Source organism: Salmo trutta, chromosome 13 (assembly GCF_901001165.1).
Source record: "Salmo trutta chromosome 13, fSalTru1.1, whole genome shotgun sequence".
Taxonomy (NCBI): domain Eukaryota; kingdom Metazoa; phylum Chordata; class Actinopteri; order Salmoniformes; family Salmonidae; genus Salmo; species Salmo trutta.
The window spans coordinates 35,961,888-36,077,419 of NC_042969.1; the positions used below are offsets into that span (position 1 = coordinate 35,961,888).

General features: G+C 43.0%; 6 protein-coding genes and 1 long non-coding RNA gene across 10 annotated transcripts; 1 reads left to right on the plus strand and 6 right to left on the minus strand.

Annotated features, from left to right (window-relative positions):
- Positions 1-17,702: 17,702 nt before the first annotated feature.
- Positions 17,703-19,769, minus strand: LOC115205728 (uncharacterized). The gene is made up of 2 exons (XR_003880664.1): positions 18,772-19,769; positions 17,703-18,578 (listed from the first exon to the last, which is right to left on the minus strand). It is a non-coding gene; the product is annotated as an uncharacterized LOC115205728 (long non-coding RNA).
- Positions 19,770-23,383: 3,614 nt separating this feature from the next.
- Positions 23,384-27,504, minus strand: LOC115205726 (THO complex subunit 3). Its single transcript, XM_029771996.1, has 6 exons — positions 27,283-27,504; positions 26,790-26,946; positions 26,339-26,543; positions 25,870-26,031; positions 25,575-25,675; positions 23,384-24,132 (listed from the first exon to the last, which is right to left on the minus strand). Exons 1-6 carry the CDS (start codon positions 27,460-27,462, stop codon positions 23,969-23,971), a joined length of 969 nt encoding a protein of 322 aa, XP_029627856.1. The 5' UTR covers positions 27,463-27,504; the 3' UTR covers positions 23,384-23,968.
- Positions 27,505-29,640: 2,136 nt separating this feature from the next.
- On the minus strand, positions 29,641-52,216 carry LOC115205725 (shootin-1). The gene is made up of 17 exons (XM_029771994.1): positions 51,960-52,216; positions 49,347-49,407; positions 44,407-44,501; positions 43,937-44,099; positions 42,612-42,709; positions 40,856-40,937; positions 40,143-40,237; positions 35,837-35,983; positions 34,396-34,549; positions 34,050-34,209; positions 33,863-33,936; positions 33,598-33,710; positions 33,315-33,329; positions 32,740-32,805; positions 32,464-32,599; positions 31,590-31,905; positions 29,641-31,185 (listed from the first exon to the last, which is right to left on the minus strand). The coding sequence occupies exons 1-17, from the start codon at positions 52,035-52,037 to the stop codon at positions 30,966-30,968; spliced, it is 2,073 nt and encodes a 690-aa protein (XP_029627854.1). The 5' UTR covers positions 52,038-52,216; the 3' UTR covers positions 29,641-30,965.
- A 377-nt stretch (positions 52,217-52,593) lies between these two features.
- LOC115205729 (transmembrane protein 216) lies at positions 52,594-56,270 on the minus strand. Of its 2 annotated transcripts, XM_029771999.1 has the most exons (6): positions 56,219-56,270; positions 55,851-55,864; positions 54,250-54,343; positions 54,018-54,110; positions 53,588-53,789; positions 52,594-52,972 (listed from the first exon to the last, which is right to left on the minus strand). In XM_029771999.1, exons 1-6 carry the CDS (start codon positions 56,229-56,231, stop codon positions 52,957-52,959), a joined length of 432 nt encoding a protein of 143 aa, XP_029627859.1. In that variant the 5' UTR covers positions 56,232-56,270; the 3' UTR covers positions 52,594-52,956. The 2 variants fall into 2 exon arrangements, with proteins under 2 accessions (XP_029627859.1, XP_029627858.1); XM_029771998.1 differs by lacking the exons at positions 55,851-55,864; positions 56,219-56,270 and having other exon boundaries at positions 54,250-55,446.
- A 5,004-nt stretch (positions 56,271-61,274) lies between these two features.
- LOC115206765 (matrin-3) lies at positions 61,275-75,293 on the minus strand. Its single transcript, XM_029773967.1, has 18 exons — positions 73,577-75,293; positions 73,306-73,367; positions 73,094-73,132; positions 69,707-69,783; positions 67,592-67,641; positions 67,367-67,483; positions 67,006-67,131; positions 66,739-66,864; positions 66,528-66,652; positions 65,543-66,326; positions 65,129-65,344; positions 64,307-64,388; positions 64,141-64,184; positions 63,804-63,947; positions 63,555-63,685; positions 62,670-63,340; positions 62,124-62,245; positions 61,275-61,657 (listed from the first exon to the last, which is right to left on the minus strand). Exons 1-18 carry the CDS (start codon positions 74,537-74,539, stop codon positions 61,625-61,627), a joined length of 3,912 nt encoding a protein of 1,303 aa, XP_029629827.1. The 5' UTR covers positions 74,540-75,293; the 3' UTR covers positions 61,275-61,624.
- A 145-nt stretch (positions 75,294-75,438) lies between these two features.
- On the minus strand, positions 75,439-78,063 carry LOC115205731 (polyadenylate-binding protein-interacting protein 2). Its single transcript, XM_029772002.1, has 4 exons — positions 77,933-78,063; positions 77,202-77,344; positions 76,844-77,020; positions 75,439-76,267 (listed from the first exon to the last, which is right to left on the minus strand). Exons 2-4 carry the CDS (start codon positions 77,337-77,339, stop codon positions 76,211-76,213), a joined length of 372 nt encoding a protein of 123 aa, XP_029627862.1. The 5' UTR covers positions 77,340-77,344; positions 77,933-78,063; the 3' UTR covers positions 75,439-76,210.
- Positions 78,064-78,107: 44 nt separating this feature from the next.
- On the plus strand, positions 78,108-91,856 carry LOC115205730 (matrin-3). 3 transcript variants are annotated; one of them, XM_029772000.1, is made up of 20 exons: positions 78,108-78,150; positions 79,169-80,176; positions 80,558-80,619; positions 80,836-80,874; positions 82,017-82,126; positions 82,525-82,589; positions 82,764-82,880; positions 83,927-84,052; positions 84,240-84,422; positions 84,928-85,052; positions 85,165-85,795; positions 87,645-87,771; positions 87,953-88,095; positions 88,183-88,311; positions 88,391-88,513; positions 88,617-88,747; positions 88,873-89,191; positions 89,430-89,589; positions 90,945-91,060; positions 91,241-91,856. In XM_029772000.1, exons 2-20 carry the CDS (start codon positions 79,382-79,384, stop codon positions 91,301-91,303), a joined length of 3,564 nt encoding a protein of 1,187 aa, XP_029627860.1. In that variant the 5' UTR covers positions 78,108-78,150; positions 79,169-79,381; the 3' UTR covers positions 91,304-91,856. The 3 variants fall into 3 exon arrangements, 2 of the variants coding, with proteins under 2 accessions (XP_029627860.1, XP_029627861.1); XR_003880665.1 differs by lacking the exon at positions 78,108-78,150 and having other exon boundaries at positions 78,254-80,176; positions 89,430-89,585; positions 91,241-91,797; XM_029772001.1 differs by lacking the exon at positions 78,108-78,150 and having other exon boundaries at positions 78,255-80,176; positions 82,020-82,126.
- The last annotated feature ends 23,676 nt before the right edge of the window (positions 91,857-115,532 follow it).

The window sequence follows — 115,532 nt, forward strand, 5'->3', positions numbered from 1 at the left end:
ATGCATTAGAGAGCAGGATTCAATACACCGTACTAATGGACACTTCAATGTGCATTCCCGCTCCTGTGGTTGAAAAGCACTGCCAACACGCATCTGGAGAAGGAGCGCTTTTCTTTTCTTTTTTCACCGGCTTTTTCTATTTTTATAGTAAATAAGCTACTGTAACTGTATGGGAAGTGGATATTCTATTCTAGGTCTTTATGAGATCAGCAGTTTAGTTAGTTTAGACTTTGCCTTTATAGAACTTCCTCCACCAGGGGAACTGTTAATGAGGGTCTCATTGAAGTCATTTGATGATATCATTTAACTTTGTAATATGCTGTTTGTCTTAAAAGGATGCAAACATGCCACATTATGACGTATGTATTTAATGTTAGTCTGACTGTATGAATAGAGCTGATCCAATGCCTTCTTATGCTATGAAACAACTAAGGCAAGTGGAATATTTGATTTCCCTTTAAATTCCTGACTAATATAAAACATCTCTCATTTTCTCAGATTAAATATAAGAGATTATCCGCCGGGCAGACTGCATTTTGTGAGAGAAACCATTTTTGCTTAATGTTGCATTATAAACAAAACCACCCCGTCAACATTATACACTCAAATTATCCATGAATACACAAGAGTCACATTCAACATTAAACACTCAAATTATCCATAGAATACACAAGAGTCACATTCAACATTAAACACTCAAATTATCCATAGAATACACAAGATTCACATTCAACATTAAACACTCAAATTATCCATAGAATACACAAGAGTCACATTCAACATTAAACACTCAAATTATCCATAGAATGCACAAGAGTCACATTCAACATTAAACACTCAAATTATCCATAGAATACACAAGATTCACATTCAACATTATACACTCAAATTATCCATAGAATACACAAGATTCACATTCAACATTAAACACTCAAATTATCCATAGAATACACAAGATTTACATTCAGTGTAGAGAAGAAGAAAAACACGCACAGTTCTATGAAAATGATTTAGTCAGCATCATATTTAACAGTTGGTGATTAGTGCAGTCCAAAGACAATCAAACATGAGCACTGCATTACAGTGAAGGAAGCCGATACTACGTATGTCCTCATTTCACTACCCACCTCCCATACCACATGTCTGTTTTACACAAGGTACTTGTTTAACTAATTATTTTGGAGGCTATTATGAAATAGTAAGCAATGTTAAATGGAATTTAAACGTCTTATTTATTTAATAGTTAATAAATTCCTTCATAAATTCCATGTTATCCTGAGAGACAATCTCATTGGTAGTGTTTTAATCATTAATATCAAGTCCAAAGATACTGAAAAAACATGATCATTTATTTAGTTCAAACTAACTAAGGAAATTGTCCAGAAATAAGGAAATGGTCCATTCTTGTTGATTTCAGTAGGAATAGGCTGGCAACATATAGTTTTTATGAAGACATTGATGTCATTTTGGGATACACTTTCCAAAGACCAAACCCTGTGAAGTTTTATTGTCAGAAATTCTCATATTTTTCATATAACGTACATGGCTAGATGACATTGAAGACTGATATATTCGAAAAACGAAAATAAACATTTAAATAATCACAGGTTATGAGTAAATTATTCGTACCTTTTTTTTAGGTCTGATAAGCTTTTTCACTAGGTAAAGGCATATTGTTTAGACTGTAATAATCACACAAAAAAAACTCTAACAATTATAATTGAATGTTGAATATTTTTTTTCTGTAAAGAAAAAAAGTGCAGTTCCATTACACTATCTACCTATTTGTCTAAACCCTTCTCACCAACTGTATCCTAATGTGTACAATATACAAGTGTATACGCAAAGAAAAGACGAGGAGAAAATGATGAAGTCATGGTAATGATGTCTATGTACTACTACAGTACATGTACTGTATGTATGTTTGTATGTTGATACTATCTGTGTGTCTTTCTATAGTGACGTTATACCATGTTGTTGATTTATACAGTCCCTGTTTATAAGTGTCTTTGAATCCTGTGTGCACAAACTCTAACCAGGCTCAAATGGTTGTGCCATATCTATAAAGAAATACTTAACACATTCCTTTCGCATCGCTATAGGAACATAGGGGGGAAATTCACACCAAATACTACCACACAAAAGATGGCCTGTTTACTAGATTCAGAAGTTTGGGTTGCTGTAGATTCTCAGCTCTGTGATGGTCTGTGTCGATCACATACAGAATAAGAGTTTCTTGATGACAGACTGAATTGTTAGAGTTCTGGCAATGCTATAAGTAGTGCTGCATGTCTAATTAGAACAGGTGTCTGTGTTTCTATCTATCTACATCATGTAACTCCATTTCGTACTTTCATTCAGCTCCTGATAAAGAATACTTTTTCGAACACAGCCCATAAATGAATACCTTTTGCTGTAAAACTTAATCCTATAACACCTGGCCCTATAACATCCTACTGCAATAACACCTGACCCTATAACATCCTACTCCTATAACACCTGACCCTATAACATCCTACTCCTATAACACCTGACCCTATAACATCCTACTGCTATAACACCTGACCCTATAACATCCTACTGCTATAACATCCTACTGCTATAACATCCTACTGCTATAACACCTGACCCTATAACATTCTACTGCTATAACATCCCACTGCTTTAACATCCTACTGCTATGACATCCTACTGCTATAACACCAGGCCCTATAACATCCTACTGCTATAACATCCTACTGCTATAACACCAGGCCCTATAACATCCTACTGCTATAACATCCTACTGCTATAACATCCTACTGCTTTAACATCCTACTGCTATAACATCCTACTGCTATAACACCAGGCCCTATAACATCCTACTGCTATAACATCCTACTGCTATAACATCCTACTGCTATAACACCAGGCCCTATATCATCCTACTGCTATAACACCAGGCCCTATAACATCCTACTGCTATAACACCTGGCCCTATAACATCCTACTGCTATAACATCCTACTGCTATAACATCCTACTGCTATAACACCTGACCCTATATCATCCTACTGCTATAACACCAGGCCCTATAACATCCCCAGATGCTATTCATTCTGTGTGCTCAACCAGACCTGCCCTCTCATGTGATGATGCAATTCATTTCATGACAAAAACAACATTTACAGAAGGTGGCTTTAACCCTACCTTTACTGAGACCTTTATAAACCCTCAGAATGATATCATTCATATTCAACAACAAACCGAGGAAACAACAGGTATGCATTGGCTTATTAACATGCTGCTTCTAATGGTGGTGGCCTACAGGTTTCTCCTCTATCCTGAACTACATAACACACATCACAGAGATCGTGTGCCACTGCCAAGTAAAGTCCTGACAGGATATGTTACCATACAGATTTGCTCTCCTTATTACAGACCATTTGAACAATATGTTTCCATTTTGGTCAAAGATGCTGTTAAGGTTTTTGTTGTCTTCATCCCAATACCTGTAGTTCAGATACATATATGTTTCCTGCACATATTCTGCTGGGGACGTACTATATGCAGTAAATCAAACATCTGTGTATATTGATGATAACATGTATTCCAAGCAGCGTACAGCTCATACTTCTGCCCCAGTTGTAAACATACTCTTGTAATTACGGCAATGTATGGAACATGTATGAGTGGTTCCAATTTGGCTTTACAATTATAATGCATATATCTCTATGTCTTGCTGCTGCATATTAGTGATATATGATGGTTGGGTGATTGTCCCTGGCTGGGATAGGGGCATAAATCTGTGTCCAAACTTCAACTGGGATACTCACACTTTCCTCCTGCAATTGTTTAGAGTAGGGTTTGTCAAACAGGAAAAATAGCCATATTTCATCTGTCTATTATCCTTTCTCTCTTTATCTCTTTCTCTATCTCTCTCTCTCTTCCTCTCTCTCCTCTCTTTCTTTTCCTCTCTCTATCCCCCTGCTCTCTCTCTCCCTCTCTCTATCTCCCCCCTCTCTCTCTCTCTCTCTCTCTCCTTTCTCTCTCTCTTCCTCTCTCTCTCTGACATATTCTCAAGGCACCACAGCATGATGTGAATTGCCTTTTTGCAAAGGGCTATTATCATTTATCATTTTCCCATGGATGAGTACATCTGTCACAAACAATGCTTGTTCTGGTAATGTTTACTAGGTATTTCATTATTTTGGTTGCATGAAATGGTGTGGAAATACTATTTATCATTGTCCTTCTGACCTATAATAATAGCAAGTCCAGGAACACAAGACTCATTAAGCTGTCAGATGGAGTGATTTAATCATGTAGATATGTGTCCTCTGGTATTACACAAGAACATTCCTATTGTTGAAATGGAATTGAGCCCAGCCCTGGTGAAATGTTCGATTGCATTCATTTAACTTGAAAAGTTGGAAAAACAGCAGAATTATAACTTTTCTCCTGTATATTACTTGCACCTTGACAGTAGTCTTTTGATTATGGTTCAGGATTACTCCCTCAGAATTGAAGGAAAATACAAACAATATCAGGTCTGAGGTAATAAAGGTCTGTTATTGAAAGACTGAATTATTAAGTTAATTTCAAAATAAATGGGATGCCTACATTCCAAACCTTAACTGTCATGGGTGCACTTTGTCCAAAGACAGAATGAGTGTTTTTACTTGACATCATGTTTATGTCAAAACGATGAACATGGGTATGGTGATATTTTAAAAATAATAATAAGTGATCACTATATTAAAATAAAATGTCTAATTAGCATCAGAGAGATACATGTATACATAAAACAATTTTTTTTAAAGATGTTCATGCAATCACATGGGGAGATTTCTAGTGTGGTCAGGGTTTAAGACCGGATCACACATCCTGTTTCAGAATAAACCTTTCAAATAGTGCACTCCTATCAACTTTATTGTCTGTCAAACTGTAGACGTTATAGAGATTGATGTGTGACTTTTATTTGAACGACTGGACTGTTGTTACATCTCTATGATGTTGCTTAACACCTGTCAGCTATTTTCTAAGCTTATAACTAGCCACACTGTTGTCCTGACGAATATGGGTGTGAAACAAAGCACAGAAAGAATCCCACCATCTTGAGGAAATGGCCACTGCCTGTTAGTGCTATGGTACCCTATTACTGGTCAAAAGTAGAGCCCTACACTCTTAGTAAAAAGGGTTCCAAAAGGGTTCTCCGGCTGTCCACATAAAATAAACTATTTTGATTCCAGGTAGAACCCTTTAGGGTTCCAAGTAGAACCCTCTGTGAAAAGGGTTCTACATGGAACCCAAACTAATTTTATCTGCAACCAAAAGGGTTCTACCTTGAACTAAAAAGGGTTATTCAAAGGGTTCTCCTATTCAAAGCGTTCTCCTATTTAAAGGGTTCTCCTGTGGGGACAGACGTAAAACCCTTTTAGGTTCTAGATAGCCTTTTTTTCCTAAGCGATTCTAGGGTTCCATTTCAGCCATATATTCAGTTGTAATACGATCTGCCTGACTGAGGATGTACAACTACCGCTAGTGTGAAAGGGTCAATGAACGCTAAACCTTAAATACATTCCAATGTTTTGATATTTGCACTAAAATATCTTCGAACTTTCCCTATGGAGAGAGAATGTTCTGGGATCAGTCATTGTGTTAACCTGTCTTTAAGAACATTCTCTATGTGGCTCACCGTTGTTGTACTGTTTCAATGTGACTGGCATTGATGTTCTAAAAAGGGAAATAAAAATCATGATCATTATTGTCAGTTTGAGGATTTTTTTTCTTCTCAATAATACATTCAGGATGAGAATGTAAAACATGAGTAATTATAACGTCCTTATCTGCATGTCATATACTCTTATGTGGAACCAAATCACTATAGACTCATCAATGGAACTGAAGCGTCATACTTTTGGGAAATTAAAATGCGTAACAAATAAAAGTGTTTCTAAAAAAACTTCTTGGATGATTTTGAAGATTCTTCTCCTTATGAACGAACAGTATTTGCAATGAACTGTAGATGTGCATTACTCATTTACATTTTTTTATTTATTTAACCTTTATTTAACTAGGCAAGTCAGTTAAGAACAAATTCTTTTTTACAATGACAGCCTACCGGGGAACAGTGGGTTAACTGCCTTGTTCAGGGGCAGAACGACTGACCTGTACACTCAGATTCGCTCTATCCAGCTGCATAGTGTATATTCTACCTATTTACTGGCTACCTATCCCCCCTGCTTAGAGTCTGATGTAGGGGGACAATCCCCTATCCCCCCTGCTTAGAGTCTGATGTAGGGGGACAATCCCCTATCCCCCCTGCTTAGAGTCTGATGTAGGGGGACAATCCCCTATCCCCCCTGCTTAGAGTCTGATGTAGGGGGACAATCCCCTATCCCCCCTGCTTAGAGTCTGATGTAGGGGGACAAAAGTACTTTATCAGTTGAAGAGAGATTTAAAGGAGAGATTCAGAGGGATTTGTTATGTTCTTACAGTACTTTCCACTCCATTCATATATATATATATATATATACTGCTCCAAAAAATAAAGGGAACACTTAAACAACACATCCTAGATCTGAATGAAAGAAATAATCTTATTAAATACTTTTTTCTTTACATAGTTGAATTTGCTGACAACAAAATCACACAAAAATAATCAATGGAAATCCAATTTATCAACCCATGGAGGTCTGGATTTGGAGTCACACTCAAAATTAAAGTGGAAAACCACACTACAGGCTGATCCAACTTTGATGTAATGTCCTTAAAACAAGTCAAAATGAGGCTCAGTAGTGTGTGTGGCCTCCACGTGCCTGTATGACCTCCCTACAACGCCTGGGCATGCTCCGGATGAGGTGGCGGATGGTCTCCTGACACACTCCTGACACATGAGGTCTAGCATTGTCTTGTATTAGGAGGAACCCAGGGCCAACCGCACCAGCATATGGTCTCACAAGGGGTCTGAGGGTCTCATCTCGGTACCTAATGGCAGTCAGGCTACCTCTGGCGAGCACATGGAGGGCTGTGCGGCCCCCCAAAGAAATGCCACCCCACACCATGACTGACCCACCGCCAAACCGGTCATGCTGGAGGATGTTGCAGGCAGCAGAACGTTCTCCACGGCGTCTCCAGACTCTGTCACGTCTGTCACATGTGCTCAGTGTGAACCTGCTTTCATCTGTGAAGAGCACAGGGCGCCAGTGGCAAATTTGACAATCTTGGTGTTCTCTGGCAAATGCCAAATGTCCTGCACGGTGTTGGGCTGTAAGCACAACCCCCACCTGTGGACGTCGGGCCCTCATACCACTCTCATGGAGTCTGTTTCTGACCGTTTGAGTAGAAACATGCACATTTGTGGCCTGCTGGAGGTCATTTTGCAGGGCTCTGGCAGTGCTTCTCCTGCTCCTCCTTGCACAAAGGCGGAGGTAGCGGTCCTGCTGCTGGGTTGTTGCCCTCCTACGGCCTCCTCCACGTCTCCTGATGTACTGGCCTGTCTCCTGGTAGCGCCTCCATGCTCTGGACACTACGCTGACAGACACAGCAAACCTTCTTGCCACAGCTCGCATTGATGTGCCATCCTGGATGAGCTGCACTACCTGAGCCACTTGTGTGGGTTGTAGACTCCGTCTCATGCTACCACTAGAGTGAAAGCACCGCCAGCATTCAAAAGTGACCAAAACATCAGCCAGGAAGCATAGGAACTGAGAAGTGGTCTGTGGTCCCCACCTGCAGAACCACTCCTTTATTGGGGGTATCTTGCTAAGTGCCTATAATTTCCACCTGTTGTCTATTCCATTTGCACAACAGCATGTGAAATTTATTGTCAATCAGTGTTGCTTCCTAAGTGGACAGTTTGATTTCACAGAAGAGTGATTGACTTGGAGTTACATTGTGTTATTTAAGTGTTCCCTTTATTTTTTTGAGCAGTGTATATATCCACACTATGAGGTTGGAATAATACTGTGAAATTGTGAAAATTAGGATAATGTCCTTTTATTGTAAGAGGTGTTTGAAAGGACAGCCGGAAATTGTAGCCTCTTTTGGTGGGATGGAGTTCTGGCCTGCCTGGTGACATCACCAGGTGGCAAATTCGCTAACAGATCAATAAGAGAGTTCCAAACTTCTCTGCCAATAACAGCTAGTTTTCAGTTTTCCCTACCTCACTCAGACCAATCAGACAGTCCTAGCAAAATTCTTGCTTGAGAAATTGCTATTTTAATTGATAGCAATTACAGTATGGTACTTAATTGTTAGACGGAAATGAATTGATATTCAGAAAAGGTTCTGCAATAATGAAATGTTAATATGGAGACTAATTTAGCCACAAGCCAGTTCATTTTTACTTCATTTCTAGAGAGTGCCAACAGTTACTCATTAGTTACATAAAATTAAAATACAAAATCCCTGCAGTTAATGTAATGGTACAGAAGCTGTTGATTTTCACATCTAGCTAATCCAGCATTAGAAACCTACAGTGCATTCGGAAAGTATTCAGACCCCTTCCCTTTTGCAAAAAAATTCTAAAAACCTGTTTTTGCTTTGTCATTATGGGGTATTGTGTGTAGATTGCTGAGGACATGTTTTTATTTACCCCATTTTAGAATAAGACTGTAATGTAACAAAATTTGAAAAAATTCAAGGGGTCTGAACACTTTCCGAATGCTCTGTATACATGGATTAGTGTCTGTATTGTGTTCAGAAGCCAACTTCCTTCCTTGTTTTACAGCTTTGATTGATGGACAGTTGAAAGTGGCTTAACAAATTCCTTTCTCATAATAAAAACATACATACAAGGCATTAGCATAGTAATTAGTTAGGGCCTTCATATTTCAGCCAACTAACTAAGAAATCCTTATGCCTATATTTTCTTGCAGGAAAACAGCAATAGCGGTATAAAGTATAGAGAGGTAGTGGTGGGTTTGCTGTAACTACCTCGTCCAGATCATCGTAACTTCTACTGTTACTGTGCGTCTGCTGCTCATGGATGTACACTCAGGTCCATCATTTTGGGCACATTGATAAAGATGAGCAAAAAATACTGTATAAAATAAATAATTCAAATACTGATCTATATTGCATGGGGGAATTATATTATTTTAATACTAATATAATTGCCCAAGACAAATAGATTTAGTTTAACAAGCAAATACAATTTTAAAAAATACTCAAAAAGATAAGTGCCAAAGTTTGGCATCCCTGTTTTCATTATTTAAGCACCCTACCCTTGTGAGGATAACGACAGAGCCTTTTTCAAAAATATTTTATGAGAATGGAGAACACATTGGGAGGGATCTTGACCGTTCCTTCATACAGAATCTTTCCAGATCCTTGATATCCTTCGTCTGCGCTTATGGACTGCCCTCTTCAATTCAAACCATTGGTATTCAATGGGCTTCAATTCCGGAAAATGAAATGGCCATTGCAGAATGTTGGTTTTGTGGTCTATTAACCATTTCTCTGTGTATTTTGATGTGTGTTTGGGGTTATTGTCTTGTTGAAAGATCCACGTTCTCAGAACACTTAAAAAAAAGTTTTACCGGTCAGGAAACGTATGGCTTCGTTCCCATAACCAATGGGAAACCAAAAATGTATGTTCCCACAACTTCAAAGGAATCACATGTGCTAGCTGGGAAGATGGAGGAAAACAGTCAGTGCTCAGTACTCATCCAATTCAACTGCTGTTAAAGAAGGTTTTTGGGTTGAAAGATGTACTGTAAAAGAAGGTTTTTGGGTTGAAAAATGTACTGTTAAAGAAGCATAGGGTCGGTTTTCTAACTCCAGATGAGGCCTACTCCCGGACTGAAAAGCATGATACTCAATGGAGAATATCCAAGCAAGAAACACACATTTCCAGTAAAACATCAGTTCCAAGTACAAAACACAGTCATGCTCAACCCACCATCCAATAAAAGACATCTCTGTCACATCATCTTGAATGCCTGTTACCTGATGTATTGATTGATGCAGACCACCTGGCTCACTCCGTTCATTTAAATGTATACACACGCGTCTAAACAAAACCAATATCTATTTAGAATGTACAAAGGTCATTCTGTTTTCTTCCAATCATATTACTGGAATCAATCATCGTCCATCTTGAGAGCAGAACAAAGGCTTTATTTGATAATTGTGTCGTGTCTGGAAGGGTTGAGGAGGCTGGGGGTTGTGAGTTATATTTTGATTTATCATGATTAGTAGCTAGTGGGAGAATGGCGAATCGGGGTGGGGGTAGTTTTGTCTCGCGGAGCATGGCGTCCAAGGCTACGCTGAGGGTATTAGATAACCTAAACTATCAGTGATCAGTGGGTAGTAGTGAGTTGCAGGGTTGGGGTCAATTACATTTCAATTACGGTCAATTCAGATAGTAAACCTAAATCTATTCCAAACGTTCCTACTGTGCCTTCAGAGAGTATTCACAACTCTTGACATTTTCCACATTTTGTTGTGTTACAGCCTGAATTTAAAATTGATAAAATGTAGATTTGTTTTGTCATTGGTCTACACACAACACCCCATAATGTTAAAGTGGAATTATGTTTTTAGAAATGTTTACAATTTAATTAAAAACGAAAAGCTGAAATGTATTGTGTCAATAAGTATTCAACCCCTTTGTTATGACAAGCCTACATAAGTTCAGGAGTAAACATTTGCTTATCAAGTCACATACTTGTAACGCCCTGGCCATAGAGAGGGGTTTTTGTTCTTTATTTTGGTTAGGCCAGGGTGTTACATTGGGTGGGCGTTCTATGTTCCTTTTTCTATGTTTTTGTATTTCTTTGTTTTGGGCCGTGAGTGTGGCTCCCAATCAGGCACAGCTGAAGCTCGTTGCTGCTGATTGGGAGTCACACATAAGGAGCATGTTTTTTCCTTTGGGTTTGTGGGTAATTGTTTCTGTCAGTGTTTTGTTCCAGACAGGACTGTTTGCTGTCGGTTTGCTCATTTTCTTGTTTTGTATAGTGTTCACGTTGTTTACATTAAATTCTAATAATGAACACTAACTCCGCTGCACCTTGGTCCACTTCTTCAGACGACAGCCGTTACAGAATTACCCACCACCAAGGGACCAAGCAGCGGAAGAGGGAGGTCCGGTCAATGGAGGAGACGCCGGCCAGCAGACGGGGTCGCTGGCGTCGGTCGAGGAAGCCCGGAAGACACCCCCAAGAAAATTTTGGGGGGGGGCTAATGGGGTGGTCCGGAAGGGCAGAGGAGGAGCCCAGACCACTGCTCTCGTGGGGGATAACGGCAGAGGAAGAGAGGAAGATGATGAGGCAGTTGATTGAGGACCTGCAGATGGATGATCTGGAGGAGCCTTGGTATGCGGAGTTGCGCGCTGTGTCGCCAGTGCGTCCGCACAGCCCGGTGCGTCCGGTGGACATGCCCAGCACATGCCGTGCTAGGAAGGGCATCCAGCCAGGACGAGTGGCAAAACCGGCTCCACGCTTCAGTTCACCAGTGCGTGTTCACAGTCCTGTCTGGCCCGTCCCTGCTCCCCGCACCAAGTCCACAGTGCATGTTCCCAGTCCTGTCCGGTCCGTCCCTGCTCCCCGCACCAGGCCCAAGGTGCGTGTCCACAGTCCTGTCCGGCCCGTCCCTGCTCCCCGCACCAAGCCCAAGGTGCGTGTCCCCAGCCCTGCCAGTCAACAGTCGTCAGAGCTGCCCGCCAGTCAACAGTCGTCAGAGCTGCCCGCCAGTCAACAGTCGTCAGAGCTGCCCGCCAGTCAACAGTCGTCAGAGCTGCCCGCCAGTCAACAGTCGTCAGAGCTGCCCGCCAGTCAACAGTCGTCAGAGCTGCCCGCCAGTCAACAGTCGTCAGAGCTGCCCGCCAGTCAACAGTCGTCAGAGCTGCCCGCCAGTCAACAGTCGTCAGAGCTGCCCGCCAGTCAACAGTCGCCAGAGAGGTCAGACTGCGCTGAACTGCCGGAGTGGCCAGACTGCGCTGAACTGCCGGAGTGGCCAGACTGCGCTGAACTGCCGGAGTGGCCAGACTGCGCTGAACTGCCGGAGTGGCCAGACTGCGCTGAACTGCCGGAGTGGCCAGACTGCGCTGAACTGCCGGAGTGGCCAGACTGCGCTGAACTGCCGGAGTGGCCAGACTGCGCTGAACTGCCGGAGTGGCCAGACTGCCCTGACCTGCCCGAGTGGCCAGACTGCCCTGACCTGCCCGAGTGGCCAGACTGCCCTGACCTGCCCGAGTGGCCAGACTGCCCTGACCTGCCCGAGTGGCCAGACTGCCCTGACCTGCCCGAGTGGCCAGACTGCCCTGACCTGCCCGAGTGGCCAGACTGCCCTGACCTGCCCGAGTGGCCAGACTGCCCTGACCTGCCCGAGTGGCCAGACTGCCCTGAACTGCCGGAGTGGCCAGGGACGCCCGCCAGCCCGGTGAGTCCGGTGCCTACGCCTAGGGACAGGCCTCTGTCATGTTTCCCCAGCCTGGTGAATCCTGGGTCAGTGCCGTCAGAGCAGCCAGGGTCGCCCGCCAGCCAGGCGCAACCATCGCCGCCCGCCAGCCGGGCGCAACCATCGCCGCCCGCCAGCCGGGCGCAACCATCGCCGCCCGCCAGCCGGGCGCAACCATCGCCGGCCGCCAGCCGGGCGCAGTCAGTGTCGCCCACCAGACCTTCGGCGCGGCCAGGTGCGCCACCGAAGAGGGCGACGTCAAGGGTGGAGCAGAGGCCACGTCCCGCACCTGAGCCGCCGCCGTAAGAGGGCCCACCCGGACCCTCCCCTTCAGAGTCAGGTTTTGCGGCCGGAGTCCGCACCTTTGGGGGGGGGTACTGTAACGCCCTGGCCATAGAGAGGGGTTTTTGTTCTTTATTTTGGTTAGGCCAGGGTGTTACATTGGGTGGGCGTTCTATGTTCCTTTTTCTATGTTTTTGTATTTCTTTGTTTTGGGCCGTGAGTGTGGCTCCCAATCAGGCACAGCTGAAGCTCGTTGCTGCTGATTGGGAGTCACACATAAGGAGCATGTTTTTTCCTTTGGGTTTGTGGGTAATTGTTTCTGTCAGTGTTTTGTTCCAGACAGGACTGTTTGCTGTCGGTTTGCTCATTTTCTTGTTTTGTATAGTGTTCACGTTGTTTACATTAAATTCTAATAATGAACACTAACTCCGCTGCACCTTGGTCCACTTCTTCAGACGACAGCCGTTACAATACTAAGTTGCATGGATTCACTCTGTGTGTAATAATAGTGTTTAAAATTATTTTTGAATGACTACCTTATCTCTACTTGTTGTGTGTATGTACTGACATGTGTGACTGACACGCACGCACGCACGCACGCACACACACACACACAGAGTACATGTTCATGTTTTTAAATGTATGTCAATTGTAAAGTATTTTGTCTGTAATGTATTTTTCGTTATGAGTCAGATCCCAGTAAGACTAGTTGTCTCCATTGCCGTCGGCTAATGGGGGTCCTAATAAATCTCTGTACCCCACACATACAATTATCTGTAAGGTCCCTCTGTCAAGCAGCAGATTTCAAATACAGATTCAACCACAAAGACCAAGGAGTTTTTCCAATGCCTCGCAAAGAAGGACACCTACTGGTAGATGGGTAAAAAAAATGAAAAGCAGACTTTGAATATCCCTTTGAGTATGGTGAAGTTATTAATTACACTTCAGATGGTGTATCAATACACCCAGTCATTACAAAGATACAGGCGTCCTTCCTAACTCAGTTGCTGGAGAGGAAGGAAACCACTCAGGGATTTCACCATGAGGCCAATGGTGACTACAACAGATACAGAGTTTAATGGCTGTGATAGGAGAACACTGAGTATGGATCAACAACGTTGTCGTTACTCTACGATACTAACCTAAATGACAGAGTGAAAAGAAGGAAGCCTGTACAGACTATAATCCAATACAACACATTACCTGGCACCACTCTGCATATTTTCACGCATAGTGGTGGCTGCATCATATTATGGGTATGCTTATAATCATTAAGCACTGGGGAGTTTTTCACCAGACACCGGGATACTAATTCACCTTTCATTAGGACAATAACCTAAAAACACAAGGCCAAATATACACTGGAGTTGTTTACCAAGAAGACTGTGAAAGTTCCTGAGTGGCGGAGTTACAGTTTTGACTTAAATCTAATTGAAAATCTATGGCAAGACCTGAAAATGGTTGTCTAGTAATGATCAACAACCAATTTAACAGAGCTTGAAGAATTTTGAAAATAATAATGGTCAAACATTGTACAATGCAGATGTGGAAAGCTCTTAAAGACTCAGACGGACTCACACCTGTAATCGCTGCCAAATGTGCTTCTACAAAGTATTGACTCAGGGGTGTGAATACTTATGTAAATGAGATAATTCTGTATTTAACTTGTAAATACATTTGCAAACATTTCTAAAAACATGTTTTTACTTTGTCATTATTGGGTTTTGTGTGTAGATGGGTGAGAAAAAATTGAACTTAATCCATTTTGAATTCAGGCTGTAACAACAAAATGTGGAATAAGTCAAGGGGTATAGATAAATTTTGAAGGCACTGTAATTTAATATCTTTGAGGATAATTATAATTGGAATTTCAGTTCCTGAATTGACTAGAATTGAAATAGAATAGACCCCAGCCAAATGGGTTGTGCTAAAATGCGGTGGGAGGGTCATGTTTGAGCTAGCAATTGATAGTAGTGTGATTGACGATTGTCTCTGCTTTCTACTGTTTCCTCAAATTTACTGAACAAAAATAGAAACGCAACATGTAAAGTCTTGGTCTCATGTTTCATGAGCTGAAATAAAAGATACTAGAAATGTTCGATATGCACAAAAAGCTTATTTCTCTCAGATGTTGTGTACAAATTTGTTTACATCCCTGTTAGAGAGTATTTCTCCTTTGCCAAGATAATACTTCCGTGTGGCATATCAAGAAGCTGATTTAACAGCATGATCATTACACAGGTGCACCTTGAGCTGGGGACAGTAAAAGGCCACTCTAAAATTTGTAGTTTTGTCACACAACACAATGCTACAGATCTCTCAAGTTTTGAGGGAGCAGGAATGTCCACCAGAGCCGTTGCCAGAGAACTGAATGTTAATTTCTCTACCATAAGCCGCCTCCAACGTCGTTTTAGAGAATTTGGCAGTACGTCCAACCGGCCTCACAACCACAGACCACATGTAACCACGCCAGCCCAGGACCTCCACATCCGCCTTCTTCACCTGCGGGATCGTCTGAGACCAGCCAACCAGACAGCTGATGAAACTGAGGAGCATTTCTGTCTGTAATAAAGCCCTTTTGTGAGTGGGTGGGCCTATGCCCTAGCAGGCCCACCCATGGCTGCGCCCCTGCCCAGTCATGTGAAATCCATAGATCAGGGACTAATTTATTTATTAAAATTGACAAATTTACTCATATGAACTGTAACTCAGTTAAATCGTTGAAATTGTTGCATGTTATATTTTTTTTCAGTATATTTTATGCCAAGTAGAAATCAAGCATTTTGACTGCTATTTAAGTGAAAACATGACATTTGATAAAACCTTGAAATGAAAGGAGTTCATGATGACAAAGTCCAGAAATCAAAGAAAGAACCAACGCAGTGCCAATCCATGTGGAATGGAGAACTGGCCCTTTACAGATTCAGAGTAACTCATTTGGACGGCAGCAAATGGACGGGGGGGGGGTCTAATTACTATCACCCTTCGCTGTCAACACCCACACACACACATATATATTATCCATGACTGGTAGCACCGTCTCACAATAGACTGATCAGCATTCATATCTGTGGCCATCATGCTGACATGGAGATAGCGAGCCTTTCCTGTTGACCTTGCTAGTGATGTTTAGAAGTCTGGACCTGGCCCTGTTCATCAGATAGGACCTTGAGGGAATGATATAGATCTTTGATTTACGCTGGCAGCTCATCTTTAACAAACCGCTTGAGATCACGACATCCATGTATATAAAGACGAGTCTCAAACTTTGTGAAGTCGTTTATCTTACTGTTATGTGGGCTTGGCATGGGTTTCTAGTTATCTTAAAGAATTTCACTTCTAATACTCTCTGCAAAAACTAATACGAAGTGTACTGTAACTAAATAATGAAACCAATACAATGTTGATCAGAAGTTATTAATTCAACATGTTTTTGTGTTTTTCAAAAGCACATCGGTGTAGCAGATGGTAGATCAATGCATATAATACATATTCAGATGGCATGTTCTGTGATCTGAGCTCATCGTTCAGATGAATCCTTCATTACAACAATGATTCATTGTGGCATAGTGATTTACCTAGAAGAACAATTGGAAGTCATCAACCCTGTTGGGATTTCACAACAAATTGGTTTGGAGCCGTTTTTACCCTTAAGCCCAGCCCACTAAATAACAATCGTAATTTATTAACATATGATTGATGATGGCTGACAATGCAAAACATTTTCTTACAATGGAAGTACAATATGAAAACTGTGCATTTGTCATGACAGGAAGGAGAGACAGAGAGAAACATACAGTAGCTAACAATGTTGTGATCTGCAGATTTGAGATTCTTTGTTGTTTTGGAGAAGAAAAAAACAGAAACAGGATACCCCAAATGAAATGAAATTAGAGAGTGGTCAGGGGAAGCCTGTTCCATCCCTGCTACGAATAGGAAGCTGCAAAGTGAGACATCCTGGAGCCCACTGCTCAGAAGCACCAGAGATGGGAGAGGACAGCTGTCACCAGCCCAGTCAGGAGTTTTCTGATCTGGGCACCGAGATGACTCTCGCTGGGAAGATGAGCGAGGAATGGACACCATGTCTAATCTCTAGTCACATAGGGTGATTCCCGAGGGGGAGTGTGACTGGCCTCACACAGACCCAATCTCAAGACAACTGTTGTTTTCTTTCCAACCCATTGCTCACCTTCTCCTTTGTTATCAGACACAAGGAACTGTTCCATTCTGGAAGCATCCTGGTGTTCTTAGAACAGTATGAAAAAACAGGCTGTGCTTCCATCTAAACAAACTGTGTGCTCTCCCACCTCCTCCTCAGCTATGGCAGCACACCACAGAGACACGCTACATAAGCTGTTGTCTTATACAATAATCACTCATCATTATAAGTGCTTATTTGGAAGCTATAAGTTAATCACTTATCATATGTTAACCATTTCATCGTATATTCACTATGACATGACTGCAAACATATGTGCACATTACATACATTCATATGAAACACTTACAGCCATGTACAGTCAGATCCAAAATGATTAGCACTCTTACTAAAGATGAGGAAAAAATACTGTAGAAAATAAATAAATACTGAGCTATAGCGTGTTCCAAAACACACTATATTCCAAAAAAGTATATTATTTTATACAACTGAAAAAAATAGAGTTTAAGTAATACAACTTTTTTTCAATACCTGTCAATACCTTTTAATACCTGTCAATACGTTTTAATATCTGTCAATACCTGTCAGTATCTGTCAATACCTGCCAATACATGTCAATACCTTTTAATATCTGTCAATACCTTTTAACATCTGTCAACACCTGTCAATATCTGTCAATACCTTTTAATACCTGTCAATACCTTTTAATACCTGTCAATACCTTTTAACATCTGTCAATACATGTCAATACCTTTTAACATCTGTCAATACATGTCAATACCTTTCAATACCTGTCAGTACCTTTTAATATCTGTCAACACTTGTCAGTACCATTCAATACATGTCAATAGCTTTCAATACGATTCAATACCTGTCAGTGCCTTTCAATACCTTTTAATATCTGTTACAGTTTTTCTCCATTTGTTTGGCTCATTTCTTGAAACAGAAATTACATTCTCAAAACTACATGGACAAACCTCCAAACCACTTGGCAATTGTTCACAACAGAATTGAATTTCTCATTCATTTCATCAAATTGCAAATGTCTAAGTACATGTCTCAATGTCTCAGTACATCTTTGCAAATGATTAAGTACATGTAGCCTACATTTAGCACAATTTCCAAGTGAATAGATCTTATCGATCTAAACTGATTGTTGATTCTCAGTCTAATGGTTGTTCACTCCAAAACGTGTCAGCGTCATTTCATTGTATAAGTCATCACATGCACAATAGTCTGTTCAATTGTCAAAATTAGTCAAGAACATAATACCATGAATACCATATATGAATCCCTTGGAACATTTGATACATGTATTACAGCAATTGACAGTCAGGTGAAACTAGAACTTGACTAACGAAGGAGGAGTTTCACACATCTCAGATGACCAATCAAACAGTATGTTTAGTTACCTGACAGGTGCTGTCCATGACTGTGAATGCTGCCAAACATGTATGTAAAGAGCTTGACCATGCAGGACCAGTACAATTTCTGAACATGGAGGCACCTGGCCAAGTAAATGAACAAGGGCAACTGCCTGCTCGAGGAAGAGGAAGAGGAGGAGGAGGAGTGAGGGTGCGTGGTGGTGGAATAGGGGGAAGAGGCCGAGGAGCACGAAGACACCATGCTGTCCCGGATGAAATTCGGGCCACAATTATAGACCATGTCATCAACCATGGCCTCACAATGGCGGAGGCAGGTCGCCGAGTGCAGCCTAATGTGCCTCGCTCAACAGTCTCCTCCATCATCCAAACCTTTCGCAGGGAAAACAGGTATGTAGTCAGTCAATGATGGAATTATATGTTGTATAGGACAGGACACTGTGCATAGAGCAAGAAATATATTTATTTACACATTTACCTATTCATTTAGTGTGTGTGTGTGTGTGTGTGTGTGTGTGTGTGTGTGTGTGTGTGTGAGAGTGATAGGCCTACAGTAATATCTTACCTCAATGGGATGTTATGATACTAAAAATGACAAGAAAAACATTGGAGAAAATAAACTATGGAATAGTTTATTTTCTACAGTATTGATGATACAGTTTACAGTAGTATTCCAGTCACTGTGCAGTGATGCATTAGAATTGTGGTAAAGTTACTGTAAGTAAAACAACAATACAAATACATAGGTAACTCATTCTGTAAGGAATACATAAGGTATACATTACGAATGGAGTGTTGTCCTTTGACTTCTATACCTAGGATTGGACGACAACCTTGCACGGGTGGCAGAGGAAAACTTCTCAATGAACAACAAGAACAAGAGATCTGTAACATGGTGATGGCAAATAATGCCATCACATTGAGACAGATCCGCACTGCAATCCTACTAGACAATGCCATATTCCAAAATGTCAACTCTATAAGCAACTCCACAATAGACCGGATATTGAAGAAGCATCAGATGACAATGAAGCAAATGTACAGGGTACCATTTGAGAGGAACTCTGATAGAGTGAAAGAGCTGCGGTACCAGTATGTACATGTAAGTCAGTTACTGGTTGTCCATCATTATAACCTTTTTACAATTAAGCAGTGGTTCCCAAACTTTTTTGGCTTCAGTACCCACTTTACCTGATTTGTGTATCCAGGTAATCCAGGTATGGAAGTATTTGATTTATCTGACTTCAACATTTCGCCTAAAAACTGCAGCTTACTGTATGATGCAATTATCATTATAATCCTTATTTTGAAGAATATAACATACAATAAGAAAAGGGGTCAAAGAGCTGCAATTAGTGCCTCCCATGTAAATCTATCTAATACTGTGGGTTTTACTGTAACATTTCAGTAAGTCTAGTCATTGATGATTTCCCCCCTCCCCTTTCTGTCAAATACCCCCTGTAGTACCTCTGCATAGGGGTACATGTACCCCAGGTTTGGAACCACTGGAGTAGTGGCAAGTAGTATATTGAACTTGTGGAGAACATAGAACATTCCTATGTAATTGTCTGTAATTGTAGTGTATGACTCTTCTGTATGACTGATTTGATGTTTTCTTTTTTTACGCTATTGTAGAGAATAATGGCATTGGAAGGAAACGAGACCCATCACATCCTCGTGTTTGTGGATGAAGCTGGCTTCAACCTGGCCAAGGGCTGAAGACGTGGCCGTAATATTATTGGCCACCGGGCCACGGCGGATGTCCCAGGCCAGCGAGGGGGCAATATAACTATGTGTGCTGCCATATCTGAGAATGGTGTGGCCACTCACATCCCCAGTCTTGGCCCATACAATACAGAGAAGCTCCTCATCTTCTTGGACCGCCTTCATTTTGATTTGATCCCTGAAAATGAGAGAGGTGTCGTAGGGCCTCACCTACCACAATATGTCATTGTATGGGACAATGTGAATTTCCACCGTGGCCCGCTCATCAGGGCCTGGTTCACTACTCATCCAAGGATGGTCATGGTGTTCCTACCACCTTACTCTCCTTTCCTCAATCCTATTGAGGAGTATTTCTCCGCTTGGAGGTGGAGAGTGTATGAGCATCGGGCTCAAGATCAGAGGTCCCTGCTCCATGCAATGGACGCTGCGTGTGAGGATATTACAGGAGATCAGTGTAGGGGATGGTTGCGACATGTACGCCGTTTCTTCCCTCGTTGCATCGCAAGGGAGAATATACACTGTGATGTGGACGAGAATCTGTGGCCAGACAGACAGCAGCGTGTGGATGGCCAGGAGGGTGAGGATGGTGGCCAGGAGAGGGAGGGTGAGGCCAGGAGGGTGAGGATGGTGGCCAGGAGAGGGAGGGTGAGGACAGCAGCGTGTGGATGGCCAGGAGGGTGAGGATGGTGGCCAGGAGAGGGAGGGTGAGGACAGCAGCGTGTGGATGGCCAGGAGGGTGAGGATGGTGGCCAGGAGAGGGAGGGTGAGGACAGCAGCGTGTGGATGGCCAGGAGGGTGAGGATGGTGGCCAGGAGAGGGAGGGTGAGGAGGGAGGGAGGGTGAGGATGGTGGCCAGGAGAGGGAGGGTGAGGAGGGAGGGCGAGGACAGCGACCAGTGAAGAACTGTTAGTTGTGAAACTCCAGCTTTATTTACAGCACTGTAGGCTGCATACAATTTATTGTTTTTTGTTTGTGTGTTTATATTACAGTATATTATGCTGTATACATTTTCTTTTTACTCTGATGTATGGAAGTTACTTTGTGTGTGAATGATAATGGTTACAATTTCCTTGGCAGTATGAGTGCAATGTGTGATGTCAAACCTTGGAGGCTACTCTTACCCTAAAATCCTATTTCTTTTTTTCAGTTTTATACACAATTGTATTCTGTTAGCTGGACAAAAAACAGTACAGTAACCATTGTCAATGAAGGACTGGGCTAAGACTGAAAGGTGGACATGAGGGATATTTCAATGGTCCTCTGCCATAGTGACAAAACATCTAAACATTTTGACTTGCAGTGCTTACACAATGCCAAAGGGACGAAGCATTTTGGGGGCACTGACTGTTTAAATGAGAAGGAAATGTAGCTTTGGTTAAAGCACCAAGAGTGTTGAGAACGTCCGGTCTGTTTCAAGAAATGAGCCAAAGCAATTGAGAAGGATCTTTGCCATTTTCGTGGCACTGACTCTTTATATGGGAAAGGAATTTAGTTTTGAAGCATGAGTGAACAGTTTTAGGAGAGATATGAGCATTTGCAAGTGAGCTATAGTGTTGTGCTGAACTGTAAGACTGTTTTGCCAAATGATCTTAGAGTTTTGAGAATGTAATTTCTGTTTCAAGAAATGAGCCAAACCAATGGAGAAAAACTGTAATACCTGTCAATACCGACACAGAGCTTTTTTTGTAAAAGGTTGTATCAGATTGGAGAACATATTAGAAGGGCTAATAGATTATTCCTCCAAACAGAATCTTTCCAGACTGTTGATATCCTTCATCTGCACTCATGGACTGCCCTATAATTCAAATCGCAGGTTTACAATTTTTTTATTTAATTTAAATGTAACCTTTAACTAGGCAAGTCAGTTAAGAACAAATTGTTATTTACAATGACGGCCTACCCCGGCCAAACCTGGATGACGCTGGGCCAATTGTGCGCCGCCCTATGGGACTCCCAATCACGGCCGGATGTGATACAGCCTGGGGTATCCGGAGATTGAAATGGCCATTACAAAATGTTAGTTTTGTGGTTAATTAACAATTTCTTTGTGGATTTTGATGTGTGCTTGGGCTTATTGTCTAGCTGGAAGATCCACTTGCGGTCAAGTTTAGGCTTCCTGGCAGAGGCAACCAGGTTTTTGGCTAAAATGTCCAGGTACTGGGTAAAGTTCATGATGCCGTTGACATCAACAAGGGCCCCAGGACAAGCGGAAGGAAAACAGCCCCATAACATCAAAGATCCACCACCATATTTTACAGTAAGTGTGGGGTTCTTTACTACATATGATTCCTCTTTTCAACACCATATTTTACAGTAAGTGTGGGGTTCTTTACTAGATATGATTCCTCTTTTCACCACCATATTTTACAGTAATTGTGGGGTTCTTCACTACATATACCTCTTTTCAACACCATATTTTACAGTAAGTCTGGGGTTCTTTACTACATATGATTCCTCTTTTCACCACCATATTTTACAGTAAGTCTGGGGTTCTTTACTACATATGACTCCTCTTTTCACCACCATATTTTACAGTAAGTCTGGGGTTCTTTACTACATATGACTCCTCTTTTCACCACCATATTTTACAGTAAGTCTGGGGTTCTTTACTACATATGATTCCTCTTTTCAACACCAAACTCACCACTGGTGTGCGTGGCCAAAGAACTCTATTTCCATGTCATCAGACCAGTTCCAATCCAAGTGAAAATACCGTTTAGCAAACGCCTGCCGTTTGCATTTGTTGGATGACATAAAAAATAGAGCCCTTTGACAACGCACACAAATACTTGACACCTACTTTTTTTTTTTTAAGTATTACTTGTTAAACAAAATCTCTTTCGCCTTCTCTGTATTAGTATAAAATAATATAATTTCTTTTTTTGCATGCAATACAGCTCAGCGTTGTATTATTGATTTTATACAGTATTTTTTGCTCATCTTTATCAAGAGTGTCAATAATGTTGGACCTGACTTTTACTGTACTTAGTTGGCAGGGCGTCATATTCACACACTTAAAATAATATGGTCTTGTGGTGGTTGGTGTGTGGGAGCTGTGCAACAGAGGGCAGGCAGGTCTACCATATCAAGTCCAAAAGCTCACATATCCTCACTTTGTGTGTACATTACATAGATGCACATCATCTTAATGCCATAGCCTGCAATGAATCACCATTTTCTGGCTGAGATACAGTACCTATTGTGTTATTGACTGTACGTTTGTTTATGTGTAACTCTGTGTTGTTTTTTGTCCCACTGCTTTGCTTTATCTTGGCCAGGTCGCAGTTTTAAATGAGAACTTGTTCTCAACTGGCCTACCTGGCTAAATAAAGGTGAAATACATTTTTTTTTAAAAACCTTCTTAGTGAAATAACCCACTAAAATCTAGACAGAAGGCATACACTGCACCATCTCAGTTTTACACCTCGATATGTCCAACCAAGACAAATAAGTAAACAAGACTGTTCTTTTAATATAAAAAAAAATCAATTTAAAGTTAACAAAAACATGGTACTGCACTGTGTGTAATGCAAACTGTATGGAGAAACTGTACAGATTTTTTCATAATTAGGATGCAGTGCCATCTGGTGGTTGTAAAGAGTGTTTTCCCCCTCACTACGGAGAGTAAATCACGTTTTATCCCAATCCTTAATGACAACTCTAGACCCTCTTCCCTTTGCAGAGTCTCTGTAAGCATCTGCTCATTTTACATCTAAGACGGCACACTTTCTAGAAACAAAAACAGTAGAAGAAAGTTGAGCATTTGACATAAGAGAAATATCAGTTTACATGATATAGCTATTTAAACAGGCATCCCTTCTGTCAATGTTTAATGGACCAAAAGACAAGGATGTTGTATTGAACATATAGAAAAGAAGTCTTACAGCACAGGGATAGGTAACATGACTCCACAAAGTAGGGCCAATTATCTGTATAGACTCGGTTTAAAGAGTGAATCAAAATACAGCATGTTAGATCCCACTCAGGAATCATTAGGTAATGCAAACAGTTTGACAGTGCCTGCCTCGCTATCCCACTCAGGAATCATTAGGTAATCCAAACAGTTTGACTGTGCCAGACTCTCTATTGTTGTCGTACTTCCCTTCCTTGTCATCACATGCGTAGGCCAGCAGCGGTCTCTTAGGATGCCAGGCTACTGTGAACGTAGGAGACTCACACTGGACCTCCCACAGCTTCTCTCCTGCAAAAACACAAAACAAAGAAGAGGATACTGAAGAATGATGAACTCAAATTAATGAGGACTTTATTCTTGCCAAGGACTATGCGGCATCAGATCCTCCTCTCCACCCTCTCCGAGCTGGGCATCTCCGGCGCGGCCCACGCTTGGATTGCGTCCTACCTGACAGGTCGCTCCTACCAGGTGGCGTGGCGAGAATCTGTCTCTGCACCACGTGCTCTCACCACTGGTGTCCCCCAGGGCTCTGTTCTAGGCCCTCTCCTATTCTCGCTTTACACCAAGTCACTTGGCTCTGTCATATCCTCACATGGTCTCTCCTATCATTGCTATGCAGACGACACACAATTAATCTTCTCCTTTCCCCCTTCTGATAACCAGGTGGCGAATCGCATCTCTGCATGTCTGGCAGACATATCAGTGTGGATGACGGATCACCACCTCAAGCTGAACCTCGGCAAGACGGAGCTGCTCTTCCTCCCGGGGAAGGACTGCCCGTTCCATGATCTCGCCATCACGGTTGACAACTCCCTTGTGTCCTCCTCCCAGAGTGCTAAGAACCTTGGCGTGACCCTGGACAACACCCTGTCGTTCTCCACTAACATCAAGGCGGTGACCCGATCCTGTAGGTTCATGCTCTACAACATTCGCAGAGTACGACCCTGCCTCACACAGGAAGCGGCGCAGGTCCTAATCCAGGCACTTGTCATCTCCCGTCTGGATTACTGCAACTCGCTATTGGCTGGGCTCCCTGCCTGTGCCATTAAACCCCTACAACTCATCCAGAATGCCGCAGCCCGTCTGGTGTTCAACCTTCCCAAGTTCTCTCACGTCACCCCGCTCCTCCGCTCTCTCCACTGGCTTCCAGTTGAACCTCGCATCCGCTACAAGACCATGGTGCTTGCCTACGGAGCTGTGAGGGGAACGGCACCTCCGTACCTTCAGGCTCTGATCAGGCCCTACACCCAAACAAGGGCACAGCGTTCATCCACCTCTGACCTGCTCGCCTCCCTACCTCTGAGGAAGCACAGTTCCCGCTCAGCCCAGTCAAAACTGTTCGCTGCTCTGGCACCCCAATGGTGGAACAAGCTTCCTCACGACGCCAGGACAGCGGAGTCAATCACCACCTTCCGGAGACACCTGAAACCCCACCTCTTTAAGGAATACCTGGGATAGGATAAAGTAATTTTTCTAACCCCCCCCCTTAAAAGATTTAGATGCACTATTGTAAAGTGGTTGTTCCACTGGATATCATAAGGTGAATGCACCAATTTGTAAGTCGGTCTGGATAAGAGCGTCTGCTAAATGACTTAAATGTAATGTAAATGTAATTGTGTGGGCTTGTTTTGTAGGCCGTATGGTCCACGGAGAGTGAGGGGATTATTCTTGCACATTCAATTCTTTTAAATATTTTAAAAAGTTGTATAGACTTTTTTTCTTCAACTAACCTGTTTCAACCTCTGCTATATCTATGAAGTGGTCTTCTGAGGCTGAAGCCAGCATCTTCCCATCATGGCTGAAACTCAATGTTCTCACTGGCCAGTCCAACCTGAAACACGACAATCAGACTCAACGTATGTATACATTGCAAAAGCATGAATGTCAAGTGATACACATACTGATCATTGTTTGGGTGCTTAATGGGCTACTGGGGTTAGCTGATGATGGTGATGAAGGATTTGCACCATTTGTTGTAGATAGATACCTGTCCATATTTACTTGTTTTAATGTAGACTCACACACCTGGAGAAACAGCGAACACAGACCAGTTCTTCAACGGTCCACAAACTGACCAGAGCATCTGCACTTCCTGTAGCAAAGTACTTCCCTGTGGGGTCAAACTTGATGCAGATGCAATTGGAGGGGTGGGCGTTGATCGACTGGATGGGCTTCAACTCAGGGTAACTGAAAACAACATTTCAAAGTCAGGGAGCTGTAACTTAGGTTCATAATTAACCTATCTACTACTTCAAGTCATATCCACTTTCATGTGCAGCATCAATAGGCATAGGCTACATCACAGGACATAAGCTACACATTCTAGTTTGGACAGGGTTGTGAATAATTGAGTAACGGGGTGTGGGGGAAAATGGCACCCTATTCCCTAAATAGTGCACTGGTTTATACCAGCACCATATGGGTCCTAGCCAAAAGTAGTGCACTAAATAGGGAATAACCTAGGGTGCTATTTTGGAAGGGACCAATGTCTTACCTCAAGATGTTGATGCACCCGTTTCCATTGGTGAGAAAGAACATGTTGTTGTCATTATTCCATGAGATCTCGTTGACTTCAAACTTAAACTGCTCCTCAGCCCGTGACCGGTGTGATTTTACATCGATGAAGGTAACCACATCATCCTTGTTCCCAACGGCTATCGTTTGGCCGTCCGGACTCCAGCAGATGTTGATATTTTCCCCTGCAAACAAACATAGCAGGTAGATCAAGCACTTTCGGTCGGCACAGATCAGAATAAATGCAACGGAACATTACCAAATGGCCCAAAAAATGTCACGTACTGTAAAGTCTTGCACTTCAGTACAATACTAATGTATTGTTTTTGGCTTAAGACACAGCAGATGTATCGTTTGCGTCGCTGTCCAAAACGGGTTTAACTTTAGTGTTGACAGTAGCCGTGCACTTTGTTGTTCTAATTGGAAGTTACCTTTAGTGTTGACAGTAGCCGTGCACTTTGTTGTTCTGACGTCCCAGATGCGTATGGTCTTGTCCCCTGATGCAGTGACAAACACGTCTGGGTTGGTAGGATGCCAACACAACTGATCAACACTGTCTCCATGGCCTCTGTAGTTGTTCTCCTTCACCTGTAAGGGGTTGAAATAGGCAAAAACAACAATCAACAAGATAGCTAGCTGTGTGCTAAGGTGGAGGTTGCTACCACAAATAGTAACTAACTAGCCAGTTGTCTAGGCTAGCTGGTTCAGCACATAACATAGCATCTAGCTAGTTAGCAGGCTCTTCCCGATCTGATCATAGTTAACAATTTAATAAATATCTGCTATATATAAAAATGAGTGTATCATTTGGTGTGCACGAATGTTACAATATAAGAATTGAGAGTCGTGTTATGAGCCTTGCACTAGCATGAGTGGTTCATTTATTCAATGTTAGCTTGCGTCTATAACATGCTAGCAACGTACCAAACGGTCTTTTTCCAAGACAAATACGCTTGCTGTTTTATCAAAAGACCCAGATGCCAACCTCCTGCCGTCGCAACTCCATGCTACTGAATGAACTTTAGCGCTATGCGCAGGGAATTCCCTACTTTTGTTGTTATTTCTAAAACTCTCTTGCATCTCTTGATAATATTTGGACGCCATTTTGGAAGATACTACCACGTTATGTTGCTACGGGGGGGGTTCTTCTTCTTCTTCTTCTTCTTCTTCTTTGGAGTTTAACGGCGGTTGGCATCTAATATGTTGCATTACCGCCCCCAACTGGACTATGATATAAATCCATTATACTTTGTGATACAAAAAAATTAAATAAACACCCTTCGACTAACGCTATTCCACTACTTTGCCCCTATCTCCTCCTTCACCATGCCAACAGCCTTGGAGGACCTGACACCACCACTCAACACACCCTGTAACTCTTCTGAAGTCAAATCTCATATACCCAAATACTTCTCTGCAGCTGCCACCACAACATCTATTTTCTGTGATTGACATTCCATTTCTGTGATACAGTTGATAACCATTGCTATGAACGCTAAAAAGACAACCTTACTGAAGCATATATCACTCATTGGCCTATCCTTCTGTGCTGGCACAGATCTATTACTCACAGGGATACTCTCAGGATCCTTCACCCCTGACCCATTCACCGATACTTTCTTCACTGCCTCAGCATATGTCACCTTCTGCACTACCCTGAGTCTAGCCACCTCAACCTGCCTCTCTCTCAACAGACACTTCCGACCCCCAGCAACATGGGCACCCTTACAGTTGACACAGACAACTTTATCCACCAAAACGACACAATCCTCTATCCCATGCCCTCCTGCACACTTCCCACATCTTGGAATCTCCCTCCTACAAACTGCTACGACATGGCCGTAAACGTTGCACCTGAAACAGTGCAGTGGATTCGGCACAAAACCTCTAACAGGATAACTGATATATCCTGACATGATTTTGTCTGATAGAGACTCTGACCCAAAACTCAAAAGGGCCACGCTCATCACCAGGTCTGAGTTGCACCAAACAACGAGCATCACAAACACCAGGAATCTTCAACTTCAATTGCTCATGCGCCAGCTCCCTCTGGTCAGAAGAAACACAAACACATATCACAAGTCCAGTACAGGTTACCTTCACTGATTCAACTGTACCCAATTCCTTTCCTACCCACCCTGAAACCACAAATGGACCCGCTAAAAGGAAAGGATCCACTTTCTCCAAAAATGTCACTCCTACTCGACCTCTTCTTCCTCTTTCCCCTCCATTCCACTTCAGAAATCCACCTTTCTGTGTCCCTGGCCTGTCCCAATATTCCTGTTCTCCTGACTCCAACTCATAATTGTCCTGCTCACCTCAGAAAACGTGTCGTCTCCAGGTGCCAACATTTTGAGTGCATGAGAAGTGGCCACACACAGAAAAAAACCCACCACCAAACTCAACTGTGTTCTATTCCCGTCGCAGCGGAAAACCTTGAGCTTTTTCTTGGTACACTCTGATAGTGCCTTGCTCTCTAGTTCACTTGGCATTGGCCCAAAGCACCAAAGTGGCTGGTTGACAACACCGCCAAAAACTTGTTAGCCTGATTACACATCGCTGGCCTTCCAATGTCTTGAAGGGTAGATACAGAGGCGTTTGATCTAGCTACAGTCGTGTATTATGTTTTTGTATTATCATGGATAAATCGTGGATTATAAAAGATTATAAACTGGGTGGTTCAAACCCTGAATGCTGATTGGCTGACAGCCATGGTATATCAGACCGCATACCACGGGTATGACGAAACATTTGTTTTTACTGTTCTAATTACGTTGGTAACCAGTTTATAATAGCAATAAGGCACCTTGGGGGTTTGTGGTATATGGCCAATATACCACGGCTAAGGGCTGTGTCCAGGTACTCCCCGTTGCGTCATGCTAAAGAACAGCCCTTAGCTGTGGTATATTGGCCATATACCACATCCCCTCTGGCCTTTTTGCTTAAATATATCATCATTGTCTAAATAATTAAATGGTTTTGAATAAACAATAATTTAAAAAAAACTTTTATTGAACAAATTACGAAATGGGCATTAAAGTGAACCAATCCATTTAAACACTGTCTAACTTTGATTCAACACTCTTAACAATTACACACCTTACGTTTAGGTATTAAAGGCTCAGTCAAACACAGCACAGTATAACACACTGTGGTTCCGTTTCTATGCCAATAATGCCATCTCAGGTTATGTTTGAAATGGAGTTCAGTTCGGCAGTAATGATCTAATATTAGTCATAAACTACACACATAAAGATGGAAAAGTAGATACAAGTACAAGTCTTGTTGTTTGAATTGGGTAATTTTATTTCATACAATTGAAAAATGAACATCAATGGAAATGTTTTAAAAAAAAACATCACTTCATTTTCAAATCCCAAACACACACAATATCAAGATTCACACAAACTCAGTCCAGTTATTTCCTTGTTCATCAGCTGCTTGCCTGATAAATAAAAATGGAATTGAGAAAATGGTGATAGGTTTAAGACTTAGTAAATAATTGCATCTGGAAAACATGAAAGAAGGCTCAATAGAAATGACTTACAATAGAGTCAATGCTCTCAACGTTGTTTCTATATTTTTAAGAAAACATTTACAATGTCATGATGTGTGTGAGAGTGACTGTCCTATGAGCCTTCAAATGTATTTATTTCTTAGATTAAGTTGCTGTATCAGTTGAGTTTGTAACCTCTGTAATCCTGTTGTTTTAGGTTGTACTAGATATCTGAAAGCCTTACCTACTAACATAATACAGGTGGGGAACACACAGGACAAAATCAGGTTACAGCAGTAATGAAACAATGGGAGTATCCCAGCAAATATGAACAAAGCACCTTATACAGCTTGGGAATGTAGGTGGAAGTCATTTACAAATGTTGTGCCATTGCATGAAGATGATACTATATCATGTTTTTCCCGTTAAATACAATTTAGGATAGTCAAGAGGCAAGTGTGTCTAATACGAGGTAGACTGAGTACACAAGCACCTAATCCTCAAGGATGGTAGGCTATTTTTGATTGAAACATGTGCATGGCTTTCATTTGCATCCCTACGCTGTAGTTGCATCGATTAGACATTAAAGATAGTTCACAAACTGAAACAGTTTGAAATAGCAAAAGTACCTTCATAATGTGCAATATCTGTATCCTATTTGCTAATGATGACCCAGATGGTAAACATAGTTCTTTATCGATGTTTAGGTGGTGCTTCTGCTGCATAAAGTAAGCAGTAACTGTACTGAAAATCTTACGGTAGTAGGATAATGTCTTCTTTAGATTCAGGAAAAGTAAGGAAGAAGCAGAACTTGCATCAAATAAGTTTGTGCTATACTGTAGATTATAAGTATCATTCAATTCCTGTTCACTATAACAGGGTGAGGAAGAGAAAGAACTGATTAAAAAAAAGGTTGGATTCTAAAACAGTGCATTTCATCAGATGATGACACAAAGACACATCCAATCGAGATCATTTGTGCATCAAATAAAATAACTGAACACTTTTTTAATTAAGTCGAACTGCAGATAACTGAGATTCTGTGCAAATTGTGCAGCTTTCCTCAGCATGCCTGCCTTCCTGGTTGCCCAGGGACCTCTGGAGCCGACCTTCAACACTCTGCATCTGTACTCCCATTCCCGCTGAGTGGGTTGGGCCCTGCGGAAACGCTTGGAGAGAGTGTGGCATGCGTGTCTGACTCCACAGTCAGACCAGGGTTTAGGTGGCTGATTCCGTTGGACTGTGGTGCCCATTTCTCAGGCTTCTGCTTCTCAGGCTTCTGCTTCTCAGGCTTCTGCTTCTCAGGCTTCTGCTTCTCAGGCTCCTCCCCACTGTTGGAACACAACAAGGGTGAGTCCTCTTTTAAAAGTCCTTCACATTTTCATACATGTATTCTGCACCAACTAAAAGATGCACCAACAAAGTCTTTGAAAGAATAATTTTGTTTGAAAATAAGAAATTACCCCCTTTGATTCTTATAGTAAAAAAAAAAGTTTTGTTACACACCGGATAGGTGCAGTGAAACGTGTTGTTTTCAAGGGTCTGCCACAGTAGTACGGCTCCCCTGGAGCAAATTAGAGTTAAGTGCCTTGCTCAAGGGCACATCGACAGGTGTTTCATTTTGTCGGCTAGGGTATTCAAACCAGAGACATATCGTAGTTGTACCTATCATATGTGAGCCAATTTAGCTGAAATAATTAACATGAGGATAGTCACCATAATAGATGTACATTACCTGACAATGCATCCATTGGTTACCGCCGCCTCGGAGTAGGCCTCTTTCTCAGACAAAGAAGTACAGGACCTCCTGTCCTGCCAGGACCCTGCTTGGGGCTCTTGGCCAGAGTCTGACCTGCGCCTGGCTGCTACGGCTGGGCCGGGGCCCCTTCCGCTGGGGGAGGCTGGCTCTCTGGGGCTCTGCCCAGGCCCTGGCCCTGTAGGCCCCTCTGGCTCTTTGCCTGAGCTGTCGGAGCTGTGGGAGCTCTGGCTGTGCCTCCCGTTCAGGCTGTCAGAGGAGGAGACCTTGCTTATTTGTCCGTCCCTGCTCTCATCTGAGGGAGCGAGACAAAGGGGTTAGTAGGGACATGATGTAAGAGAACAGCATGTTCACTCTCTCTGTGGGTTACTATCTCCAGTAGATTACTATATGATCTAGGAGCATAAACAATCACATATTTGACTGGCATTTCACAAAGTAAACAGTGATGCAAGTTTTTACCAACCACACTGTAGGCCTAACATCTAAACTGGTTCATGACACTTGGTTGTCCCTGGACATAGGCAAAGGCAAAGATAACACACTGTTGATTGTCTAAGAACTGGTTGCAAAGACTACACTCTATAATTATTATTGAATTCACAACACGTGAATGTGGCTCACCCCTAATGAATAGTGACATCATGCATGCCCTGGTCTATAGTTTAATCATTAGAGTACTGTATGCATATGATCATGACAGGGTGTATTGAGCCCTCTGGTGGGGATATGTAGAATAGTCAAGGTTAGAATGTGCATCTCTTTTTTTTCAGCACACCACTCATATAGTCTATTCATACCTATTTTAGAAGAATGAAAGAAACCTAAACAAACAGACAAATGGTGTTGCTACCTCCATCTCCAGAGTCACAGGCCTGTTTACGTCTCCGCCTGAGGATGACCTCCAGCTCACTGCTGACAGGGCTCTTCCCTGGGGGGGATGGGACTGACTCCTGAGACCCCCGACTAGGACTCTTCTTCACCGTCTCCTGGGGGGGTCCAGAAACACAGACAACATGTTTTACTGTTGGTAACAGATATATAGGTTTTTTGTCACTTATTAAAAGCATATATGAGCTTTTATAATGTCTTATAATAAGGCTAATAAAATAACAAATAAATTACATACCAGAATGCCTTTCAGTTCTTCCATGGCACTCTCCTGTGGGAGTTTTACTTCCATTACTGGAGGTTGCTAGGGGTTCAGAGAATGGTATTAATACATCAACTAAGTTAATAAAGAGGACATAACACACATTTTACTTATGTGCTCACACACACATTGGGCCTGGCAGCTGGTGTTAGCTTTTATCACATAGCTGGTCTATATTTGAAAGCTGGGGGCCATTTTTATTGATTTTCTCCTCATAGCCCCTCTGAGCCTGCAAGTTGTCATGGTGATTTTGTCAATCAATATAACATAAATGAAATGAAAGCGGCAGCCATGTGGTCTCCGTCAGTCTACACTGTGAGGTAATCCATGGACAATGTTACACAAAGAGAAAGAGGCCATGCCAAAAGCCAAACTGAAGACTGGTTTTAGTAAGAGATGAATAACAGAACTGCTATAATCCATCTCACTCTAGTACCATATGATGTGGATTATCTTTGTGATGTGGGGGTTTAGCATGCCGTTTTGTTGTGATTTTAGGATCCAGAGAGACTTCCCTTTCACAAAATTGATGTAAAAGTCAATATACTCACTTTTACGGCAACTCTCTTTGGGGAGACAGTCAGTTGATTAGAAAACACGACATGGGAAGAGACAGTCAGTTGATTAGAAATAAGGGAGTAATCAGTTTGACAACATTAAGTAGGGTCTATATTTCCACAGTTTGACAACATTAAGTAGGGTCTATATTTCCACAGTTGGGAACATTAAGTAGGGTCTATATTTCCACAGTTTGACAACATTAAGTAGAGTCTATATTTCCACACTTTTCCAAGACAATTATTTAAACAAAACTTGAACTGTTGACCTCTTCACCTTAGTGTCTCCTCCCTTGACAGGCCTCAGAACCACTCCATGTTTAATCCTCTCCATCATCTCATTTACTGCCTTCACTTTGACGTCATCTGTACCTCCTTCTGCACCTTCTTCTACAGGACAAGGAGAGATGGATAATATTGTAAAGATGTGTGATTTTAAAATAAGAAATTCCTCAATTATGAATGACTATTTGAATCATGTTCTCTATGTTCTATATTATTCTGGCAGGTGCAGATTTGATTCGCAGTGATTTCAAACCTACCAGGAGCTTGTTCCAACTTCGGGGATCCCCCCTTTGAACCCTTGGATGATTTCCTCATGATTGCAATCAGTGAGCTATTGAATGAAAAGAGTAAATTAAACCCAGTATGATTAGACAGATTGGTGGTTGGAGCATTCATCCCTCCATGCAAGCCTGTACACAACATAATAATAGCCTATTGTCTTACCTGAGAGGGTTGCATCGTGATGGAGGAGGGGGTGGAGGAGGGGGAGGGGGTGGTGGTGGGGGTGGAGGGGGCTGGGGAACAGGGGCGGGGGGTGGGGCGATCCCTGGTTCAGGGCCTGGTGAGGTCTCAGTGCTCTTCTGGACCTGCAGCAGCTCTTGCACTAAAGATATAAAAGACAGATGTGTTAGATGAAGCCTGGGTCACCAGTCTTTTAACACGAGAAGATGGACAACTATCTATTCCACTGGTACTGCTGGAGACGTATTCATTTCACAAAGCTCCAGGAATAAAAGCTGTGGTTACCCACAGTGTGATGTGATTGACAGCCCGTAGGTGTCCTCCTCACCTCTTTTCTCTAGGTCACGGTTCTTCTTCTCTATCTCCTGCAGACGTCCCTCTGTCTCTCTCTTCTCCTCCTCCATCAGTTCCAGCTGGCTCTGCAGCTCTGCTATCTGCTGTTTCAGAGAGTACTCCTGTAGCTCAGCCTCCAGAGCCTTCACCTACATGGAGATGGATGGAGACAACCAGTGTGTTTGAGTTCCAGATTGACTATATTTCAGTTGGACTGCGCAGAATCACTGATTTACAAATCACCTTGCACCCAAAGACCTACTCATTATGTGATCAAGATTAGCAATTCTGCTCTTTGCCTTGCTAAAACAACACTGAAGAAAAATATAAACGCATCATGTAAAGTGTTGGTCCCATGTTTCATGAGCTGAAATAAAATCCCAGACATTTTCCATATACAAAAAAAGCTTCTCAAATATTGTGCACAAGTTTGTTTACATCCCTGTTAGTGAGCATTTCTCCTTTGCCAAGATAATCCATCCACCTGACAGGTGTAGCATATCAAGAAGCTGATTAAACAGCATGATCATTACACAGGTGCACCTTGTACTGGGGACAATAAAAGGCCACTTTAAAATGTATAGTTTTGTCACACAACACAATGCCCCAGATGTCTCAAGTTCTGAGAGAGCATGCAATTGGCATGCTGACTGCAGGAATGCCCACCAGAGCTGTTGCCAGAGAATTTAACATTAATTTCTACACTATAAGCCGCCTTCAACGTTGTTTTAGAACATTTGAAAGTATGTCCAACCGGCCTCGCAACCACAGACCACATGTAACCACGCCAGCCCAGGACTTCCATATCCTGCTTCTTCACCTGCGGGATGGTCTGAGGGGGAGTGCTGAGGACTGTTTCTGTCTGTAATAAAGATCAGCTTGTCTACATGGTGCTGAGAAAGATCAGTTACAGAAGCTAGATCTGTCAGACATATGTCTGTAATGTAGCCTGCTGTCTGTAGGAAAATATAATATACTGTCAGAGGGAAAGATGGTAGCTTATGATCGCTTGATTCAGGACAAACCAACCACCGCCAAATTAATTAGGGAGGAATCCTGTGGGCTGGACAGCTTCAAACAAACGCCCATCATAGCATCATGTCATGTGTTGTGGGTACTGGGGGTGGAGATCTGAGAGGTGATGACTTTGCAGGTTTGGCCACAGCTGGAGTACAGAAACTGCCTCATGGGAAACCAGTGAGGGTAGTCAGACCCTAGAGATATATACTGTATCTATCTAGGAGTCAGACTGGGACTGTGAGGCCTACCTTCTGGTGATGCTACCTATAACTGTTGTAGTCCTATGAGGTAGTCAGACCATCTATCTATCTATCTATCTATCTATCTATCCATCCATCCATCCATCCATCCATCCATCCATCCATCCATCCATCCATCCATCCATCCATCCATCCATCCATCCATCCATGACCTACCTTCTGGTGATGCTGCAGTCTCTCCTGCTCCAGAGTCTTGGTAACATTAGCCACGTCCTCCAGAGCCTTGATCAGCTGCAGGCTGGGGTCAGCGTTCTGCAGCAGGATCATACTCTGTCTGTTAGCCTCTTTCTGTTTCACCAACATCTGTAGGAGGGGAGGAGGGAGGGAGCAGGTGTTTTAAAAGACAACAGACCCAGGTTCTCTTGATATGGAAGCATTAGACTGTAGCATGAAGCAGGATATAGAAGCATTAGACTGTAGCATAAAGCAGGATATAGAGGCATTAGACTGTAGCATAAAGCAGGATAGAGGCATTAGACTGTAGCATAAAGCAGGATATAGATGCATTAGACTGTAGCATGAAGCAGGATATAGATGCATTAGACTGTAGCATAAAGCAGGATATGGAAGCATTAGACTGTAGCATGAAGCAGGATATAGATGCATTAGACTGTAGCATAAAGCAGGATATAGATGCATTAGACTGTAGCATAAAGCAGGATATAGATGCATTAGACTGTAGCATAAAGCAGGATATAGAGGCATTAGACTGTAGCATAAAGCAGGATATAGATGCATTAGACTGTAGCATAAAGCAGGATATAGAGGCATTAGACTGTAGCATAAAGCAGGATATAGATGCATTAGACTGTAGCATAAAGCAGGATATAGATGCATTAGACTGTAGCATAAAGCAGGATATAGATGCATTAGACTGTAGCATAAAGCAGGATATAGATGCATTAGACTGTAGCATAAAGCAGGATATAGAGGCATTAGACTGTAGCATAAAGCAGGATATAGATGCATTAGACTGTAGCATAAAGCAGGATATAGAGGCATTAGACTGTAGCATGAAGCAGGATATGGAAGCATTAGACTGTAGCAGGAAGCAGGATATGGAAGCATTAGACTGTAGCATAAAGCAGGATATAGAGGCATTAGACTGTAGCATAAAGCAGGATATAGATGCATTAGACTGTAGCATAAAGCAGGATATAGAGGCATTAGACTGTAGCATGAAGCAGGATATGGAAGCATTAGACTGTAGCAGGAAGCAGGATATGGAAGCATTAGACTGTAGCATGAAGCAGGATGTAAGCATGCGTTGTTTTATCTAAATGGTCTACAACAACCACATGAAAATAAGGGAGAGCCGCACACTCTAGGAGCTCAGATGCAAAAATGTAATATCCAACATTTCGACAGCCAAGCTGTCTTCATCAGGGTATGATCACAAACACTGCGGGATGACTCGTTTATATAGTGTCAAAAGACACACAGGTGTCTGTAATCATGGCCAAGTGTGGCCTAATATCATTGGTTAATTCTCAAATATAAAAATGGCATACAAAGAACACCATACAAAAAAACGAATGGATAGCATACGATCATAGACTCATTTTAGACTACACAAGCTTACAAACAATTACAATGGCAAAGTCACAATAATCACAAGAATGGCACAAGATCAAAGTCTATGTTGAGACCGAAGGGAGCAAGGGTCTTTAAATTAAAGATCCAGGCAGCCTCTCGTTTTAACAATAAATTATCAAGGTCACCCCCTCTCCTCGGGAGGGTGACATGTTCGATGCCAATATAACGCAGAGACGAAATCGAATGGTTTGCTTCCAAAAAGTGGGCTGCAACTGGGTAAGTCAAGTTTTTGCACCTAATGGTGCTACGATGCTCTGAGATACGTACTTTTAATTCACGCTTTGTTTTACCCACATCATTTTTACCATAAGGACAAGTTATAAGATAAATAACTACCTTAGTTGAGCATGTGATAACACCTTTGACTGGGATCTGTTTCCCTGTTTGTGGGAGTTTGAAGGATGTACATTTATAAGTGCCATTGCATTGAGCACAGCCATTACACCTGTAACTTCCATCCAGTAAGGAGGCAAATAGACGTTGTTCAAGAATATCTTGGGGTGGTAAATCAGTGTACCAATTGGTCTCTTATTTTCAAGATTTCCTTATTTTCAAGTGTTCTACTCCGCTAGCCAGTACATCACCTTAATCGGTGTGCATTTCTTTTTCTTCTACAACAACCACAGCCAGAATTCTCAAGAGAACCCCCTCTCCAGCCTCAGGCCAAGCAGCATAACAGATAACAATACACCCCATTACTGTGAATGTGGTTCCCCCAAGCAAATGTGTGCCCTTCAAAGCATTGCTGAGTCTGTGCTGCTGCTGTCAGTCCCCAGACTAGGACTAATACTGTTGCTGCTGTCAGTCCCCAGACTAGAACTAATACTGTTGCTGCTGTCAGTCCCCAGACTAGGACTAGTACTGTTGCTGCTGTCAGTCCTCAGACTAGGACTAGTAGTGTTGCTGCTGTCAGTCCCCAGACTAGAACTAGTACTGTTGCTGTCAGTCCCCAGACTAGAACTAGTACTGTTGCTGCTGTCAGTCCCCAGACTAGAACTAATACTGCTGCTGTCAGTCCCCAGACTAGGACTAATACTGCTGCTGTCAGTCCCCAGACTAGGACTAGTACTGTTGCTGCTGTCAGTCCCCAGACTAGGACTAGGACTGTTGTTGCTGTCAGTCCCCAGACTAGAACTAGTACTGTTGCTGCTGTCAGTCCCCAGACTAGGACTAATACTGTTGCTGCTGTCAGTCCCCAGACTAGGACTAGTACTGTTGCTGCTGTCAGTCCCCAGACTAGGACTAGTACTGTTGCTGCTGTCAGTCCCCAGACTAGGACTAGTACTGTTGCTGCTGTCAGTCCCCAGACTAGGACTAATACTGTTGCTGTCAGTCCCCAGACTAGTACTGTTGCTGTCAGTCCCCAGACTAGGACTAATACTGTTGCTGCTGTCAGTCCCCAGACTAGGACTAATACTGTTGCTGCTGTCAGTCCCCAGACTAGGACTAGTAATGTTGCTGCTGTCAGTCCCCAGACTAGGACTAGTACTGTTGCTGCTGTCAGTCCCCAGACTAGAACTAATACTGTTGCTGCTGTCAGACCCCAGACTAGGACTAATACTGTTGCTGCTGTCAGTCCCCAGACTAGGACCAATACTGTTGCTGCTGTCAGTCCCCAGACTAGGACCAATTCTGTTGCTGCTGTCAGTCCCCAGACTAGGACTAATACTGTTGCTGCTGTCAGTCCCCAGACTAGGACTAGTACTGTTGCTGCTGTCAGTCCCCAGACTAGGACTAATACTGTTGCTGCTGTCAGTCCCCAGACTAGGACTAGTACTGTTGCTGCTGTCAGTCCCCAGACTAGTACTGTTGCTGTCAGTCCCCAGACTAGGACTAATACTGTTGCTGCTGTCAGTCTCCAGACTAGGACTAATACTGTTGCTGCTGTCAGTCCCCAGACTAGGACTAGTACTGTTGCTGCTGTCAGTCCCCAGACTAGTACTGTTGCTGTCAGTCCCCAGACTAGGACTAATACTGTTGCTGCTGTCAGTCCCCAGACTAGGACTAGTAATGTTGCTGCTGTCAGTCCCCAGACTAGGACTGTTGCTGCTGTCAGTCCCCAGACTAGGACTAGTACTGTTGCTGCTGTCAGTCCCCAGACTAGGACTAGTACTGTTGCTGCTGTCAGTCCCCAGACTAGGACTAGTACTGTTGCTGCTGTCAGTCCCCAGACTAGGACTAGTACTGTTGCTGCTGTCAGTCCCCAGACTAGAACTAATACTGTTGCTGCTGTCAGTCCCCAGACTAGGACTAATACTGTTGCTGCTGTCAGTCCCCAGACTAGGACTAGTACTGTTGCTGCTGTCAGTCCCCAGACTAGGACTAGTACTGTTGCTGCTGTCAGTCCCCAGACTAGGACTAGTAATGTTGCTGCTGTCAGTCCCCAGACTAGGACTAATACTGTTGCTGCTGTCAGTCCCCAGACTAGGACTAATACTGCTAGAAACCCTAGATCTGGAGGATTTCTGTTATTGGAGGTCAGTAAACATGCATTCAGGAAAATCTATGCGCACCATTCCTCAACACAAAATTATTATGAATAAATAATTATAGTGAGAATATAGTTCTATGTTTATTTAAGACTAATTTGAACATTAGGAGAGAAGAAAAGTAAAGTAATAAAACATTCGTAGATGTTAGCTATCACACAGCCAAAGACGACAAACATTTGTACAAGTAATTAATTAACATGGTGATTTAAGATAATGGCAGAGTACAGTGTCATTATCCAGCCCTCATGTCTGATATGAGTCTTCCCTTGTCTGTCTGTCTGTCTGTCTGTCTGTCTGTCTGTCTGTCTGTCTGTCTGTCTGTCTGTCTGTCTGTCTGTCTGTCTGTCTGTCTGTCTGTCTGTCTGTCTGTCTACCTCGTGGGCATACGCCTCAGCCTTCACCCTCAAGCTCTGCTCCAAATCCAGCTGCTCCTTCATCTCCTCATACTCTGTAGTAGCCATCACAGACACTGAAGAGAGAGAGAGAGAGATGAGAAAGAAAGAGATGAGAGATGGAGAGAGAGAGAACGAGGGATTAAAGCATAACTACAGTAAAACAATAAAACATAGCCACTCAGGGAGGACGGTCTAACTGAAAGCCTGAAGCTGTTTCCAGATCACTGTAATATAGTAACAGCAGGGGAGAAAGAAGAGGGCCATCTGCTGTGTAGCCCCCTCTCTACCAGGATGAAGTCTCTGAGGGGGAGACTGTGGAGCAGTAGCATGCCCTCGACAGTTGATTAAGGATGGTGAGCAGGGTGTGTGTGTGTGTGTGTGTGTGTGTGTTGGGAGGGAGGGAGAGCCTGGTCTTTACAGGAAGACAGCCAGCTGCCAGCTACACAGCCACCCCCACATATATTACCTTATAGACAGCTGACAGGAGTTTAGTACAGCTCTTGTGGCAGCGCCACACAGACGCATATAAATCAACGCACACATTGTATCTCTCTATATACAGTATTACTGGTATGAAATGTAACTGTCCCAATGCCTACTACACCACAGTCCCTGGTCTATACATGATGGACAGTAGCCAACCAGAAACATATGAACACAGTGGGTAGTGGATAGACTGTCATGTAACTCACCTCTATTAAACCTCTTGATGGTCTTGCTTTGTTGCTCCATGGTTTTGTGAAGCTCCTTCATTTCAGCCTGCTCCTTCTCAGTCTACAGAAACAATGAGAATGGAGCAGAAAGGCTGGTAAAGCAGAAACAATCAAGGTTTATGGTGCTTCAACACGACTGAGAATATAATACACTGAACTAAAATATAAACACAACATGTCAAGTGTTGGTCCCATGTTTCATGAGCTGAAATAAAATATTCCAGATATGTTTCATATGCACAAAAAGCTTATTTCTCTCAAATTTTGTACACAAATTTGTTTAAATCCCTGTTAGTGAGCATTTTTCTCCTTTGCCAAGATAATCCATCCACCTGACCTCAAGAAACGGATTAAACGGCATGATCATTACACAGGTGCACCTTGAGCTGTGGACAATAAAGGGCCACTCTAAAATGTGCTGTTTTATCACACAACAATGCCACAGATGTCTCAAGTTCTGAGAGAGCATGCAATTGGCATGCTGACTACAAGAATGTCCACCAGAGCTGTTGCCAGATAATTCAATGTTAATTTCTCTACCATAAGCCGCCTCCAATGTCGTTTTAGAGAATTTACAGTACGTCCAACCGGCCTCGCAACCGCAGACCATGTGTAACCAAGTCAGCCCAGGACCTCCACATCCAGCTTCGTCACCCTGAGACGAGCCACCCGGACAGCTGATGAAACTGTGGGTTTGCAAAACCAAATAATTTTTGCACAAACTGTCAGAAACTGTCTCAGGGAAGCTCATCTGCGTGCTCGTCATCCTCACCAGGGTCTTGAACTGGCTGCAGTTCAGGATGGTAAACGACTGGGCAAACCTTAGATGGCCACTGGCACGCTGGAGAAATATGCTCTTCACGGATGAATCCCAGTTTCAACAATATCAGGCAGATGGCAGACAGTGTGTATGGTGTTGTGTGGGTGAGCTGTTTGATGATATGGTATGGGGCAGGCGTAAGCTACGGACAACGAACACAATTGCATTTTATCGAAGGAAATTTAAATGCACAGAGAAACCATGTCGAGATCCTGAGGCCCATTGTTGCACCATTCATCCACCGCCATCACCTCATGTTTCAGCATGATAATGCACAGCCCCATGTCGCAAGGATCTGTACACAATTCCTGGAAGCTGAAATGTACCAGTTCTCCCATGGTCTGCATACTCACCAGACATGTCACCCATGGAGCATGTTTGAGATGCTCTGGGTCGACGTGTACGACAGCGTGTTCCAGTTCCCACCAATATCCAGCAACTTCACACAGCCATTGAAGAGGAGTGGGACAACAGTCCACAGGCCACAATCAACAGCCTGATCAACTCTAAGTGAAGCAGATGTGTTGCGCTGCATGAGGCAAATGGTGGTCACACCAGATACCGACTGGTTTTCTGATCCACACCCCTACTTTTTTTTAAGGTGTCTGTGACCAACAGATGCATATCTGTATTCCCAGTCATGTGAAATCCATACATTAAGGCCCAATTAATGTATTTCAATTGACTAATTTCCTTATATGAACTGTAACTAATTTATATTTTTGTTCAGTGTACATATCAAAACTATGAAAACTTTAGACAGATATTCTTCATTCAAACTCACATAATATAATACAAGTTCTCGCAGCAGTCCTCAGAGTCCCACCCCAAGCAGACAGAGAGACACATTCTGTGCCTGTCTGAGACAGTCCTCCTGTGAGGTATTGATTACCAGGCCTGGTAGTGGATACTCACCAGGGCCGTGAGCTCTTCAATCTGTCTCTGCTGCACTTGAAGCTGACAGGCAAGCCACTTCTTCTCTTGCAGCAGACTGCTCACTGTCTCCTGCAGCTCTGGAGGGGAAGAAAAAGGTTCCTGGGTGACACGACGTGATGACATCTCTTTACTACTTCTAATATTCTGACATTTTAACATGGTTTAACTTGTTACTGGAAATACCATTAGAAAAAACAACAGAAGGGTGAAACCTAATATGCTGTACAGGCACAACATAATTTCATTGCAGTCAGTCCATTACCCTGTCAAGACAAATCTAGACAAAGGGTCTGATATAGCGTTGACCTGCTGTTGGTACTGGCTGTACGGGTCAGGGCTGGGGTCATGTGTGTCTGTCTGTGTACGGGTCTGGTAGCTACCCGGTACTGTCTGTGTACTGGTCTGGTAGCTACCCGGTACTGTCTGTGTACTGGTCTGGTAGCTACCCGGTACTGTCTGTGTAGTGGTCTGGTAGCTACCCGGTACTGTCTGTGTACGGGTCTGGTAGCTACCCGGTACTGTCTGTGTACTGGTCTGGTAGCTACCCGGTACTGTCTGTGTACTGGTCTGGTAGCTACCCGGTACTGTCTGTGTACGGGTCTGGTAGCTACCCGGTACTGTCTGTGTACTGGTCTGGTAGCTACCCGGTACTGTCTGTGTACTGGTCTGGTAGCTACCCGGTACTGTCTGTGTACTGGTCTGGTAGCTACCCGGTACTGTCTGTGTACTGGTCTGGTAGCTACCCGGTACTGTCTGTGTACTGGTCTGGTAGCTACCTGGTACTGTCTGTGTACGGGTCTTGTAGCTACCCGGTACTGTCTGTGTACTGGTCTGGTAGCTACCCGGTACTGTCTGTGTACGGGTCTGGTAGCTACCCGGTACTGTCTGTGTACTGGTCTGGTAGCTACCCGGTACTGTCTGTGTACTGGTCTGGTAGCTACCCGGTACTGTCTGTGTACTGGTCTGGTAGCTACCCGGTACTGTCTGTGTACGGGTCTGGTAGCTACCCGGTACTGTCTGTGTACTGGTCTGGTAGCTACCCGGTACTGTCTGTGTACGGGTCTGGTAGCTACCCGGTACTGTCTGTGTACGGGTCTGGTAGCTACCCGGTACTGTCTGTGTACTGGTCTGGTAGCTACCCGGTACTGTCTGTGTACGGGTCTGGTAGCTACCCGGTACTGTCTGTGTACGGGTCTGGTAGCTACCCGGTACTGTCTGTGTACGGGTCTGGTAGCTACCCGGTACTGTCTGTGTACTGGTCTGGTAGCTACCCGGTACTGTCTGTGTACGGGTCTGGTAGCTACCTTTACCCTGTTGTTGGTACTGGCTGTACGGGTCAGGGCTGGTGTCCTGTGTGTCTGGCTCCTCTTCCAGAGGCATGCAGTCTGTGATGCTAGGTAGCATCTCATCCAGACAGGGTCGAGACGACAGGCTCAGATACTTCAGCTTCCTGTTCTCACTGTTCAACTGGGGGACAAACAAAACACACTGGATTATATATGATAAAGACAAATTATATAAAGCTGATAACAGAGGCCAATAGCACGCAGAAACATACACTGATTTGGCATGTTGACTGTAATATTGTAAGATATGTATGTACTGTAGCCTACACATCAAAGGCTTATGGAAATAAACATTATACATATAAACATGTAAAAATGCTTGTCTTTTTGAATCCTTTTGAATCACCACCTCTTGGCAGGGCCCAGGGCCCAGGGAGTAATGGTATACCACTACTTAACTACTAAGTCAAGCAGTGTCAGTCTCTTACCTTGGTGGCAAGGGCCTCAGCATTTTCTCTGCAGGATTTTTCTATCTCCAGCTGAGTCTGCAGAACGCTCACCTCCTCAATCACCATTTGGGAAACTGGAATACAAAAAACATTACATTACAGTTAGTTTTATTGTTTTATGGTACGATTTGACTCATTTTTTAAAGAATGAATGACTGACTGAATAAATGAATGACTGACTGAATGAAAGGCAACATGTCTATTGTGTTACTCTATTTCCCCTTCTCCCTACTGAGCTATTCAGTTTCCCTCTGTTTCCCCTTCTCCCTACTGAGATATTCAGTTTCCCTCTGTTTCTCCTTCTCCCTACTGAGATATTCAGTTTCCCTCTGTTTCTCCTTCTCCCTACTGAGCTATTCAGTTTCCCTCTGTTTCCCCTTCTCCCTACTGAGCTGTTCAGTTTCCCTCTGTTTCTCCTTCTCCCTACTAAGATATTCAGTTTCCCTCTGTTTCCCCTTCTCCCTACTGAGCCATTCAGTTTCCCTCTGTTTCCCCTTCTCCCTACTGAGCTATTCAGTTTCTCTCTGTTTCCCCTTCTCCCTACTGAGCTATTCACTTTCTCTCTGTTTCCCCTTCTCCCTACTGAGATACTCAGTTTCCCCTTCTCCCTACTGAGCCATTCAGTTTCCCTCTGTTTCCCCTTCTCCCTACTGAGCTATTCACTTTCCCTCTGTTTCCCCTTCTCCCTACTGAGCCATTCAGTTTCCTCTGTTTCCCCTTCTCCCTACTGAGATATTCAGTTTCCCTCTGTTTCCCCTTCTCCCTACTGAGCCATTCAGTTTCTCTCTGTTTCCCCTTCTCCCTACTGAGCTATTCAGTTTCTCTCTGTTTCCCCTTCTCCCTACTGAGCTATTCAGTTTCTCTCTGTTTCCCCTTCTCCCTACTGAGCTATTCACTTTTTATCTCTGTTTCCCCTTCTCCCTACTGAGCTATTCAGTTTCTCTCTGTTTCCCCTTCTCCCTACTGAGCTATTCAGTTTCCCTCTGTTTCCCCTTCTCCCTACTGAGATATTCAGTTTCCCTCTGTTTCCCCTTCTCCCTACTGAGCTATTCAGTTTCCCTCTGTTTCCCCTTCTCCCTACTGAGCTATTCAGTTTCCCTCTGTCGACAGACAGAACTGTAGCAGGGTCCATGTGACATGCTAATGTGGCCAGATCGTGTTACATTGGAGACCAGGAAGGCTCAGGCTCTTTTTTCATTGTAAATCATTAGTAATACTCTAAATCAGATTAACTAAGGTCCATGTGGTTCCATTGAAAATGTAAGCTTATCCTGCATTTGTGCCAGTGGTTATTTTTGTTTCAAAACATAGGCTACAGTACTTAAAATGCTCTTAGATGTTTTGGGGGGTGCTGTTGTTGTCAGGAAAAGAGGTGCAATCATTCTCCCATATGCACAAACTCATTGCATATTGGCAGACCCAGAACACCCACAACACCCAGATGTCCATAATTTAACTATTGAAATGCTCCTTAGTTTATAGTGTCTATACTACTACAGTACGTCTAGCCTCCAAACTGGCCCCTCAAGGGATAATCTGTTTTCATCTGTTTGACTGTGACACCCATCCAACTAGGGATACAACAGCCTACCTAGTCTGCAAAACTCCCCCTGTCCTCTGTGTTCTGCAGAAGCAACCGCTGTGTTTATTCATGCATTATATTGTTCCGTTGCAAAAACACTAAATCTTAACGCAATATTCAAAATGTCCATGCTTATTCATCAATTTGCTTTAATGCCTTCTGAACACACATGCCTCTGCATATTATCCCCAGCTTGATTACACCATGTTTACAAAGGAGTAGGTTGATCCTAACCCTGATGTCTGACACTGAGCATGCATGAGTCAGTGAGAATTCTGGGAAAGGGGATCGATGATTCTGCTTGCTATCACGCTTAGGAGCAGTAGGAAAGTTCTGCAGCACACAACATGACGACAGGCTGATCTCTATAGCTGTCCCACGGTTAAACTACTCCTCTCTGACTCCCTGGATAGTGGATCTCCACGTCCAGTATTTCTGTAATGAGACTAGAGGAAGAGCAGAGCTGGAGGGGCTGCGTGTCTGTCTTGTTGTAGAGATTCTAGGTCAATAACTCCTCTATGCTTAATGCTCCATGAGCTGAATGTTGCCTCCAAAAACCTGCCTTTAACACAGTGTCATATACTCTGTAGAGGAGCGCTGAGCAAGTCATCGTGTCCCAAAGGGCACCCTATTCCCTACTTAGAGCAACTACTTTAGATAGGGCCCTATTCCCTACATAGTGCACTACTTTAGATAGGACCCTGGGAATAGGATGCCGTTTGGGACACACACAGTGACTTACTCAAGAGCTTCTCTACAGAGGGAACAGACTCTTATCCTAGACATTGTACTGTAGGGGAAATATGAGCCTGCTTTCTGTTTCCCCTACAGACACCAAGCACTTACCGCTGTCAGGTGGGAGAGGAGCTAAGCTAGGCCAATCAGCAGGGACATTTGCAGCGTCATGCTGGCTCGCTGCGTCAGAGAAGTACAGTACCAACGCTGCAGGCCTGAGTCGGCTTGTTTGTCAGCGATGAGGTCTTGTAAGTATTATTGTTGTTTGAATGTAATCAGCCAACTTTTGGTCCTAGCAAAGCAAATAGCTATAGCCTATACTTTCAGGATTATAGAACACTTTAATAACTCATAATCTTCATATTCAGAGATTATATAGCCAATGGTAATTGTATGATCAATTGTAGTTACTAATATCTCTTGTTTTAAGTGCATGTCAATTTGAAATGATATTTTAAAAGCGTATTTCCCCATATTGACTAGAGTATAATGTACCTATAAAATATACAGTATCACTCTGAGTGAAAGGACACAATAGAATAGATGCCAGACTGGAACACAGGAGCAGAGTCCCTCTCTTTCTCTAGTAATGAATCATTCATAATTGAGGATTTGAATAATGCAGTGAAATAACATGAGGTGTTGGCGTGGTGACTTGTGGTTCTCATCAGAGATCAATGAATGCCGACCACAGCAGGGGACAGAGGAGAGACACAGTCCCCTGATGATTATAATAAGACCTGGTAATAACACGTTTTAGATACTACCCTTCTTTTGGCCCTGGCTGAAGGCTCCTATGGTGTCTAGGTGTGTACAGTCATAATTCAGGGCAACCTGTCTTTGATGATCTATTGTTTAGGTTAAAGGCCAGCAAACATAATAGGTTAGCTCTCTGTTTAAAGTCTGTCTGAACCTGTCTGGGCGGTTGAAACTTGTCAGCGGAATTGGCTCCAGCTTGGTTGAGGAGAGACACACATCTAACTTTATTAGGTTATGTAAGAACTACAAAAATGATCTGATGCAGCACATCAAAAGGTAAACACTTCTGACATGATCTACCTATTCTACAAGAGTCAAGCAGAAGCATTTCAGGAACTTGACTTGTAACGATCCAACCAACCATCTGAACAAAATGCTGATGACATAACCTATAATACAACATTGCCAAAGACAGCTAGCTGAAAGCTGTGAGAAAATAGCACATCAACCGTGTCATACTAATGCTACACTTTAAACCTACAGTATACTGTAGCTGTGAATGTTGCATGATTATTATCTTTCTTACCTCGCATAATGAAATCAGGCAGTCTGTCAGCGCTCCAGAACTCAACCCTGTAACCTTGTTCCTTACCAAATCAATTTTTAATGGAGCTACTGTGGTATTTCATTACATGTTGCTAGGAAGAACTGGGCAGGGTCGCCAAAACACAAATCCATGACTATGGTTGGCCGAAGGTCTGAGTAGTCATGGAAACTGAGATACCTTCTTACACACACCCATTCAGGAGCTGGTTTGGAGAGACGGTCATCACCAGAGGGGTGTGTAGAGAGGTGTGAGGAAGGGTAATGTGTGTAACAGTCCCCCCCCACTCCCTCTTTTACACCGCAGCTACTCTCCGTTGTTATCATCTATGTATCGTCACTTTAATAACTCTACCTACAAGTACATATTACCTCAACTAACCGGTGCCCCCGCACATTGACTCTGTACCGGTACCCCCCTGTATATAGTCTCCACATTGACTCTGTACCGGTACCCCCCTGTATATAGTCTCCACATTGACTCTGTACCGGTACCCCCCTGTATATAGTCTCCACATTGACTCTGTACCGGTACCCCCCTGTATAGTCTCCACATTGACTCTGTACCGGTACCCCCCTGTATATAGTCTCCACATTGACTCTGTACCGGTACCCCCCTGTATATAGTCTCCACATTGACTCTGTACCGGTACCCCCCTGTATATAGTCTCCACATTGACTCTGTACCGGTACCCCCCTGTATATAGTCTCCACATTGACTCTGTACCGGTACCCCCCTGTATATAGTCTCCACATTGACTCTGTAGCGGTGCCCCCTGTATATAGTCTCCACATTGACTCTGTACCGGTACCCCCTGTATATAGTCTCCACATTGACTCTGTACCGGTACCCCCCTGTATATAGTCTCCACATTGACTCTGTACCGGTACCCCCCTGTATATAGTCTCCACATTGACTCTGTACCGGTACCCCCCTGTATATAGCCTCCACATTGACTCTGTACCGGTACCCCCTGTATATAGCCTCCACATTGACTCTGTACCGGTACCCCCCTGTATATAGTCTCCACATTGACTCTGTACCGGTACCCCCCTGTATATAGTCTCCACATTGACTCTGCACCGGTGCCCCCTGTATATAATCTCGCTATTGTTATTTTACTGCTGCTCTTTAATTACTTGTTACATTTTTTTCTTCTTCTTATCTGTATTTTTTTAACTGCATTATTGGTTAGGGGCTCATAAGTAAGCATTTCACTATAAGGTTGTTGTATTCAGTGCATGTCACTAATAAAATGTTATTTGATCAAATGTGTGTGTGTTAGTGTCTGGGACTCACCTCTCTTGATGTGTTTCAGCTGGCTCTCTGCTTCATCTCTCTCTTCAGTCAGTTTCATGCACTGAGGAAACAGGAATCAATGGGTTCACGCACAATCCATTTAAGAGTAGTTCATTGATTACAGTAATCCATGGTCATTCATTGTTGTAGGGTATGAAGGATAGGACACTGAACTCACTACACTGAGACACTTTCCTTCTGTCAACACACTATTCCAACACAGATGTTACTCATTTAGCAGACACTGTTATATAGAGAAACTATACAGTATTGAGTACATACATTTTTATAACGGTCCTCCATGGGAATTGAACCCAGAACCCTGGCGTTGCAAGAGCTGAGACACACGGGACTCCTATGATCTGCTATAGGACTATCTCCCTGTAGTTAGTCCTACAGCAGATCATAGGAGACAATCTCCCTAGTTTCAGTCTCCTATGATCTGCTGTAGGACTATCTCCCTGTAGTTTCAGTCTCCTATGATCTGCTATGATCTGCTGTATGACTATCTCCCTAGTTTCAGTCTCCTATGATCTGCTGTAGGACTATCTCCCTGTAGTTTCAGTCTCCTATGATCTGCTATGATCTGCTGTATGACTATCTCCCTAGTTTCAGTCTCCTATGATCTGCTGTAGGACTATCTCCCTGTAGTTTCAGTCTCCTATGATCTGCTATGATCTGCTGTATGACTATCTCCCTGTAGTTTCAGTCTCCTATGATCTGCTATGATCTGCTGTATGACTATCTCCCTAGTTTCAGTCTCCTATGATCTGCTGTAGGACTATCTTCCATGCCGTCCATGGGAGGGGTGCGTCACTTGAGTAGGTTGAGCCACTGACGTGGTCTTCCTGTCTGGGTTGGCGCCCCCCTTTGGGTTGTGCCGTGGCGGAGATCTTTGTGGGCTATACTCGGCCTTGTCTTCGGACGGTAAGTTGGTGGTTGTAGATATCCCTCTAGTGGTGTGGGGGCTGTGCTTTGGCAAAGTGGGTGGGGTTATATCCTGCCTGTTTGGCCCTGTCCGGGGGTATCATCGGATGGGGCCACAGTGTCTTCTGATCCCTCCTGTCTCAGCCTCCAGTATTTATGCTGCAGTAGTTTATGTGTCGGGGGGCTAGGGTCAGTCTGTTACATCTGGAGTATTCTCTTGTCTTATCCGGTGTCCTGTGTGAATGTAAATATGCTCTCTCTAATTCTCTCTTTCTCTCTTTCTTTCTTTCTCTCGGAGGACCTGAGCCCTAGGACCATGCCTCAGGACTACCTGGCATGATGACTCCTTGCTGTCCCCAGTCCACCTGGCCATGCTGCTGCTCCAGTTTCAACTGTTCTGCCTGCGGCTACGGAACCCTGACCTGTTCACCGGACGTGCTTGTTGCACCCTCGACAATTACTATGATTATTATTATTTGACCATGCTGGTCATTTACGAACATTTTAACATCTTGACCATGTTCTGTTATAATATCCACCCGACACAGCCAGAAGAGGACTGGCCACCCCTCATAGCCTGGTTCCTCTCTAGGTTTCTTCCTAGGTTTTTGGCCTTTCTCAGGAGTTTTTCCTAGGGAGTTTTTCCCAGCCACCGTGCTTCTTTCACATGCATTGCTTGCTGTTTGGGGTTTTAGGCTGGGTTTCTGTACAGCACTTTGAGATTTCAGCTGATGTACGAAGGGCTATATAAATAAATTTGATTTGATTTGACTATCTCCCTGTAGTTTCAGTCTCCTATGATCTGCTGTATGACTATCTCCCTATAGTTTCAGTTTGTTGGACAGACAAGGGAGCTGCTTCTACATGGTTTATTATTTTGGTAATAGCGTACATGGAAAACAATGGTCCTTCTACAATTCAGAGTACATTCAATAGGTAGTATGTGGCCAATATTGGGTCATTATCCGTTAGGGCAGGATAGACCTAGATTTTCTTACCAATTATTCTATAACAGCAGCTACAGGAAGCTCTTCACTATCATCCATGTAATGCCAGGGACGTTCTAATCTGAAATTGCCTTGACTAGCATATTGTTAAAGCACGTGTCCCACTTTCACCCACTTTCTACCTGCTCTCTGCCAAAGATACAAAAAACAACAAACATTCCTAGCACCACTGTTTTAAAAAGCTTGAAATAACATTTTCTTTACAGATATTTTAAAATATGCTAAGGTTTATGAAATAGGCCTAGGTCTACTTGGTGGGACCCTTTAGTCAAGGCCTGATGGAATTCATTTATAGTGCATAGATTATTGAATTTCTAGAAACAACAAATGATGTAGTGCTGAAATACAAAAAAGTGACAAAATGACAAACAATCAAAGAAGACGTACCAGATAACCAAACCTCTAATCAGGTTTGTTCAACTGAGATTCAATCATTATTTTAGCTGCCTAAATTTCACCGACACTGGGCTTTCCTATCAATGGCAAGAATAGCGAGATTTTGGGAGGGGTCGGTCCTTTGATTTCTCTCAGCATAGCATACCTACACCAAAACCTGCCGGCACAAATATATGCAGGGAAAAATAAAAACGTCTCGCCTTGACATCGTTATGTCTACTATGTTACTTCTGTAATCGTTGAAAAAGGTCTAAAATACATTTAACAGAAGAGCATCTATTACCTGCATTTTCTGGGTATCTCTCGTCTCCGCCCCACATCCTTCCATCTGCACCAGGCCGGATGATGAAGACGGTAGCATTATGACCCCCCGCCGATAACTAAACTAATATCTTGGACTTTATAATATCGTATTATAGAAAGCAAATAAATAACTAGGCTACTCCTAGCAACTGGCAAATCCGCTGAGGTGTCTTAGAAAGAGCATTTCATGTCTATATAGGATGGATAAGACAGGCACAGTGAATCCTCTCGCTGACAGCATCGCCTGCCCCGGTCCCCGGTCCCCCGGTCCCCCCCTCCCTTCGCCCCACTACTCAGGGTTTATTGCGCATGCGTCCTCATCTTGTATTCGTCTACATTTGCTGATGAGCATGAAAGCTCCACCCCTTCAGTTTGATTGTGCATTGTAATTAGGCTAAATGTTTCATTCAATGTCTTCACTGCTAAATGTAAAACAATTATTATAATAATAAAAATAATGATAATTGCCCATCATTTCACATCTTTGCTTAGAATGCTCAACAACACAGATTTGGTCAATAGCCCCGTTCTATGGAATTAGGATCTGAGTTTAACCATCGGCTGCTGGTGGGATTCAGCAAATCAGAAATATATATTACGCTTGTGAAAAAAAGTTATATGGTGAATGAATAAGGATGTTTTAATTAAGTAAATCATTAAATACAGTGTTCTGAATCCCCCCCCCCCCACAAAAAAACATACAAATATATTCCATTATCAGGTACAGCAGATTGAATATCCTCATAAGACAATTACATTAGTGTTACTAGTAACACACAAGATTGACAGTTGACACAAAAACAAATAAAAAAAGTGACATTTCATCATTACAAAAATATAAATTAGGCTATTAACAGATGATATAAAAACACAAACAATATCATGTGGGATTAAAATATGTTCACAGAACAATCCCAGTAAAAATCTTTTTTTCATTCCTCTTGAAACAATGTGGAACATTGCAGCATTCATCTTCCTTAGTACACCTTTGACCTGACAAGAAAAATGAAGGAAAAACTGATGAGCATGAAACACTGAGCAGATCAGGTCACATCCAGCATCACTGATATAGGACCTTTACAGTGAAACGTTATGCAAAGCCACAGTTTAAGAGCAAAGCATAATACTTTAATTAATCAATAATCAACAATTGATGAGGCCTAAAACCAAGGAATCTCCCCAGTCCAGAAAGAAGAGCATGTCATGCCTAGCCTGGGTGCCAGTTTGTTTCTTCTCTCTTGCCAACCCTTTAAATGTAAATTCCATAAGTAGTTGTCAAGAGAGCAGAAAGACACTGGTACCCAGGCTATGTCATGTCGTGTTTCTCCTACTGGAGAAAGACACTGGTACCCAGGCTATGTCATGTCGTGTTTCTCCTACTGGAGAAAGACACTGGTACCCAGGCTATGTCATGTCGTGTTTCTCCTACTGGAGAAAGACACTGGTACCCAGGCTATGCCATGTCGTGTTTCTCCTACTGGAGAAAGAGACTGGTACCCAGGCTATGCCATGTCGTGTTTCTCTGGTACCCAGGCTATGCCATGTCGTGTTTCTCCTACTGGAGAAAGAGACTGGTACCCAGGCTATGTCATGTCATGTTTCTACTACCTGGAGAAAGCAGATATGGACATGATTCCCAGCAGCATCTCCAGACTGTAGAAGCAGAGTAACACAGCATTAAGGATGAACTCCAGGCACAGGACGAAGGTCTGCAGCATCAGGTAGTACACAGACAGCACTGTGCACGGCACCAGGACCAACACACTCACTGACATGGCCAGAGAACGCTCTGTTAAGTTCCCCTTCCAACCTGGAACAAGTGTGGACGGAAAAAGGAAGGACATCTAGAATAGGCTTACAGTAGGTGCCAAATAGAATTAACAGATGCCATAAAGGCAATAAATATTAGAAATTATAAGCACAATTTAGGCTACATAATGTGAAGACTTATTTTAATTAACACATGTATTATTCTAAACCCTGAGATGTTGCAAAGGCATACCGGTAAGCCGAGAACACAGCTTGACAAAACACAAACCGTAAAATATTCGGAGGGACTCCAGGCCAAGGAAAACAAGGAGTAGCCCAACGTCCAACGTGAGACTAGCTGGTGGGTATGGTAACAACAATCCTGTGGAAATACAAAGGCATACTTACAAATCAATAGTTTTGCTTTCAGCCTGACACTGGGTTTGCAAAACATCAGGCAGTGAGCGATTGATTAAACATTAGTTTATGTCTCTGTGTGGTCATTTGAGTAGACTACAAACCTTTGTAAACAAACATCAGACCCTCAGCAAGGAAGTAGGCAGCAAAATACCAGCCGTTGAGGTAGAACAGGACCTGCAGTGGTGTGGAGGACAACTGAGACGTATTGTTAAGGTCATATCGAAGACTTGCAAATGGTAGCCCGCTGGCAGATGATATAACCATGGGTCTATGACATGAGTAGGCAGGGCAAAGCCGTTTTGGTGATTTCTGGTAGCCTATTTCATCATAAATTAATCACAGCACATTTTTCGACACATTCAGCAGTTTTTACCTAATTAAGTCCAATACCATTCGAAATTAATTATGAAAGTTACATTTATATTCCTAAAACTCAATTGAAAACCTAAACATAAAATGTATTATCTACACAAATGTGCAACAATAGTAATAAACTGCACACGCACCAAACACCCTGCTGTTTTGACAATAAATCATTCGTATCGATTAGTGGGGGGAAATCAGGTTGTATGCACTGTTGAAAATACCACAACTCAAAAACCCACGAGGAAGCAGGAGATCATTTTACATCACTGGTGAGATAACAATCTGCAGAAGACAGTCAGCTACATTTTGGAATGTTGCATTTTGATACGGGGGTCACCAACAGAAAGAGAAACACAACACTGTTTTGTCAATCACTCCTATCGATTATCAGGTTGAAATCAATAGCTCGACGGGGAGAATAGGTTGCATGTCCTGTTAAAACTAACAGCTCAAAACCCACATGGAATAATATGTACATCACTGGTTAGAGGATAACTTATAAAAGACACGTAGCTACATTTTGAAGTGTTGGATTTTGATTCAAATGGGTCGACAAAGCGGTAAGTGTAATGCAATACATTTTGTTTTTATCACTTCTATGGATATCACGTTGAAATCAGTATAACAAGGTGCAAACGTTTGAGGTGTATGCACTGTTTAAACTAACACTATTCAAAGGCCACACGGAATCTGAGATTCTTTTTTTACATCACTTCAAGTGCAGTCGCAAAAACCATCAAGCTCTATGATGAAACTGGCTCTCGTGAGGACAACCACAGGAAAGGAACCTTGGCTTTGAGGTCCCTAATATTGTGTCCCAAATGGCCACCCTGTTCCCAATAGAGCATTACTTTGGACCAGGAGCCATAAAGCTCTGGTCAGATGTAGTGCGAATTGCACTATACATACATACATACATACATACATACATACATACATACATACATACATACATACATACATATATAAAATAGTTTTACCTTTATTTAACTAGGCAAGTCAGTTAAGAACATATTCATATTTGCAATGACGGCCTACCCCGGCCAAACCCTAACGACGCTGGGCCAATTGTGCGCCGCCCTATGGGACTCCCAATCATGGCCGGTTGTGATACAGCCTGGAATCGAACCAGGGTCTGTATTGATGCCTCTAGTACTGAGATGCAGTGTCTTGGACCGCTGCGCCACGCGGGAGCCCCTATAAGGAATATATTGCCATTTTGGTGTGCACACGAAGGTTAACTGCTGCAGAAGCTAGCTAAAGACATAGCTAACGTTAACGTTAAATAGCTAGCTATTAAATGCAGATTCTACATTACAGCAAAAACAAAGGATACAATTGTATGTTTTCCTGCAGGAATGAGACAAAAATCAGCAGTTAAACAATTCTTTTTATAAATCAACCCATTTCATATAAATTATCTACAGGCTAACAGTGATAGATTTCCAAAATGTCTGATTGGCACACTTGCTTGAACATCAACATCACAGATGGAAACATCTTTGTCAACACTGCTGCTGCTGTGTAACTATGTTACTGTAGCTAGCTAACGTTAGCTAGATAGCATAGCTAGCTAGTAGATAACGTTACTTCTCCAGTGCTTACAGTAGCCTACAAGTCAATTATCTTGAAAGCTCAAAAAAATATCCAAATCATATTATGACATGCGATTAACAACATTTCTGAAAACTATTTCCCACTCACCAGACACCGCCATGTTTGTTTACCATGGAGACAGACGCCGCGCCCATAGAGCTATATAGAGGACTCTAGAACAGATAGATGACTCTAGTGTCCAAAATCATGTTTTGGCATGGCAGCGCCATAGTCCCAGTTGGTATTACATAGAATGTCACGGCCCAGGCCGCCTGTAAGGGAAAACAACCTGTGGTTACCCCATTGCCTCAGAGCACAAACTTGACCTTTTTTTCAAACTCAATTTCTTGTTGTCTGCTTGTTTTAGTCAATTGCTAAACTATATTTATGAAAAGTACAACATATTTAAAGATTACTTTTCAGGGTTGCCTGCTCCCGTGCGTTCTCATTACTTAGAAAAACATACTATTGTAGGGCTCCCTCATGCCAGGAAATAAGGGTTAAATAAAAACATTAAAAATTCCCTTTTCATGAGGGTACTAGAGGCCACATGAGTGAGTGCTAGCTAATTAGCTACCAACTGGAACATTAAACTAGCAAAAACAAATGAACTACACAACTATAAGTAGTAAGTGGAGTTACAAACTGACTATACTAAACAAGGTTAAATGGATTTTCTGTGATGAAATGTTTTCCACACACATAGCTACTGTGGTAGCCTATTTCCCAAAGTGGGAGCATTGCAAACCATAGGTCAGGATGTTTGACCTAGTTACATGTACATTGAACAACACAGCGGCTTTTCAGCATGTTTTGTTATTTCTTTATTAGAGAATAAAGGAAAGCCGCACACTCTAAGAGCTCAGATGCAAAAATTTTAATAACCAACGTTTCGACAGCTAAGCTGTCTTCATCAGGGTATCATCACAAACACTGAGAGATGAGTCATTTATATAGTGTCAAGAGACACACAGGTGTTTGTAATCATGGCTAAGTATGGCCTAATATCATTGGTTAACTGAAATATTAAAAAAATGGTATACAAGGAACATACAAAAAGACAAACAAATGGATAACATATGATCATAGCATTTGTAGTCTAAAAAGTATCTAACAAACAATTACAATGGCAAAATCACAATAATCACAAGAATGGCTTCAGATCAAAGTCTATGTTGAGACCGAAGGGAGCAAGTGTCTTTAAATTAAAGATCCAGGCAGCCTCTCGTTTTAACAATAAATTATCAAGGTCACCCCCTCTCCTCGGGAGGGTGACATGTTCGATGCCAATATAACGCAGAGACGAAATCGAATGGCCTGCCTCCAAAAAGTGGGCCGCAACTGGGTAAGTCAGGTTTTTGCACCTAATGGTGCTCTGAGATACGTACTTTTAATTCACGCTTTGTTTTACCCACATAATTTTTACCACAGGGACAAGTTATAAGGTAAATAACTGACTTAGTGGAACACGTAATAACACCTTTAATTGGGATAGATTTCCCTGTTTGGGGGTGTTTGAAGGATCTACATTTGTAAGTGCCATTGCATTGAGCACAGCCATTACACTTGTAATTTCCATCCAGTATGGGCGCAAATAGGCGTTGTTCAGGAATATCTTGGGCTGGTAAATCAGAGTGTACCAATTGGTCTCTGAGATTTCTGCCCCGCGAGAATACGACCAGGGGAAGATCAGAAAACACATTACCAAGACTATCATCATATTTCAGAATGTGCCAATGTTTGTGAACGATTCCTTTAATTTGTTCAGAGCACTTTGAATAGCGGGTAGTAAGAACGCATGAATGCGTCTTTTTGCGAGACTGACCTTGAAAAAGGTCATGTCTCGTTTTGTTTTGAATTTTCTCAATGGCAATATTAATCTGATCATTGTTGTCCCCCCTCTCCTTGAACTTATCCTGAGTCTCAGCCATATTTCTGTCGAAATCTGATTGTTTAATGCAAATTCTTTTGATTCGACAGAATTGGCTGTAGGGCAAACTATTTTTCAAGGGAAGTGGGTGACAACTGTCAGCCCTCAACAAACTGTTACGATCAGTAGGTTTCCTGTAAAGATCAGTGTATAAAACATTATCTTCACACAAGATCAGAAGATCAAGAAAACTGATTTGACGTGTATCAGATTGCATAGTAAATCTCAAATGTTCAGAACAGGAGTTAAGAAAAGCATAAAACGACTGGAGCAGTTCTGCATCACCCCTCCATAGAACAAAAATATCGTCAATATACCGTTTCCAAATAATGATGTTAGGCAAGAAAACATTTTTGAGAGGGTTAAAAATGGATTGTTTCTCCATGTAACCCACATACAAATTAGCATAGTTAGGAGCCATGGGAGATCCCATAGCAGTACCCTTCGTCTGAATAAAGAAATCATTTAGAAACATGAAGTAGTTGTGTGTGAGTACTATTTCAGCCAACGTTACAATGCAGGCACTGCAAGGTAGCTCATTAGGGTCACGTTGCAGAAGAAAATGTTCCATGGCTTCAATACCGCCCTCATGCGGAATATTTGTGTATAACGACTCAACATCAAAAGTAACTAACAAGGTGTTCTCAGGCAGAGGATCAAGAGATTCAATGATAGAGATCATACTGCTGGTGTCCTTTACAAAGGAGGGGAGCTGTTCTGCGAGTGGTCTAATAAAAAAGTCAACAAAAGTAGATAGAGGGGCCGTTACTGCATCAATGCCCGCTACAATAGGGCGCCCTGGAGGGTTTGTAACGTTCTTGTGTAATTTCGGCAAAGTATAGAAAGTGGCAATTTTAGGGTGTTGGATGGCCAGAAAGTCATGTTCTTTTTTGGTTATCTGACCAGAATTTAAATAACCATCTAGGACAGAAAAGATAGTATTCTGAAATTGGGAAGTAGGGTCACTTCTGAGTTTCTTGTAAAAGGTGTTGTCAAGTAGCTGTCTATGACACTCATTTACATAAGTTGTCCTATCCATGAGTACCACCGACCCACCCTTATCAGCAGGACGAATAAGGACTGACGTATCAGATTGTAAATCAAGCAAAGCTTTTTTTTCATCCTTAGATAAATTATGGAAAGATTTGAAGCCCTGTTTATTCTTAAGGAGATGAGCAACATCTTTTTCAACAAGTCTGCAATATGTCTCGATAGAGTGATTGCGATTGGCTGGAGGTACAAAATAACTCTTGCTTCTAAAAGGAGTCGGAGTATGTACAGGTAAGTAACCTACTGGTTCAATAGAAGTGTCAGGATTGGGGGAGCTAAAGTATTCCCTTAAACGGATGTTTCTAAAAAACTTAAACATGTCTACCTTAACGTCAAAATCGTTACACTGTGTTGTAGGCACAAAAGATAACCCTTTATTGAGCAAAGAGACATGGGCAGGGCTCAATATCTTGCTTGATAAATTAAAGACACTCAGTCCCGTGGGTTCTGGGACCGTGTGAACGGTCTCCTCTGCCTCTGATAGTCGTTTCTTCTTACCCCGTCGGGTGCGGCAATTGGTACACTCTGATTTACCAGCCCAAGATATTCCTGAACAACGCCTATTTGCGCCCATACTGGATGGAAATTACAAGTGTAATGGCTGTGCTCAATGCAATGGCACTTACAATTGTAGATCCTTCAAACACCCCCAAACAGGGAAATCTATCCCAATTAAAGGTGTTATTACGTGTTCCACTAAGTCAGTTATTTACCTTATAACTTGTCCCTGTGGTAAAAATTATGTGGGTAAAACAAAGCGTGAATTAAAAGTACGTATCTCAGAGCACCGTAGCACCATTAGGTGCAAAAACCTGACTTACCCAGTTGCGGCCCACTTTTTGGAGGCAGGCCATTCGATTTCGTCTCTGCGTTATATTGGCATCGAACATGTCACCCTCCCGAGGAGAGGGGGTGACCTTGATAATTTATTGTTAAAACGAGAGGCTGCCTGGATCTTTAATTTAAAGACACTTGCTCCCTTCGGTCTCAACATAGACTTTGATCTGAAGCCATTCTTGTGATTATTGTGATTTTGCCATTGTAATTGTTTGTTAGATACTTTTTAGACTACAAATGCTATGATCATATGTTATCCATTTGTTTGTCTTTTTGTATGTTCCTTGTATACCATTTTTTTAATATTTCAGTTAACCAATGATATTAGGCCATACTTAGCCATGATTACAAACACCTGTGTGTCTCTTGACACTATATAAATGACTCATCTCTCAGTGTTTGTGATGATACCCTGATGAAGACAGCTTAGCTGTCGAAACGTTGGTTATTAAAATTTTTGCATCTGAGCTCTTAGAGTGTGCGGCTTTCCTTTATTCTCTAGTGTTCTGCTCCGCTAGCCAGCACCTCGCCTTTATAGGTGTGCGTTTCTTTTTTCTAGATTGTTATTTCTTTATAACAATAAATCGACTACAAAGTTAGCTCTTTTACACTGGCGGGTCAAAAGGAAAGAATGTTTGTTTTCCCCAATTTGTGGATGTGGTCAAGGAGAATTCCTTATTACGTGAATAACTGAATGTTAATTTCTCTACTATAAGCCGCCTCCGTCATCTTAGAGAATTTGGCAGTACGTCCAACCAGCCTCACAACCGCAGACCACAAGTAACCACAAAAGCCCAGGAACTCCACATCTGGTTTCTTCACCTGCGGTATCGTCTGAGACGAGCCACCCAGACAGCTGATGAAACTGAGAAGTATTTCTGTCTGAAATAAAGCCCTTTTATGGGGTAAAACAAATTCTGATTGGTTGGGCCTGGGTACACAGTGGGTGGGCTTGGCTCCCAAGTGGGTTGGTCTATGCCCTCCCAAGCCCAGCCATGACTACGCCCCTGCCCAATCATGTGAAATCCATAAATTAGGTCCTAATGAATACTGACTGGTTTTCTGTGTCCAACAGATGCATATCTGTATTCCCAGTCATGTGAAATCCATACATTAAGTCCCAATCAATGTATTTAAATTGACCGATTTCCTTATATGAACTGTAACTCAGTAAAATCGTTCAAATTGTTGAATGTTGCATTCATATTTTTGTTCAGTATAGAAGGTGGTGATGTTATCGTGCTTGAATTATGTTAAAATGACAAAAATACAATAATGAATGCATGTTAATTAACATAATATTTGATAATGAAGTTCTATTTCAACTCATCTTGAAAACAAACGAGATAGGGTTTTCTAATAGCTTTAATTCCAAGCACAGGACAAACAAATCAAGTTACAGGAAGTAGATCTGAGCTATTTTAACACAAACATAACAATATATGTAGGTAGGTGCTGTACATTTGTTCATATAAACCAATACAGATTAACGTAATCTGCAATCCCATTTATTGTTCTAGGATGAGTTTCACACAGAGCCTCTCGTGGATTAGGTAAACCTGTGGCGTTCTTCTGAGCGTAAAACATGGCAAAATCCCAATTCTTCACACTCCTCCAGAAGTGTGCACTTGTACACTTCCCGTTAAATTGGGTCTAAGACTGTCATCTTGTCAACTTCCTCCAGAGATGGACATCTTTTAGCTAGAGGCTGTGTCTTTACCTGAATGTTCCTGTGAGACAACACAAATCATACAGCTCAGTAACCGTCCAGGTAAACATCTAATGTACACAGCAAATAACTGCACAGAAATGGTGGTTGAATAATGTAAAGAATACCAGCAATGATCCTACTTTTTCAAACCTATGCACCTGTGATTTACATGATTTGGTAATAGGGACTAGAAAAGAGCAGTCGGCCAACCATTGTTTCTATGCTTATGGTAAAGATGCATAGAAAACTCACGTTTGTATTTATTTATTTATTTAACCTTTATTTAACTAGGCAAGTCAGTTAAGAACAAATTCTTATTTACAATGAAGGCCTACCGGGCAGAATGACAGATTTTTACCCTGTCAACTCGGGGATTCTATCCAGCAACCTTTCGGTTACTAGCCCAACGCTCTAACCACTAGGCTACCTGCCGCCCCAAAAGTGAGATGATTCTGATGAGATTCAATAGGATTCTGGTGACTTACCATAAACTTCAGATAGTGACAGAGGCTGCTGCAGTGTTGGTTCTTTGCTTCGTCCTCATTGACATAGATTACTTGACACAGGTTGCAGAAGTAGCCCATGACAGGTTTAATGAATTCCCTTCCTGTAAGAAACACATAATTTGTTAGAAAACATAGTACTGTACTTCATAAAGACAATGCTTCTTACTACGGTTAATTGCTGCACTTAGTAGTGTTTTCAAAGCAAACAAATAAAAGTTGTTTCAGTGATGAAAGTGGACCAGACAAGTCTAAAAAGATAATTTAGTAATTATTCTTGAAAGGGGCCAAGACAGTAGCCAGGGTGCTTGTTGGTTTCTACTCTCTTGCCAATTCTTTATGGGATTGTCATGCCATGGAGTTGACAACTGCACAAACAGATCAGGCTATAGAAGGAGACAACAGATCTGGGATCAGGCTATATAAGGAAATACAGATCTGGGACCAGTCTATAGAATGAGACAATAGATCTAGGACCAGGCTACCATGAGAATGCAGTGAGGCTATAAATCACATCAAAACACTTACCCACTGGGTTGTTGGGGTGGAATGATGACTCCATACCAGTCTTCACGTAATCTGGTCCTCTTTCCACATTATCCTCCATCTTGGTTTCTACATTGTCCTCAGTGCTACAGGCCCGCTTCTCATCCTCAGCAGCAGAGACAGGGGCATTGTTTTGGTCTTCACTGTTGGAGAATCTGTCAGTATTCAATTTAGACGCTCCTCTGTCCATGTTTTTGGCTGGATCAGACGATTGATTACTACGCTGTTCGGAGTGTATTTGTCGTGTCGTCTCCTCGTCCTCCTCTTTCGTCTCCTCGTCCTCCTCTTTCGTCTCCTCGTCCTCCTCTTTCGTCTCCTCGTCCTCCTCTTTCGTCTCCTCGTCCTCCTCTTTCGTCTCCTCGTCCGTCTCCTCGTCCTCCTCTTTCGTCTCCTCGTCCTCCTCTTTCGTCTCCTCGTCCGTCTCCTCCTCTTTCATCTCCTCGTCCGTCTCCTCCTCTTTCATCTCCTCGTCCGTCTCCTCGTCCTCCTCTCTCGTCTCCTCGTCCTCCTCTCTCGTCTCCTCGTCCTTGGCTGCTGACTTTGACTGACTGCTGGTCCATCTCCTTATCCTGCTACTGCTGCTGGTGCTTCTAGTATTCCTGTGATCTTTCTTCTGATCACTTTTAGAATCAGAGTCTGATTCAGGTTTCCACCTGACAAAGTAAAACAATTCCTTTTTTGTCCAGAACTATAAGTTTAGAAACATTTACCTTTAAGATAGATAGGCAGAATTCACTGCACATAAAATATGATCAGACAGGGAGGGATATTACCTATCAGAAGAGACAGAAACATCAATTATCAGTGGCTCCCACACAGGATGGGACAGAGTTTGCAACATGTCTGTTTAGCAAAGCAGACACCTACCCTATTGTTAGTCTTTTATATTTCTGAGACCGCAGGATGATCAACTTCTGGCCGTATAATTTACAGCCATCATAACGCAGCTCTCTTAAAGCCTTTGTTGCATCAGAAGACTTCTCCATCTCAATGAAGCCCTGAGAGATAGATGAGAGAGGAGAGAGACCATGGTTACTGAAACACCAAATACGATCAGACTTGTAGTACATCATTAGGATCGACTCCATTTTAGATTTCCTTCTTTTGGGAAAATACCTCTTCACCATTGCGAAGGAGGAAATAGCGGTGCACTCTCCCAAAGCCTTTAACAATCTCCAGGAAGTCACTATCTGTATAGAAGCCTCTAGGAAGGTTTTTGACGAAGATCACTCTACCAGGTGTCTGATCACGTCCTGAGGGCTGAAATGAAAACATTTTACACACGTGTGGTTGTGACAACTTTATTGACAATAGTTAACTCAACCCAGATAATATATGGTGCTAGACTGACCTTTTGCTTTAAACCAGTCTTATCTCATAAGGTTCAATAAACATATTCTAACTGACTCACAGAACACATCAATAACAAGAATAAAAAAGACTAATTGCTCACCTTGCTCTTGGACCTGCTCTTAGGCTCATCTATTGACTGGTTATCTGCAATGTAAGATAAACATACAATTAATGACCTTCATAATAACAATGTTACTCTTTCTTTGAAAGTGCTGAAGTTTGAATGTAATCTATGGCCCAGTAGCTAGGTGTTGAGTAGTAATCACCTTGGTCATCAGCTGATGAATCCTGCTCTAGGTCATCCAAAGTGATAAGGTTTTCATGGCCCTCTGGGAAATCATGCTCCTCCTGTGTGACAATGAGGGGAACAAACATCAAAACATAAGGATTTAGGATTTACTGAAACACACAACACGCATTAAACATGACACCTTGTATTTTACAAATTGGGACTATGTTATTTGACTTATTAAATTGCTGAACTACACATTAAAGACCTGACAGAGCATGTACAGATAAACTACATGTTAAAGACCTGACAGAGCATGTACAGATGAACTACATGTTAAAGACCTGACAGAGCATGTACAGATAAACTACATGTTAAAGACCTGACAGAGCATGTATAGATAAACTACATGTTAAAGACCTGACAGAGCATGTATAGATAAACTACATGTTAAAGACCTGACAGAGCATGTACAGATAAACTACATGTTAAAGACCTGACAGAGCATGTACAGATAAACTACATGTTAAAGACCTGACAGAGCATGTACAGATAAACTACATGTTAAAGACCTGATAGAGCATGTATAGATAAACTACATGTTAAAGACCTGACAGAGCATGTACAGATAAACTACATGTTAAAGACCTGACAGAGCATGTATAGATAAACTACATGTTAAAGACCTGACAGAGCATATACAGATAAACTACATGTTAAAGACCTGACCGAGCATGTATAGATAAACTACATGTTAAAGACCTGACAGAGCATGTACAGATGAACTACATGTTAAAGACCTGACAGAGCATGTACAGATAAACTACATGTTAAAGACCTGACAGAGCATGAACTTTACCTCATCAACATATGAAGCATCCGTTTTCTGGTCTTCACCATCTCTCTTTTTCCCCTGTTCTGACACGGTAGCTGAGAACACTTTCCCCTGTTCTGACCCGGTAGCTGAGAGATCTTGGATCAAGTCCTCAGCACTCTCCTGCTGTTTCTCTCCCTTCTCTTCCTCCCCTACCTCTTCCTCCTCATCCTCCTCTTCCTCCCCTACTTGCTCCTCTTCCTGTTTCTCCACTACCTCCTCTAACTCTCCCCCCTCCTCACTCTCTTCCTCCTCTTCCTCCTCTACTTCTTCTTCCTCTCCCTCCACTACTTCTGCCTCCCCTACCTCTTCCTCCCCTACTTGCTCCTCTTCCTGTTTCTCCACTACCTCCTCTAACTCTCCCCCCTCCTCACTCTCTTCCTCCTCTTCCTCCTCTACTTCTTCTTCCTCTCCCTCCACTACTTCTGCCTCCCCTACCTCTTCCTCCCCTACTGGCCCCTCTTCCTCCTCTCCCATGTCAGAGTTCTCCTCCCCATCCTCCCCATACACGGCCATCCCCTCGATGTCGCTGTCCTCTCCGATCACCTCCACCCCCTCGATGTCACTGTCCATATCCCAGGCCTCCGTGGCTCCATCCTCCTGGGTCTCAGTTTTTTTCTTCCTCTGGTCAGTCTTGTCGACAGCCTCTTCGGACTTCTCCATCACAGTGGAGGACTGGGATGGGGTCTTATCTTTGGTGGGAGATTGTGAGCGAGTGGAAGTGGGAGATACCTTGTCCTTCTTGGGGTCTGTTTTACCAGAACCTGGGGTCTTCTTCTCACTGGAGAACCTCTCTTTAGTATGGGAGCGAGGGCTTCTGGAGGTCCGGCTGGAGCTCTGTTTGCTGGGGAATCTTGGCCTGCAAGGGCTTCTGGAAGACCGGCTGGAGCTCTGTTTTCTGGGGGACCTTGGCCTGCGAGGGCTTCCGGATGATCGGCTGGAGCTTTGTTTGCTGGGGGACCTTAGACTGCCTTTACCCCCACCGTTTGATTTCACTCGTTCTTTGTGACGGTCGCTATCCCCCTCTCTACTCCTCCTCCTCTTTGGGGTGGTTGGGGAATCTCTCCTGGGGCTGAGGGACCGCCTTCTGGGGCTTGAGGTTCTCTTCCTCTTAGATCGGTTTTCAGACTTCCTGCTCCTGTCTGGAGACTTCCTGTCTGAAGACTTCCTGTCAGATATGGTCCTGCATGATGGGATGGAAAGAAAGTTCACAGATAACACTTTTATTCCCATGTTTTCTGGCTTTTACAGAGTCCACTTTAATACAGTGGTTATAATGGTGACATCTACAGTGTCTGACAGTCTGAACTCAGAAGCCATAATCAATGCATGTTTGCATGCAAAACAAAAAGTAATGGCACAACAGCGGGACGCATCAACTTACGGAAGTGTATTATACTCTGATGAGAAGGCCACTTTAATATGTATCTCGTCTATTTTCAGGTGTTTGGACGTATGGTGTCCAACCAGCTTCTGTGCATCCAGTGCATTTGTCATTTCCACAAATGCCTACAAGGACAAAACACTGTAAGCAAATTATAATAGACTTTAACACCGACTACCAAAAAATTTCAAAGGAAAATGCAGTTTAATACCTGCGTAGGTAAGAATAAAGATTGCTCCACAGGTCCAAATCTTTTAGCTACGGCCAGTAACTCTCTCTTCCACGGGACAGACTCTTTACCAGATGGCACAGGGGTAAAACGCAACACCCGGGAACTCTATATGGATGTAAATGTATTTATTTAACTCATTGAATAATCCTCTGTGTGTGTGTGGTTGTTTTAGAGAAAATCCTCAATTACCCTTTTTGACCAAACTTAACTAAAATTATGTCAATTAATTCATCTTATAAAATGTACCTGCAGGAAATTAAATGTTGAAGAGACAGAGAAGGTGGCTTGTCCTCCTTTCACCATCACTGGGTTACTGAGGTAGTATGTAACAATATCGGTGGCCTGGTCCGTTGAGCCCATCTCCACAAACGCCTGAAGATGCAGCGTTACAAGAACCATAAAAACACTATTACTAGCATGGATATCCCTATTGAAGTCAATGAGGCCATGATGGGTGGCGATTCTATTTCTATCCTTACAACATTACTTTTAATGACTATAAGATTTGTATCATTATAATTCAGTCAATGCCCATTTCATAGGAATTGAAAACACATATTAGCTATTTCTATAGATGGCAGGATGAATAGGCTACTAGTCTTCTTACTAAAGCAGGGAACATGATGATTTTCACAACTTCACCAAACGGTTTAATCAGGTCCTTCAAACCATCTTCGTTGAGACACTGGGCGGTAAATTTGGCACAAACCACTTTGCCACTCCCCTGGAAAATAAAAGGCAAGTAAACAGACATTGTGAAAACAAAAAAAAAGGGTGAAAACTAGATAGTAATTCACCAGAACAGCAGGAAGAACAACAATACCTTACTAACCTTTGTCTTAGGGTCTATGCTTTCTCTAGAGCCGCTACTTGACGGTTTACCTACAGGACAATAGAAAAGGTAAGTTAATGGCACGTTATAATAATAATCATTAAAAAAAATATTGTACTTATAAATCGCACAAAATGGTCGTGTGGATTAGTTAGTAGAGTATGGCGCTAACAATGCCAGAGTTGTCAAAATAAGAAAAATGTATGAAAAGAGTCTGCTAAATATACAGAGCCTTCAGAAAGTATTCACACCCCTTGACTTTTTCCACATTATGTTGTAATACAGCCTGAATTTAAAATGGATTAAACAGATATTTTGTCACTGGCCTATACACAATAAAGCCCTACAGGGAAGGTGTTATAATACCCATAAAACCTAGGAGGTCAAACCGGGAAATGGTTCCAATTGTTTTTCCACCAAAATTTCCCATAGGCGATTTTCGTAACACCTACAATAAGGACTGTGTTTCATGTAGGCTTACCCTGGCGTGACGTTTTGATAACCATGTAAATCTCTCTAGCACAAGTATTCAGACCCCTTTTTCCACATTTTGTTACGTTACAGCCTTATTCTAAAATTGATTAAATAAATACAAATCCTCAATCTACACACAATACCCCATAATGACAAAGCGAAAACAGGTTTAGAAATGCTTGCAAATTACAAATAAAAAACAGAAAAACCTTATTTTCAAAGGTATTCAGACCCTTTGCTTTGAGACTCGAAATTGAGCTCAGGTGCATCCTGTTTCCATTGATCATCCTTGAGATGTTTTTACAACTTGGAGTCCACCTGTGGTACATTCAATTGATTGGACATGATTTGGAAAGGCACACACCTGTCTATATAAAGGTCCCACAGTTGACAAGGCATGTCAGAGCAAAAACCAAGCCATGAGGTCAAAGGAGTGGTCCTTAGAGCTACGAGACAGGATTGTGTTGAGGGACAGATCTGGGGAAGGGTACCAAAAACATTCTGCAGCATTGAAGGTCCCCAAGAACACAGTGGCCATCATTCTTAAATGGAAGAGAGCTGGTCGCCCGGCCTAGAGCTGGTTGCCCGGCCAAACTGAGCAATCGGGGGAGAAGGGGCTTGTTCAGGGAGGTGACCAAGAACTCAATGGTCATTCTGACAGAGCTCCAGAGTTCCTCTGTGGAGATGGGAGATTCTTCCATAAGGACCACAATCTCTGCAGCACTTCACCAATCAGGCCTTTATGGTAGAGTGGCCAGACGGAAGCCACTCCTCAGTAGAAGGCACGACAGCCTGCTTGGAGTTTTCCTAAAGGCACCTAAAGGACTCTCAGACCATGAGAAACAAGATGTTCTGGTCTGATGAAACCAAGATTGAACTCGTTGAGTTCCAAGTGCCAAGAATGCCAAGTGTCACATCTGGAGGAAACCTGGCACCATCCCTACGGTGAAGCATGGTGGTGGCAGCATCATGCTGTGGGGATGTTTTTCAGCGGCAGGGACTAGGAGACTAGTCAGGATCGAGGGAAAGATGAACGGAACAAAGTACACAGAGATCCTTGATGAAAACCTGCTCCAGAGGGCTCAGGACCTTAGACTGGGGCGAAGGTTCACCTTCCAACAGGACAATGACCCTAAGCACACAGCCAAGACAATGCAGGAGTGGCTTTGGGACAAGTCTCTGAATGTCCTTGAGTGGCCCAACCAGAGCCCAGACTTGAATCTGATCGAACATCTCTGGAGAGACCTGAAAATGCAGCGACACTCCCCATCCAACCTGACAGAGCTTGAGAGGATCTGCAGAGAAGAATTGGAGAAACTCTCCAAATACAGATGTGCCAAGCTTGTAGCATCATACCCAAGAAGACCCGAGGCTGTAATCGTTGCCAAAGGTGCTTACACAAATTACTGAGTAAAGGGTCGAAATACTTATGTAAATGTAATATTTTTTTAATAAATTAGCAATATTTAAAAAACGTTTTTTTTTGCTTTGTCATTATGGGGTATTGTGTGTAAATGTATTAAATCGTTCCCCCCTCATCAATTTTAGAATAAAGCTGTAAGGTAAAAATGTGGAAAAAGTCAAAGGGTCTGAATACTTTCCCAGTGCAATGTAATAGGCACAATAATGCAGTGAGTTTACCCAAGTAGTTAGTCAACCTATGGGAAGGTCCACCAGTCTTCTCTTCAATGTTCTGTCTCTCTGTGTGGTCATCACCACTGAAGGGATTAAAAAGGCCTGTTGTTAAGATCTTTTTTACATTAATACTAAAGCACATACACTACCATTCAAAAGTTTGGGGTCACTTAGAAATTACCTTGTTTTCCATGAAAACATACATGAAATTAGTTGCAAAATGAATAGAAAATATAGTCAAGACATTGACAAGGTTATAAATAATGATTTTTAATTGAAATAATAGTTGTGTCCTTCAAACTTGGCTTTCGTCAAAGAATCCTCCATTTGCAGCAATTACAGTCTTGCAGACCTTTGGCATTCTAGTTGTCAATTTGTTAAGGTAATCTGAAGAGATTTCACCCCATGCTTCCTGAAGCACCTCCCACAAGTTGGTTTGGCTTGATGGTCACTTCTTACGTACCATACGGTCAAGCTGCTCCCACAACAGCTCAATAGGGTTGAGATCCGGTGACTGTGCTGGCCACTCCATTATAGACAGAAAACCAGCTGACTGCTTCTCCTCTAAATAGTTATTGCATAATTTGGAGCTGTGCTTTGGGTCATTGTCCTGTTGTAGGAGGAAACTGGCTCCAATTAATCGCCGTCCACAGGGTATGGCATGGCGTTGCAAAATAGAGTGATAGCCTTCCCTCTTCAAGATCCCTTTAACCCTGTACAAATCTCCCACTTTACCACCACCAAAGCACCCCCAGATCATCACATTGCCTCCACCATGCTTGACAGATGGCATTAAGCACTCCTCCAGCATCTTCTCATTTTTTCTGCGTCTCGCAAATGTTCTTCTTTGTGATCCGAACACCTCAAACTTAGATTCGTCTGTCCATAACACTTTTTTTCCAATCTTCCTCTGTCCAGTGTCTGTGTTCTTTTGCCCATCTTCATCTTTTCTTTTTATTTGCCAGTCTGAGATATGGCTTTTTCTTTGCAACTCTGCCTAGAAGGCCAGCATCCCAGAGTCGCCTCTTCACTGTTGACGTTGAGACTGGTGTTTTGCAGGTACTATTTAATGAAGCTGCCAGTTGAGGACTTGTGAGGCTTCCGTTTCTCAAACTAGACACTCTAATGTACTTGTCCTCTTGGTCAGTTGTGCACCGGGGCCTCCCACTCCTCGTTCTATTCTGGTTAGAGCCGGTTTGTGATGTTCTGTGAAAAAAGTAGTACACAGCGTTGTACGAGATCTTCAGTTTCTTGGCAATTTCTCACATGGAATAGCCTTCATTGCCAGAACAAGAATAGACTGACAAGTTTCAGAAGAAAGTTATTTGTTTCTGGCCATTTTGAGCCTGTAATCGAACCCACAAATGCTGATGCTCCAGATACTCAACTAGTCTAAAGGAGGCCAGTTTTATTGCTTCTTTAAATCAGCACAACAGTTTTCAGCTGTGCTAACATAATTGCAAAATGCTTTTCTAATGATCAATTAGCCTTTTAAAATGATACACTTGGATTAGCTAACGAAACGTGCCATTGGAACACAAGAGTGATGGTTGCTGATAATGGGCCTCTGTACACCTATGTAGATATTCCATTAAAAAAATGTTTTAAATCTGCCATTTTCAGCTACAATAGTCATTTACAACATTAACAACGTCTACACTGTATTTCGGATCAATTTGATGTTATTTTAAATGGACAAAAAATGTTTGCTTTTCTTTCAAAAACAAGGACATTTCTTAATAGATTCAAAAAGTTGGTTGAAAATACACTTGCACTTACGAGCTTAGATGGCTCTTGAATTAATCAGGTCTCTGCATATAAATACTTAGGGATATGGTTGGATGATAAACTGTCTTTTAAAATGCATGTTGACGAACTTTGTAAACGGCAACAACAAAAAAATCAGGCTAGGCTTCCTCTATAGAAACAGGACATGTTTGTCCACTACAAATAGAAGACAAATTGTGCAAGCTACTTTTATGTCTGTTATAGATTATGGGGATATTATCTACATGCATGCTACGGCATCAACACTTAAATCTCTGGATGCTACTTATCATTGCGCACTTAGGTTTATTATGGGTGCTAGCTACAGAACTCACCACTGTGTTTTATATCAAAATATAGGTTGGACTTCGCTGTCCATGAGACGAGAACAACATGCTCTCGTGTTTGTCTATAAAGCACTTCTGAATAAACTACCTTCTTATTTATCATCACTCATCAACATTAGAATTAGAATTCCTAAAACCAGGTCTCAAGCATGGATTACACTTGAGGCCCATGCGATTTCCACAGAGTTGGGTATGGCTTCCTTTCCCTGTTACGCTCCTTGCCTATGGAATAGCCTGCAGACTAAACTTAAACTTGAGACTCTTGACCCCCTTGCCCATTTTAAACATTTATTGGAGGATTTTTATTTTTGTATTGCTTGTAACTGTTTCGGGTAATACAAGTTCTTGTGTTGTTAGGGGAATAACCTATGTGTAAATGTAACAATCTGCTGCTGTATTTTGTGTGTTATCTGTGATCGATTTGTTTTGTCTTGTGTAGTTTCTTAATCATTGTACCTAAACTGTATGTGTAAACATGTATATCCAGGGCCCAGCTATAAAAGAGACCTTGGTCTCAGTCTGTGTTCCTTGTTGAAATAAAGGTATATTAATAATAAAAGTGACCCCAAACTTTTGAACGGTAGTGTACACGTGGAGAGATGTGAACGGTAGTGTACACGCGGAGAGATGTGAACAGTAGTGTGCACACGTAGAGATGTGAACGGTAGTGTACACGCGGAGAGATGTGAACGGTAGTGTACACGCGGAGAGATGTGAACGGTAGTGTACACACGGAGAGATGTGAACGGTAGTGTACACACGGAGAGATGTGAACGGTAGTGTACACACGGAGAGATGTGAACGGTAGTGTGCACACGGAGAGATGTGAACGGTAGTGTGCACACGGAGAGATGTGAACGGTAGTGTGCACACGGAGAGATGTGAACGGTAGTGTGCACACGGAGAGATGTGAACGGTAGTGTGCACACGTAGAGATGTGAACGGTAGCGTGCACACGTAGAGATGTGAACGGTAGCGTGCACACGTAGAGATGTGAACGGTAGTATACACACGTAGAGATGTGAACGGTAGTGTACACGTAGAGATGTGAACGGTAGTGTACACGCGGAGAGATGTGAACGGTAGCGTACACGCGGAGAGATGTGAACGGTAGTGTACACGCGGAGAGATGTGAACGGTAGCGTACACACGGAGAGATGTGAACGGTAGTGTACACACGGAGAGATGTGAACGGTAGCGTACACACGGAGAGATGTGAACGGTAGCGTACACGGAGAGATGTGAACGGTAGTGTACACACGGAGAGATGTGCACTCACTTTCTGGTGGTCTGCATCCGGCAATCCCACTCAGGATACCTAAAACACAGGCACAAGAAGAAGAGATGGAATGACAAAAAGCTGGACAATTTAGGAACTTAGTCGATTTAAGCTAGGCCTATTACAATATCAATACTGACAGTACGAGTTCATAATGTCATGCTGGTGAGAGTGGAGAACTGGAAAAACAACTTGAATATGTGATTACTCACATTTTAAGAAGTGTGAGCTGTCCGTCTGCATGTTGAGTTCCATTGGCGTGTGTGAGCCAGTACTGCAACAAAAAGCAAATAACATTTTTTTCTCTCATTGTTCATATTTAAGATACTGCTACGCATGCTAAAACACAGCCTATGCATTAACTGTATATAATCAGTGGTACAAATAGGCTTAAGATTGCTACACTTTGGACCTTTTCACACACATGAACCTACCTGAGATCCAGATAATGCACTCAGAAATAAGAAGAAGTAAGCTACATACCTTTTCAGAGAGCACGGTAATATCACAGACAGAGCACGAATAAGGAAACTTTTGGGGGATTTCTCCGTGGAAGTCAAGAGCAGCCTTCTTGGTGGGAGTGTTGCCAGAGGTGGCCATCTTGATTGTGAAAACTGGGACATCTTGATCTGGGCGTGGTCTGTATTCTGTAGTCTGTAGTGGTGGGTACCTGTAATCTACTGCTGGTTGGGATGAGTTGGGGGGTTTCCACCTGTTGCTGTTTCCTCCTTGGGCCGTGCTGTAAGTGGACCTAGGAGTTTGGTAACTGCTGGGAGTTTCTTTACCATAGTGGTAGTCCACAACTTGGACAGGTACAGGTTCTAGGCGAGAGCGTGTGTACTGCATCGAGTTGTCATGCCGATCTAGTTGCCAGGGCTCAGCCTGTTCTGTGGGAAGAAGTTGGGAAGGGGGAAGAGAGGGGTGGATGTCCAACGGGTAGTCTAATGTCTGAGAACGACTCCGGTCACCCTGCTCCCACACACGGCCTGGAGGCGGGGTAGCAGAGGGGGGACGAGATGTGGCAGCAGGAGGGTAAGAGATCATAGCTGGATATGGTGACTGCTGTGTCGCCCTCTTCTTCTTCTTGATCTCCAGGACCAGATGTGGTAGGTTCTCCACGGTGATGAGATCCTCAGGCATCTCGGCTAGTAGAGACAAGTCTTTGGGCTCGAGCCCACAGCTGCTCAGGAGAGTTTGGTCTGACCTGTTTAGTGAGGAGGAGTAAGGGTCTGACCAGCTTAGTGAGGAGGAGTAAGGGGACTTTGTGGCAGCGGAGGCTCTGGATGAGGAGTAAGGGTAGGATGGTATTGTGGAATGAGATGGTGGCTCCTGGGACGAAACATTGTGACTGTGGTCTCCAGGGTGCAAGTGATCTGGAGAGTCGAAAGAACTGGCTTTTAGATCTTTAGCTGGTGATGGTCGTCTGTAGGAGTAGTTGTGAGACATGCTGGAACGTAGACGTATCTAATCTCTGTTGAGAAAGTTGCCAGTGAAGAGATGATGGGTCAAAGAAGCAATCGAGGGAATATGGATTCAATATTAGGCTATTGGGAAAGGTAATCTAAGTTATTAAAAGCATAACGTTGCTGTTTACATTTACTTGAAACGGACACAGGCTGAGCTAGCAAAGCTAACGTCAGCTAGCTACCTTCCTCTCACGTTAGCATTTCTTTTTAAAGATAATTTGTGAATACATACAAACATAAATGTCGGCATATACGTTAATTCGTTAAGTATCTTACTGAAACCTGTATCGAAATAGCTAACTAGCTTCCCAGGAGTCTAAACCGGAACCGGAAGTAACCACTTTTAAAAAAAAAGTTGTGTGTTTTCGTAAAAATTGATCTGCATTTCCGGAGTGCTCTGGCCGTTCGTCAATTCAGAGCGTTGTCAGGTTGTCAATTCCTAAATTCAGAGCGTAAACTGGACGCTCTGGCCGAGGAGTGGTGTTGAACCGAGCGGTCTGACCTCACATCAGCAGTCACGCTAACTTGCTAGCTACTTCCAGACACAAATGAGAGAACACCTCACTGACTATTTTATTTGCCATAGCAGAGCTGTTTTCATGTTATCCAGAGCGTTGGTGGCTGTAACTGTGCTGCTGGCAACATTTTACTGACACCGACCATATTCTACCGGTGTTGAGAGTAAATTCACAAATTTTTCTGCGCTCTGGCACTCTCAGACGAGTGTACTATGAGATCGGAGTATATAGCTAGAGCGAGTTTACGAACGCACCCATAAAAATCGATTGCAGTTTGTTTACTATATATAAAACAAGAGTATGAATTTATCAGGGGCCATGATTTGTTGTGTGAAAATCACAAAATATATAGTCCAACATTTATTTTCAAATACTTAAAGAAAAAACATTTTTATTTTTTATTTTTGTACAATAGTTTTGGTAAGTATTTATACAGTAGATTTCCTTTTAGGTGCATTTAGAAAAAACTAAAGTCACATCGACATGGCAGTAGGATTTCAAGCTCCAGGCTCTGAAAGATAATGTCAGGAAGAAGAGGAGCAATGAAAATAAAATCTAAAATAAGCCTGGGATTTCAGACTCTGAAAAGAAAGTAAAATGTAGAAAAAAAAACTAATAAGAGACATATTATAAAGTAGGTAATCTAATTTTTAACATCCAGCTTTAAACCCGGCTAAGATATTACATATTAATCTCATAGCAAACTGCATTTCAACAAAAGGAGACTGTATAAAGAAATATGTTCTCTGAACTTTACTGAATTCATAACGCAAACAAAGATCTAATGAAAATCACAAGATGTATTTTTGAGATGAACCACTAGTTTTGATTGAACAGAAAATACTTATTTGATGGGGGCAGGTATGTTAGAACAACTTACATAACATGAGCCTATAATATTCAAATAAGAAATACAAGTAAAAAGTATTCTGGCTCCTACCCTGTTTTTACATTCAGAAGAGTTACAACAAACATATGATTTATATACACAACATTATTCAAAACGTTAAACATGCAGGGCTAGCTGGAAAACTTTGGCAACACATTAAGTGCAACAGAGTCACAGAACTCCAACAGATCTTCCTACACTGGCTTCAGTGTGGACAGATGATTCGTTCATCAGAGGACTAGTCTCAGTGCTTCCACCCTGGTACAAATTCTTGTGCTTCAGGGTTCAAATTGCTGTTGATCTAAAGAGAAAAAAAAACATGAGGGAAAATGTAATCAAAGCTTACAGAGATGATTCAATCCAAACAAATGGAGATATTATAGGCATACTCTTAGTAAAGTATGTTCCAGCCTGTGTTATCTTGCCAACTCCTCATGCCAAACAAGACAAAAATCATACTTTATACATATGCTCAAAATCTTCTTCTATTCTACTGAGAAATTGACTTTGTTTGTATTGTTATATTTTATTATTTCTTATTGTTGTTGCATTGTCGAGAAGGAACCTGCAAGTAAACATTTCGTTGGACGGTGTATCCTTTGTGTATCCCGTATATACGACTAATAAAACTTGAAATGTGGTGGCAAGATAGCACATACATATATGGGACAAGGCTAGCCTCAGAAACACAGGCTTTTCATGAGTCGAAGGGACAAGATTTGGAAGGATGACCACACGAGACTAGCCTGGCAAGCCACCTGATCCTGCGCATGAATGGTTCCCTACACAAGACTAGGACTAGGCCAACTAAAATGGCTACTTTCCACAGACTTTACTTTAAGGAAACCTGGACAAACAAAATCACTGAAACATTTACCGCCAGGCCGTCGATGATGCCTGTGTCACAGAGGACCAGAAGGTTGAGTTGGTCTTGGAGTTGACCGAGGGTTGGAGGGAGATCTCTTGCTGGGATGAACCATTCATTCTCCTCTTCCTCCAACATCTCCTGGAAACACCGCTCAATGAACTCCTCCTCCCACAGTTCCTCCTCAATCTGGGGACAAAGCATTCAAAATAACTTAGACACCCACTCTTCGCAACACTAAATTATTGAAATAATGATACATTGCTATTACAAAAACAGCTATTTCTTTGTGTGTGGTATAGGCATGAAATATTAAATCAACTAGCTACCTAATCTAGTACTTGATCAATAGGCAGAATAAGTAGAGTACCTGTCTGTTGAATTCCTCCTCATTCTCCATCCACATGTATTCAGCAAAGGGATTGTCATCATTGATGAACTGTCCATGTAGGATAAGTTCGCTGTTGCTGAAGCTTGGGGTGTTGTTGATGCGACTTGGGTCTTTCATTATGGCTGTAACAAAGATGAGGTAAGTTAGCTGTATCTTCAAAAATAGACCAACAGAAGAAATAATACAATATTTCAGGACAGTAATAAGACACAGCAATGAACAATCAACAACTCAGGAAAAAAACACAATACAGTTAAAAATGACAGCAACACTGATTATAGTTAACTATAAGTTCGGGCTCCCGAGTGGCGCAGCGGTCTAAGGCACTGCATCTCAGTGCTAGAGGCGTCACTACAGACACCCTGGTTCGAATCCAGGCTGTAACACAACCGGCTGTGATTGGGAGTCCCATAAGCGCACAATTGGCCCAACGTCGACCGGGTTTGTGGTGTAGGCTGTCGTTGTAAATAAGAATTTATTCTTAACTGACTTGCCTAGTTATATAAAGGTTATATTTATTTAAAGAAACTTGTCTACCTTTAAGTCGCTCTGGATAAGAGCGTCTGCTAAATGACTAAAATGTAAATTGTTTGTTAAGACGACTCGATATAAAGGCTAAAAGCAGCAAGTAGGCACACACATTTCTGTTTTATATAGACCACAGAAATGTTAACAAAACGTTACGATATATATCATATATCTCAACTTACCAAGAGGTGAAGGTTCAAAGCTGTCGTTGTTGCTTTTTGTTTCTTTCCAACTCTTTATGTCCGAGACAAGTAAACAATAATGGCGGCTGAGTGTGTTTGTTTACATGTTGAGCGTCAGCGATTGGACGAATCGTACGACCCTCTCACGTGATCAAGGCGCATCCTCCTTGCGATTGTCGTTATATAGCTTCAACGCCGCGTGAGCCCATCCTGCGCAGGTAAGGACAATAAACCTGAGTTTCCTAAATTCGGGGAAATCTTCGTTTGACTGTAAAAAAAATAACTAACGTTACAAATTACGAATATATATATATATATATATATATATATTGAGCTCTTATTTATTTTTTGTTGTTGTTGTAGCATAACATACATCTCATGATGAAAACATGCAGCTCGTTGCCATCAAATTAGCTTCGTAAGCTAGCTAGGCCAGAGGCCTTGCTTTTCACATCAAATATGTTATTCTGCTGTTGCCTATTAACATTTAGATAGCTAGTATCATCTTCAAACTAAACGTTTTTATATCTCGTACGCACAGGATTCAGCAAATATTCACATACTGAGTACAAATGTTTTTGGCAGCACAGACAAAAAGGGAAAAACCAGCTCTTGCGGTTAGCTACATCTCGTGTTAGCTAGCAACTTGAATAGCTAATGTTGCGATACATTCTCTATACTGTTGTCTTTGCTATCGCTGGATCTAAGAGTGTTCTGATCCAGAGACTGGATTCAAATTCCCTTTTTAATCATTGTAACCTTGTAACTAAACATTTTAAGCTCTTTTTCAAGTTGTGTCCAAACTGCAGTTAGGACAATTGTTGGTCACTTGGTGCATTATCCATTCTCTATGAAGATGAACCCTGGTTTGATATCTCTTCTGGCTATGACATACAGTTAATGATACTGTATATCTTCCTCTACTTTCGTATGAGGTCAATTCACGTCTGAATCTTTACTGTACATTTCCCTCCTTTTCTGTGAGTGGTCTCTCTTCAATGCTTTTATAAATGGTTCTTCCTGTTTCTTTCATATAAACCTAACATTCTGAACACAGTTCAATTGACTACTATTTCAACTGGGCAGTTCTCTCTACACTTGCACTATGTACATTGTAGGCTAACTGAACCTGGCTGCGGACCGTGTTGTTTGCTCCTCCATATCCCCATGCTAACTGTGGAGGAGGGTGGCAGACAAGAACTTACACCCTACACTTTCACCATTATGTTTCTGCAGAAATATTCCATCAGATGAAGAGGAGAGTTTTCCTTTTCCTCATCCACGTTGACTTGTTGCCACGTCGTTGTCAGTTTTTGAATTGACTGAATCTTCTCTTCGTTCAAAGACTTCTAAATTGGCCCTCACTTAACTGCTTCCTTATTCTGTTATTGTGGTGTTTAATCTCACATTGAGTTAGTTTAGAGCACGTCAGCCATTTTGAGGATTGCCATGTCCCAGAAGATTCCATCTGATAGCTCTCAGAAAGGCTTTGCTGTGGGACGCGGGCTCCTGGCTGCTGCTGAGACCCTCAACTTCAGCATGAATGAACAGCGTTCAGACAGTCTCCATCATGGCTCAACCTCCAGACAGTTGCACAGCATGTCCTCGGGTATGGGTGGTGGTGAGGGTGACCGTGACCCGCAGCTGTCCCGTCGTGGTGGCGGCAGCCACATTGGCAACTCCATGAAGCTGTTTGCCAGCTTGGGCCTGTCGCCCGCTGACCTAGACATGCTGGCACAGATCCCAGAAGACAACATTAGTGTGGAGACCTTGCCTCACCTTATAATGCAGCTTAAGAACCGGAAGGTGGAGTCTGACAGACGCATGGCAGGCAACTCTAGAGGGGACCTGTCCGGCCTCTCCTCTGAGACCTCATACAGAGCCAGCAGAGACGACTGGGATGACATGCGTGTTGGCAAACTGGGTGGTTCCATGGGGCAAGCGTCGGCCCACGCTCAGCAAGGAGACTTGGGCTACAGTTCCATCCAAGACACTTCAGCTGGAAGGTACGAACTTGACTATGGCCACGGCAGTGGTGGAAGAAATCCAGGCTGGTATTCAGATCTTTCCCATGATCGCTACAGCGGTATGGGCATGGGTCCCCCCTCAGCGGCAGATAGTGTCTTTATGACCAGGAGAATGGGTTCCCCGTCCCAAGGCAAAGTGCAGGACTTCTTAGGAGTTATACCTCACATGTTTCCCCATGTGTGCTCTCTTTGTGACTTTGACGTGCATTCTACCATGGTGAGTATTAACTCCAATTCATTTTCCACTTTACCTGTCTATTTCACACCGTCTACTCTGATCTCAGTTTGATTGCTACTCTCATGCACGCACGGACACTTTCAATTCAAGACCACTTTTTTGAATTTTATAATCAAATCTTTTATATCTTTTGATTTATCAAGTGATGAAAAGCCAATCCTACAGTACACTAAGTAATGATTCAACAAGTCTGTTTTATATTAGCATCATATCTCCACTTATTCAGCTTCTTTATCCTTTTTTGAAGAGCCGTAGTTTAATCACCCTTTTGCTTTCTAATTGGTGTGGGAGCCAATTCATGTATACATTGTATGTATTCAGTAAATCAGTCACTCATCCAGGGGTTGTCTTGGTCTGCAGGAGTGGAACCAGCACACGGATGGATTACGGCATACAGAAAACCAGAGGCTCCTCCTGCAAATGTAAGTTACTATTCCTCTTCAAACACACTACGTTATGTAAAGACCTTTTATGTTGAGATACCCACTGAAGAATGTGATACGCACTGAAACGTCTGTGTACAGCTTTTTACCCTGCTTTGCTTGGAAAAGCACAGAGGGGGGAAAAATTAAATATTTAAAAATAAAATTGTGTGAACCATTAATCATTGTTGACCAATGTTCTCCCATGATCTTTAGGTACCCAGAATGGGATCCACACATGGCCACAAGCAGAAGGTATGTGTCTCTCTCTCTCCCGCACGTGCACACACACATACTGTCTCTTTCTCACACACACGCCGGTTGCTATAACATGTTTGCAAATTTTAGTCCCAAGATTTGATAAAGAACATAAACCAGTTAACAAGAAACTTTCAGTTGTTTTGACTTTAAAGAGTAACTGCCCCTTAAAAAAACAACTTCTCATTTAGAAAACAGCCTATGTGGCATCTATGAGTTTGAAACATTTATTCTACTGTCAACATTGCCTACAAAGTGTAAATACGGTCATTTTGGTCATAAAGTCTGTCTTGTCCAAAACAGAGTTTTGTGAGGCTTGTGGTCCTTGACTGCATCACAACATAAACGAAGGTTGGCTTTGTTTTAATCCTGCCGACAGCTGGCATCACACTACAAATTATAAATTCGGAGTGCAGCTCCACTCGACCCGATAGGGTATCCCTTTGGTAAATTTGGGTTGACTTTGGATATCCCTATAGGGCTAGTTAGGGACCGTGGATAAAATGGGACAATATGTTGACATTTCAGTGACTTAACCTCAAACCAACTATAAATTGTAGAAATTAATTTACAAATATTGAAAGCATTTATTGAGAACTAAAAGGAATGAGAATATTGTCTCATTTACATTGTGTAATTTATTGACAGCCCCTAACTAGCCCCGGGGATAGACAATACAAATTTACCACGGTCGCACACCAGTCAGCTGAAGTTAATTGTCTAAATCATTTTTTAAACTTTTGCCACCTGCGAACAGACAGACACACGAGACAACCACACCCCAAAACCAACTCGAGTTTGAATTAAGTACATTTTTTACATTTTAGTCATTTAGCAGACGCTCTTATCCAGAGCGACTTACAGTAGTGAATGCATACATTTCATACAATTTCATACATTATTTATTTATTTTTTTCCTGTGCTGGCCCCCCGTGGGAATCGAACCCACAACCCTGGTGTTGCAAACACCATGCTCTACCAACTGAGCTACAGGGAAGGCTAGTAATGGACACTAGCATTTCTTAATGAACCAAATATAAAACAAGCCAAATCAGGAAGTGAAGTTGCGCTTTAAATACGTGACTGAATCGTCTCATGTAAAATTAGGCTGAATCGGTCTCATGTTTGTCCCTTTTCAGCAGTGGGTCTCATCTACTGGAGACCACCAATCAATCAGCCGGTCTCCTGGGACCAATCCCCATGGCTGAAAGGCAGCAGGCTGGAGGAGGGCGCATGAACTCCGGCTGGGGTAATGCTGTGTTTGTGTGAAAGATTACGTCTGTGTCTGAAATGTCATCCTATTCCCTTTTAGTGCACTACTTTTGATTAGGGTTCCATAGGGCTTTGGCCAAAAGTAGTGCACTATATAGGGAATAGGGTGCCTTTTCGGACGCAGCCAATATATACTTATTCCTGTCACTTACTGATGAATTTTTGCATTCATTACCATGTTATCATTGTCATTAAAGGGATAGGCCTAGTTCACCCAAATTAGTAAATGACATATTGGCTTTCTGACCCTGTAATCAGTCTAGGGACAAAGGAAGACAGTAATCCATGTTTTGCTTAGCTGGCCACTGCCATGTTGTAATTTAAGTGACTGTGTGTGTGTGTATATATATATACCTCTGTGTTATTATGTCTTAGGGGGTGGTACTGGATCTAATGTTGGATCAGGCAAGCCACATCAACACTCTATGGCACTTAAGCAGGTAATGTGTTTTATTTGTCATGATATTATCTTGATCAAATACAATCTTTTTACTGCAATGCAGTGACCAGGTAACTCCTCATCAAAAACGAATGTATTTTACTGGTATGTCTTTGGTGTGAAAGTCATGTATTCAACCTGTTTTTGTATCTGTCTGAACTGTTCTCCTCCGCAGATCAGAAGCAAAGTAGTGGTGGCTAAATATGACAGGAGTCCTCTGTCTAACAAAGCCCTGTTCGCCCTGGTTGAACCCTTTGGAACTCTCTGTGAACACCTGGTACTGAAGAACAAGGTAAAGCACATCACTTTGTGCCACCTTGCCAGAGGCATGTTCAATTCTGGGCGTACGTGGAGATTCTAGGATTTGCGTGCGCAACAAACTAATGGGATTTATCAAACTGTCGCAACACAACGTATAAACATGGTTTTTATTGACAAATCAGAGCCGTACTGTATTTCCGTGCTCGTGAACATGCGTTACAACCCCGCTTGGAAAACAGCCTCCATTCACCTTTTATGGTAACAATAAAAACGCCCTCATTTGCTGTATGATTTGAAAATGTTGGAACTGGGTCATGACTGTTTTTCTAAAGCGCAATGGTCAATTTGTTCACATTTCTGTAGAGGTGTGGGAAGAATGTTTTAATCTTTTGCAGTGACTTTTTAAACCAAAATTTCAGACCAAATAAAAGTAATAGAAATGTATCTGTCAATATGCTGCTATACAATCTCCTTCCCCAACGGCAAATACATCTGTTTTCACACTAGACCTACCTTCTGTTTTTATGGGCCGACCATTAATAGAATTCCCGTGCCTCAAACACTTCAATTACCCCCCCCCCCCTCCCAAAAAATGTACATTTGATTGCAATACAATTGATCAACCACTACAAGTTGTGTGTATGCATGGTCTGAGAAGTGAGTGGAAATACACACGCTTTCCCTTGAAGTTCAAACTTGATAAATACCAATCTTTGCAGGGGAAACCGTCGCACGCAAGGTTCAGTCTTTTTTTTGTGCCCACACACTTTTGAGAAATGACGCCCCTAGTCGTTGACTATAAAGATTCTTCATTGGAGTGTCCAGGAAACCACCCCTTTTGTGTTTTCACACCACTTTCCTCTTATTACAATGTATAAATCAATTCTGCTTTAACAGAGTAACTAACATATTACAGTACAACTGGAAATATACAGATCACAATGCAAACTCTTTCAAACACTTGACTTGCTGTTATTACCCATTTTAACAGAAGTAAATGGATGATGTTGTTGTATTAGAGCACCTGCTGACTGGTCCTGTAGCACAGGGTTCATGATACGTATTTCTGCTCCACAGGCCTTTTTAGAAATGGAGACCCATAAGGAAGCTAGGGATGTGGTGAGCTACTACCAGCAGAACCCAGCGGTGTTGTATGGGAAACAAATCACTTGTTATCTGTCCAAGGAACTCATGGTGATTCAGGTAATATTAGAATGTCCTTATTCATCTATTTTCATTAGTTTTGCCTGTATCTGCTGTATAGATGAAATACTTCAAATCACTCAGATGCATTTCTAACTTTGCTGACCGTTACCTACCCCATTCAATTCAAGCAGTGATCATGCATGCAGATCAGTACATCGTAATATTTTCCTCTTTCTGAATACAGAAAGACAGCAGAACTGAGAGAATCAACCGGGAGGCGAAACAAGGCAAAGAGCCAGCGGCAGCGAACCAATCGCAGGTAGTCTTCTTCTCCAACTTGCCGCGTGAGAATGAGAAGAAGCAGGAACTCCTCACCATCGCACGGCGCTTCGGAACCGTGGAGAAACACTTGTTTCTAACAGATGAGGTAAAAGTCCTATTATTCTCTGTATATAAAGTATACTAATGTTTGGATAAAAGCGTCTGCTAAATGGCGTATATTATTTTTTATTAAACTCAGCAACAAAAAAAAGAAACGTCCCTTTTTCCGGACCCTGTCTTTCAAAGATAATTCATTAAAATCCAAGTAACTTCAGAGATCTTCATTTGTAGAGTGTTTAAACACTGTTTCCCATGCTTGTTCAACGAACCATAAACAATTAATGAACTTGCACCTGTTGAACGGTCGTTAAGAGACACTAACAGCTTATAGACGGTAGGCAATTAAAGTCTCAGTTATGAAAACGTAGGACACTAAAGAGACCTTTCTACTGACTCTGGAAAAACACCAAAAGAAAGATGTCCAGGGTCCCTGCTCATCTGTGTGAATGTGTCTTAGGCATGTTGCAAGGAGGCATGAGGATATTATTTTTATTATATTCTGGATGTGTCATGAAGGCTTAATGTATAAACGTTAGCGTTTGTCTTCCAAGTCTTTTGTTCAGCTGGGGTCTGCAGAGGATGCTGAGATGTTGGTGAAGTACTACACTCTGAATCCACTGACCATCCAGGGAAAGAGTGTCCGCTTAAACATCTGTACCAAGTACAAGACCTTAAAGTAAGAATTCCAAGTTTGATTCAGTGCTTCATTATCATATTAGAGGACTTAGTTGGCCTTTTTTTCACAGAGGTAGCTGGACTGATTGTGGATTGTTGTCTGTCTGTAACAGTGTGAGTAATCGCTCCAATAAACTGATGGATGACAAGAGAAGGAGAAGCAGCAGTAGTACTGGGCCCAAAGACAAAGGTTCCTCCTCCAGGAGCACTAAATCTTCCTCTAACAGCAAAGCCAAAGAGGACAAGAAGGAACCACCAAAAGGAGAGGACAGCGGTGCAGAGGGAGAAGGGTCAGGGGGAGAGGGGTCAGGGAGAGGTGACGAGGTGGCTGGTGTGATGGAGGGAGATGAAGCTGAGGAGTGGAAAGGAGAGGGAGACCAGGGTTCACGTGATGATGGGCCGTCAGAGGACAAGGCTGAAGCCGTGACGGAAGACCCCGAGACCGCTGCCAACACCAGTCTGGAATCCCAGGAGGAGAAGGAACCTGCTCCGGACTCTGACAATGTTCCGAGCACTGCAAAGGTTCTGAGCAGTAGTCATGTCACCGAGAAGGCTGAGGGGTCAGAGGTGGAGGAGGGGACTGTCCCTGGTCCAGAGGAGAAAGCAGAGGGAGAGCCTGAGAGTGAACAGATGGAAACTGAAGCCACTACAGATGAGCCAGAAACCGAGGACAAGGATGACATGCCGTCGGCAGAGCCAGCAGAGAGCTTAGAGATGCATGAGGAACAACTACCTGCAGATCAGGTAGGTCAACAACAGAAAACATTTACAGTGCAAGAAAATATTATATTTGTCTTGCTTACAAGTTGGCACTACTCTTCTGTTTTTGTTCAGTTTGAGACAGTTCTGTTGAGCACAGTGACATATCTGCCTTTAAAAAAAGTGTGTGTGTGTATATATATATATATATATATATGTATATATATATATATATATGTATATATATATATATATATATATATATATATGTGTGTGTGTGTGTGTGTGTGTGTGTGTGTGTGTGTGTGTGTGTAACTAATATGTTGACATGCAGTACCAGTCAAAAGTTTGGACACACCTACTCATTCCAGGGTTTTTATTTTTACTATTTTCTACATTGTAGAATAATAGTGAAGACATCAAAACTATGAAATAACACACATGGAATCATGCAGTAACCAAAAAAGTGTTAAACAAATAAAAATATATTTTATGTTTGATTCTTGAAAGTAGCCATCTTTTGTCTTGATGACAGCTTTGCACACTCTTGGCATTCTCTCAACCAGCTTCATGAGGTAGTCACCTGAAATGCAGTTCAATTAACAGGTGTGCTTTGTTCAAAGTTAATTTGTGGAATTTCTTTCCTTAAATGTGTTTGAGCCAATCAGTTGTGTTGTGACAAGGTAGGGGTGGTATACAGAAGATAGAACATATTATGGCAAGAACAGCTCAAATACACAAAGATAAACGACAGTTCATCATTACTTTAAGACATGAAGGTCAGTCAATATCAATACGGAACATTTCAAGAACTTTGAAAGTTTCTTCAAGTGCCCTCGCAAAAACCATTAAGCGCTATGATGAAACTGGCTCTCATGAGGACCGCCACAGGAAAGAAAGACCCAGAGTTACCTCTGCTGCAGAGGATAAGTTCATTAGAATTACCAGCCTCAGAAATTGCAGCCCAAATAAATGTTTCACAGAGTTCAAGTAACAGACACATCTCAACATCAACTGTTCAGAGGAGACTGCGTGAATCAGGCCTTCATGGTCGAATTGCTGAAAAGAAACCACTACTAAAGGATACCAATAAGAAGAGACTTGCTTGGGCCAAGAAACACGAGAGATGGACATTAGACCGGTGGAAATCTGTCCTTTGGTCTGATGAGTCCAAATGTGAGCCGAAGAGTAGGTGAACGGATGATCTCTGCATGTGTAGTTCCCACCGTGAAGCATGGAGGAAGAGGTGTGGGGGTGCTTTGCTGGTGACACTGCCAGTGATTTATTTAGAATTCAAGGCACACTTAACCAGCATGGCTACCACAGCATTCTGCAGGGACACGCCATCCCATCTGGTTTGCGCTAAGTGGGACTATCATTTGTTTTTCAACAGGACAATGACCAAACACACCTCCAGGCTGTGTAAGGGCTATTTTATCAAGAAGAAGAGTGATGGAGCGCTGCATCAGATGACCTGGCCTCCACAATCACCTGACCCTAACCCAATTGAGATGGTTTGGGATGAGTTGGACCGCAGAGTGAAGGAAAAGCAGCCAACAAGTGCTCCACATAAGTGTGAACTCCTTCAAGACTGTTGGAAAAGCATTCTAGGTGAAGCTGGTTGAGAGAATGCCAAGAGTGTGCAAATCTGTCATCAAGGCAAACGGTGGCTACTTTGAAGAATCTCAAATATAAAATATATTTTGATTTGTTTAACACTTTTTTTGGTTATTACATGATTCCATGTGTGTTATTTCATAGTTTTGATGTCTTCACTATTATACAGTGTAAAAATAAAGAAACCCTTGAATGAGTAGGTGTCCAAACTTTTAACTGGTACTTTATGTTGAGTTTGTAACTAATATGTTGACATGTTGTTGTTCCTTTCTGTCAGGAGGAGGGCAGCATGGAGCAGGATTTCCCAGAGAACATGGATGACTTTGTGACTCTGGATGAGCTGGCAGAAGACGAGGACTTGGAGAGACAGGACTCCTCATCCAAAGAAAAATACTCATCTTCAGGTAAACAACATTAACTTCACCTCTAGCATGATGTATGATCATTTAATTTAGGATGATTGATGACAGCGTCTGTGGAATTGAAAACCATTGCTACCATGTCAGCCCACATGAAAATAGGCTACAGCAACTGTTGTTGGAAAAGTAAACAGTTGTGTAATTCTCGCTCTCATTCTCTCTGCAGGAAGCTCTAAGAAAATTGGGGGATTGAGAGTGGTCAACGTTGTGGGATTTAAACGAGCCTATGGTTTTCTGAACGAGATCTTGGCCCTGGCCAAACCCTTCGGTACAGTAGTTCAGCACCTGGTGCTTGACGTGAGACCTGAGGTAAAGTTGGTTGGTTGGTTGATAGATTAATTTGACAGTGAAGCAAAAAAAAGTGAAGTTAACGTGTATCTTTGTTGGTGAACCTAGGCCTTTCTGCAACTCAATTCGGAAGAAGAGGCAAAAGCAATGGTCAATTTCTACAGTGGGAATGTAACACCAACTGTGTGTGGGAAATCTGTGAAAATCTACCATTCACAGACATACGCTACCATTCAGGTGAGCTCCGGACCTGCAGATTGTTGGTCAGCCTTCCTATAGTAGAAGTTGTTTCTAATGTTTCCTGTTCTTCTTGCAGAGTGGGAGAGTGGTATACGTGGGACAGATTCCACACTTCAAATCCTCAGACGCCTCTCTTCTGAAAATTGCTGAACCGTTCGGCAAAGTGAGACGCTATTTTCTAAACAGATCTCGCAACGAGGTAATGAAATATTTTGTTCTCTTAGGCTACAGAGCTTTCTTGGAATGAGTGGGATACAATAGAAATCCAAATTTGTTTTGTATGTTAATTATGTAATTTCTAGTGTTTCATTGAGATGGAACGTGGAGAGGACGCTGAGAGAATGTCTGAGACCTACAAGGACACACCCCCTAAATTTGAAGGCAAGCGACTAACGGTGTACGTTAGCAGGAAGTACAAACAGCTCAAATACGGGTGAGTCAAATGAAACAACAGTTAAAGTAATTGCTGTGAACGTTGTACATTTCAACTTATTTCTGTCACTACTAAGATGCTGCTCTTCCGCGACACTAAAGATGAAATGCTCTTTCCCACACTAGACACCGACCACCAGCCCCTGACTCTGAGGAGAAGAAGAGGCCGTCAAAGAGGGAGCGATCAGGCAGTGAAACAAGCTCCCACAGGAGCTCAGCAGCCAAAAGCTCAGCCAAGCAGGATGAAGAACCTCCAGTCAAGAAGTCCAGAGAGGAGACGGCATCCTCCTCAGCAGACGAGCCTGAGAAAGAAGACAAGGAGGAGATGGTGGAGATGCTCACTGAGCAGAGTGAGGTAGAGGTTAGGAAGGAAGAGGACGTGGTCCAGGGAGAACACAGTCAACCCTCTGAGACCTCAGCTGTACACAAGATTGACACTGACATGGTAAGTTTATCTGGCTTAGGTTGTTCTGAAAATGCCACCATATTCACTATAGTTTATTACTACGGATCACAGTCCTATGGGGCTTAGGTCAAGCGTAGTTTGCTGTCATCAGCAATCCCTCAATGATGATGATCTGATGGGGAATATGACACCATTTTGGGACGTAACCCGAGGCAGTTTTAGTTTGTCAACCGAAGGTAGTAGCTTAAGGAACTGACTCTCTTGCTCTATTCTGTAGAACATCAAAATGGAGGAAAACGAGACTGCCATTTCCATAGTGAATGTGAGGAGCGTTGAGGAGAATGGCGAGACTGCTAGCACACCATCCCAGGCTGAGGGGAAGCTTTCATCAACCAGTCCTGTTCCTCTGGGGCCTTATGAGCCTAACAACCCAGTGGGTAATGACATGCTCAGATTAATACTCTAGAGGGAAAATGGTTTTCTATGTGTTTGGAAAGACCTTTTTTAATAACATATAGAATAACTTTATTTTTCTGTCGGACAACTCTTGTCTTGTCCAACACATAAAAAAAATATACAATACACAGACAAAAGTATCTGGACACCCCTTTAATTTAGTGGATTCAGTTATTTGTTGTTGCAGACAGGTGTATGCAAAGCTGTTTGCTTGATTTTAATCTACATAGACAAACATTGGCAGTAGGATGGCATTACTGAAGGGCTCAGTGACTTTGACTTTCTGCCCTGCTAGAGCTGCCCCGGTCAACTGTAAGTGTTGCTATTGTGAAGTGGAACCATCTAGGTAGGGCACACAAGCTCACAGAACAGGGCCGCCGAGTGCGAAAGCACGTAGAAATTGTCTGTCCTCGGTTGTGAGTTCAAAACTGCCTCTGGAAACGTCAGCACAGGAACTGTTCGTCGGGAGCTCCTTGAACTGGGTTTCCGTGGCTAAACAGCCACACACAAGCCTAAAATCACCATGCGCTATAACAGCGTCAGTTGGAGTGGTGTAAAGCTCGCCGCCATTGGACTCTGGAGCAGTGGAAACGCGTTCTCTGGAGTGATGAATCACGCTTCACCATCTGGCAGTCTGACCATGAATCTGGGTTTGGCGGATGCCAGGAGACGCTACCTGCCCCAATCCATAGTGCCAACTGTAACGTTTGGTGGAGGAATAATGGTCTGGGGCTGTTTTTTTTGGGGGGGGCTAGGCCCCTTAGTTACAGTGAAGGAAGATCTTAACCTTACAGCATGCAATGACATTCTAGACGATTCGGCAACTTTGCGGCAACCGTTTGGGGAAGACCCTTTCCTGTTTCAGCATGACAATGCCCCTGTGCACAAAGCAAGGTTCATACAGAATTGGTGTGGAAGAACTTGACTGGCCTTCACAGCCCTGACCTTAACCCCATCGAACACCTTTGGGATGAATTGGAACGTCAACTACGAGCCAGGCCTAATCGCCCAACATCAGTGCCCGACCTCACTAATGCTCTTGTGGCTGAATGGATGTTCCAACATCTAGTGGAAAGCCTTCCCAGAAGAATGGAAACTGTTATAGCAGTGAAAGGGGGGGAGGACTTTATATTAATGCCCATGATTTTAGAATGAGATGTTCAACGAGCAGGTGTCCACATACTTTTGACCATGTAGATTTGATCATATTTCATACATTATAACCAAATGTTCAAATCAAATGTTATTTGTCACATGCCCTGAATACAACAGGTGTAGACCTTACAGTGAAATTCTTACAACCAAACATCATAGTGACACTGTTGTCTGATTGCAGGTGTTGAATATGTGAAGATGGGGTACTATTGTAGAGTCTGTTTCCTGTTCTATTCCAATGAGGAGACAGCCAAGAAGGTTCACTGCAGCAGTCAATCTCACTACCAAAAACTCAAGGTAAACATGCATTATTTTAGATAATTAGCAGATATACCAAAATATTTAAGCAGTCATTTAAAGCTCTTGACACAACACACCAATACGTCTCTCACTTTGTATCAAACAGTTGTCAGCGTCAGAAAAAACATTTGCTCTGAAATCTAAATGCTGTCCTTTTTTTTTTTTTTTTTTCTTCAGAAACATCTGGAAAAGGAGAAGGCCAAAGCTCAAAGTACCACAGGGACAAAGACTCCTGTGTAGGAAATGACAAGGGTTGGAACTGTTTACGCTTGGATATAGTTAGTTTGTAACGCTAGAGTGGAAGTTGCAGCATTTATTTTTTTTATTTTTAAAGCTTTCATGTTTAGTCATACAGTTTTGTAACTTTTTATTTTAACCAATGTACTGTACCAGGAGGAACCAACCATGAATGGGTCTGGAGAATGTAGGGAGTTGTGTATGGCTGGTTTTTTGTTTTTAATGTTTTCTGATGACTCGTCTTGCTAAATTTATAAGTGCAAGACACATTTTTGATTTGTATTGAAGTCATAGGACTACATCCCTGTCAGATGCTGGTCTTTTGATTGTTCCCCAACTGTTGTGATGCAGAGACAAGAAATAATGTAACCAATTATATTAGTGCAAGTGTCTAAAGGAGTTTGGTTGATCATTTTAATAAATGCCTCCCATGCAGATGTTGAGATAATTGCATTGTTTGGAAGTATAATGAACAAAAATATAAATTCAACATGTAATGTGTTGGTCCCACGTTTCATGAGTTGAAATAAAAGCTCCCAGAAATTTTTCAGATGCACAAGAAGCTTATTTCTCAAATGTTGTGCACAAGTTTGTTTACATCCCTGTTAGTGAGCATTTCTCCTTTGCCAAGATAATCCATCCACCTGACAGGTGTGGCATATCAAGAAGCTGATTAAACAGCATGATCATTCCACAGGTGCACCTTGTGCTGGGGACAATAAAAGGCCACTGGAAAATGTGCAGTTTTATCACAACACAATGTCTCAATTGGCATGCTGACTGCAGGAATGTCCACCAGAGCTGTTGCCAGTGAATTTAATGTTCATTTCTCTACCATAAGCTGCCTCCTACGTCGTTTCAGAGAATTTGGCAGTACGTCCAACAGGCCTCACAACCGCAGACCGCGTGTAACCAGTCCATGACCTCCACTTCTGGCTTCCAGGCTGTATCGCAACCGGCCGTGATTGAGAGTCCCTTGGGGCGGTGCACAATTGGCCTAGCGTCGGTTCGAGTTTGACCGGTGTATGCTGTCAACGTAAATAAGAATTTGTTCTTAACTGACTTGCCTAGTAAAATAGTCTTCACATGTAGGATTGTCTGAGACCAGCCACCTGGACAGCTGATGAAGCTGGGTTTGCACAACCAAAGAATTTCTGCACAAACTCAATCTGTCTCAGGGAAGCTCATCTGCGTGCTCGTCATCCTCACCAGGGTCTTGACCCGACTGCAGTTAGGCAATGTAACCAACTTCAGTGGGAAATTTCTCACCTTCGATGGCCACTGGCACACTGGAGAAGTGTGCTCTTCATGGATGAATCCCGGTTTCAACTGTACCGGGCAAATGGCAGACAGTGTGTATGGCGTCGTGTGGTTTGCTGATGTCAACGTTGTGAACAGTCACCCATGGTGATTATGATATTTGAAGGCATAAACTGGACAACGAACACAATTGCATTTTATCTATGGCAATTTGAATGCAGAGATACCGTGGCGAGATCCTGAGGCTCATTGTGCCATTCATCTGCCTCCACCTCATGTTTCAGCATGATATTGCACGGCCCCATGTCACAATTATCTGTACACAATTCCTGGAAGCTGAAAATGTCCCAGTTCTTCCATGGCCTGCATACTCACCAGACATGTCACCCGTTGAGCATGTTTGGGATGCTCTGGATCGACGTGTACGACAGTGTTCCAGTTCCAGCCTATATCCAGCAACTTCGCACAGCCGTGGAAGAGGAGTGGGACGACAGTTCACAGGACACAAACAGCCTGATCAACTCTATGTGAAGGAGATTTTTTTTCTGCTGCATGAGGTAAATGGTGGTCACCAGATACTGACTGGTTTTCTGATTCACACCCCTACTTTTTTATTTTAAGTTATCTGTGACCAACAGATGCATATCTGTATTCCCAGTCATGTGAAATCCATACATTAAGACCTAATTTATTTATATTCACTTTTTTTTATATGAACTGTTGCATGTTGAGTTTTGTATTTTTGTTCAGTGTATATTGGCATCATGTTACTGGAGGAGAATGGGTACAAAGAAATGTGTTGAGAGCCCCCTCTTATTGTGAGCATGCACTTTACACCTACAGTTCACATTGAGACCAGGAGATGGTGTTATTGTTTCTACTATTCACTAGAGTCAGCAGGACAAAGTATGATAGTTTTTCTCAGGATTACTTGTGATTGCTACTTTTCCCAGTGACTTCACAAAGCAATCTTAAATTAAATGCTGCTTTTCACAAAAACAAAACCAGTATTTGTAAAAATATATCAATATTTTTCTTATTTGACATGCAGTTAAAAAGGTATCTAAATTCAACATGCGTTGCTAAAAGCATCACTATTTGGTGGATAATTTAGGGACCACCAAATCCACCTTTCATCCAGATGGATCCATCCTGTTTTCTGTATCCACTGTCCTTCACTACGCCAAGTTCCCCTGAATGGCAGCCTATGGACAAAGGTCTGGTCGCCTGCATGGTGAAAAATGATCATTCCTGGCAGGCTTGGAGGGAGGAGAAACGAAAATGCGAGTTGTATCAATCCTCCCTGGAAAGAGGTCCTGACATTCCCTTAGTCCTCTCTCTTTCCAGTTTTTAGAGTCTGTTCTTTGAGCTGGAATATAAAGGCAGTAGTGGCTATAGATCAGACTGCAGCACCATTGTCTCCTGAGCAGGTCACCCCCCCCCCCCCCAGGCTGGGGCTATGCATGTAGATGAGCCCAGGGCAGATGTCCACAAATATTTTGGGGTTTGTTGCGGGGAGTCCCTGAACAAAAAGGCTTGTCCGTCCCTAACCGAGGAGGGTCCTCTCCTTTGGGACTTCCTATTCTGTCTGCGTGCCAAATTCTTTCAGAGGAGAGGACCAAGCAAGGTTTTATACCATTAGGCTTGATATCAAGGAGAGTGCTGGAGTCGCAGTGGGAGAATGTGTACAGATGTCCCAGCAGAGTCACAAGTTCATGACCCTGGTGTGTTGCAGGCACACCCTCGTTGCATCTCATCATCAAGCTCTGGCTACGACCCTGGGTGATATTAGTAAAGGGCCTCTGGCTACGACCCTGCGTAATATTAGTAAAGGGCCTCTGGCTACGACCCTGCATGATATTAGTAAAGGGCCTCTGGCTTCGACCCTGTGTGATATTAATAAAGGGCCTCTGGCTTCGACCCTGCGTGATATTAGTAAAGGGCCTCTGGCTACGACCCTGTGTGATATTAGTAAAGGGCTACGACCCTGTGTGATATTAGTATAGGGCTACGACCCTGTGTGATATTAGTAAAGGGCTACGACCCTGCGTGATATTAGTAAAGGGCCTCTGGCTTCAACCCTGCGTGATATTAGCAAAGGGCCTCTGGCTACAACCTTGTGTGATATTAGTAAAGGGCCTCTGGCTACGACCCTGTGTGATATTAGTAAAGGGCTACGACCCTGTGTGATATTAGTAAAGGGCCTCTGGCTACGACCTTGTGTGATATTAGTAAAGGGCTACGACCCTGTGTGATATTAGTAAAGGGCTACGACCCTGCGTGATATTAGTAAAGGGCCTCTGGCTTCAACCCTGCGTGATATTAGCAAAGGGCCTCTGGCTACGACCTTGTGTGATATTAGTAAAGGGCCTCTGGCTACGCACCTGTGTGATATTAGTAAAGGGCTACGACCCTGTGTGATATTAGTAAAGGGCCCCTGGCTTCGACCCTGTGCGATATTAGTAAAGGGCTACAACCCTGTGTGATATTAGTAAAGGGCCTCTGGCTACGACCTTGTGTGATATTAGTAAAGGGCCTCTGGCTACGACCCTGTGTGATATTAGTAAAGGGCCCCTGGCTTCGACCCTGTGTGATATTAGTAAAGGACTACGGCCCTGGGTGATATTAGTAAAGGGCCTCTGGCTACGACCCTGCGTGATATTAGTAAAGGGCCTCTGGCTTCGACCCAATGTGATATTAGTAAAGGGCTACGACCCTGTGTGATATTAGTAAAGGGCCCCTGGCTTCGACCCTGTGATATTAGTAAAGGGCTACGACCCTGTGTGATATTAGTAAAGGGCCTCTGGCTTCGACCCTGCGTGATATTAGTAAAGGGCCTCTGGCTACGACCCTGTGTGATATTAGTAAAGGACTACGACCCTGTGTGATATTAGTAAAGGGCCTCTGGCTTCAACCCTGCGTGATATTAGTAAAGGGCCTCTGGCTACGACCTTGTGTGATATTAGTAAAGGGCCTCTGGCTACGACCCTGTGTGATATTAGTAAAGGGCCTCTGGCTTCAACTCTGCGTGATATTAGTAAAGGGCCTCTGGCTACGACCCTGCGTGATATTAGTAAAGGGCCTCTGGCTACGACCCTGTGTGATATTAGTAAAGGGCCTCTGGCTACGACCCTGCGTGATATTAGTAAAGGGCCTCTGGCTACGACCCTGCGTGATATTAGTAAAGGGCCTCTGGCTACGACCCTGCGTGATATTAGTAAAGGGCCTCTGGCTACGACCCTGTGTGATATTAGTAAAGGACTACAACCCTGCGGGATATTAGTAAAGGGCCTCTGGCTTCGACCCTGCGTGATATTAGTAAAGGGCCTCTGGCTACGACCCTGCGTGATATTAGTAAAGGGCCTCTGGCTACGACCCTGCATGATATTAGTAAAGGGCCTCGCTACGACCCTGCGTGATATTAGTAAAGTGCTACGAAGCTGCGTGATATTAGTAAAGGGCCTACATGTGACCTGTTGCCCAAATCTTATGCTTCTTTCTTGATTGACCTGTTGGGACAGCAGCAAAATGGTACCAGCATTAAAGTGCATGTTCAGTGGCTGGGAGTGATCTTGGTAGTTTTGCAGGTTTACAGAATCTACAGAATGTTGGTTGTAATTTAAAAAGCCAGTAGAAGTCAAGATGCACACCAAAAAAAGGTTATTCATTCGTTAAGGGACATTTTGGGTGACAGAGAGAGAAGTTACAGTAGAATTAGACTCATGCTGGCCTTCCTGTAAACTATCATAATGTTCTTGAAAACAAAGAGGGTTCATTCCAAGCATTTGCTCCCAAAATCCTCCTGAAATCAATCACTCCAAACAATCCTGGACACTTAATCACCTTAAAGTGATAATTGTATTATCCTAGCTTTTAGCAGGATACCTTTTCAAGGTAACGGGATCACAGGTAAGTGGTGTTGCCTCTATCCCTTAAGTGACACTTTATCTTCAGGTGTCACCAGCCAGACATAAATCTGAATGTGTTCCTGTAGCTAATGACGAGAATTATTCCTTTATTTTCAAATGACATGCAAGGACTGATTAAAAAACAATATTCTAAACATGAACTCTTCCAAATGATTCTCTACTTTATTATGACCATTTAAAGACTTCTGTTTAGATATTACTGTAGATGCCCTCAAATACATTTTGAGGGAAAAAAAGAAAAAAAAGTGACTAAAACAATGGTTTATATTCACAATAAAACCTGCATGAGCAAGTTTGTGAAATTTGTTTCTGAAAAGTGTGAAAAACAGATTTGGGACAAAATAGATTGACGTTCTCTTGTTGCTTTTTGCCTGTGTTCTGCTCTGTCGGAGGGATGGAGGAAGGGAGAGAGATATATAACAGACAAGCCCCAACACGAGGCTTAAGGGATTAAGTTCATTCTCACTGCCAGTCTGTTCGTCACCTAACCGATGCCCTCCACCATGCAGCCCTCTTAATGTGCTACCGTGTTTTGTGATTGGCCGATCCAGTCCACTGAACAATAGTAAGAAGGATCAGTGACTCCAGAGAGGGGCTCCAGAGAAAATATCCCCAGGGTACGAGTAGCCACCTATTCAAACTTAGTTCAAGTTGCATAGGCCTTGTTCCCACATAGATGCACTTGGTGGCCCGACACAGGTGTCATATACAATGTCTGTGGCATTTTTCACACCCATTGCTTGATTCTAACAGTCTTGCATGGACATGTATGGACTAACAACCAAGGATATGTATTTGGTTGGTATCATAAGCATGCATCTTAGATGAAACATTTGACAATCTGAAATGTCTATGACCATAGTAGACTTTAAGAGAAAAAAGATCAGCCCATCCATTGACTCTACCTCCCTCCCATGAGGTGTTAAATCAGTGAGCAAGTTGCTCTCATACACTGTAATTGTTCAAACTCTTTGGTCATCAAGTCTATCTCTGTTCCTAAAGTCTTTGTTCAGACTCCCGTTTTAACACAGGGTACTTGTGATACATCCAAGCTCCATGGAGTAGCCTGATCTTGTTAAGAGTTCTTCATTTCAAATCAAGCTCTTCTTTCCAATGTTTGTCCTTTGTATTATCTCCTCAGAGGTCCGTGTTGAGATGGTCAATGGTTGGTTGATGATACACAATACAACTAAGGCCTCTGAATCTACACTACAGGGCCTCCGGAACTACAATACAGGGCCTCCGGAACTACAATACAGGGCCTCCGGAACTACAATACAGAGCCTCCGGAACTACAATACAGGGCCTCCGGAACTACAATACAGGCCCTCCGGAACTACAATACAGGCCCTCCGGAACTACAATACAGGGCCTCCGGAACTACAATACAGGGCCTCCGGAACTACAATACAGGGCCTCCGGAACTACAATACAGGCCCTCCGGAACTACAATACAGGGCCTCCGGAACTACAATACAGAGCCTCCGGAACTACAATACAGGATCTCCGGAACTACAATACAGGCCCTCCGGAACTACAATACAGGCCCTCCGGAACTACAATACAGGGCCTCCGGAACTACAATACAGAGCCTCCGGAACTACAATACAGGATCTCCGGAACTACAATACAGGGCCTCCGGAACTACAATACAGGGCCCCTGGAACTACAATACAGGCCCTCCGGAACTACAATACAGGGCCTCCGGAACTACAATACAGGCCCTCCGGAACTACTATACAGGGCCTCCGGAACTACAATACAGGCCCTCCGGAACTACTATACAGGGCCTCCGGAACTACAATACAGGCCCTCCGGAACTACAATACAGGGCCCCTGGAACTACAATACAGGTCCTCCAGAACTACAATACAGGGCCTCAGGGACTTTGGGAACCTCCCCGATGAGCAACCAGAGAGACAGAGCTTGTTAAAAGTGACTGACTAGGAGACATGCTCTGTGAATGGATCCCGTAAGGATTCATTAAGACCATAGATAGCTGTAAGGATCAGCGAGGCTGTGAACTGAACTGGCCTTGGTCTCACTGGTGTTGTTGTCATTGAGTGCTTTGAGTTGGATGTGGACCTCACAGCCTCACACCCCTTTTGAGAGATGTGCTTGAGAAGGTGAAGACACCACCAGATTAGTGCAGAGAGAGGGGTCCAGTGTCTCAGTCTATTGATGAGGCAGCAGCTCTGAGGGCTCTCTGGGTGTATTGATAAGGCAGCAGCTCTGAGGGCTCTCTGGGTGTATTGATGAGGCAGCAGCTCTGAGGGCTCTCTGGGTGTATTGATGAGGCAGCAGCTCTGAGGGCTCTCTGGGTGTATTGATGAGGCAGCAGCTCTGAGGGCTCTCTGGGTCTATTGATGAGGCAGCAGCTCTGAGGGCTCTCTGGGTGTATTGATGAGGCAGCAGCTCTGAGGGCTCTCTGGGTGTATTGATGAGGCAGCAGCTCTGAGGGCTCTCTGGGTGTATTGATGAGGCAGCAGCTCTGAGGGCTCTCTGGGTGTATTGATGAGGCAGCAGCTCTGAGGGCTCTCTGGGTGTATTGATGAGGCAGCAGCTCTGAGGGCTCTCTGGGTGTATTGATGAGGCAGCAGCTCTGAGGGCTCTCTGGGTGTATTGATGAGGCAGCAGCTCTGAGGGCTCTCTGGGTGTATTGATGAGGCAGCAGCTCTGAGGGCTCTCTGGGTGTATTGATGAGGCAGCAGCTCTGAGGGCTCTCTGGGTGTAGTGATGAGGCAGCAGCTCTGAGGGCTCTCTAGGTGTATTGATGAGGCAGCAGCTCTGAGGGCTCTCTGGGTGTATTGATGAGGCAGCAGCTCTGAGGGCTCTCTGGGTGTATTGATGAGGCAGCAGCTCTGAGGGCTCTCTGGGTGTATTGATAAGGCAGCAGCTCTGAGGGCTCTCTGGGTGTAGTGATGAGGCAGCAGCTCTGAGGGCTCTCTGGGTGTATTGATGAGGCAGCAGCTCTGAGGGCTCTCTAGGTGTATTGATGAGGCAGCAGCTCTGAGGGCTCTCTGGGTGTATTGATGAGGCAGCAGCTCTGAGGGCTCTCTAGGAACAAAAGGGAGTCATTGAGTATTTTGCTCAGCAACAAGAGGAATCGTTCAGACAATTGCTACTTGTCCGTTGGCTAGACCAATTAGGGACTGCATAGGTTGGTTACTGTAAAGCACTTTGTGACAACTGCTGATGTAAAAAGGGCTTTATAAATACATTTGATTGATTGTGAACATATTTTGTATTGTCACATATGGTCGTTGAAGTATAACAGAAATGTGATTGTAATAGTATCAAAATCCGTAACTTTCAGCCACGGGTAAATGGTTTCAGTTCATACTGGAATACACAACTGCCATCAACCACACACGCAAAAAGCGCATTCGTTCATGCAATGCAAGTGGTTGCCCGGTTTTTACAACACAAATGCTTCTCCTTATTCCTAAACAAAACATGGTCCATACAAACCATGAATACTCACCCATGTAGACTAATCTGGAAATATTACCCCCAGCCTCCACATGGAATAATTAGTGTAGAATAATTGGTCGCTGGTTTGTATAGTGTAAAAGGAAAGTCCTACTAACACAAACAATTGCATTACAGTTAGTTGCCCCAATTATCTGAAACAACCCGGGATTGTGTTGATTAGCATGGAGTTATGCAAATCTGCGCTGAGTTGCTTTGTTGTGACATACATCCCTGGAGAGGCCTGGCTGGACTAGCCTGTGAAAACCATACCTGTATTCTTCTCCTAACCCACATGTCCCCCAGCACCAGACCAGTACATAAAGCCCAGGTTAAAGGGAATAATCCCAGGGACGACCTCGCTTTGTCACCTCACTTGTCTGAAACAGAACAGAGAGTGGGGATAGAGGGCGAGAGGGGACCAAAAATAAATAAATGCAGCTACACATTAAATCCACGACACTGAAGGGACCTCTGACCTCTGACCTCAGGTTTCAAATGGAGAAGAAAGAGAGGATAGAAGGAAACACTTTATAACTGTAGACTGAAACCCCTTACAGAACCAATCAGGCCCTTCTTTAGGCTTTATAACTGTAGACTGAAACCCCTTACAGAACCAATCAGGCCCTCCTTTAGCCTTTATAACTGTAGACTGAAACCCCTTACAGAACCAATCAGGCCCTCCTTTAGCCTTTATAACTGTAGACTGAAACCCCTTACAGAACCAATCAGGCCCTCCTTTAGCCTTTATAACTGTAGACTGAAACCCCTTACAGAACCAATCAGGCCCTCCTTTAGGCTTTATAACTGTAGACTGAAACCCCTTACAGAACCAATCAGGCCCTCCTTTAGCCTTTATAACTGTAGACTGAAACCCCTTACAGAACCAATCAGGCCCTCCTTTAGCCTTTATAACTGTAGACTGAAACCCCTTACAGAACCAATCAGGCCCTCCTTTAGCCTTTATAACTGTAGACTGAAACCCCTTACAGAACCAATCAGGCCCTCCTTTAGCCTTTATAACTGTAGACTGAAACCCCTTACAGAACCAATCAGGCCCTCCTTTAGCCTTTATAACTGTAGACTGAAACCCCTTACAGAACCAATCAGGCCCTCCTTTAGCCTTTATAACTGTAGACTGAAACCCCTTACAGAACCAATCAGGCCCTCCTTTAGCCTTTATAACTGTAGACTGAAACCCCTTACAGAACCAATCAGGCCCTTCTTTAGGCTTTATAACTGTAGACTGAAACCCCTTACAGAACCAATCAGGCCCTCCTTTAGCCTTTATAACTGTAGACTGAAACCTCCACTAAAGGCCCAGAGTGTTGTGTTGCTAGCTGCTCCTCTCGCTCTCTTTTTCTCCTTACGTTAATCTTCTCCCCCCCAGCTGAGTCCTCATCCTCCTCACCGGCTCCCCCTATTGTCACGCTCCTCATTGTAATGTGAACCTCACTTCATCTCTGTGCACCGGCAGGCAAGACTGTCTTCTCCCCTCCTCTCTTAATTGCCTGAGCTCAGACCACCAGTATGCTTCTCCTGCAGATGTCTCTCTTCTTAATTTGCGTAGAGCGCACAATCAGACCCATCTGTTCTAGTTTTTTCTTTCCACCCTCCCTCCCTCCCTCTATCCCTCCTCCCTCCCTTCCCCCAAAAATTCACCTCTGCACCCCCCTCCCTAAATCTCCACAGTAAGCCCCCCGCCCCAACACCGAAAAAGCCACAACTCCTACCCCTCCCAATGAAAACCTTGTCAGTGGCGTGGGGATTGAAAGCCTATCAAAAAGCTATAGAAGAGTAGTTCTGTGTGGAGGGGCACAATCAGAGGGTGGGTTTGAGGCCAAGGCCCTCTGCTAGCTGTAGGCTCTGATGGAGGGGGAGAGTGGGGGGAGAGAGAGAGGCCCAGGCCAGATAAACAGGGACAGATGGAGAGACTTTGGAAGGGAGGAATAATCAGAGCTACCGTGCACGATAAAGGTGCTGCGTGATGCCGCTGTTTATACAAAACAACATAAAATACATGGCTGTGAAACAAGTGACACTTGGGCCAAAGGATTCCATGGAACCTCCCCTGCATGCGGCCTTCAGCTTGTGTCCATGACAACTACACAGACAACTATAAACTACAGACTAGATAAAGCTCATATACAGCACTCACAACATGCATTCATGTCCCAATGGAATACAGATGCAGTCAAATATATTGGCACCCTTGCACTGTACAATGGGATGCAATGGAGCAGAATGTTCATTTTAGTCATTTAGCAGACATTCTTATCCAGAGCAATTTACAGTAGTGAATGCATACGTTTCATACATTTTTTCCCCGTACTGGTCCCCCATCGGAATCGAGCCCACAACCCTGGCGTTGCAAACACCATGCTCTACCAGCTGAGCCCCAATGTTCTGTGTTTTCTTACCAAAAAGGATTGAATGGCTATTTTTACATATAAGCACCTGGAGTTTACCACAGGTGAGATAAATTACACAATAAATGAGAATCATTGCCTTTAACGAAATTTATTTGAATTTGGAATAATTTAGTCCAGGAAATTTTCGGACTTTGAAGTGAAAAATCAACATTTCAGTCTTTTTTTTGTTTTTGGTCCTGTGCAGGTCTAAACCAAAACAATACAGGTGTAAACCACACCAAATGTTTTTACAATTTCAATTATTTTAGATGTGATGGTGAATCACGCGATGGTGCCAATGCATTGAACCATTTTTTTACTCTTTCAATTACTCTCTGATTAAATATACACATTCTCATGTAAAACACTACATAGGACTGAATGGATTGATGCCCCCCCAAAAAAGTGTAAACAATTACACAAAAATAGGCCCAAGTCTGGATCGTGATTAATGAGTTTGACCAACATTTGCATCAGTTTTTTGACTCCAGATCTGAAATGATTGATGGTGTATTGAGATGAGACAGAATCCTATGAGTTGTTCTTAACTTGGAATAGCTGCTTTGATTATATCATTCACGGCACTCTCTGTTTTTATGCCTTTGTCTATCGTCCCAAAGTGGTGCAATGAGATGAGTGAATCCAGTGTTCCTCTCACGAGCCGTTATTGTCCACTTTACAATGAGCATTCATCTTTGTTGATATGAGAATTTATCATCTACGCTTGCTGGTTTGACTGTCCAACAAAGACTAGTTTTAAAAAGATAAATAGGACACTTTTTTTGTGCAAATAATAACCTGCAGTGAAATCTGGTTTGTGTTTTGTGATGCTGTATTGATTCTGTCTTCTGTTCTAATGCGCTGATGGCATAAAGGACTTTGATGATTAGGTGTTCTCATGATATGAAATACAAACAATCACATGGTGTAGTTTTGCTTGAATCCACCCACAAAGGGAGAGGGCCTCCATTGTTACCTACATAAACCTGTTGTAGACTCTAAGTTCAAATATTACTCTGTCACAGTTGGTAACACCTACGTTTGGTTACATACCTATATTGCCTCTATACCTATGTAACTACACAGCCATGTTTGTTCCATTTGGAATGAATCCTTCAACCTTCTCTGCTGCTCTGAAGGGAATGAACCGTCGCCTGACTGCATTTGCTAAGAATTCAAACGGCAGTCTTATTGTAACATCCGATAATTAGCATCTAATGCTATGTTTTGACCCAACAGTCTGATAATCACTATCTAATGCTATGTTGTGATCCAACAGTCTGATAATCACTATCTAATGCTATGTTGTGATCCAACAGTCTGATAATCACTATCTAATGCTATGTTGTGATCCAACAGTCTGATAATCACTATCTAATGCTATGTTTTGACCCAACAGTCTGATAATCACTATCTAATGCTATGTTGTGATCCAACACTCTGATAATCACTATCTAATGCTATGTTTTGACCCAACAGTCTGATAATCACTATCTAATGCTATGTTTTGACCCAACAGTCTGATAATCACTATCTAATGCTATGTTTTGACCCAACAGTCTGATAATCACTATCTAATGCTATGTTTTGACCCAACAGTCTGATAATCACTATCTAATGCTATGTTGTGATCCAACAGTCTGATAATCACTATCTAATGCTATGTTTTGACCCAACAGTCTGATAATCACTATCTAATGCTATGTTGTGATCTAACAGTCTGATAATCACTATCTAATGCTATGTTTTGACCCAACAGTCTGATAATCACTATCTAATGTATTGTTGTGATCCAACAGTCTGATAATCACTATCTAATGCTATGTTGTGATCCAACAGTCTGATAATCACTATCTAATGCTATGTTGTGATCCAACAGTCTGATAATCACTATCTAATGCTATGTTGTGATCCAACACTCTGATAATCACTATCTAATGCTATGTTGTGATCCAACACTCTGATAATCACTATCTAATGCTATGTTTTGACCCAACAGTCTGATAATCACTATCTAATGCTATGTTGTGATCCAACAGTCTGATAATCACTATCTAATGCTATGTTGTGATCCAACAGTCTGATAATCACTATCTAATGCTATGTTGTGATCCAACAGTCTGATAATCACTATCTAATGCTATGTTTTGACCCAACAGTCTGATAATCACTATCTAATGCTATGTTGTGATCCAACAGTCTGATAATCACTATCTAATGCTATGTTTTGACCCAACAGTCTGATAATCACTATCTAATGCTATGTTGTGATCCAACAGTCTGATAATCACTATCTAATGCTATGTTGTGATCCAACGGTCTGCGTACCAGAGATCAACTTCTACTGATTCTATAGACTGTTGAAAACCTCAAAGCCAGTTTCTGTAAATGTAGCTTCTCCCTTCTTCACACTGAACAGTCGGATGCATTTGGACTGTATCTGCTGTGAAGGCCAGTGAAAGGGTATTGTCCAGGCCTGTTGGGCCTGTTATCTATGGGGGCCTCCCCTGTCACTCAGAGGGAGACCAGGGACCACATAGAGACTATGTAACATTTACATCATGATAGAATGAAACACAGCAGTAGTGATGCGTCAAGCAGCCAGCAGATGGCACTGTGTTGTAGGCCTTACCAACTGTCTGGGTTCACAAGATGCTTCTCTATTCTAAACATAACCCTCTCTTGGTAGATTTTTTAAAAAGAAGACAATATTATGAAAATGATATTGTCCCCAACATGATTGCCACTTTAAGATGTTTGATATATATATATATATATATTAAGTAATGATGCAATAATTATATACTGAACCAAAAAAATGCCACAATTTCAAAGGTTTTACTGAGTTACAGTTCATATGAGGAAATCAGTCAATTTAAATAAATAAATTAAGCCCTAATCTATGGATTTCACATGACTGGGAATACAGATATGCATCTCTTTGTCACAGATACCTTAAAAAAAAGGTAGGGGTGTGGATCAGAAAACCAGTTAGTATCTGGTGACCACCATTTTCCTCATGCAGCGCAACACATCTGCTTCACTTAGAGTTGATCAGAAAACCAGTCGGTATCTGGTGTGACCACCATTTTCCTCATGCAGCGTGACACATCTGCTTCACTTAGAGTTGATCAGAAAACCAGTCAGTATCTGGTGTGACCACCATTTTCCTCATGCAGCGTGACACATCTGCTTCACTTAGAGTTGATCAGAAAACCAGTCAGTATCTGGTGTGACCACCATTTGCCTCATTCAGCGCGACACATCTCCTTTGTATAGAGTTGATCAGGCTGTTGATTGTGCCATGTGGAATGTTGTCCCACTCCTAATGGCTGTGAGAAGTTGCTGGATATTGATGGGAACTGGAACACGCTGTCGTACATGTCGAGCCAGAGCATTCCAAACATGCTCAATTGGTGACATGTCTGGTGAGCATGCAGGCCATCGAAGAACTGGGACATTTTCAGCTTGCGGGAATTTTGTACAGATCCTTGCGACATGGGGCTGTGCATTATCATGCTGAAACATGAGGTGATGGCGGTGGATGAATGGTGCAACAATGGGCCTCAGGATCTCGACACGGTATCTCTGTGCATTCAAATTGCCATGGATAAAATGCAATTATGTTCGTTGTCCATAGTTTATGCATGTCCATACCATAACCCCACATCCCTCATGGGGCACTCGGTTGACATCAGCAAATCACTCAAACCACATGACGCCATACAAGCTGTCTGCCATCTGCCCGATACAGTTGAAACCGGGATTCATCCATGAAGAGCACACTTCTCCAGTGTGACAGTGGCCATCGAAGGTGAGCATTTGGCCACTGAAGTTGGTTACGACGCCGAACTGCAGTCAGGTCAAGACCCTGGTGAGGACGACGAGCACGCAGATGAGCTTCCCTGAGACGGTTTCTGACAGTTTGTGCAGAAATTCTTCGGTTGTGCAGACCTACAGTTTCATGAGCTGTCCTGGTGGCTGTTCTCAGACAATCACGCAGGTGAAGAAGCTTGATGTGGAGATCCTGGACTGGCTTGGTTACATGTGGTCTGCGGTTGTAAGGCCGGTTGGACGTAGTGTCAAATTCTCATAAATGACGTTGAGGCGGCTTATGGTAGAGAAATTAACATTCAATTATCTGGCAACAGTTCTGGTAGACATTCCTGCAGTCAGCATATCAGTTGCATGGTACCTCTAAATTTTGAGACATCTGTGGTATTGTGTTTTGTGAAAAAACTGCACATTTTAGAGTGGCCTTTTATTGTCCCAAACACAAGGTGCACCTGTGTAATGATCATGCTGTTTAATCAGCTTCTTGATATGCCACACCTGTCAGGTGGATGGATTATCTTGGCAAAGGAGAAATGCTCACTAACAGGGATGTAAATAAATTTGGGCACAACATTTGAGAGAAATAAGCTTTTTGTGTATATGGAACATTTCTGGGATGTTTTATTTCAGCACATGAAACATGGGACCAACACTTTACATGTTGTGTTTTATATTGTTGTTCAGTATAATTCTGAGGTAAAAACCTGAATAAAATATACTGCTCAAAAAAATAAAGGGAACACTTAAACAACACATCCTAGATCTGAATGAAATAAATAATCTTATTAAATACTTTTTTCTTTACATAGTTGAATGTGCTGACAACAAAATCACACAAAAATAATGAATGGAAATCCAATTTATCAACCCATGGAGGTCTGGATTTGGAGTCACACTCAAAATTAAAGTGGAAAACCACACTACAGGCTGATCCAACTTTGATGTAATGTCCTTAAAACAAGTCAAAATGAGGCTCAGTAGTGTGTGTGGCCTCCACATGCCTGTATGACCTCCCTACAACGCCTGGGCATGCTCCTGATGAGGTGGCGGATGGTCTCCTAAGGGATCTCCTCCCAGACCTGGACTAAAGCATCCGCCAACTCCTGGACAGTCTGTGGTGCAACGTGGCATTGGTGGATGGAGCGAGACATGATGTCCCAGATGTGCGCAATTGGATTCAGGACTGGGGAACAGGCGGGCCAGTCCATAGCATCAATGCCTTCCTCTTGCAGGAACTGCTGACACACTCCAGCCACATGAGGTCTAGCATTGTCTTGCATTAGGAGGAACCCAGGGCCAACCGCACCAGCATATGGTCTCACAAGGGGTCTGAGGATCTCATCTCGGTACCTAATGGCAGTCAGGCTACCTCTGGCGAGCACATGGAGGGCTGTGCGGACCCCAAAGAAATGCCACCCCACACCATGACTGACCCACCGCCAAACCAGTCATGCTGGAGGATGTTGCAGGCAGCAGAACGTTCTCCACGGCGTCTCCAGACTCTGTCACGTCTGTCACGTGCTCAGTGTGAACCTGCTTTCATCTGTGAAGAGCACAGGGCGCCAGTGGCAAATTTGCCAATCTTGGTGTTCTCTGGCAAATGCCAAACGTCCTGCACGGTGTTGGGCTGTAAGCACAACCCCCACCTGTAGACGTTGGGCCCTCATACCACCCTCATGGAGTCTGTTTCTGACCGTTTGAGCAGACACATGCACATTTGTGGCCTGCTGGAGGTCATTTTGCAGGGCTCTGGCAGTGCTCCTCCTTGCACAAAGGCGGAGGTAGCGGTCCTGCTGCTGGGTTGTTGCCCTCCTACGGCCTCCTCCACGTCTCCTGATGTACTGGCCTGTCTCCTGGTAGCGCCTCCATGCTCTGGACACTACGCTGACAGACACAGCAAACCTTCTTGCCACAGCTCGCATTGATGTGCCATCCTGGATGAGCTGCACTACCTGAGCCACTTGTGTGGGTTGTAGACTCCGTCTCATGCTACCACTACAGTGAAAGCACCGCCAGCATTCAAAAGTGACCAAAACATCAGCCAGGAAGCATAGGAACTGAGAAGTGGTCTGTGGTCCCCACCTGCAGAACCACTCCTTTATTGGGGGTATCTTGCTAAGTGCCTATAATTTCCACCTGTTGTCTATTCCATTTGCACAACAGCATGTGAAATTTATTGTCAATCAGTGTTGCTTCCTAAGTGGACAGTTTGATTTCACAGAAGTGTGATTGACTTGGAGTTACATTGTGTTGTTTAAGTGTTCCCTTTATTTTTTTGAGCAGTGTATATGGTTGACTGGCCACCAATTGCTATGCAAAAATGTCACGCCTGCTCCCGCTCTCCCTCCCTGGCGCTCAAGGGCAGCCCAGCAGTACGCACTCCTGCTACCATCATTACACACACCTGTTTCCCTCGTCACCCACATCAGCGATTCATTGGACTCACCTGGACTCAATCACCTGCTTTCATTACCTCCTCTATATCTGTCTGTTCTCGTGGCTGTTCCCGGCTTCAGCATTATTGTTGTCATGTCATTTTGTTCTCCCTGTTCTGACGCTGTTCCTGTTCTGTCACTTGTCCGTTCATTAAATGTTCACTACCTGTTTCTCATCTCCAGCGTCGTTTCTTACAGAATGCTGAAGCCACCATTTGAAGCATCAGGGAGTGCTGGCTTGTCGGGCTTCCACGCCCTAGCTGGCTCGAGAGGTTTCCTTGCCCCAGTTGGCTTGGCAGGCTCCCATTCCCACGTCATGCCTCAGCCGGATCGTCAGGGTTTTACGCCTCAGCCGGATCGTCAGGGTTTTACGCCTCAGACGGATCATCAGGCCCCCATATCTCAGCTAACTCGCCAGGCTCCCATGTCCCAGTGGGATCATCAGGCTTCACACCTCAACTGGATCGTCAGGCTCCCACGCCTCAGCCGGTTTGCCAGGCTCCCACGCCTCTGCTGGTTCGTTGGGCTTCTACGCCCCAGCTGGCTTGTCCAGCGCCCATGCCTCGGCTGGCCCGTCAGGCTCGTCCAGGTGGGACGCCGGGTGGCGCTCCTAAAAGGGGCGGTCACGTCTGCTCCCACTCTCCCTCCCTGGTGCTCGAGGTCACCAGTCTGCCCAGCACTACGCACTCCTGTCACCATCATTGCGCACACCTGTTTCTCTCGTCACGCGCTTCAGCGATTCATTGGACTCACCTGGACTCAATCACCTGCTTTCATTACCTCCTCTATCTGTCTTTTCCTGGGGATGTTCCTCGCTTCTGCATTATTGTCGTCATGTCATTTTGTTCCCCCTGTTCTGATGCTGTTCCTGTTCTGTCACTTGTCTGTTCATTAAATGTTCACTCCCTGCACTTGCTTCTCATCTGCAGCGTCGGTTCTTACACAAGTATTTGTCAAAGTCATCCGTGCTCTGAATCCTAAGGAACCCTGTAGGCTACAGATCGAGATTGCCTAAAATGTCCATTGTTCCTTATCAGCAATTTAAAGTATTTCCAAGTGGGGACCTGCATTTCACAGATATGTAATTTCACTAAACCAATTCTGCTTTTAGGAGAAAAAAACTTTCCCAAAAAACTGGTTCAATCCAGGCTACTCTATTATCATAATCTTCTCAAAGATGTCCTTTCAAAGGGCCTGTGGTGTAAGGGTAAGTGTGACATGCTTAGGACCGCCACCACTCTGTGGCCTCTCTTGGCCTCTCGTGCCTAACAGGGGAGTAGTGTGGGTGGCTGGGTATAGGTGAGGGTGGTGCATAGCTAATAGGCACAGAGGGGACCGAACCAAGGGGGGGACCGCAGTCGGTCGGTCGCGTTCTCTTCTCCTGTTCTCAGAGGGAGCCCCCCCACAGAGCATGCTTCTCTGTGAAGCACCGCCTTTTGTTGTCCATTTGTTTACCTTGCTTCCCCAAGTCCCCAGCGGCAGGACAATGACGCCTACAGCAACAGCTCATTCAATGCTCCTTTGGCTCCTTTATCCTCGGCCTCTGAATGCTGGTTACCTCAGAGCCTCAGAGTGAGTGAGTGATTAAGAACCCAACAGGCTATCTTACAGCTCACAGGCACAAAGACACTCCACTTATCCAATAAAAAGTGTTCCACACAGTCTGTATACCTCTCACACATCGCTGAGCAGTGGAGTGAGTGGCCCACTGATGTCCGTCAAACTGATGGTTCTGGTGAATTTAGCCAATGTGGCTAGTTTGTTGTTATCCCGACCAAAAGAATCGGGTACCTTGAAAGAACAGTTACGTTGAAAGAATAGGTACTTGGAAAGATCAGGTTCCTTGAAAGCAAAGGTACCTTGAAAGAATAGGTACCTTGAAAGAATAGGTACCTTGAAAGAATAGGTACCTTATAAAAACAGGTACCTTGAAAGATTAGTTGGGTACCTTATAAAAACAGGTACATTGCATGGTGTTGTTTCTGCTGTTGGTGGTGGAGTTGGTGGTAGTAATGTTTTAAAAAAAATTAAATTAAATGTAACCTTTATTTAACTAGACAAGTCAGTTAAGAACAAATTCTTATTTACAATGACGGCCTACCGGGTAACAGTGAGTTAACTGCCTTGTTTGGGGGCCAAATGACAGATTTCTACCTTTCGGTTACTAGCCCAACACTCTAACCACTATGCTTGGTACCGGTGATGGTATACACTCACTCATAATTTTCCTAAGGAAGACGAAAATGTATTTTTTTGTGTGGTATAGTATCGGTGAGAACATGGGGTTACTGGGGTTAAGCTGGCGGGGTATCTGGGGATGAAGGGACGTTTTGGAACAGACAGGCCTCCTATACCAGCTGCTTGGTAGATACACCCCCCCCCCCCATTCCCCTCTCGGCCACAAAAGATGAAAGCCACGTCCTGCTGGGTGGCAAAGACACCAGGTGACCGGAGCAACCTGAAGGGTTAGTCAAGTGCTCCCTAATGTGTAAAACCATACCACGCTGTATAGAGACCATTTAAGGGAGGTTTTAAGAGGGAGAAGTGAGTTGGGGTGATATGTAGGGTCTTTTCCCTTGTTTTTAACCACACCATCTTTGCCTCTGAGTTAGAGACAATAGAATAGGGTTGAAGGTGGCACCACAGTGGCCAACTCGTAAGAAGGGACCAGGCACTCTGGTCTAATAGTAATCTCAGGTCAGGTTACCTAAGAGGAATTGGACATCTTTAATGAATGGCTGTTGGCCTCACAGAAAATGTCGTTCCTCCATCATTATGTTCTTTCACAGTCCAATTAGTGAGCAGTGAACACCTCTTGACTATATAGTGGGGTAAGCATGGATATTTATTTAGGGGGCAAATCATTGGTTGCTGTGGCTGCCTTTCACAGCTAAGCTACTGCTCACAGCCTGCTAGCTAGCCTATAACCTCACAGTCTGCTAGCTAGCCTATGGCCTCAGTCTGCTAGTTAGCCTATAACCTCACAGCCTGATAGCCTATAACCTCACAGCCTGCTAGCTAGCCTATAGTCTCACAGTCTGCTAGCTAGCCTATGGCCTCAGTCTGCTAGTTAGCTTATAACCTCACAGCCTGATAGCCTATAACCTCACAGTCTGCTAGCTAGCCTATAGTCTCACAGTCTGCTAGCTAGCCTATCGTCTCACAGCCTGCTAGCTAGCCTATAGGCTCACAGTCTGCTAGCTAGCCTATAGTCTCACAGCCTTCTAGCTAGCCTATAGGCTCACAGTCTGCTAGCTAGCCTATAGTCTCACAGCCTGCTAGCTAGCCTATAGTCTCACAGTCTGCTAGCTAGCCTTTAGTCTCACAGCCTGCTTGCTAGCCTATAGTCTCACAGTCTGCTAGCTAGCCTATGGCCTCAGTCTGCTAGTTAGCCTATAACCTCCATGGAAGTCCACCTTTTACAAACACATCTTAGACCATTGCAAACATTGTGAAAATAAGTGTTATTTTGAACATGTCCTCCAAGATGTGTAGTTTTGTGTAGTCTGCTAGCTAGGATTTCTAATTTAGCCTACAGCTAGCAGATAAGGTTAGAATAGCACATGCTATAGTTGGCTAGCTAGCTGGCTTTATCGTTTGTTTTTCTTCAATCTATGAAGTGTTGTTCATAAGTTCATGAGCTCTCATGCCTTGTCAAGATATTTTACACAATTATTTATAGTCGATCATTGTTACTGATCACAAAATATCCAGATAATGCAACCCTTTTCCAGTCCATGTCTAAAACTCTAATGTCCTATTTAAAGAATTCAACAGCTCTTTTCACAACCGCTATTAAACGTTACAAGTGTCCTTAGAAGCCGGACTTATTCCAAGTTTGTACTGACATAAAAGACGAACGGACGGGTTCAATAGTTCATGCCATAAATGCAACCCAATTGTTCTGAAGAATTTGCCATTGTTCTAGCAGAGAAAGTGGGCACATTTTTTGTTCTCCATATTGTTTTTCTTGGCTTCACTGTTGGTTCACAATCATTGTGATTTTCATTGGAGCACTGGTGCTCCCAACTTAAAAAAGTAAGGAGCATAACATAATATTTTTTTATTGAAAAAAAAAAATCTAATGTTGATACAAAAAAACATTGTCATTGAAATTACAAAGTCATTTGTGGAATATCAGGTTTCTGCATTGTGTAAAATCCCTACCCATTGAGATGTATTACACAGAAAATTCTACGCTGTCTCTTTAAGAGCGTCAAGTTTTTTGAGTGAAGACATGCAAGACATAGAAGCTCCGTTTTTGGAACAACTCGTGACATGGTTTATGAACAGGGCCTAAAAACTAACTTTTTGGTGCATCAGTCACTGTGGCATGTAGATTAAAATAAAATTCTATCTGCCACTCAGAATTCATATCAGCCAATACATTTAATAATAACACAAAAAACACAAACATTTCTAGGTTTTGTTTTTCCAGGTTTTGGATCTCCCACTTGTTTTCTTTTTCTTCTCAGGTTTTTACTCTCAGAATTACACTTTGATAAAATAGAAAAACAACTAAATTGGATGTTGAACTTTTACAAAAATGCTTACTTTTGAGGTCTGGGGGAGATTTTTTTACATTTATTTTGAATGGTATAGTTGCCCTTTAATTTAAATTGCACACCTCAAGAGACTGGTATTTGTCTGGAGGTGTTTCTGTACTGCATGCTCAATAGCAGAGTTTGCAAATCAAAAGACTACCCGATTGATACAAGTCATCATAATATCATGTCATTCTACTAGGTAAGCCTACTTTGCAGTTATTTGTATTTGGGTTTATTGTGGATCCCCATTAGTTCCTGACAAGGTAGCAGCTACTCTTCCTGGTGTTTATTATGGATCCCCATTAGTTCCTGCCAAGGCAGCAGCTACTCTTCCTGGTGTTTATTATGGATCCCCATTAGTTCCTGCCAAGGCAGCAGCTACTCTTCCTGGGGTTTATTATGGATCCCCATTAGTTCCTGACAAGGCAGCAGCTACTCTTCCTGGTGTTTATTAAGGATCCCCATTAGTTCCTGCCAAGGCAGCAGCTACTCTTCCTGGTGTTTATTAAGGATCCCCATTAGTTCCTGCCAAGGCAGCAGCTACTCTTCCTGGTGTTTATTAAGGATCCCCATTAGTTCCTGCCAAGGCAGCAGCTACTATTCCTGGGGTTTATTATGGATCCCCATTAGTTCCTGCCAAGGCAGCAGCTACTATTCCTGGGGTTTATTATGGATCCCCATTAGTTCCTGCCAAGGCAGCAGCTACTCTTCCTGGGGTTTATTATGGATCCCCATTAGTTCCTGCCAAGGCAGCAGCTGCTCTTCCTGGGGTTTATTATGGATCCCCATTAGTTCCTGCCAAGGCAGCAGCTACTCTTCCTGGTGTTTATTAAGGATCCTCATTAGTTCCTGCCAAGGCAGCAGCTACTCTTCCTGGGGTTTATTATGAATCCACATTAGTTCCTGCCAAGGCAGCAGCTACTCTTCCTGGGGTTTATTATGGATCCCCATTAGTTCCTGCCAAGGCAGCAGCTACTCTTCCTGGGGTTTATTATGGATCCCCATTAGTTCCTGCCGAGACATACTGTATGTCGACATACACAAACCAAACCTTATTCAGTAATGTCACCCCCTTGTATTCTTTCCAGCATAGATTCAATTAAGTATATTGTTTCTGCATCTCAGCCTACTTGGGTTATTCTGTCTCATGGTTTGAATGCGAGTACCTTTCGAACTCTACTTATTCAGTCATAAAGCACAATTTAGGAACATCTTAAACATATAATTGCACAGAGAGTCTGGAATCTGGATGGCATAGAAAGATGACACTTCATCTTCCAGGTAATTTCCCCCTGCCATATTGATACCGTCCTCACCTCCCTCCTACTGTATTTCACTGTGAAAGAGGAGAGTCCTGCCTGGCCTGGCTGGGGCCTGGCTGGGGATATTAGTCCGCATTGGTAATCATTCTATTGTCAGGCTGATAGCGAAAGCCTATCTGCTACTTCATCCCACTGACAGGTCCTCAGGAGCCATGATGGACCATGATGGATGCCCAGTGGCCCAATGGCCCTACTTAAACCAACCCACTACTACTGCTACTGCTGCTGGATCAATGTCAGACCAAAGCACCACTGGAGTCAGTGATCAATGATCTCCTCTGGTCCTCTGATAATGAGAAACAGGAAGCGGGAGGATCTGTGGATCTGAGGATCTGCCAGAGAAGCATTACGTCAAGTGTTGGAGTGGGCCGCTGCTGCCCATGCATCCACGAATAAGAAAGGGAGAGCAGTGATTGGTCAACAGGACTAGTTGATCATTTATCTGGCGTACTCTGGAGAGTTGGAATGTCAGTTTGTGGCAGCTGAAGCGTGACACAAAGCCCACAACGATGCAATAACTCTCCAGGTCCTTGTTTCCCCCAGTAACAGAAAGGCTTCATCTGAAGCCACTAGGAACTATTGCATGGTTACTATCATTAGTGTTGTTAGTATGTTAAATGTTTAATTACATTTGTTTCTTCTTTCTTTCTTTCTTTCTTTCTCTCTCTCATTTTCTCTCTCTCACTCTCTCTCTCTCTCCAGATCTATTGAATCCCACCAAAGGAATCTTCCAGATTAACTATCAAGCGCTGCCTTAATATATTCTCCTTTTTTTAAGTATCAAGAACAATCAAAATGTCTCCCCTATTTGACCAGATACCCCTCTGCCCCCCCCCCCCCCGCCATGCAGCGTGCCCCTTTGCCCCCGTCCCCCTCCGTCTTGCCAGCATCACAGAACTTGTAATTATTGCCGATTTCCAGCTTACCCTGGAACTAATGTGATAAAATCTAAGAAAAAAACAAGGTGCACAAAGACTAGTCCAGGGCAGGCTGGCCGGCCGGCCCGGACTAGTCAGAGCCAGA

Coding starts and splice junctions, on each gene's coding strand:
- LOC115205726 (XM_029771996.1), bottom strand. CDS start 27,462: ATGGCGTCCAAATATTATCAAGAGATGCAAGAGAGTTTTAGAAATAAC. Junction 26,947..27,282: donor TCTTGGAAAAAGACCGTTTG/GTACGTTGCTAG, acceptor AACCCCTTACAG/GTGAAGGAGAACAACTACAG. Junction 25,676..25,869: donor TGTGTTCGCTGTTTCTCCAG/GTGTGTGAGTCT, acceptor GTCGTGTTTCAG/GTTGGACTGGCCAGTGAGAA.
- LOC115205725 (XM_029771994.1), bottom strand. CDS start 52,037: ATGCTACCGTCTTCATCATCCGGCCTGGTGCAGATGGAAGGATGTGGG. Junction 40,238..40,855: donor CATCAAGAGGTTTAATAGAG/GTGAGTTACATG, acceptor CTCTCTCTTCAG/TGTCTGTGATGGCTACTACA. Junction 31,906..32,463: donor CTGTGACTCTGGAGATGGAG/GTAGCAACACCA, acceptor TCGCTCCCTCAG/ATGAGAGCAGGGACGGACAA.
- LOC115205729 (XM_029771998.1), bottom strand. CDS start 54,412: ATGGTTATATCATCTGCCAGCGGGCTACCATTTGCAAGTCTTCGATAT. Junction 54,111..54,249: donor TCTGATGTTTGTTTACAAAG/GTTTGTAGTCTA, acceptor GTATTTCCACAG/GATTGTTGTTACCATACCCA. Junction 53,790..54,017: donor GTCCCTCCGAATATTTTACG/GTTTGTGTTTTG, acceptor CACTTGTTCCAG/GTTGGAAGGGGAACTTAACA.
- LOC115206765 (XM_029773967.1), bottom strand. CDS start 74,539: ATGTCTCACAACTACTCCTACAGACGACCATCACCAGCTAAAGATCTA. Junction 69,784..73,093: donor CGGATGCAGACCACCAGAAA/GTGAGTGCACAT, acceptor TAATCCCTTCAG/TGGTGATGACCACACAGAGA. Junction 64,185..64,306: donor TTCATCAGCTGATGACCAAG/GTGATTACTACT, acceptor CTTACATTGCAG/ATAACCAGTCAATAGATGAG.
- LOC115205731 (XM_029772002.1), bottom strand. CDS start 77,339: ATGAAAGACCCAAGTCGCATCAACAACACCCCAAGCTTCAGCAACAGC. Junction 77,021..77,201: donor AGGAGGAATTCAACAGACAG/GTACTCTACTTA, acceptor CTTTGTCCCCAG/ATTGAGGAGGAACTGTGGGA. Junction 76,268..76,843: donor GCATCATCGACGGCCTGGCG/GTAAATGTTTCA, acceptor TTTTCTCTTTAG/ATCAACAGCAATTTGAACCC.
- LOC115205730 (XM_029772000.1), top strand. CDS start 79,382: ATGTCCCAGAAGATTCCATCTGATAGCTCTCAGAAAGGCTTTGCTGTG. Junction 80,620..80,835: donor CAGAGGCTCCTCCTGCAAAT/GTAAGTTACTAT, acceptor CATGATCTTTAG/GTACCCAGAATGGGATCCAC. Junction 82,590..82,763: donor ACTCTATGGCACTTAAGCAG/GTAATGTGTTTT, acceptor TCTCCTCCGCAG/ATCAGAAGCAAAGTAGTGGT.